This window comes from Mesoplodon mirus, assembly GCF_964341445.2.
Source record: "Mesoplodon mirus genome assembly, chromosome: 2".
NCBI classification, from domain to species: domain Eukaryota; kingdom Metazoa; phylum Chordata; class Mammalia; order Artiodactyla; family Ziphiidae; genus Mesoplodon; species Mesoplodon mirus.
Window position 1 is genome coordinate 120,457,942 of NC_138977.1, and position 131,123 is coordinate 120,589,064.

The window sequence follows — 131,123 nt, forward strand, 5'->3', positions numbered from 1 at the left end:
TAAGAAGACGTGTGGGTTAACGACTAGAGCACTGAATTAAAAGTCTGTATTTTCTGGGACTTCCCTGGCGGTCCAGTGGTTAAGACTCTGCGTATTCCAATGCGGGTGTTGTGGGTTCGATCCCTGGTCAGGGAACTGAGATCCCACATGCCACGCAGTGTGACAAAAAAAAAAAAAAGATAGTCTGCGTTTTCTGACTTCCAAGAGCCTGTGAACAAACAAAACTCAAGAGAGAGAGAGAAAAAAAGACTGATTTAGCTGCATAGGAGATGGCTGGGGTTCACTCTGGTTTGAGGTCAGAATGCTGGTGTTTCAGACTTAAATTAAAGCAAAAACACATATTTTCAGAAGTTTTAAAAAATTGCTTCATTCCTGATATAAGCATGAACCTTAAAAGGTACCTTATATTTGCATTTGAATAAGCAGGTACTATCTGACACGCCCCATGTGTGTCACAATATTTGCTGGGCTCTTGCATAATTATGTTTTGGGTTTATACATATAAAGTCTCAATCAGTACCACAGAATTCTGTAGAAATTTCGACTATTCACACTGGATGTTGTTTGTTGATATAAAGGGGACAATTTCAATGTGTTCATCTCGTTGAGTATATACCTGAACACAGAAACTGCCTTTAATATTGTAGGGTTTGCATCATGTAAACTGTCTCTCCCGTCCTGGCATCAGGGATCTCATGCTGCTATACCGCTGGCCCCGAGCCTCTTTCCTTCTTGCCGTCAGTAATTCTCTCAAGAACGTGTTTCAAATGAGTTCAGTGCCCAGATACTTTGAAATTTTTTCTTTTCTTATTGTACCATCACATAACCGAACCTCCAAACACCTCACTTCAGTGACTTCTGCTAGCTACTGCAGGACAGACAGCAACCTGACACCCCAAATTAAAGGAATTCATGCCAGGGTGTGAGCCAAAGATCAAATGTCCCATCTCTTCCTCTTCCTTAGTCCCGGCACCAGCAAATCTGTAACTCTCCCAGACACCCACTGTTTAAATAGGCGAATGAATGAATCCCTGAAATCCGGAAAGGTAACTAGGCAATTAGTGGAAGGCGAGGCACAGTGATGAGGAGGAAAATTCTGGGCACTGGGTGGGGTGGGAAGCTTTCCTGATACCCTGAATCACACTGCTGGCGCTGGGGCTTCTCCATGGTAGTCTCACCCAGTCGCAAGTGTCCAGCGAGAATATCTGCCAATGTTACAAACATTGATTCTGGAGAGGGCTTTAAGGGCGGGTGGTAGATTAAAAGGGCCCCCCCCAAAGTGCAGGGCTCCTTTATTTTGAATGCCTGAAGCGCTCAGAACACTTTATAATTGTGATCCTATTGAATGCATTTAGAACAATTAAGCCCCTTTTATAATGAAAACCAACGATCACTGGGCATTAAATTTATCCACTCTCTATATACTGCAGTAGTTTTTAATCTGCAATGAGGTTGTCTCTGCAAATCAGTCCCTAACTTCTGTTTTTACCTTTTCTGTCTCTAATCTGGTTATAACATCTGTCATTTTTATTCTTCCTCCAAAGGGTAGAGCCTGCTTCTCTCTCTTTTCTCTCCCTCTCTGAGGTGTGAATCGTGTTTATTTTCGCCTCAGAGCTGATGGACAGTTTCTGAGCGTTAATCCCGTTCTCCACTCTGCTACTTCCGTTTAGAACTACCCTCGCGTTCACAGCCAGGCTGAAAGACGTGTTCGTTCGCATTTTGAAGTTCCCAAAGTGGACCTGGCGCTCTTCTTGGCTGCTGTCGGCACGGCTGGACATCGCCATTTACTGAGAAGGCCAGCACGCCCCGAGTGAACTAGTGACTCCAGAGCCCCGCCTCCTCCCACCTCGGTCAGCGCGGACGCCGCCAGGTGGATCCTGGCCTCCGGGGACGGTGACCGCCGGCGGGATCACCAGCACGGCCAAACTTCCCCGATGTCCTGCCCGCCCCGAGGGGGAGCCTCTGTACCCCGACTCCCCGCACTAGCCCGCCTCGTCGGGTGGCGTCTGAGGTGACCCGCCCCCATCAGTACCTACAAGCAGCTTTGGGGGCTGGTCGCGGAGTGGGGCAGCCAGGAGTGGGGCAGCCCGGGCAGGGCTCGATCGCACGAGGAGGGCGCGGGGGTGAGGCGGGAGTCTCGAGGGGTGCTCAAGGTCGCGCCGGGGATGGGCGCAGCGGTGGGAGTGGGCGCGGGGGGTACGGGGTAGGGGTCCACGGTGAACTGGGACGCGGGGGTGAACGCCGAAGCGCCGGAGGTCGGGTGGGTGCTAAGTGGGCGGGGTCGTAGGAGAGCCCGGGAGGTGCGGCGCCAAGGGGGCGTGGGCGCGGGGCGGGGACGCAGGGAGGGGCGGGGCGCGGGGCGGGGGCAGCGCCGCGGGGAGGGGAAGTGGGCGGGGCGCCGCCGGGAAGGGGGCGGGCCGGGGAGCCTGGGCCCCAGGCGGCGGCGGCGGCGGCGGTGCAGAAGGACTTGCAGGCTAGCGGTCTGGCCGGGCGGGATGAGCGGGCCCGGGGCAGCCGGCTCGGTGCGTGGGCTGCGGGTGGACGGGCTGCCCCCGCTGCCCAAGAGCCTGAGCGGGCTGCTGCACTCGGCGTCGGGCGGCGGCGCGTCGGGGGGCTGGAGGCACCTGGAGCGGCTGTACGCGCAGAAGTCGCGCATCCAGGACGAGCTGAGCCGCGGGGGCGCTGGCGGCGGCGGGGCGCGGGCCGCGGCGCTGCCCGCCAAGCCTCCCAATCTGGACGCCGCGCTGGCCCTGCTGCGCAAGGAGATGGTAAGGGAGGTCCGCGGGCTGGGGCGGGGGTCCTTCCTCTCCCGGCTCGCCGTCCCGGGAAAGTTCGCCGGAAGTCCCCGCGACACCCGCCCGTCTCCGGCTCTTTTGCCCCAAGCGCCGGCGCCGAAAGAGGGACACTGTCCGTTCTGTGCCCGCGACTAGACCCTCGCCCTGGGAGGGCACCCCTCTCAAAAGGCAGCTTTTTGGAGACCGGGCTCCCCTAGTCCGGCCCCAGCTGGCTTAGAGACCCGGGAGGCGCGGCGTGGGGCTGGCGCTTGGCCTAGGGCCGGGGGCGGCTGGTCACCCCTCCCCAGAGGGCAGCAGACCTCCCGGGTCGGGGAGCGGCCATCGCTGCGCGCGAGGGGTTGAGAGCTGTGTGCGATTGTGTTTTCCTGCCCTGAAGAGAAACAGCTTTTTGTCCTTGCGAGTGTAGACGGCAGATGGGAACAGCCCTCGCCCCTCCCCCGCGCCCGAGGCGGCGCGTGCAGAATTGGATTACGGCGGAGCGGCTCCGGCCCACAGATGGCCGTGAAAGCCACCGCTCGACCTGACCGTGTCCGCGCGGTACGGCGACACCCCGAGCCCGCTCGAGAGGAGTGGGGCGGTGGCATCCTCGCCGTCTGGGTGAAGCCCGTGCAGGTTCTTCAGGTTGTGTCCGGGCTCCAAACAATGGGGCTTAGTTTTTCGCAGTCGTTGGGAAGTATATTAGGTGTTTGTGGACCAGGACGCACGACTTAGGGTGACGCCAGAAGCAGCTCAGGGACAGGGATTTGGGTGGCAGGGAGCCTTTCTCCAGCCTTCTCCAGGCTTAGGCCAGCCTAGAAGAGAACAGAAAAACTTCCTCCTTCTAACCCTCCTGCAGGGCCCCTGAGCACCTTCCCCTGGCCGCCCTCTCTCTTTTTAGAATTTGCCCATTCCTTTTACCTAGTGCAGGTTTTTCCCCTCTCCTGGCACAGGTAAATACTTTATTAAGGAAATCTGATATATGAAAACACCTTTTTCCCCAAGAATAAATTTCCCAAAAAATTTATAATAGGAATCCTTTAAATATGCATCGAGTGCATTAAGATATTCTTTAGAAAAATTCAGTTTATGCATTTTTTCAGGAGCATATCTGTTCTGAAAACTAAGAATTAAATCTAGAAAAACAGCCTTAACACCTTTTAATCAATTAGATGTTGTCTTCCCACTCCGTGGCTGCCACTGAAGTGATTTCCAGTTCTCTGCGAAAAGATTTTTCTAAGCTTCTTACAGAATGACTTAAATTCCAAGCCAACTGTTCTAAATTTATTAATAAACATTAATCGACACCAGCATTGCACAGCTGGTAAGCTGTGTTTTAATTAGATAAATGTACACCGAGTATGTTTACAGCCTGAACTTGGATGCAGCATAAATACGGGAATGAAATAGGAAGACCCATCCTGGTTAAGTTACCAGAAGAGAGACAGGAAAACCTCAGAGAGGTTTTTTCCTGTTGTGAAGCTCTCTCTGCTTTGTGAAAGTGCTTTGGAGTCTCACACACTCCCAAGTGGGAGTAAACATGCCCTTCCCGAAAGTGTTTTTTCAGGTCCCTCCTGGTGCAACTGCAGTATAGCCACAGCCTTCTCATTATGCCTTGGACCAGAGCTCTCTCAAAGCCTAACTATCTGAAGCACAAGGAAAATAAACAGCCATCTTAGGTCTGTCTGATATTTAGCTGAGATAAAGACAAATTATGGCTACAGGCCTTGACAGGTCCCTTCCAAGAAATGTCACAAGGTCTTTCGAAGTACTCTTGTTTTTTTGGCTTTTGGAGATTTACTAACCTAGGACAGTGGGGTCTGAGTGGTCACCTCAAACTGAGGCTCCCGCTGGGGGGCCTTGCAAGATCAGAATGGAGAGTTCTGCCTGAATTATCTGCCTAGTAGTTTGTGTTGATCTATTGACTCTGAAGGCCTGAGGTCAGATCTGTGTCAAGGGACCTAACTAGGAGTCCTGGCAGAATGAAATTAGTTCCTTGTGAAACAGTCCTGTGCCAGCACAGAAAGAGGGCCAGCAGCAGTAGTGTGGAAGGCCTCAGGAGGTGGCTGCGTTTTAAGAAGAGAGAGGGTGATAGGAGACTAGCATCACAGCCGGCCCGAAGGGCGCTCCTATTGGCATAATGCAGGAGTGGACATTGCAGCTGCGAGGGGCGGGGGGCCGGGGCCAGGTGGGTTGCGGAAAGCCTCAAGTAGCAAAGGAACGGCTTAAGCAGGAGAGCTGGCTTGGAAGCGTTGATGTGATAGCAGGGTGCCGAGGAGGGAGAGCTGGGCCTGGCAGAGGCCAGAGGTATGGTCCGGGCAGGTGAGAGCCTCCGGCAGCATGGGGACCTGGGAATGGGAAACAAGAATCAAATGGGGGCTTCCCAGGTGGCACAGTGGGTGAGAGTCCGCCTGCCGATGCAGGGGATGCAGGTTCGTGCCCCGGTCTGGGAAGATCCCGTATGCCGCGGAGCGGCTGGGCCCGTGAGCCATGGCCGCTGAGCCTGTGTGTCCGGAGCCTGTGCTCCGCAACGGGAGAGGCCACAACAGTGAGAGGCCCGCATACCACAAAAAAAAAAAAAAAAAAGAATCAAATGGGAGCTACTTCTCTGAAGCGGTACAATGTTAGGAGTCAGGGACAGTGATGCTGAGGAACCAGAGATGAGTTAAGTGTTTTAATGGAAAGTGCAGCTAAGCAAAACAATGAAAAATTACAGTCCTAGCACCTGGAGATAGTCACTGTCAATATCTGGGTATATCTCCCGACAGGCACAATGTAAATGCTTTCCTTACATCGTCTTATTAGAATTTTATAACTTCTCCACAAGATAGGTAGTGAAAGTCTCTATTTTTAAAAATATGACTCAGAATTTAAGTAACTCACCTAAGGGGGACAAACTCAACCAGATGTGTCCGGCTCCAAGACCCTGTTTAATCACTGCATTTTACTGCTTTTGGGGGGCACATATTACAAATATTTTCTAGGTCAATGTATACTATAATGTCTTCTCTCACTCCATAGTGTGCCATTATATGGCAGTAATAACCTTGATAATCCATCATGGGGAAAGTGGGGTCCATCACAGCAGTAGGGGAGTCAGGAGGAGTGGCTGCTTATGGGGGAAGGTGGTTTGCCATTACATCAGCGGAAGAGTATGTTAAACATTTCAGAATGTGAAGCTGGAGGCTGGCAGAGTTTGGCCTGGAGATAACTGACTGATGGACGGTGAGGGCAGAACCTGGGGAAGCTGGTGTCCAGGGGCGCCCGTGTGGGCAGAGGTTCTGTCCCATGACTGGCGACGCCCTGCTCTGCTCTGAGAGTGCTGGTTTCCTGTCCTCATAACAGGGTAACTGAAGTTCTGTGCTCCTGTGACTTCCCTTCCCCTCCCCTAGCGAGCTCATTTGGAGAGCTGCGAGGGTCACACAGATGCTTATTGCTCTTTAGACCTGAAAAAGTCCTTTAAAACAAGAAGCAGAGATTGTTGTTTGTTTGTTTGTTTTCCAACATCAGAGGATAGTTTTGGATCCTATTCAATAGATGTTGACCAGGTGTCTGCCAGTTGTAAACTGTTGTGGAGGACACAGAGGTGAATAGGAAGTATCTAGGTGTTAAGAAGCTTATAACATCTGGTAGAGGTGGGCCTCTTTGCAGCAATATGATTGCTGTAGTTTAGACCACTTGTCATTTTTTCATGTCTGAAGACTGTATTAGTAATAGAGACTCAGTTTGAACCAACTCTTGCAAAAAGAGAACCTTGTAGGGCTGCATGTACAGCCCGGGTCCCCATGCTGCTGTCTCTGCATGTACAGAGACAGACTAGAACCAGGGTTGATGGGGAACCCAGGAGGCCACTGTATTCTTCCTTCCCCTCCTTTTTATGTAAAAAAAATTTTTCCCTACATTTTGGAATGTGGCTGCCAGCAGTGTCCACACTCGCAGTTTCAGCCATGCTTCTTTTTTAAAAAAATATTTATTTATTTATTTATTTGGTTGCACCGGGTCTTAGTTGCAGATACAGGGCCCCTTAGTTGTGGCTCGCCGGCTCCTTAGTTGTGGCACATGGGCTCCTTAGTTGTGGCATGCAAACTCTTAGTTGTGGCATGCATGCTGGAATCTAGTTCCCCATCCAGGGATCGAACCCGGGCCCCCTGCACTGGGAGTGCAGAGTCTTGTCCACTGCACCACCAGGGAAGTCCCTCAGCCATGCTTCTTACTGCCACTTTGAAAATACTGTGTGGAAGGATGCCAGTGGGTCCAGCTTGGTGGGGTTTGGCCAGCCTGGGCCAGCTATAGGTGACCGAGGGCAGGATGGTATTTTACTAAGATGGTATGACCATGTGGATGGGGTTCGGGGCTGGGCATCCCTCAAAGAAAGAACAATTTGCAGAAATGGAGCAGGGGGCAGCTGTTGGACAGCCAAAATACTAGATGTCTACCGCAGACCTTTTTCTGGATAAGAATACTTTGCCCTCAAGGGCCCCATAGTTTCAAAGATTTTTATCTGCCACGCTGACAGGCTAGCTTGGCTCAGAAGATCTCAGTTGGCGTTTCAAATCCTTGCGTGTGGCTGAAGGACCCAGGCGACTCTCAGGGCCCCAGGGACCTGGCACACACCTTTCCCTGCAGGGTTCTTCAGAGACCACTGGCCGGCACCCCTGTGGGGTTAGCGCATTAAGCTTAGGTCCTCAAAAGCGTCCCATGGAAGCGGAGAGACACGAGAGCCTCAGCCGTGGGGCCGGGAGATGGCCGTGTCTCTCCTCAGAGACACGGGGTCCGTGTCTTCTTGGGTTCCGCTCCTCAAACCAGCAGCACGTTCTAGTAGCTTTAAAGACTCATGGCCTCATGTTTTTCTTTTTTTCTTCAAACTGTCCAACAGTTGCTTTGGTCACCCACTTGTGCGTGAGTGGGAAGTCACCTGCGCAGAACTTTCGAATTCCAGAACTGCAATGGTTTGGGTGAAGAATTTAATCTGAGAAAAAGGATTTGATTCCTGAGAGCAGCAACACTTATCTTTCCTGCATTTCAGTTGAGACAACAGCTGAAGGCCTAACGAGCTTGTCCAGTGAACTTTATTCTAGGAGACAGGCATGAGCTTGAATAGTCCATATCCCCGCAGAGTTCAGTCCTCATCCTACACACGCAACTAGGGTCTCAGAGAGGAGGTTTGAGTCTTTAAATGGGTTTCTGGTTGGAGGTCCAATCTCGAGCCAGGCCTGTGAAATGCCATCTGGAATAAGAGCATTAGCTCCCAATGCAGCGTTCTTGGTTGACCTTGGTCAGAGGAGACTGGGGACGGCCACTGGCCTTTAGTATTGTCTTTGTGTTTCCACTGGTCTTCTCACTAGTATGGCTTATCTTGGTGTTCCCCAAATGGACCAAGAGCCCCAGAGTCCTCTGTGGTGCTTGCTAAAAATGCAGATTCCTGGGCCCCTTCCTATACCAACAGAAACAGAATGGGGGAGAGGCAGAATCTGCATTTTTAACAAGCTCTTTGAGAGCTGGGAAGCTCATGAGCCGGGCATCAAGAGCTTGAATCCTGTTATTAAATTATGCGATATAACTTGGGCAAGCCTCTTCATTATTTTAGGCTACAGGTCCCTTATTGGGAAAATGAGATTAAATGCCATAAAGGATCTGGTTGGCAATAGTAGTATAATTCTTTTCCCCTCATGTTTTTATGGGTCATTATGGTGCCTATAGAAGACGTTTGCTCTGTCATAAAATAACATGGGCATGGGGGCAGGTCCTCCCTAATGCAGTGTGCTTAGTGCCCCTGAGGACCCTTGCACAGCTATACCTGCTTGTGGCAGATCCACTTAACGCAAAGGGCTGGGAGCAGAAAAGGAAGAAGGGTGTAAGTTTGCTATTCTTGGACTTGGTTCATCAGAAATTTGGCTGTCTACAATAGTTCTTAAAGATTTTAGGCCATTCTTACCGTGTGTAATACCAGTCTCCATCCCAGTATCCACCCAATAAAAGCAAAAGCTAAAAGTCTATTATGATAGTTCGTGCGTGTGAAAGCAGACTTGTGTCTCTGGCGTCATTGGCCTGGTTTCATTCCCTTTCAAGGTTATCTCTAAGTGAGATTATACTTATAGTCTTAAGATTTGAAGATGTAAAGGATTGAAAGATATTTTTTCGTACCACTTTCAACTTTTATCTATTACTGTACCTCCCTGTAGAGTATAAATTCACATCTTTCCTAACTCAGAAGTCTCTCACGAATAGCGCTGCCCTTCTGCTTTGTCTCCCCCTTTTGATTAAAGGCATTCATCTGTTAAGTGTGGCTCTAAAAGCGCCCCAGTCGTTGGCACTTTGGGTACCTCTTCGTTTACAGAGCCAGTGCCCAGGCCTTTCTGCACCCTGCAGACATCCGTGTCCCCCGCTCTGGGCCCGGGCCTGACTTTGCTGTAGATCTTCGAGGCCAGGTGGGCAAGGTTGTTCAGAGAGGGCCCAGGAAGAGGACCACAGCCCTCAGGCAGTTCCTCCCACCCAGCAGCAGTCAGAAGCTGTGCAGTTTTGCTCCTGCAATGCCTGCCTCAACACTACAGGGACTTCAGAACCCAATTTGAGAAGCTAAATTTTTCACGATACTGGGTAAGAAACCTTATGGACAGATCACAGAGTCCCTGAGCAGGAAACCAGCCCTGAGACTGGCCAGGTCAGATGTTTGCCCCCTCTTGCCCAGTGCTGTTCTCCAGAGCCCTGGCCTCCTGTTCACCGCACTCCCTTGCCCACATTCTCCAGATGTTTCCAAGTGATAAGTAGGCAGGGCTCACAAAGGCTGCTCCTTCTTTCCTGTGGCTCATTCCCCCACAGACATAACAGAGATGTTCATTCTCCCCCAAGAGACAAACCCTTAGCCTTCCTTGTGGATCTACAGAAATTCATTAAGAGAGGTGGTTTTCTCAGTTTTTATGAGCGCTCTCTGTTCACTTCCTTGATTGGCCCTAAAGAGCCATGGGCTGGCCTCATTTTGCAGGTCAGAGAATCCTGTCTTCAAGTATTCCGGGAGGGAGGTGCTGTCCTTGACTGGAGAAGTGGAGGGGGTGTGTGTCCTCTGATCAGTGCTCTCTAGGGGAGGGGTAACGTCTGTGGGATGCCAGGCCTGTCCCAGCCTGGGGAGGCGGGGCTAAGGAAGATTACCAAAATACATATGGAGACTAGAAACTTGGAAGGAGGGTGTTTGGTGTATTCTTAGGTTGTCAATTGTACTTAGGATTGGCAATAAAATAGCCAAGTTCATGAAGGTAAAGAGAACCGACAAGGTGTTTAAAATCCCTTATAACCACAGATATGCAAATTAAAACAATAAGGTATCACGTTTTACCTAAAAGGTTAGCAAAGTTTGAAAAGAATGATCCTAGTGATGGTGTGGGTTCGGGGAAATAAGCACCGTAAAACAGAATGGACACCAACCACTTTCTCTTGCTTTTTATGTCAGTTGTCTAAAAAACACTAGATGCTGATGTGAAGTTTTCTGTATATTGTCCAAGAACTTGGTTTTCTGATTTTTAGCTTCAGATGGTCTTCCTTAACTGCATCTGTTCTTGCAGAGAGGCAATTTCAATTAGTTGGATATCATTCAAGAAAATGACAGAATGCAAGCTAACCTTCAAATGTGTGTTGAGTTCCAACATGTCATTAGTAAGTCGTGTTTTTTCCTCCAGTCCCACCTGATTTTTAGCCTCAACTGCATACACGTTTGCATTCATCATCTTGAGTAATGAACTTTCAGGCCTTGGACACAAATCCTTGATGAATGGTCTGCTGTTTGTGGCCCCAGGATTGGGGAAGGATTGGAAGGAAGGCATCCCATTCCCCTTCTCTGCCTTCTCCCCTGCAATTTCATTTTCATAAATTTCTCTTACAGAAATAGTCACACAAGGGAATAACAGTCCTTGTACAAGAATATCTTTTGCAGTGATATATAGTAGTATTCTATAATGATAATATATAACAGCGATAGAATACTGTATAGTTGTTGAAAAGAATGTGGTAACTATGTAAATAAACATAGGTGTTCAAGGTATGGAAAAGTAAGTTACAAAACAGCACATGTATACATTTGTGTTTGCATGGTGTCTTGAGGGACATATGCTAAACAGCTAAAAGTGGATATATTAAGAACAGTGGTTCTTAAATTATGGTCTGTGGACAATCTAGAGGTTCCCAGATCCTTTCGGGGGCCTGTAATTATGTGGTGGTCACATTGACAAATGTGATTTTCCAGAATAGTACCTAAGAAAATGTATCAGTATTTCAAAGAGCTAGATAATTCAGTGAATCATTTTTCCACATTTTTCACATAACCAACGCTTGACACGTGGTTAAAAGATCCATTCAGAGTGCGAGACTGGTGGGTTTTAATGAAACTATGAAAAGCTCATTGGCATAGTTTCAAATTCCACCCTGGAGCCACCTTAAGGGTAGTGTCAAAGAAGAATAGCCACAATTACCTGAAAGGTGATTAAAATACTCCTCTTTTTCCCAATTACATATCTGTGTGAGGCCAGGTTTATTTCAACCAAAAAAAGCATGTTACAAGGATCAAGTACAGAGCAGATAAGCCAGAGATTAAAAAGATGTACAAAATCTCATTTATAAAAATGTTATTTATATTAACAATGGGTATAGTGTTTTTGAATGGATTAATATTAAAGTTTCTCAGTTTCAGTTTCCAATAAGGTAACTACTGATAAGTATAACCCACATAAACAAGAGATCTTGGGGACCCTCAAGAATTTTAAGAGTATAAAGGGGTCCCAAGACCAAAACATTTGAAGATGGCTGCTTTAGAACATGAAATTACGGAAGACTCTTTGTATAATTATGAGCCATTGACTTTTTAATAGTTAGAATATTTTATTTTTGTAATCGGGAAAGTTAAGGAAGGTACAAAGACGTTTCTTAAAGACAACGGTTGATCGCTTTTCTTCATCTTTACCTAGGACACAATGAGAGGAAATGGGCTTCATTGGTACCATCATTACTTTAGGTTAGAGATGAGCGAGAACGTCTTCATGAGAACTGCTGGGTTGCAGAATGGGCTCCATCCATCAGTGCGGATGCCTTCTGGTGGAAGCAGAAAACTCCACTCAAACTGCCCTTCCTGGTCGAGGAGTTTACGGGAGAGTGTAGAGGTGGGCCGAGCTTTGGGTCTGGCTTAATCCCTGGCGAGGCCATGCACCTGGTCTGTTTGCTGTCTCTGAGTCACCGGGGCTCTTCCGAGGCAGTCCTCAGCTCAGTGGGGCTACAGTGTTAACAGGAGACGGGGCTGACTGATGTGCATCCCCCTGGGAAGGAGCTGTGTGACAGGTGGAAGCCTGCTTAGGGAGCCCAGAGTCACAGTATGCAGGGAGCTCAGGGTCCTACAGGGGCAGCTCTGTCCAGCTCCGGCTGCTGAGTTCATAGCTTTTTCTCTATTAGATCAACACCGATGAAGCTGTCCTCTTTGGCTTTCCTTTTCTAAACAGTATGCAGGTCAGCGTCCTTCTGTCAACACATCCTTTATTGAGAAATCAGGTTATGAATTAGTCACTGCTTTACTGCATTCCAGTCCTGTGGATGCATACTAGACACTCTCATTAAATTGGGGGCATTTACCAAGTCTTGTATAAAATAAATTTACAAGCTGTTCATTGGATATGCTTACTTATTCATTACGTTTTCAAAAGATAACTTTAAAGGTTCTCTCATTATGAATTAATACATATTCACAGTAGAAAATCTGGAAGATTCAGAAAAGCCCCAAATAAAAGGCACTTGTGATCTCAGCAGCTTGCTGCACCGCAGCTGACATGGCGGCATCTCCCAGTGTTGTCTGTGCAGGCAGAGCAAGCCTGCCTGCACGTTAAGAATCCACCTGCCAATGCGGGGGACATGGGTTCGAGCCCTGGTCCAGGAAGATCCCACGTGCCGCGGAGCAACTAAGCCCGTGTGCCACAACTACTGAGCCTGCGCTCTAGAGCTCACGAGCCACAACTACTGAGCCCGCGAGCCACAACTACTGGGCCTGTGCGCTTAGAGCCCGTGCTCCACAGCAAGAGAAGCCACCGCAATGAGAAGCCCGCGCACCACGACAAAGAGTAGCCCCCGCTCACCCCAACTAGAGAAAGCCTGTGTGCAGCAACGAAGACCCAACATAGCCAAAAATAAATAAAATGAAAAAAAAAAGTTATGTGATGTTTTAAGGCTTTTGACAGACGTTGCCAGTGAGTCGTCCAGAAAGGTTTTACAAGCATGCAGCCCTATTATTACTAGTTTTTAAAATCAGGAGTAACATGCTTGTTGGGAAAAAAAAATTAAGCAGTAGAGAAGGCCATGAACATCCAGTCCCACTTTCCAGAAGTAAATTCTGCTAACGGACATTTTCTCTTCTAGTCAAAAGCTTGCACATGTGTGTGCATAGATGTATAAAGTGAGATCCTACTAAACATACTATTCTGTACCTTGAACTTTCGTGCCAAATGGTGTGTGTTGGTCAGTGTCCTACTCTAGTACTTAGAGAGCTGCTCTGTCTTTTAAATGACTGCCTGGTTTTTATTGTATGACTAGAATATAATTTCTTAAGTCAAGTCTCTATCATCCATTATGTTCCGAACTAAACTTTCACCCGACAGACTTTTTCTGCATCTGTCCCCATATTTTGGGCCCCCCTGTACTGTAGTTCCTGATTCTATAGCTTAACTTTGGATCTGTACATCCCTCGCCCCATGTGAGGTGGGGTACTTTTCATCTTAGGTTGAGGAATCACAGAGATAGCAGATAGTGGACTACCAGGGGAGAGGGCTCATTGCCCATGCTGGCACCGGGTCTGCTTCCCCCTCCCCTGGGCCCAGGCTCCTATACGGAGCTGGGTACAAATAAGGCCATTTCCTTGTATGTTTGTCTTGTTTTCTACTCACTGCTGTGTTTGGGAAGAATTTGCACCGGTGAATTACCCCAAATTTTGTTTTTAGTTACTTAAATAAAACAGACTATTTTTCTTAAATGTATTTTTTACTTCTGAGAAAATCTTAAAAATTTTCATGATGCTTTGTTTTCAATCAACATAAATCTCCCATGAAAGTCTTCTTTCATCTTCTAGGCCTTGTACCCTAATGGTAATGTTTCTATTATAATCTGAAAGTCAGGAAGAACTTCCTCCTCAACACCACCCTCCAAAGATATCCCGAGGCTGGGTGAACCCAGACCCAACTGGGAACCACCACCCTGTCTGCCGTGTATTCATGGGGCCAGCCCACTGTGAACTCTTGAAACCGTCGTGAGCGAGGGTTGTTCAGGATTGTCCGGTCCTGTCGTTGGAGATGCTGCGGATTGGTGAGCCACCTGTGCGTGCAGCAGGCAGCGTGCAGGGAGCTCTGCTCCTGGGAAGAGTTCAGGAAGGAGGCAGGAAGCCTGAACAGAGAGAGGAAGGAATCACGCTAGCAGTTTAAAGAGATGGAAGCGAGTGGCTTGTTCTGAATTGTCTCAGAGGTCTAGAACAAGGGGCTGCAAATTGCAGGGTCTTAGAATTCTGTGGTTTTCTAAAATGAGCCTGTCTGAATTTTTCCACTGAGCTTTCAAATAAGAACTGCATTTTCTGAATCCAGCTGTGAATCAGGAGAGCAGCTGTCCTTCAGGGACACGTGGGAACACGTCAGTAAGGTGACAGGCTTCTCCTGCTTTCAGGGTGGGGACAGTGGCGAGGGTTAGTGGGCTTGCTGAGGGCATGTTCCCCTGCTTAGCCCCGCCCCACCCCCCGCCGCCACCGCCTCACTTTCTTCTGGAAGGATGAGAAGTTCTTGTTCATGGGTGATTTCATCATGTCCTAAAACATAATTGCAGTTGAGTTCTCTTGGCGTCAGTGTTGAGAGCCTGCTTTCTGGCCTGTCATGAGTTTGTCTTCTAGCTGCAGATGGCTGGCTCTGTAATGAGCGCTCAGGAAGGAATCTTGGTTTTGTGCCTTCTCCTGTCAGGCAAGAGGTGAGTGCTTTTTTGATGACGTGGCGAGAACCACGTGGTCTTTGGCTTTCCTCAGGGGGACCTTGGTTTGGAGCCAGGGGCCTGCAGATCCTCATGCGACCCACTGCCAGGACGCTGCCAGGCATCCTCTCCACATCGAGGGCATCGAGGTCTCCACAGCGAGGCGCTTTCCCTCAGGCAACCAGTATCCGAGTTTCCTCTGCAGGGTTCTGCGCTGGGTGCTGAGGGACCCAAAGGGGAGATGGGTCCCTGCCTTCTGGGCTCCTCCTACAGTAGGAGAGGGAAGACCGTGTGTGTACCCATAGCATAAGGTAGGAGTGATAAATGCCATGAGACAGGCAGAGAAGGCAAGGGAAAGCAAGGAGCACTGGTGGCTGAGCCCATCCAGGTCTGAAGAGTGGAGGAGACCCTGGGGCTGGGCTTCAACAGATGTAGTTGGAGACAGCCAGGGGACACGCGGGGTGAAGGGGTCTCAACCTGAACAGTGCATGAGGCGCAGGGGAGCATAGTTTCAGACCAGATTAGGGGATGCTGCCTAGGGATTTTCAATTTACGTCTAGAAAATTCAAGTGAAAATGTTTAAACAAGCACAGCTTGGGGAGAGGAGTCCTGGCTAGGAAGCTAGGTTGTTCCTAGCTTCCTGTCTACTTACCCCATGTCCTCCTAGCTAATCTGGAGGATTGCTGGTGAATCAGAGGAAGTGGAATCTAGCACCGGAAGAGGGAGGTCCCGAGAAGCTGGGTCGGGTGTGGGCGTGGGCGTGCACGTGTGTTGTTTTTAAATCCCTGTAATCCTGTTCAGTTAGTCCAAACGCTTGGCATCTGTTGGCTTGTGTAACAGGCATGTACAGGGCTGCGCTGTATTCCTAGGCTGGTCAGACTTGGTTTCTAGGCCAGCTTTCTGCCCGATGACAAGGCAGCTTTGTGAGTCACCGGACGCCGCCGTGCAAAAAGGTCCAGGTCATGATCCAACTCCCAGCCTAGTGTGTCTCCCACGTAGGCCTGGGAATGCCTTGGAGAGCCTTGGCACCTAAAGAGAATAACCTGGAACGTCACTTCGGGGATAGCACGGCATCGTGGGAGCTCAGGGCCTCTGCAGCCTGTCCGGGGTTGTAGAGCCGTGGAGCCTAATCTTCTGCATTCACCTGTGCCCACTGCATTCCAGTGGCCCAGCAGGGTGACAGACCTGGGCCAGTAGCATGTCCCTCCCTGCTACTTCTGTCTTTTTCCCTTACAGTTTTGGGATTCCCCCAACCCTGCTGGTATCAGAGTAACCCAGTAGAAGCATCTCCCGGATTCTGGATGAATGTTTACTGTGACTTTCAGAGCAAATATTGGTGGTACTCTCTGGAAGGTGTGACTTCCTTTATTAAAGTTTATGTTCCCTGTATAAAATCCTAGAGAAGGTAGGGCCATGTGAATGTGCCAAGTCTGAACCTTGTGGCTTGGTTGCTGTATTCAGATCCGGATACCGTGGAGGAGGTTTTGGAAGGGCCAAAGAACTGATGGTTAATAGAACAGAGAGTCTTCACGAATAGTGGAAGGACTGAGGATATTAGCTCGGAGAAGGCACATGGTTTAGGGGGTGAAGGTGGTGGAAAGAGATTATCCTCAAATATTTAAAAGGTGGTTAAGAAAGAGAGTAACTAAATTTGTATGTGCAGCGGCGACACCTAACATCAAAGGGCTCGCAGAGTTTGGCTTGGTATAAAGAATAATTACATCGGTTTGAAATGAACTAGCTGGTTTGCAAGGTCCTCTTTGTTGGGGTTTGAAGTAAGACACGGGAGGGCCTTTCCCCCTTGAGAGTCTGCAGTTACCGCTGCTTCCTACAAAGCAGGCTGGCGGGGAGAGCGTGCATCCAGTGTGGCTGCCCCGGCGACACCACGCACACCCCGGGCCGGATCAGGGCTCAGCGGGCGGAGGAATGAGGCGGCACGCGGGCGCTGCCCTGCCCGGAGCCCCGAGGTCCCTGCCATTCCTTTCCAAGCTGAAACCCTGCAGGCCAGCAGAGTGGAAAAGAACAGTGAAGAGGGAAACAAGGGTGGCAGCAGCTGCTGCTCTTTTCAGGAGCTGAACAGTTGGTCTTCGATGCTCTCGCAGCTTGGATCCGGGCCGGCGGGCGGGCGCCCGGGACCGCGCCGCGCCCTGGATGCGGCGCCGCGCCCCGGATACGGAGCCGCGCCCCCTGCCGGCCTGCGGTTCCGGGCGCCCAGGACAGTCCCTACACGTGGCCCAGGAGAGGCAGACGGATACTCCCGTCAAGAACCCTGGTTTTTCACTGGAACTGGACTTCAGGATCATCTGCGTAATTTTTAAAACACAAATGTCAGGGACCCACTCTTCCGACATACGTACATGTGTGCGCACTCACGCGCGCGCGCACACACATACACACACACACACTCATTAGGAATAGTGATGGTGTCTTGACCCGACAGTGGGACATTGTGGGCGCCCGGTCACCTCTTGGTTTGCCTTCCCTGTTCAGGGTGTGCTTTGGAGAGTAGGATGCCTTGGGGCATGTCTGTCCTTCAGGAAAGCCTTCTCCCAGGCGCTCGCCATTCGTTGAGGACTAAAGAGCGGTGGCTTAGGACCCAGAGCCCCAGTGTTGGCGTAGCCGCAGATTATCTGGCCCAAAGCCTCCATTTATTGACAGGTTGAGGGCAAGGGCCTCAACAAAGCCATGGAAAGTGCCGGAGCTGGGCCTGGAGGCCACGCCCCCAGCTTGTGGCGAGGTCTCTTCCTGGGAACAACTTCTTTAGGAGTTCTAGGTAGAAGGAATTCTAGAATAATGGGAAACGCTCCAGAAAGAACAGGACCTGCATCTCCGTCTGGGTCTTCCCTCGAGCATCTTGGCTAATCTGCAAAGGTGGTGCGAGCGGCTCCGTTTCTGTGGTCTTTTCGGCTGTACTGGAGAGAGGGCTGGTGATTGGGAGTGGTTGACGGGTGTGAAGAGTGACCTGGAATTTATCACCCAGTCTTGTCACCAGGTGACCGCTCCTTACTGGGCCCTAGCTTCCCTTGTGTAGAAAATCTCACCGCTGGGTAATTATAGAGACTAATTCCTCTGACACTCTCTGTGTTTTTCTGTGTACTCTTCCCCGTGCATCGTGACCGCTTTAGCCTAGTGCTTGATACACAGGAGGCATTTGATTCCTGTTCATTTAAATGGTTGATATTTCACTTGATCCTCCCAATAGATTAAGAGAAAGTATTCCATTTTGTCCTCAAGTAAGGCATAGAGATGATAAATAACTTGCTCAAGGGCCAAGAAGCAGAAGGCACGTCTTCTGGCATCTTGTTTAGAGTGTCTCCCCTCGAGACTCCGTGAGGTTTGCCACCCAGCAGCACTGCTCAGTGTCCCTGTCACCAGTGGCTTCAGGCCTGGGGCCCGAGTCAGAATCTGCAGGCTTAGCAAGATCCCCAAGTGGTTCTCATGCACAAGAAAGTGTAGATGCGTTGGTCAAGGCTGCATTTCTAGGTGAATTAACCCTTCTCCCTTTGGGATTGATGGAAACGATGCATCACCTGTCCTGACTGTGCTCTCTTCCCTGGGATGGGCCATGGGGAAGGGAGGAACCTGAAGGTAAACAAATACGTGACTTTTAAATGTTCTTTGTTCTGTCATCACTTGTGAAAATAGTTCCCAGGAGAATCTGTAGAGGTCCCGGGTCTTACTAGGCTGATTCGGTGGCCGCTCTGGTGAGTGATCCCACAGCCATCTCAGGAGGAGATGTCCTCTTGTCCAGAGGAAAGGGAGTCTGACCACTTGTGAGCCTGGAGACGGAGCTGGTTGGAGGGTGAGCGCTCCAGGGGGCAGTGTGTGACACTGACCGGTGAGCCACTGGTGGTGGCAAGGAGACTGTTGCCCCAGGGAGGAGAGACGGCCGTAGCAGGGAAGGCACACATGGGTCTTCTCTGAATCTGATTGTGGCAAGAGGAAATGACACCCTTGAATCTTGCTGTCCAAAGTGAAGCCAGCTGGGGCTTCCAGAATGTGCAAAGCTGTTGCTTTGCAGGGCATGCCGGGGCCCGCCGCCCTGCGGGTGTGATCATTCCCTGACATGTTGAGTAATGTCTGAGGCGTGGGCATCACGTAATTAAGGTTTTCTCAAAACTGGAAATCCGAAGCATTCAGGTGATGCTCTGCGTCATTTGCCGCGTGGATAGAATGTGCTGGCGTGAGCAGATGGCTGGCTGAGGGTACAGCTGAGATGACACTCCAGTGCTGACTTCTCATTTTTACCTGCCTGCCCCTTCCCTCAAGGTTGGCCTCCGACAGCTGGACATGTCCTTGCTCTGCCAGCTGTACAGCCTCTACGAGTCCATCCAGGAATACAAGGGAGCGTGCCAGGCAGCGTCCAGCCCAGACTGCACTTACGCTCTGGAGAACGGCTTCTTCGACGAGGAGGAGGATTATTTCCAGGAGCAGAACTCCCTGCACGACAGGAGGGAGCGAAGACCCCTGAGGGACCCCTCACCGCCTGTGTCCCCGCTCTGCAGCGCCGACTGGATCCTGGAATCCATCTAAAGGACCCAGGAGGGAGGCGACTGTCAGCGTGTGCTTCTCCTCTCCTCCCCTACTGTGGGCGGCCCCCGGGCCAGCGGGACCAGTGCTGCCAGTTTAGTTTGGGAGATCTGCCTGGGCGTGGGGCCTCGGGCCGTTTCGGGGGCCACTTTCTACTGAGGTGACCTGGAGGTGTTCAGCAATCTCCTCACAGCCTGGTCCTGAGGCCCTGCGGCCAAGGATTTGTACTGAGAGCATGATGAGAGGGTCCCTGGAGAAGACCTTCTCGGGTATTTTGTGCGAGATGAGAGGACCCGTGTGTAGCTGGCGGCCTTCTCACAGGTAGGGTTTGCCTCCAGTTTACAGTGTAAGAGAGTTAACACTTCCCTGCTGCCCTTCCTCGGTGTGTTCAACAGCCTTTCTTGCTGTTTCCTGAGCTCTGAAGCCACTGGGTTGAGCTGTATTTATTTGTAAGCTGCATTACTCATTGTCCAGGTGACTCAGTAAAAGCTTTTCACTGAAACAGTAAACATTTCAGGTCACGCCAATCAAGAGAACTGTATTCTCTTAACCTGTCAAAAATTTTTGTATCATCGTTTGTCCATCAGATGTGGGAGGAAGGAAAATAGTACAAAGATACTTCAAGTGGGGAAAAAAACTGGAGCAAGCTGTGTTTTTTATCACTCACAGTAAGGCAGTGAACGTTTCAGGTTTTAAAGATCCTGAATGTCAGCTACTCTGTGAGAAAGCAAACTCTTCCACTCAAATCGGTCGTCACCTTAAGCCTTACTGTATTTATTAAAATCTTTTATGCACACTTTACGCTTTGTAGGTTAAAAGTGAGGATGAAATGCTAAACTGTCTGTGGTTGTGTATTGATATTATTTTGGTCTGAATGAAGAATCATCAACTTTCATCACTTGAATGCGTTGAATCCGATCAACTGCTGAAAGAAAATTGCAGTTTGTTTTCTTGCCATTAAGAATTTGAAAGAAGCTTTATTCCTCTCTTAGCTCATTCTTGGAGTTGTTTTATCAGTAGACTGCGGCTGACAGTTACGTCTTAGTGCTGTTCAGTCACTGAATACTCTGGACCCCTTGCTTCTCTTCTTCCCTTTGGTGCAGTAATTGCTTATTAGCACCTCTTTGGGGTCAGAGAGAGGAAGTAAAACTCACTATCGTGAACCAGCATGTTGACAGCCTGTTATGTACACAACCCCATGTCAGGATTTGGGGTGATTTGCAGAGAAGGAAGAGCCTTCCTGCTCATTTGCTGTGTTCAAAGTCACCATTAAAATCAGGGGTGGCGGGAAACTGCCTTCAGCAAGTGGCGTGACTGTTCGGTGGGGAACATTTATTTTATTTATTTATTTTTGGCTGCATTGGGTCTTCGTTGCTGTGCACTGGCTTTCTCTAGTTGGAGCGAGCGGGGGCTACTCTTCGTTGCGGTGCGCGGGCTTCTCATCGTGGTGGCTTCTCTTGTTGCGGAGCACGGGGCTCTAGGCATGCGGGCTTCAGTAGTTGTGGCACGTGGGCTCAGTAGTTGTGGCTCGCGGGCTCTAGAGTGCAGGCTCAGTAGTTTTGGCACACGGGCTCAGTAGTTGTGGCTTGTGGGCTCTAGAGTGCAGGCTCAGTAGTTGTGGCGCCCGGGCTTAGTTGCTCCGCGGCATGTGGGATCTTCCCGGAGCAGGGCTCGAACCCGTGTCCCCTGCATTGGCAGGCGGATTCTTAACCACTGCACCACCAGGGAAGTCCTCGTTGGGGAAAATTGAAAGTGGCAAAACCAGGTGAAGTCTGGTTGTCTACTGGAACCTCTTCCTTCGAGGCTGGGCCCCTGCTTAACAATGAGTTGAACCTGAGCTCGGCTGTTCTGAACCTTGACCACATGAGAATCACTTGGGGGAGCTTTTAGAACAATATCGAGCCTGGATCAAGACTTCTCCTTGTGCCCCCCTCGCGCCCACCCCACTCCCTGCTCCAGCCCCTAGCATCATTCAGATTTAATTAGTAAGGAGTGAGGCCTGGGCGCCTGTACGGTTCTAAAAGTTCCACCCGCCCCCCCGCTGAGTCTAATGTGGATCTAGTTGAGATCTAGAATTCAAAATGTAGTCCATGGAGCAGGCGTCACCGGAAACGTGGTGCGGAATCTCACCCCACCCAGCCTTCTGCCCCCGGCCCTGCACCTTGACACGACTCCTCCGACGATCATTCTGCACAGAGTTCCAGAAGTGCTGCTCTAAGTCAGCCCAGCACCAACACTGCCGCTCTCAGAGGGCTGTGGCCCCTCCCTGCAGCACTAAAGAATTGCCTGGCCTGCCCCAGGCGAAGCTTGCAGGGCTGGCTCTGTCTGGGGGAGCGCTCTGATTCAGAATGCTTGCGTTCCCTGGGTCTGTGGGGACCCGCAGTGACTCCTAGGGCCTGTGAGTTTCTGGGCCTTTGTCTCATCACTGTGGGATAGCCTGTCAGAGTTAGAAGTGGAATGAATCAAGGCGAGCAAGGGGCCCTTCCCTTCCGGCCGGGCGGGCTGACACATTCCTCGCTCCTGCAGTGAAGTGGCAGATACACATAAACCACTGTGGTGGTTAGTGCTCCATCTGAAATATATATAAATCACCCCAAACTTTCTCTTACTCTAAATGTAGTACACTTTAAATACTGTAAATACAGCTTGGCAAGGAATATTAAAGTTTCCAAAATCATAAAATGTTTTCAAATATACCCTTCTACAAAGGTGCCACAGGTGACTAGAAAATAAATTCAGCTGGTTTCCTTTTTTGCTACCTGGCATAAGTCATTACTTGTAAGTTCAGAGTGGGTCTGTCTTGCTGCTCAGTGACCAGCAGAGAAACGTAGATGATAAGCAGTCCAGCATTACCTGATGAAAGCTGAAGAAATTGTGAACTACTCTGTAAGGCGACATCCGTAGTAGTTAAGAAAAACACCTCTAGCTTCCTAGGCATATGTGCAGTGAACTCAGAATTGTTGTTAATTTAAGCCTTGCAATTCACAAACGATACTGTTCCCCTTATGTCCCCAGTGGAATTCATAGTCGGTTAGCCAACCTGATTCCTTGCTTTCACGTCTCTGTAACCTAGAGTGATGTTATTCATTCAGCCAACATTATTACTTAGCATTTTTCGGGATCACATTGATCCAGGCGCTGAGAACAGATGAATAACGTGAAAAGCCTCTGGCCAGTGCTCCACTTCCACAAGTAGCTTAGCACGTGATGTTAAATACTGTGATGGGGGAAGTACCACGGGCCACTGAGTGCCAGAAGGAGACTCCACAGCTACTTGGGGATATTGGTGGAGCCATCTGAGCTGGCTTTGGAGGTTGAATAAGTCCTTCAAGAGGCCAAGAGTGAGAAGGCAGATGTAATGGCTTAAACAAAGTCTCCAAAAACTTTTCCTTGAAGTGCCGTGTGCTTTCATAAAACACTTTCCTTTCTATAATTTAAATGGGTTAAACGATTTGCCTAAGACCATGGCTAAATAACAGCAGAGCTGGAGTTCTCAGACGCAGTTTGTGCTTTGCGTTTAAGGCGCGAGCAGGTGCTGGGATAATGTGACATCTAAGGAGACTGTCTGGTACAGCCCCTTCACCTTCATCACAGTGCTGTATTATTTAATGATTTGTTGTGTAGTGCTTTCTACTGGATCTTGGTCTGACGTCTACACGCACAGGCCTGATTTCTTTCAGAGCCTGTGATAATAAACGTATGCCAAGTCTATGTGTGACCCAAAGACCCTACAGCAACCAACATCACTTCACTGGAGGCGAGTTGTCAGTGGAGTCTCATCTCTCTGCCCAAGGAAGACTTGGCGATGGTCAAAGCCCAAGCATGTCCAGTCCTCTTGTCTTCATGGATTGTACTTTAAGTTCAGAGAGATGTATCTGAGCCCATTCTGTACGGAGGTGGTAGAACTTCAGTTGGAAGGTAACATCTGGAGGTTACACCTGAAGAACAGCTGACACCTGCTGGGTCAGTGTCATGGGTGAAAAGGGTATGGGAGCGTGTGGGCCTCCAGACCACCTAGTGTGGGCTTTGGAGAGGGTGTCAACAGCCTGCCTGATGCCTTTGTTCTAATCAACTGTGATAAGGATGCGTGATTTTCCACCTCACTCCTCTGGCCACCAGTTAACTGAGGACAGGTCCCTAGAGACCCAGCTTCCAACCTGGTTCTCCTGACTTTCTGAAGAACTCGCACAAGCAAGCTTAGCATCTACAGAATGTTGAGCACAACCCTTGTTAACTACACGAACAAAGCAAGATTAGCAAAATAAAAGCATGAAGTGATTAGTAGGTTAGGAAGAGTTACAGCCCCAGAGAGGCAGGTCCCTGTGAGAGGGCAGGACAAGAGGATGAGAGAATTATGCACTGTCAACCTCAAGCAGAAGCTCAAAGACCCCCCTCTCTCTGCTCTCCGTTGCATCTCCAAGACAGAAGCACTAATGAAAGTCAGTGACCAGTGGGGCCCCAGGAACACAGAAACCATTGTTACTGGGAAGGCCGATTTTGGTGGGAGGAGTACTTGCGTTAGAAATAGACGTGGTTAAAGCCACAGTCACCATACGACCTGGGAGCACTTCCCAAGTCTCTCACAAGGGCCCGGGGTATCGGAGAAGAGAAGTTAGGACTTTGTTCTGGGACTTAGGGAAGAGAGCAGCTTACCTTTCATTCTCTCTCTCCTGCCCTCAGGGTGATGAGATGCCAGGGTGGGCTCAGGGAGAAAGGGTGAAAGAGGAAACCACTTAAAGATGACCTCTAGGACATCATTTGTGTTAGAGACAAGAAAGCTCTGAAATTCCTAAGTCCAGCACAATGATGGGAAAGCCATGGGGACTTGAGGTTGAGGGGCAGGCTGGTAATAGTGCCTCTTCATCTGGTGTGTCCCTGTGCATGGACGCCTCAGGAATCTAGATGGAGGTGAGTTTGGAGAATGAGGAGGGTGCTTGCTAACCAGACTCCACCTGCAGTTACTGTGTGTCCCCAGCCAGGCCATCGCCAGGAGTACTCCCCACTGGGTGCTGGTCCTCTCTGGCCGATGCCCATGTGCCTTCCTGGCAGAAATACTAGGGAAGATAAGTTCAACTCATTTCCCTTGGGGTCGTACACCATGTGACTTTTCTCAACAAGCTATGAAGACACACCGTAAATGACCATCTCATTGATCAGTAATTTACACCCGCTCTAGCACCCTGCCCGAAGCACTTCCAGTGTGCTTGGACCTCGAATTGGAAGGAGCCCAGTATAAGACATGGAGGTTGAACTTCTGTCCCCCAGCTGTGGAAGGAAGAGTAGAAACACGCCCCCTAGGGCAGAAGACACACTCTTGTACAGACATATGCCTGGTCACACATTTATGTATTTTAAATGGACTGGTACGATTTATATACCACCTGTGTTTAAAAACACTATTTAAGGCTGCTTTATAAAAATCCACACAACACAATAAAATGCATTTTTTTTTTAAAAAGTGGGTTTAAAAATCAGCACAAAGGGAATACAAAGGCAGGAAAGGTAAGATGAAGCCAAGTGTAAAATCAGCACAGGAAGCACCTGCTGTGAGAAAGACAAGTAGTTCTATTTGCCTGCAGAACACAAATGAAGGAGTTTCTGACCTTGAATTGAAATGAAGGCCATAGATGGATGGAGAATGCTCAGCTCTAGAGCAGGTGTTTGCCTGGGTGTTTCCCTGCCAAATGAGTCCAAGCAAGGTGATTTCTGGAAAATACGGGAAGGAGTTAGAATGGCATTCTTTACGTGTCGTGAGGGAATCGTCATAGCTGCACGGAGTCCACTCCCAGCCAATGCGGGGAGCCCCTCGCGGTGCCCTGAAATCTGTGTCCCTGGGACTCTGATGAAGCCACAGATAGAAGGTTAAGTTTCACAGGCGAGTCCTGCTCAAATTTGGGAGGCTGTGTGTGTGTGTTGGGTGTGGAGCTGCTATTCGCCAGATGATTTTGTGATAGGCTGAAAAATGACCCCCCAAAGATATCTGGGCCAAAGATACAGGCTCTGGAACTTGTAAATGTTACCTTATTTGGAGAAAAATGCCATTGTGGATGTAGTTAAGGATCTTGAGATGACCAGATCATCCTGAATTACCCGGGTGGGTCCTAAATACTATCACAAATGTCCTTGTAAGAGGGAGGCAGAGGGAGGTTTGACTCACGGAAGAGGAGGTGATGTGAAGACGGAGGGGAGATGGATGTGCCCAGGAGCCAGGAACTGGCAGCAGCCACCAAAACCCGCAAGAGGGAGGGAATGGATTCTCCCTTAGAGCCTCTGGAGGGCGGGCAGTCCTGTCCACACCTCGATTGTGGCCCAGTGAAACTGACTCTGGACTTCCTTCCTCCAGAATTGCGAGAGAATACATTTGTTGTCTTAAGCCGCAAGCTTGTGGTAATGGGCACAGCAGCCACAGGAAACTGGCACAGATTTCTGGGCACCCTTGTGTTCCTCCCGCTGAGCTGTTTATCTCTGTTGTGACAGGACAGCATCATTTAGTCTGCCAGCCAAATACACTGTGCCCCCCCCCACCTTTCAAAATACCCAGGATACATTTCCCAGTGGGCCCTTAGAGGCAACTTCTAGGGTTATCATGAGGGTTAAGTGAGTTAACGATTATAAAGTCCCTAAAATAGTGCCTGGTGCAAAGTAAATAGTATATATAAACTCCTGTTAAATAGGAATGAATAACTATAATCCTGTTTGGGTACTGGAGATCTGGCTTTTGCAGCGTATTTCCTCTACTGGCTTAGCCAGAGAACACTTTAATTTAGTCTTGGGTTACTAACTCTCCCTTCAGAATGAATCGCCAGCTTTGTAAATAAGGTTATATCAGAAAGGTACAACACAACTCTTAAGAATCGCAGCAATTCTGAGGAAAGAATACAATAAAACGCTCATTTTCTTCTACAGCTTCTTCCTTGGAGACAAAGGACTAATATTTAATCTGGTTCTAGTCATTTGAGTTCCCTATTTATTTAAAACTCTGTTGTTCTCTATTCCTAACCGTATTTGAAGAACATTATCCTTTTTCTTAACAAGGTAAGAATGACTGCAGTACCCCCCATTAGACTAGGGGTGGAGACTAATATAGATCCAGGGATCCACCCTTAGGCTAGGTAGTAGTGACCAAGATAGACCCAGAGATCCACCATTAGACTAGGTAGTAGTGACCAAGATAGACCCAGGGATCCACCATTAGACTAAGTAGTGGAGACCAAGATAGACCTGGGGATCCACCATTAGACTAGGTAGTAGTGACCAAGATAGACCCAGAGATCTCCCATTAAACTAGGTAGTGGAGACCAAGATAGACCCAGGGATCCACCATTCAACTAGGTAATGGAGACCAAGATAGACCCAGGGATCTACCATTAGGCTAGGGGTGGAGACTAATATAGACCCAGGGATCCCGTTAGACTAGGAGTGGAGACTAGGTTTTAGTCCCAGTTCTATCACTATATGCTTATGTGACCATAAGCATACCCCTGAACCATTCTAAGCTTCAGTTTCTTCATATAAGACTGATTTTAAAAATACCTTCAGCTTTTCTGACTGATGTTTGCCTTGTTTTGTTGTAAAAACCTAAAAATATGCTTTCTTTGGCTCTCAGGTACACCATGATGTTTTCTTCCCGATTTAGTTCAAAGGCTTCAAACACTGTGACGGAAAATCGTCCAACAGAAGACCACTTGTCTGTTTCCTCTGTGCCTTATTCACCTATATTGTGCTCTCATAAATTGAGTATTTTTTCTCCTGGTTCTTGGCTGTGTTGAAAACTCAAGAGTCAGCAGTGGGCTGTCTGTAGCCACTGTGACGGTAACTGATCCGTGATTTTAAGGTAGCTTTTCTAGGATGGCTTGGGTGCATATGCTTTTTCAATAAAAGTGTGGATATCTAAAAGTAACTTTTATACCTTCAAGAGAATTTTCATATAAATGCCTTCTTTGTTGTTGTCGGACCATGTTTCAATGACTGGGGGAGAGGGACGGCTTGGAAAACATAGCCATCATTCTAAGGCACCAAGCACCACCACTACCTCATCTTCCCAGCAAAATTGAAAATTCTGCCATCTCAGGAATCACGGGGCAAAATTTAACAACTGTAAAACCTAGGTGGCGGATAGGTGTGTTTTCACTGTACAATTCTTTCAACATTTTTGTATCTTTGAAATTTTTCATAAAACATGTTGAAAAAGTAGGGCCACTGACAGCACAGAGATAAGATGAACCCCTCTGCTGGGCACTGGGGCACGGCCCGGGCGGCAGGGGAACCGGCCACCTCACAGTGACCTGGAAGGCAGTCTCTATCCCTTGTTCCTGGAGTCTAGCCCTTTCTTTTCTCACTCCAGCGAGTGATGTGATAAATAGGCTGAGTGGAGTCCAAGGTCAGGGCTGATCAGATGGGTTCCCCTTGCAGTCCTTACCACACATTCTGCAGCGCTTAGCTACCTCCCGCTCACGGATGCCTCACCGACACCCAGGAAAGGGATTTCTAACACTTGCTTCATTTTGAAAGATTAACAAATACCTTTATGGTGATCAAGACAGCCTGGGAATGTACTGAGTACGAATTTATAAATGGGTGATGTGTGTCTCTTTATCTGGGTCAAAGATTTGAAAAGATATGATCAGTGTAGGGGTTTTTTTGGTCATTTTTTCCCCCTAATATTTGTTTTCGAATTGCTTTTTTCTTTTGGTTGTGTGCCTTTGAAACATGTTTTCTCCCCACTCCTTAACATTTACAGGCTCCAACTGGTGGCCAACGGTCCTCTCCAGCCTACGGCTATTCTGTGATGTTATCCCAGTTGGTTTTGTCCTGTTTTTTCTTACTTTGGAGTCTTCTTTTTAACTATCTGTGTTGGTTTCATCATCCTTGGGATAAATTACAACTCACGAGGCCCTTCATGATCCAACCTTTACGTGTCTTCTTAGTGTCCTTTGTAAAACTCCCACTGCCCACGTTCCACCCAGTTGGACTGTTCGCTTTCAGCCCCTGCCTGTGCACGTTAGCACTCTGCTCTCTAGGAATGTACATGCACTGGTATCCTGTCAACCAGGGGTATTGGAAAGTTCGTGTCCTTTCCCCCTCCCCTTGGAAGACCTTCTCGACTTCTGAGACTGGAACAGGTGTTCCCACTCTGCCTTTCCCGAGTACCCTATACTCACCCCTTTATAACACTTACGACACTGTACTGCAATTACCTACTCCTGTTTCTAAATCCATCACTACTCAGTAAATGTCAAGAGGGCCGTGTCTTTTTTACCACTGTATCCGTAGGGTCTGACCCAAATAGAGTAGGTGCTCAGTAAATATCTGTTGAATGAATAAATAATGAATGAAAGAACAAATGAATGAAGCAGGGAGAGAGAAAAGGAGAGAGGTGATATTTAATAACAGCTCTATTGAGATATAATTCACTCCTGTTAAGTGGACAATTCAGTTGTTTTTAGTTATTTATTTTTGGATCAGCTGATTTTAAAGAGGAACTTAGTTACAGGGGAAGATACTGAATTAAATATTCACAAAAGCTCAGTTTATTGTGACTGCATTGAGAGAAAAGCATTTCTCTTGTAAGAACACAAAATATTATTTTAACCATTAACATTTAAATTAAAAAGATATCAATATGTCAAAGGAACGAACAAAGATCTTTTCTTATGTGTGACTCATGAATTTGTGTTCCTTCAATTCAGATGCTTACCTGAACCATCTACAATGTACACATCTTCACTTGTTGCCTGCATTAGTTCCCTGTGTTTGTGGGAGTGTCTCTGTGTGTGTCCCTATGTGGTTTAGTTGTTTCCTACATGTAGGGGTGGGGTGGTAGGGTTAAGAGTCCCCAACGCCATAACCGTTGCTTTCTTTTTCAGGAAGTGTATCCAAATCTTTGCTTCATTTTACACAACAATAACGAGAAGCTTGGTTTGTATTTTACACCTTCTATTTACGGATGCAGCTGGTCATGCCCCAAAGGGTAAAAAAAAGGAAACTGTGGATGATAAATGAAGTATTCAGAGTGGCACATTCTGCTGAAAATCAAATCAACAGATACTTATTAGGGCAGGCCCTGTACTATGGGAGACACCGTTAACACAGGCATGGCCTCTCCCGGCACCCAACCAGACTGGGGGGGACAAGCATAAAACATGAGACAACGTAAGGGACGTTAAAGACAGGTGACCTCCTAACCAGAAGCTGTCATGGGTAGCCTGACAAGTGAAGTGCTAACAGAAGGAGGGGACAGGCACTCAGCACGGGAAGGGTCTCAGGAGCGCCGGCAGTGTGACTGTGCTGAGCTGGGCACCAGGAGGTCTACGGAGGGAGTGAGCACGGCAGACTGGAGTGGAAGGGCTTCGTTCCGCGGAGAAGCAAAGGTGACTGGACCTGGTTAGGCGGAGAAGAGGCCCCTCCAGGTCCTGGGGAGGGCGTGACATCTTTGGGGAGGAGGAGAGTGCAGTAGAGAACGTGGGCAGGAGCATGCCTGCAGAGGAGGAGTTAGCACTAGAGCTCAGAGAACACTAAAAGGTGTTCCTCAGGAAGAGACCAGAAGCTCCTGTCCACAGTAGGAAAGGATAAAAAAATTCAGAGAGGCACCAGGAGCGGTGCTCTGTGAAGAGAGGCTGAAGGTGGGTGAGGCTGTTGTAAACTCTGAAGCAGGAGACCAGGAGGCTTGGGCTGGGGTCGGACTGACAAGATGAGAAGCCATCAGGAAGGTTCTGTTTCCGTGGGGACGGGCGGGCGGGCTACTGAGTTCGATTTTAGAGGTAATGGCCACACCGTCCTGGCAGTACACACTCGGAGGCAGTGAAAGGGCATGAGTGACCTGGCAGAAGCGGGGGGCTAGAGGTATCAGATCTGGAAAGATCTGGAAGCAACCTGCACTAAGAGATGGGCCAAGGCGTGCGGAAGCCGGGCGTCTGCACGGCAGGAGGGAGAAGCGGAGGGCTGAGGACGGAAGCCGGGCACAGACAGGGAAGTCGGTGACAGAAAGGGGCCGGGCAGCCTGCGGCTGGCTGCCTTCGATTGCAGGAGCAGCGGCTCGGGAGACTAGGGAGGAAGTATGTGTCACCAAGAGGGAAGGCAGTGGAGAAAGAGGCTCAGAGCAGCGGCTCGGGAGACTAGGGAGGAAGTATGTGTCACCAAGAGGGAAGGCAGTGGAGAAAGAGGCTCAGAGCAGCTGCTCTGCAAGTCGAGAGCTGCACGTGTCTGCCGGCAGAGGGGAGGAGCCAGCGCAGACGAGAGAGGATGAAGAGGGAGCGATGTCTGAGGGTGCGGAGAGGACGAGGATGAGCTGAGCGGGGAGGGAGGGAGGCCGAGGGACCAGGAGAGGCGGAGAAGGTCTCCGCCCGCCGACAGCTGCTCGCTCCCGCCCCCTCGCTTCCCCCACCAGCTGCCCCGCCTTCAAGTGGGCCCCGTCCTGCCTCAACGCAGACTGCAGCTGTGGCCCAGACCCCCGAGGGTGACCAGAGGCGGGAGGACGCCTGCAGGGTGGAATCCCCCCGGGGGGCGGGGCGTGGAACGCTAAGCATGACTCCGAGGCGGGATGGAGGGAAGGAGGAAAGAAGGCAGACACCCGGACAAGTTCTGGAACGGAGAAGGACACTCAAGGAGTTGGTCAGTCTCAGTTCTCAGCAAAGTGACAGCAGACGCGGAAGGAAGGAGCGCGGGAAGACTTCAGAACAACTGCTCTGAGGCGCGCGCGCGTGCGTGCGTGCGTGTGTGTGTGTGTGTGTGTGTGTGTGTGTGTGTTGGGTCCCTAGAGGGGCCCTCGAGACAGGAGCAGCCACCCGGCCGTGCTCTGTGCAGACACAGGGACCGCCTGCCAGGCTTCACAGAGGAAGCGGCTGGTGGACTCACCCCAAGAGCTCTAACGGGGGCGCTGACAGAAGGGTAGGAAGCTGGCTCATTTCCAGGGACTAACAGAGGATAAGGCAACAGCTGCCTCTAGGTTCCAGGCACAGTCAAAAGAGAGGCAAGGGAGGTGAGAAGTAGAGTTAAGTGAGAGGTTTAGGGAGGAGAGGTACAAAAGGCAGCAAAGGCAGGGGTCATGGGGGGAAGGAGCGGAATGGTTGGAAAGGGCGGGAGACGGCTGTCGGCGGGACAGATTTCAGAGTCCGAGGTCTTAGGAGGAGTGCGTTGGAGGGAAGGTGTTACAGAACTGTGAGAACAGGGCCCCAGAAGCAACAAAAACATAGCTTATTGATGTCACTGTGGATGACAAAAGAACTAGAGTGCAGGACCCTGAAGACCCCGAGGGAGATGGAGGTGACCTCGAGGCACCCGGGTGCCGGGGGGTGGGTGATGTATTCTGCGACAACATCTGTCTAATTTGAGGAGGACACCTGTCTGCATGCATGAACACTGAGAGATGCTCTGTACCTCTTCAAAAGTCTTGAGATTTATAGATGGCACAGTCACTTCCAACAACCCAAGCCATCCTCTGGAAGAAGTAGACCATGGCGCTCTCCACCAGTAAACCACTCAAGATGGCCAAAAAGGAGACCTTGCGGTTGACGTTTAGGGTCACTGAAAAAGAGAAGGCAACTGATAAGTTCTTAAGAGTTTAATTAAATGATACTGGCGTGTAAATTATGTGGTAGTGTGAATGGAGTTGTTTTGTAAAGCTGATTTTAGAAAATCTGTTTGTTCTTATTAATCTATGCTGTTACTTTTCCATCTGCAAACCTTCTGAGAGAACCAAAGCATCTGCTTATAACAAGAACACTGAGCTGCTCCTGCTCGCATCAAGACACGGATTCCCATGAATATTAACCAGGAAAATGAAAGATTCTAAGGTTATAAAGAGAGTAACAGAAAAAAATTGCTACTCTTGGTTTTATAGTTTACAAGATGATAAACATTATAAGAAGTATCAGATAATAGGTTCATTTAAAATAGCACTTCTCACAATGTGTGGGAAAAAGGAAGACACACAGGGCTGCTTACCCCTTCCTTGATATAGTAAGAACTGTCCTGAGCTGGGAGGCAGGCTGGCACCCTACCCTGGCTTGACAACTGCCGACCATGGAACCTTGGACAAGTCACCACGAGTCATAAAGTGGAGATAATAATGGCTGCCCTGCAGACCCCATGGGATAGATATAATGCATAAAGAAGGCATTTTGAAAACTAAAGAGTACCATGTAGTTAAACTGAACAAATACTGAACGTGTGCTATATGTAAGGCACTATAGAAATGTTAGGCATCATGATTATTCTACGAAGAATTCCAGCGTTTAACAGGTTATATAAAAATTACTCTATAGGGCTTCCCTGGTGGCACAGTGGTTGAGAGTCCGCCTGCCGATGCAGGGGACACGGGTTCGTGCCCCGGTCCGGGAAGATCCCACATGCCGTGGAGCGGCTGGGCCCGTGAGCCATGGCCGCTGGGCCTGCGTGTCCGGAGCCTGTGCTCCGCAACGGGAGAGGCCACAACAGTGAGAGGCCCGCGTACCGCAAAAAAAAAAACAAACCAAAAAAAAGCAGAAAAAACTACTCTATAGAAACAAGACTTCAAGCTTTCAGATGGGTTGAAAGCTGAGAAAACAATAAGACATAAACATACCTCTAATTGCCTGAAAATTTGACGTAAGGACAAATACTTTGATGAGTCTGAGGCACAGGGATGTGTAGTCATGTTCCCAGATGACAGCTGGGATCAGCAGGAGTTTTCCGTAGCTAGATAATAGCAGCGCTTTCAGCAGCAAAGCGAAGTTGAGGGTTGTTTTCGATGTTATGGGTCGTTCTACCCACAGGAAAGTAAAGATGCCAGTAAAATAGGCAGTTTGTTCTAAGGAGGAAATGAAAAATAAAGATATGAATGTCCCAATCCAAATCAGAGCCCCCTAAAAGCAAATAAACCACAATTCCACAATACAGCCTATCAGCTGACCACAAAAGAAATGCTTTATCAAGATCAAATTTTCTTTTTTGTCCCCTTTTCTTCTTCTTCCTTTTTTTAAAAAAATAAACCCCTGTCTCTTGTGTCAAATCCTGTATGATTTCAGAAACATTTCAATAATTCTTTCATGAAATACTTCATCATCCTCTGGAGAAAAAGTAACTCCATGAGAACTGTAATCATCAACATTCTAAAGTTCCTTTTAGGAAGTCAGGTTCTGTTTAAACAGCTGTAGTCCTAGAGATCTCCACAGACAGAACAGACAGGAGAATGGACGCTTTTAAATCTGAAAGATGGGACCCATCCTAGGAAGTACATATGAAGATGTTTTTCGTTGTTCATTCTTCTACTATTTATTGAGTGCCTATTAGCCATAAGATTTTGAATACTCTGTTACCTAAATTTAAAACTTCCCTTATTCATTTTAACAAACTTTTTGAGTGTAATTCCATATCCTTCCAGAAAGCATTCAGAGACAGAGTCCAGACTAGAAGAAGCAATAGTTCCCCTGGTGTCCCACAGTCAGAATAGAGCACCATCTGTTCTGTTGCCATCAACTAGGAATTTAACATTTCTTTTAACTGCATTATTCTTTTTATTAAGATTGTTAGTGCTCTGATTACCCAGCTGCATACATTTTGAATAGTCTGTCCCTAATTCTACTTCTCCTATAAGCTGTGTTATTTAGGTTTCTGCAGGATCAGGTTTTTCTGGAACACATATATTACAGGAGAAACAACTGTATTCTTTCTAAAATGTTTTATAACTGAATCTAGCCAAAATAAAGAGGTTCCAAATATAGGTGATTAGGATCAATAAACATAATTTAGGATGGTTAGCCCACATGAAATTTGATATATTCTTCAGGAGAGACACACTACCTCGAAATGACTGAAGGGCTTGTCAACTGCAAGGATCTGTTCAATCAGGCAGATCATACAGCCTGGGTTTTGGACCAATAATAATAATGATAATAATAATAATAATAAAGAACTCCCTAACAACAAGAACCAACTAACGATGGTGGATTGTCTCCTGTCACTGGGGATACTCAAACCCTCTTGCAGGAATCTAGAGAAGGGTTTCTTGCACTGGACAGGAGGGCTGACTAGGTCACCCTCCATAGCTTTCTAGCTTAGAACTTGGGAGACTCAGGGAACTGTACCTGCCCTTGGGCTCTGCATTCTTTCACAAGGCAGATGTTGGAGAGCCCCTCGTACTTAAGGTGTTCGTGATCAGGTGGCTTCAGTAGGAGCGGCAGTGGAGAAAGAGCAGCAGTGGAGGAAATGGGAGATAGGGCGCCAGGAGACCTTACCCTGGCTCTGCGCTGACGGTAACCTGCGGGGGGACTTAGGGTAAACCATTTGCTCTTCCTGTTCCTGTGCTCCCACAACTGCGGACAGGGAAGGAGCCCCCATCTACACACCGAAGAGGATGCTTGTGAAAGCTGAGTTGATAATACCATAAAAACCGTGTTTAAGTTGTAAAATACTGTTATTTGTGTAAAATATTCTTTATAAGTTGTTTTAGGAATTTGAAACCTAACTAGGGATTAGATTAAGACACATAAAAAAGTAACAGGAGAAAAAAATTTCTGATCAAGTGTCAAAATAGCCACTATAGAGTTGGTGCTACAGAAATTCCAAACTATTTGAAAACAAGCCTGGTTTGTTTTTTAGAAATTATGGACATAAAGCAGTTTATCTATGGCAATTCTAAGAGGCTTTGCTTTAAAGCTTAAAATTGTATTAGGTTCTGGTTCTTGGTTTAGGTGATGTGGTCAAGGACGTTTCTGATATTATTACGTACATTTGGGAATTCTCAGCATATAGATGAATTTTAAAACCCCTGGGACTGGATGAATTTTAAAACCACTGGGCCGAGGGAATAAGGGCAGATTGAGAAGAAAAAGGGACAAAAGAGGACACACAGTCCAGAAATATGACATTGGAGTGGGCTGGAGACAATGTTACTAAAGTAATATTTCAGTATAAAGAAAAGATTTTAGAAGCAGAAAAGCATGGAAACCAGTAGGTAATAAAATAGTCACAGAAATTAATTCAACCCAATTCTGACCTAAGTCACAAATGCAAATTCTGAAGAAAAGCCATTTCAGAACTTAAAGAATTTGGGGGAGTAGCCCCTTCCCTGCATGCAGTCAGATAAATAACAAGTTTCCCCTATTAAATACATTGCATTAGTACAATGCAGTTAGTATAACACATTGAATAATGCCTGGCAATTATCAATCTGTTTTAATAAAGATGAGATTCAGGCAGTCTTCAGATTGGATAATCAGAGCTTAAATTGAAGAATTTTACTAAAAATACGGTCTCAAAATACTTTATGAAACACTCTGATCTGATAAGCATAATTATTTCCATGCCATATGTATGGTAACAAAAAGTAAGAAAGCAGGTGATTTATACAAACTCACCTAGCAGATTAGTGGTACAGCTGAAAATTTAGTCTCAAGTCTTCTGAATAGCTCCTCTTTACCAGTGATTAAGACCACACATCTTAATTTTAAAATCAAAATGTTAGGTCAACTAAGAATAGAAAGCATGGCTTCTTCCTACCTAGAGAAGCAATTGCAAACATTCTATAGAAATCCCACTCTTTAGCATATCTGATAAAGTCGTCAGGATCAACGCTCCGGCTCGAATCTTGAAGCTGCCACCATCTCAGGTACGCTTCACAAAGCAAACAAAACACGAAGAGTTTTCCGTGCATCTGGTAGTCAAAAAGACATTGCCATTCAGTCAGGTAAAGAAACAACTGTATTTAACACCAACAGGCACAGACAGAACTAACTTCTGTGGTTTCTGAAGAATGTCCCACCTAGTAGCTTGTCAGACTCTGAACTGCCCAATTAAATGCCAGTTGTATTCAGTCTGTAACCAGTAGTTCTTAATCAGCAATGTTCAGCAGAAGCATCACATGGGAAGAGTTTTCAAAACACAAATGTCTACGCCCCTGTCCTGATTCAGAATCTGTGGAAGTAAATCCTAGGCACGCATATTTTGAAACAGTTCCAGGCAGAGGGTGAATTTTTTTTTAACATCTTTATTGGAGTATAATTGCTCTACAATGGTGTGTTAGTTTCTGCTGTATAACAAAGTGAATCAGCTATACATATACATATGTCCCCATATCCCCCCCCTCTTGCGTCTCCCTCCCACCCTCCTTATCCCACCCCTCTAGGTGGTCACAAAGCACCGAGCTGATCTCCCTGTGCTATGCGGCTGCTTCCCACTAGCTAGCTATTTTACATTTGGTAGTGTATATATGTCCATGCCACTCTCACTTCGTCCCAGCTTGCCCTTCCCCCTCCCCATGTCCTCAGGTCCATTCTCTACATCTGCATCTTTATTCCTGTCCTGCCCCGAGGTTCTTCAGAACCTTTTTTTTTTTTAGATTCCATATATATATGTGTTGGCATACGGTATTTGTTTTTCACTTTCTGACTTACTTCACTCTGTATGACAGACTCTAGGTCCATCCACCTCACTATAAATAACTCAATTTCGTTTCTTTTTATGGCTGAGTAATATTCCATTGTATATATGTGCCACATCTTCTTTATCCATTCACCTGTCAATGGGCATTTAGGTTGCTTCCATGACCCGGCTATTGTAAATGGTGCTGCAGTGAACATTGGGGTGCATGTGTCATTTTGAATTATGGTTTTCTCTGGGTATATGCCCAGTAGGGGATTGCTGGGTCATATGTTAACTCTATTTTTAGTTTTTTAAGGAACCTCCATACTGTTCTCCATAGTGGCTGTATCAATTTACATTCCCACCAACAGTGCAAGAGGGTTCCCGTTTCTCCACACCCAGAGGGTGAATTCTGATGTGCACCCTGGTTAAGAATCACTGCTTTAAATAGTAGTTCACCCTCCATTATATTTTCAACATTCGTGTGATACACGGAATCCAGCAAGAATTTATGTGACTCAGGAGAGATGGAAGCAGCAATAAGAGAAGAGATTTAACCTGAAGATTTCATGATTCCTCTGAAGAAACGATTAGTCTGAACATGAATTTCTTAAAAAGTGCCCCTAGGTTGGATGAAAATATAAATGAAAATAGTGAAAGCAATTAAAGGCTGGAAGTTTTCAAGAGGCTGAAATTTTGGCAAAAACAGAAAATACTAGGCAACAAGAAGTGGCTTTGTTCCATATATTTTTCCCATGGGTTGACATTTATCAGTATAAAGTGGGGAAGAGAAAGCGTGTGTGCAAACTCAATGTGGTCCAGGGATAAGCGCGGGGTGAGCTCCTGAGGCTCCTCCAGCTGGCGCACTGGTGCTCCTGGCTGCACTCTGGAATTGCCCAGGGAGTTTTAGAAATACTCTTTCCTGGATCCCATCCCCAAAGATTCGCATATAACTGGTTCTGGGTGAGGCCTCGGCTTGGAAGAATTAACTGCCATCCCCTCCGTCTCCCCCAGATGATTCTAATGTGTAGCAAGGTTTGAGACTCAATTATATTACTAATATAAACACTGCCTGGGTTGTTTAACTTGGGGGAAGAGGCACAGGGAAAATAAATTGCACCGTTACTGTCCCCGTTAGCCCAAAATTAGGGGTGCCAGATTTGGCAAAGAAAAGTACAGGGCACCCAGTTAAATACGCATTTTAGATAAACAACAAATACTTTTTTTGTGTATGTATGTTCCATGCAATACTTAGGACATATGCTAAAAAATCATTTATTGTTTATCTGACTTCCAAGTTTAATTGGGTGTCCTGTATTTTATTTGTCAACCCTAGCCAAACTATTAAAAGAGTTCACAAGTCAGTACATTAAATGTATATTTCAAAAAAAAAAAAAAAAAAATCCAACTTCATATATTAGGACTTTTCTGATTTTTCACCTCATGTGTTCCCTGAACAGCAGAGTATAACATGCAATAAGTTATGTTTTAAAATCTTTTTCTTTCAATGTTTGCTTATTTCTTTTAGGTATAATTCTCTCCCTACCAGGTTATATTGAATTTTATTCTGTTCAAAATTATTGATGTCTGTTTCAAAAGGTAACCTACTAAAAGGCAATCCAGATTATGGTTTGTCAACTTCCTGCTAGTGACCATATTCTTAAATATACACTAAACATTGTACACTTTTTAAAAAAGCAGTGCCTGCTATTTCTAGAAATTTTCAGACATTGTTGAGGTAAAAGACCCACTCTTGTTAGAATTTCTTTGTTTAAATAATATTGTTTAATTCTGTTCAAAATTGTTGATATTATTATTTAAAAATGCAAAATCATCCAGTAAAATTAGAAAAGAAAAAAATTATAACAACTTACATTTATTTTGGTATTGAAAAGAATATGCCTGTAGGCCTGGGCTCTGCATAAAATAGCATTAATCAAGATGATAACAGGATCATACTCGATATATTTGTCTACAGGTTTCTGGCAGGATTTCTGAAATAATGCAAGATAATATTAGAATAAACATATTCATACATTCTGAAATCTTGAAGGATTTCAAAACAGCAGAGTCTATTTTGGATTTGTATGGCAATAAGGCTATATCAGCATTTATTTAAATAAACTTCCATTCAGATACAAAATGTTCATCTGCATAAGACCTGGTTTCAGAAATGACTAAATATAATCTTCTAGGCTAAAAATATTAATCTTTTTTTTTTTTTTTCTTTTTGCGGTATGCGGGCCTCTCACTGTTGTGGCCTCTCCCGTTGCGGAGCACAGGCTCCGGATGCGCAGGCCCAGCGGCCATGGCTCACGGGCCCAGCCGCTCCGCGGCATATGGGATCCTCCCAGACCGGGGCACGAACCCGTATCCCCTGCATCGGCAGGCGGACTCTCAACCACTTGCGCCACCAGGGAGGCCCAAAAATATTAATCTTTTAATCTCATATTTAAGAAGACCCAAAAGATATTTGATTTAAAGACTGATTTTAGGCAGGAAAGTATCTCAGAACACGCTACTTTCAATTTGTAGGAATTATTATAAAATAAGTAAGTTTATAATGTACTTTCACTGCCTGTTGGCTAGATGGCCCCAACTTTGTGGTTCTTGAAACATGATTTGGAGAAAAGGGTTCAGAAAAGTAACCCTGCACCCAGAGCTTCTGAGAGCTCCAGGCAGGTAGGAATCCTCGGGTGGCACATACCAAGAGAAGCCTGTCTTTCTCTCCGTGGAGAACATGGCAAGAAAATGGTCCTTCTCTGCCACAGTAGACACTGGAGAACGCTGGCTGTATGCAAGGAACGGGGTTGCGCCGCCTGATTCTGAGTTGCCCAAATCAAGGCTCCCTGGGCTCTCAGCCATTCCTATTAAAGGGCTTTTTTTTTTTTTTTTTGGACACGTGATTACAATGTTATGAAATCCCAATACCACCAGAACATATAAAATGCAGGTAAAGGAGAACAAGCTCATTAGAAATGACATTTGAAAGAGTATTAGCTACAAAGTTGCATCAAGGCTCCTATTCACTGCATAAACCAATGGCTACAATTCAAACACGAAACATTTTGAAACTTCGAGGGGATAAAATAGAAATAGAAGAAGTGATGGATATGCAAACATACTAGGATGGCCTTTTAATTATATCAAAGTGCTAGAAGAAAAATGGAGTGCATTGAAGAACATGAACCCTGCCCTTCCAGTGTCATGAAGAGTTAGATTCAATTCCAATTTAAAGTTTCTCCACTTCACTCACGTCATTACAAGAAGTGTGTATGTTTGTCTAGTCATCAGGTGAACCAATGAAGGGAGATGTGCTATTACTCCAAATTTAAATCTACCTAATCGATCAGAGGTTTAAGAGGTTAGGCTTTTTAGCCGTGCAAAGAGTAAGACAGTATCTAAACAGAAGCCACAGAATCAGAAGTTCTATATACATGACAGAGCTGTTTTCTAGAACCTCTCCCTGTGCTACTCATGTGGAGAACACTTCCTCTGTTTATACAAATGAGAATGGAAGACCAGAGATGCTACTTCACTTTAAAATGAAACTGCAGACTGGTCAAGGATCCTCTCTCTGTCCTTTAAAAGTTCCCTAAAACCCACCTTCTGACAGCATCAGAAGTCTAAGATGGGATTTGGACAGTTTTTAGAAGGAGGTAGGCAGAAGCCAGCAGCAGGAGACACAGCAGCGTAGTGACTGCTTCTGCAATCATTTGTCTGACCTGTGTGTTTGGAGAGCCTATTACACTCGTAACAGCTCTCTTTACTTAGCCATGTCTATGGACCAGGCACTTCCACAGTGCTGGATACTCTCCTTGAGACAGAAGCCCTGCCCTCAGGGACCTTACAGTTTACAAGGGGAAGTCAAATAAACATGCTAGTGTAAGTCCTACAACGGAATGAGCACAGGGTGACGTGAACCCAAACAGAAGAGGCAGCTGCTGGTATCATGGGACATGCTATGTGCTACGCCCATCTTCCCTTCCCAACATGCTGAGTATTTTAGAAACATTGAGAATTCATTAAAGTCTGCTGGTTCCCTCCCTATCAGTTTAGGCCATATTTTTTCCTGGTTCTGCTTCTGTTATTTGCTTTTCCCTTGAGTGCTTCCTTCACCTTGAATGTAATGAGTCAACCCCCCCCACACACACACACACACAAAACACAAATGTGGTAAAACATCCGATTGGGAGATAGCTACATGTAGTAGGAATGTTTTCTTATTCTGGCAAAATTGTTCTATTCCATATCATTTATTACTCAATAGACCAGTATCCTGAAAGAGAAAGTCGTCCTCTAAGAAATCCCTACAGCACAGGGACCGTGCACACCCTGGGAACTCAAATACTGCTTCCACCAGCTCCATTTTAACATGGATATGGCTTAGTTTCTGCTGCTATGTTCTCTAATTCTGTAATGAATCACATCTCTTTCAGAATATAAATTGGCCATTTTTTTTCATGAATATTCTTGCTGCTGCTTCCTTCCCATCATCTCCAGGACTAACCCCTTCCCAACTCACTCTCAAATTTTAGCTTCACAATAAGCAAACACATATCTGAGAAGTGGAACCTGTGAGGGCAGTGCTGTCTTATTCATCTTTGCACCCAGCACCCAGGGGTGAAAGCTGCATCTTGTTGTCTCGAACAGAACTAAAACGTGAGACAGTCTCAAAGAAGTCTTGTTTTGTTTTGTTACCATAATGGATTTAGCAAATATCTGAGCACTTAAAATAGGCCAGGCTCCTCAGGATATTAAAAGTACAATACCTTTAACATAACTATAATAAATTGTGAAGCGCTGAAGCAGAGAGAGTGACTAAAAGCAAGGGACATGCTTCCATTAGAAGAAAGTTAGAGAAACACAGATGGGCAAGCTGGGAGGAATGGCAGGAAAAAGCAAGAAGAGCAAAGGGAAGGGAGATTAGAATGAAAAATACCGGTAGAAGATCAGGCTGAGTATACTGCTGACTCCAAATACAGCAGAGAAGAGATCAAAGTACCTATAAGTTACCGGCTGTAACCACTTAGAAACTTTGTATATTTTTTCACAACAAATAGCCTGATGTCTAAAAACTTTTTACTTTTAATCTCAGGACTTGGACAGCCTTTACAAAGTTAATTATTTTATGGTTTAATTTTCAGAGTCTGGCATCACATGAATGATTTTCCTGAGTAATGCACTCATGCATATCATTAAGCATTAGCATGATATAAACAAGGATACTACCTACTCTGTTTCATTAGGGAATGACTGGGTACAAATAATCCATAATGTACAGTACCACCATTCAGTATTCCAACTATTACTCTAAAATCTGTCTCCTGGGTGAGAAAGTGCAATGTCTGGGGGAGAAAAGTGGGGGAGAGTATAGCTGTTGACCTAAATAGCTATCCAATAATTATTTTCTCTTTACATAAGTAAAGGTATAGAGAAGCCAGCGTCTGATGATTTGAACAGGGATTTTGTTGTTAGCTTAATGCCAATAATTTTTTAAAATACAGATTATATTACAAACCACTGCTAACTAAAATGCATAGGCATTTACTAGCTTTTCTTTGGACAAACTATATTCACAGTAACGTGGCTGTCGTCTTTTAGACGGGCCATTTAATTGGACTAGTCCAAAGCCATTAAGTTTAGACCACATATAACTTACTGTTCTCTCATACGGGGATGGCCTAGGATATGACCATCTAAAAAACCTAGAGAGGGTTCATTCATTCAACAAATATTTATTTAATACCTACTATGTGTCAGACACTGTCCTAGGTGGTCCAACTACATTAATGAATAAAATATACACAATCTCTGTCCTTGTGTCGCTTACATTACAGTGGGAGGAGACAGGCAATAAATAATAAAGTCAATTATATACAATATTAGAAGATGATAGGTACTATGGAGAAAGATAAGCAGGGAAGGGTGATAACGTATACCAACCTTGAAGGGGGGATCATCATTTTTAATAGGGTGGTCAGAGTAGGCCTCTCTATAAGATATTCGAGAAAAGTCCTTGAAGGAGGTGAGGGAATGAGCCACACAGATACCTGAGAGAAGACTGTTCCAGGCAGAGAATTTTTACTTCCTCATTTTTGGTTTTTATATCACCAACGTCTAGCATCGTGCTTTGTACATGATACTCTACATTCAAAAACCACAATGGATGAAACTTGAAAAAGTATTCTAGGAGAATTTACTATAGGTTATGAAGTGTAAAGATGGTAACATCTGTCTATCAAAGGGAGAATAAGAATGAAATAGCTTTGGCGTGAGCCCAAATGTCACCCTAATCCGATCTTTAAATTTCTAGGCACAACACCTGCATCCATCTCCGTCCGAGGATTCGTTCGCCCGGATCAGCAAACGTGACCGGTATGAGAAAAGCGCTGTAGGGTATGACTTCTCTACCACTATGGGTATTCATGCAAAGGTTCTACTGAGCAGGAACGGGAATGTCAAGCATCGAACTGAAGTCTGTATTAGAGGACCCTGAAACTCGTTGGCTTCTTATTTTTATCACCTTAAAAATATGGTAAAGGTACCATGGTCTCTCACGGTTCCCAAACCTCGCTGCGCCATTTCTTCCCCAAGGACAGCCCACACCTGACAACTCACACAGATGGTTATCTTCAGCACGCCGTGGCTGTAGTCTCGGTACAACTCCTTGGCCTCTTCGCTGCATTCGATGCACCTGTACTGGCAGGAGGCCGAGGCAGCAGCAGTAGTAGGAGTCACTGCCACCCCATCCGTCTTCCCCTTTCCAGCTGTCACCCCATCGGTGTTCCCCTTGCCGGGCCGAAGCCCATTCCGCCCATCAGTGTTCATTTCCACGCAACTGCGGGCCAGAACTTCCGATTCAGTGGCGGGGAAGACGTCAGACGCCAGACCGGAAACCTTGCGCCGCGCGGTGCTTACCGGGACTTGTAGTCCCAGCACTGAAAAGGGGCTCGCAGGCTGGCTGAGCTAGGACTACAACTCCCAGGAGGCGTTGCCACACCCCTTCTCCCGCCCCCTCGCCACGGCCCACCTGCCAGCCGCAGGTTCAGGCTGGGAGGCCGCAGCGCGCGGCGAGGGCCGCCGCACATGCGCCCTGAGGGAAGATGGCACCTGCCGGCTGCTGGTGCTGCGGCTGCTGGGGCGGCGCTGTGGCCGCCTCGGGCGCCGCCCGGCGAGTCTTGGTTCTGCTGCTGCTGCTGGGGGTTCTGTCCAACGGGCCGCGACCGGGCGCTCTAGCCACCGAGCACTACTCGCCGCTGTCCCTGCTCAAGCAGGAGCTGCAGCACCGGCAGCAGCAGGAGGCCCCGGCGGGCGGCGGCTGCAGCCCGCAGTCCGGGGACTGGGGGGACCAGTACTCTGCCGAGTGCGGCGGTGAGTGGGCGGCGGCGGCGGCGGGCGGGCGTCTGGGTTGCCGCGGAGCGCCGGCGCGGCGGGTCCGGGGGCTGCGGGCCCCGGGGCCGATGTGTGGGCCGCCCGGGCCTCGCCGGCACCGGCCGCGGCGTGTGCCCCTGCGGGAGCCGGCTCCGTGAAGTGTCACGCCGGGGCCGCTTCCCGCCGCTCACACCCACGCCGCTGCGCGCCCTCCTCCCGAGGCCGCCGTGGGGAGGGCGGTGAATAGTGAAAAGAGCTGACAGCATGTCCCCGAGGCCAGGGCGGCCTCTCTGCAGCCGTAGCAACTTTTGAGAGGGTGGCGGAGGAGATGGCAGGTGGCCCGGGGCAGCCCCAGTCCCTTCTCTGGCCCCCGCGGGTGCTGTGGGAGCGAGGGAGGGACCGACGGACAAAGAGGACCGGACCCGCGCCCGGATCGGGGGTGTCTGGTCCATCTTAGGCCTGGAAATCAGGTTTCCTGACCTCCCGATTGACGTATTGTATCAAACATAGCCTGTAAAAATTTGATCCCTGGGAAGAAAGGAGGAAACAGAAGAGTAACCCCATTTAATCTGTTCATTGACATCTTGCTCCCAGGTGTTTTAAGATTGACCTGTGATCTGTCAGGTGTCTCCCAGAGAGTCAAAAGGGCCCTGCGGACCTGTGTATGTCAGAGCTGTGTGTGTGTTGGAACTGGGCCAGTTCATTCATTAAGATTGGGCGCTGTTGGCCTCAGTTTAAGGTCCTGGGCAGATTCCTCAGGGGCAAGGTAGATATGTACATTTTTCGTTTTGAAGGTCTGTAGTGAGTCTTTTTACTCTTTAATCCCCTCCCTTGTCCTTTCCCTTTCCTCTTGCCCTCCGTGAGTTCCATTAAGGCTTGCTTTTGAAACGTCCGGGTCTACCTAACTCATTAGGAGCTGGCTGCTTGCTTTTATGGCCTGACAGCTGTCTAGCATTGTGTACCTGGGAAGACAATAAGTGTCTTTTGGTTGAGAGATGAAATGTCGAGATTAGCACAGTCTGATTTCCTTTCAGCACAATCTGACTTCCTTGAGGACGTCTCGCTCACCGAGGGCTGTGTGACTTCTGTATTTTGAAGTAAGCCGTGGCTGGTAAGAGCATGAATGCCATGGCCAGCACTGCACAGTGGAAAGAGAATGGCTTTTACCTCTGTCACTTTCTGTGACTCCGAGCAGGTTAATTGCCTGTCTTTGCAAAATTGCCTCCTCTGTAAATTGAAGACACTGTTCCCTAATTACGGGGTTTTATTTTCTTCACAAGGATGCCGTGAGGGAAATGGGAAGTCGCGATCGTACACGTACGCAGTGCTCGCTGTGTGCCCTGTGCTGTTGTGACGGCTTTAGGTTGGTTAGGCAGTACTCTTAGCCTGTCAGAGCACTGGTAACTACGTCATTGGATAGTAGCTCCTTTTCTCAGAGGAGAAAACTGGGGCACAGTGAAATCGTCACTTTCCTGAGGGCCCACAGCTGGAAGGGGAGGAGCCTAGGTGGTCGGACTCCAGACAGCATTTGTCTGAAGCACTCAGTGATTATAGTTAGGGAAAAAGCATCTGTAATATTTACAAGCATATAATAGGTAGTGTGTACATCTTCCTTTCCTTTCCCTCCTATATTCATGTGATGCTCGCTGGCTAAGGGAGACCCAGAGTCTAGGCGATGAAAGATACAAATTATGAAATCAATTGATATTATTGATATAGGTGGCTCATTTCACTTTGTAGCATCAGGCTTACGCCAATGGTTAAGAGTCCTCATTTGAACCACCTCTGACTTGTATTATGCTTTTCACCCAAATAATGATAAATGTAGGTTTTCAGAACCAGGGCATTCGGAGGAATCCTGTTCATCCTCCATTCCCTCACATATGAGGGAATTATCTAATGTTATCTAATGTTCTCTGCTTCAGAGGATGAACACTGTATTTTGAGGCTTTAAGCATAATTTATTTAAATGTTTCAATTTTCTCTTTATCCCCTCCGTGTAGTACTTATTTTCTTAGTTTAGAATTAAGAGCGTGCTGTTGAAAATTGGTGACACGTCTTCCAGACAGCCTTCCCTGGGCTGACGTGAGTGTCCCAGTGGCTGCCCACAGGTGCTGCAGTGGCTTTGCTGCTCCTGCGGCCACCTCAGGAAATGACTCCCAGGGTCAACTGCTTATGCTACCTGGGTCTCCAGGTGTTCCCCTTAGCTTTGCTGGCCGCAGTGTGTGACAAAAGCCATCTCTTGTATGGTAGAAACTCACCCACCTGTCTGTTATTTCTCCTTCCTTGTCCTAGACAGCCAGGTAGAAGCAAGTGAAACCTGCCTCAGTCCCTCTCTGTTCCAGGAAGAACAGCAATTCAGGATTTACAGCAAGCCAGATTGTAGCCTGAGGGGTTCATGCTCTGCATCCAGAGCCCCCATCTGATCAGCATTAGGGTCTAAGCAAGTGCCAGGATCCAGAACTAATCAGTTATTCAGAATCAAGCCCTGCCCTCACCAGCTATTAATCACGTCACTGTCCTTGCTGGCTCATCCAGCCCAAGCCTATCCAAATCAAGCCAGGCCCTATTCAGAGGGCAGCCACGGCTGCACAGCCACTTTTCAGAAGCCTTCCCCCTGCTTTTGGATAAAATGACTGAGTTGATGCCTGCCTGGGTCTGAATCTGCACACCTTCAGATGAGCTGTGTATGTATTCTCTTAAGGCAGAACCTCCAGTGATTGTAGGGCCGAAGAGGACAGCTGGTGGGAGCTGTCTGGACAGCAAAATGGCAGTGGCCGGAATCCAGGCCCCAGGGAGCAGCCTCAGGGGGCCCAGCTGCCCAGACGACAAGCACGGGTGATCTCAGTGCCAGGGACCTCAGCCTGGCTTTCCTGTTCCCCAGCGCCCCCTTCAGCTTTTTCTCCTCTAGCACGTTTTTACATTTCACTTTTTATTTGAAAAACATGTGTAACCACAGACTTCTGATATTCTGTTTTCCCGTGGTGAAAATTGTCTTGCTCTTTTAAAAACACGAACACTGTAATGTACATAGTTTTCAAATAAAAGTAAATGTTCCCTCCCTTCCTTGTTATCTTTGCCCTGTTTGTAGTTTGGAACTGTGGGAAGAAATAAGGAACAGCAGTTTTCCCCTGATTCTTTCCGCCGGTTTTATCCTTGTCAACACTGCATCCTTATTTCACACAGCACTTGACACTGAAGTAGGTACTGTTTTTGTCTCCATTTTATGTAAGGGGAAACTGAGGCAAAGAGAAGTTAAGAATGGTCACACGGTAGAGAGTCGAGCCAGGATTTGAACCTGGCCTCCCGACAGTTTGTGAACTTCCCGTCAGTAATATTTGCGTGTTAGTATAATTTCTTACTAATATAACTGATAAAGTCCTATGCCCTTAAGCTTTGTTGCAAGTTATAGTCTTAGGTAACTTGTCCTAGAATTTTATGTTTACATTATGTGCAAGGATGTGCCATTGAACCTAATACTTGAACCGTAGAGGGGACTGGATCTGTTCTTTTTTTTTTTTTTTAAGATTTATTTATTATTTATTTTTAAATTTTATTTACTTCGGCTGTGTCAGGTCTTAGTTGCAGCACGTGGGATCTTTGTTGAGGCATGCGGGATCTTTCATTGCGGTGTGTGGGCTCTTCATTCTGGTGCATGGGCTTCTCTCTAGTTGCGGCGTGTGGGTTTTCTCGTCTCTAGTTGTGGCGTGCAGGCTCCAGGGAGCGTGGGCTCTGTAGTTTGCGACACGCGGGCTCAGTAGCTGTGGCACGCGGGCTCAGTAGTTGTGGCACGCGGGCTTAGTTACCCCACAGCCTGTGGGATCTTAGTTCCCTGATCAGGGATCGAACCCTCATCCCTTGCATTACAAGGCGGATTCTTTACTACTGGACCACGAGGGAAGTCCCTGGATCTGTTCTTTAACTGAAAACCTGTTTGTGTGCCTCCTAGATTCTACTCAGTGCTGTAGACCCTGGGGTTACAGCACGGTCGGCTGAGTTCCTCAGTGGAGCCTGTGTTCTGGTGGGGGAGGGAGCAGTGTGCAGTAGGCCTGGTGATAAGTGCCTTGAGGGATAGAGTGGTGTGGGGATGCTTCTTTGAGAGGTGGCCTGGGAAGGGCTCTGCTAAGGTGACACGAGCAGAGACCCGGATGGAGTGAGACTTAGAGAGAGAGCTTAGCCGTATCTTAACTTGACCCCCTGATGTCATAGATCTGGTAAAGTCAGGTCTAGTTAAGTTGTAACTTGTCCACTGATTCAAGAATTCAGGTTTTCTCCTCTGCTCTTCCTACCAAGGTTAAGCTGCATCTTATTCCAGTGCAGCATTTGTCTGTATTAAATATGTCTTTATGTGTTCTTTATAGATGGTCCACCTGTATTTTAGTTCAAACATACGCATTTCTAGTACTTGTTTCAAAGCTACTTTTGTTGGGCTTCCCTGGTGGCGCAGTGGTTGAGAGTCTGCCTGCCGATGCAGGGGACGTGGGTTCGTGCCCCGGTCCGGGAGGATCCCACATGCCGCGGAGCGGCTGGGCCCGTGAGCCATGGCCGCTGGGCCTGCGCGTCCGGAGCCTGTGCTCCGCAATGGGAGAGGCCCGCGTACCGCAAAAACAACAACAAAATACTCTTGTTTTCCTTATTTGAAAATGTATTGATAAGAACAGTGAATTTATGTGTTTTTCTTGCTTTTTTCTTAACTGCCTTCTTGAGAGTTTTTCGTCTGCTCCTAGGTGAGGTGGTTTTGTACTTGATGTCTTTGGGTAGTTTTCATCTAACTGGTGACATCAGCACTATCCGTGCTTAATGCCTCAGTCAAGTTCAATGATTAATTTGCAACCTGAAGTACTTTTCTTTAGCTTGTTGAAATTAACAATCCCAGATTTGAGTTTATTTCATTTTCCCACTGTTCGTTGTGGAGAATGGAACATTATTGTCTGTCCGATTTGGGAGCTTTAACTGCCAGAAAAACAAGGAAGTAGCTGTGAACCTAGCTCTGTGTTTTTGACAAAGTCAGTCAGACTTAAAGAGATTGTCAGTATTTATGGTCTCTCTCTTAACTGCGTAATCGGTTATTTAAATACATGAAATCGGTCTTATTTCCCACAGCCTTAAATTACTGCTGTGTCTTAGAGGTGGTAAGGAATCAATAGAGGGAAACTTCTATAATGAGAGCTGCTTCCTCTTTTGCTCTGGCTGCGGGGAAGAGCCAGGTTTTTTATGCTCAGTTACGGCAGCTGTGGTAACCCTTACTGTTAGTGTATTTGCTTGATCCTTTTTCCCTTTGGCCCTGATTATCTGCGTTAGTTATCATACACAGTTTTGTGGCAGATCTCTTCTGATCTTTTCAAGGCATACACAGTAAATTTGACAGTGTAAAGGAGCTAGCTTATTTTGAGTGCAGAGACTGAGGCACGGAGTGATGAAGAGATTCGCTTATTGTTACTTCAACCAGCCCAGACGACTGATCACTGTGAGGGTGAACATTTTTCAGAAAGTTCTCTGATTTAGGGGTGGCTCTTTGTCGTGAGAGCCCGATGAAGCTGGTAGCCCAGGGTATTTGCATACTCGTTAGCTTCTTCCTGTAGATATGTTGTCGTTAAGAATTACATTTACCTTTTACAAGTTTCTGTGCACTGGTAGATGTGTTCAGCTTTGGGTGACAGAGGTTAATTCTTTTCCCCTCTGGATGAGGGCAAAAGATATGTGGCCTGGGTTTTTAAACCAACCTACGTGGAGCATGACTACAGGAAGTGGCAGAATACTTTCTATATAAAAACTTTTCAAGGAGTCTCTTTTACAGCCTGTAGAGCTTCTTTGTACTCAAGAGATACTTGCCTGACTGACCAACTTATAAAGCATCCCCTTTTCACAGTGTAGTGTTTTCAAGAGGTCATCCTATCTTTTTGTTTGGGCTTGTTATCTTGCAGATAGAATAAGTACAAAATTTATTAAAATAACAGAATTTTAATACTTTGCACTTCGGGTTAATGCTTTCCAACATTTTCCTTCTGCTGTCTTTTTAAAATTTTTACTCTTTATTGAAATATGACATGCAGAAAAATGTGCGCATCACAAGTGTAAAGCTCCATAAATGTTCACAAACTGAGTAACGCGTGTAACCAGAAAGAACCCCAAATCAATAACTGCTATCTGTTTTTAAGCATGCTAATAAAGTCTTATTCTACGTCACCCTTGTTTCATTGGGAAATATTTGCTGTGGCTTCATTTCTGCCTCAGGAACCGGCACAGTGCATGGACTCTGCTCAGGCGCTGGCGTTCTTCACACAGGTACCTGGGGGTCCTATGTCAGGTGGTCTGTCCTCCACCTGGCACGACTTCTGCACGAAAGACCAGTTGACTTCTCTTGTGACTTTTTCCTGCCTGTGTTTGGAGTGTTCTCAGGGACACTGTGTTTCCTTGTCTCTAATGGTTTCACATCACTACCTAGATCTGCTTCAGCTTTCTCAGTAGAGCTGATGATGTTTGACAGTACGTGTGGGCTTACGCGAAAGTCTTCAGCTCTTAAGAGTGTGTGCCACCCTGAGCCTGCGATGCATTTTCAGCGCAGTTTATAACCCCAGGCTAAGTGAGCAGCCTTTGTGGGTAAGGCCCGCTGCCCAGTATGCTGGAGGCAGCACCTGCCATCCTGTTCTGTTCCTGGATCGGCGCCCTGTAACTTGCTTCCATGCTTCTTTTTCCATTCTGTGCAGCTGACCAACTCCTTTTCTTTTGGTTTTATACATTCTTTACAAGTACTTTACTTTTATGTGAGTTAATACAGTTTCAGTCAAATTACATTCATATTTTGCTAAAAAGCCATTCTGTCTCTTTTAAGATGGCTTTTGCAGATCCTTGTTCTAGAGGACTAGTTATATGTTGATTTTATAATCTAATTCTCAGTGGGCAGCCTCTATTTTCAAGTTGTTTTATGATAACTTACACATCTCAGGTACTGATGAATGGTATTTTATTAGAACAAAAGAAGCATATAAATTCTTCAGAGGAGAATTTTCCCTCTTATTACTTTTCCTGTTATTACATTCTAAAGGAAAAGTACCACCTGGGACCATCCAGCAAGGTAATCTACAACGTCCCTGTTACTGAACCGAACTTGAGTCTGCATGCCCACGGCACCATAAAGCCAGTCTGCTGACACCAGGCTGTGGTGAAGGAAAGTTCAACGATTATTTGCAGGGCACCAAGCCAGGAGGGCTGGCAGCTTCTGCTCAGAAAGTCCAAACTCCCCGATGGCTTTCAGGGAAGGGTTTTAAAGGCAACATTTGGGGTGAGAGTTGTAGCCTGTGGACTTTCTTCTGATTGGTTGGTGGTGAGGAAATAAGGTGATGTTTTGGGGATCTTAATCATCAAGCTTCTGGTTCCAACCAGTCTGGGATCTACAGGCTTGTGATCAGCAGGTCGTCACCATCCTCCACCTGGGTGGGGTCTTAGTTTCTGCAGAAACTAACTCCAAGTTTATCGTCCTTTAGGAGGAACTAGGACTTTTATCGCTGAACTATTGTTTAAGCTACCATTATGTTTCTTGCTTGACTGCTTTTCCTTAGTTTCTGCATTCCCTCACTTCCCTAATTGGTAACTGCTTGAGTCTGCTCTTTGGAACTCAGGGAAGACCTGAGAGACTAAAGCCTTTTTCCACAAACAAGAAACAGGTGACATGGAGGGCCTTTGGTACCCGGGAGGACCCCACAGGGGTCAACCCTCCCCTGCCTTTTCTTTGATACTCCTCAATCTTGAGGGGAACAGGGAGCAGGATAAGAAAGAGAATAAAGTCTTGGATAGATAGGTTAATCATAAACTTGACAGGGCAGCTCGGTTTCAGGGGGACCTAGCTTTACCCTCAACAGTGGTTGTCTTACAAATGCAGAAACTGACAAAAGCAAAGTTTCTTGGGTTTTAAGCTCTGAAATATATATCACGTTAAACTTAGTCATGGCTGTTCTAAGATGTACTTAAGGAGAGAAGGAATCTTTTTGTTCATTTTTTATATGTGTTTTATACCTGCATATCTGTGCAAAAACGCTTTTACCAGAATTACTCATTAAAGTCCAGTTATTGACCAAAAAAAAAAAAAAAAGCAAAGGCACTACAAGTTGATGCCGTGTAGCACCTGTTTGACCTTCAGGGAGCTCCTCCAGCCACGGTAACGCGGTCTGCTCTTCCCAGGTTACCCTACACCTGGGACCAGAATTGTCGATAAATATGTGGCACCCGACTTCCAAGTTCTGGCTCCTCCATGGGAAAAGCCCAGTCATCCTTGTGTTTGGGTGAACCTGGCCCACCGTCTGTTATACTTAGGGCCAGGTGGTCAAGTGATGAGCACAGAAGCAGCTGTGGAATTCCTTATGAAACATTTTCCTTTGGGGAAACGCAAGCTTTCAGTCAGCTTTCCCTTGCAGGACAGGAATGTGTGACACACGCATGCTCTTTGCAGTAACACCGCCTCTCCTCAGCAGGAGGCAACGCTCTCCTCTTATTTGATTGAGAACTTCCACGTCTTCCCACCATTCTAGCTGTCAGCCCGCCCGCAGCTGTACTGATAGCCTTTGCCTGTGGTCCTGTCTCCTTGGAGGACTCGTGGCTTCTGCCTGGTGCAGCGCCCATCTTGAAAAAACAGGCAACAAAGACAGGACCACCGAGTCCTTCCAGCCACCACCTCATCTCTCTGTTCCCTTTTACAGCAGAATTCCTCAAAGAAGATGTTTATATACACTGTCTCCATGCCCTACAGTCAGCTCCTGTCTCTCCACCAAAGATGCTCTTCTTAAAGTCAGCTGTGTGTAAGGTTGAGGGGGAGAAGAAAGAAGTTGGATGGCATTGCTGTAGTAGACTATTACCAGGACCCCACTTTGGCAGAATGAGTGGTGACGAATGTGCCGTGTGCCCCTATCGACGGGGTGTCCTAGAGTGCATCTGTGGCGAATCTTCGCTTCATTGTTTCTTCATTTTTGTGACCTTAAACGTGTCCATTAACATTGAGCATCATTCCCCACGTGTACAGTGAGCCCAAGGTATGTTCCACCAGCCTCAGAGAATGGAGGACCAAAAGAAATAATGTCTGTGAAAGTATTTTGAAAGCTGTAAAGTACTGTGAAGGCCAAAATAAACTTCAGGAAAGCAGGAAGAAGAAATTTATAAGAAAACCCCAGCAATTTTAGCCTAGATGTATATACTAACATTTAACAATCATTCTGTGAACTGTGGGCATTATGTCTATTCCTCACAGTTGCCCTAAGAGGGTATGTGGTGGTAGTTATTCCTGTTTTACAGATGAGGAATCTGAGGCTAGGAGAAATGAAAGGACTTGCCCAAAAGTCAAACAGCCAGTTAGGCATCTAATCTGAGTCAGTCTGGCACCACAGCCTGTGCTCTGAACCCCTCTGTTACTTTGCTGCGGCACTAACTAATTACATTTGAAGTCAGGGAAAGAGGAGCTTTAAATAGAAGAGCTGGTTGTTTGAAAATAAGGGGTAAAGTTTAGACAATCATCTAGCAAGGGTAATCAAGAAAAATGAGAAGAAACAAATACAGCTGACCCTTAAGCAGCACGGGTTTGAACTGTGCAGGTTCACTTATACACGGGTTTTTTTCAGTAGGAGATACTGCAGTGCTACACAGTCTGTGGTTGGTGAATCTTCAGTTGTGCAACTGCGCATTTGGAGCGCTAACCACAAGTTATACGCAGATTTTCAACTGCATAGAGGATTGGCACCCCAAACCCCCATGTTGTTCAAGGGTCAACTGTAGTTGCCTTTAGGAATCGTTACAACTCTCTGTATAGCTCTTTGACAAAGATGTAGAACAGTTCAAAGCAATAGGTAGCTCTTTAGAAAAAGGTAAATTATCAAGTTGATTCTCCCTCCGCCTCTTAAATATCTTGTTCTCACCAGGGTCAGCTCTTTCCTTCTCATTAAACTTAAGCTTCCTAAGCTTTCTTAGAGATCCTACCTACATTTCCTGCTTAATCATCTACCATCAGTTAATGATTATCAAATTTATACCTGTAGCTCTTTCTCTGGAATTTCCTAACTACATGCAAGACAGCTTCCTGGTTTAGCATCTCATGAGCAATTGCTTAAACCCAGAGTTAGCACTTTACTTCCCTCTAAAAGCACTCTTCCTCTTAGACTCCCCACTTCAGTTACAGGCACTACCCCTTTCTAGCTGCACAAATGGGAAACAGTCCCTCTTTCCTCTTCCTGTGCCCAATTTTCTCAAAGCCCTGTCCTTTTTCCTTCATATCTCCTTCTCTCCCCACTGTCTTTGATCTTTCTTCCTGCTGAAGCTTTCCATGGCATCTTAATACTAAAGAAGAAAGGGAATAAATGAACTGGATACTAAACTTGGGAAACTAGAAGAGGAAATAAAGGAAATTGCAGGACTAAGAAGACCAAAGCCAGAATAAATGAATTAGAAGTCCAGCAACAACGGAATGGATCAATAGACCCAAGAACTGCTTCTTTAAAAAAGAATAAAATAGATGAATCTGATAAGGCTAACGTGTAAGTAGGGAGCAGATGCAGATGCGCGTAATGAATGAGGGGGTATGTGCACAACTGTAGCAGCTATTAGAATTTAAGAAACAACGGGGGCTTCCCTGGTGGCGCAGTGGTTGAGGGTCCGCCTGCCGATGCAGGGGACACGGGTTCGTGCCCCGGTCCGGGAAGATCCCACATGCCGCGGAGCGGCTGGGCCCGTGAGCCATGGCCGCTGAGCCTGCGCGTCCAGAGCCTGTGCTCCGCAACGGGAGAGGCCACAACAGTGAGAGGCCTGTGTACTGCAAAAAAAAAAAAAAAAAAAAAAAAAAAAAAAAGAGATAACGGTGCAGAAATCTCTGCTAATAGGTTAAAAATAAGAAGCAGTAGAGAAATATCCAGGAAGATGATGTAGAAGAAAAAGATGAGATGCTTTAATGTGTTTTGAGACTATTTCTGCAGTAATCACAATGAAATTACTTGTATGACCTGAACAAGGAAGAAAACAGACTTTTCCTAATTTTATGGAAATCTGTAGCATTTAAATACAGCTGGTTGGGTTATTATTTGAAAATAATTGAATTCATAGTGAGTTAAATATTTTTAGATTAAAGAACAAATTTAACCTCCTGTTCCAGACAACTCTAGTTACAACTAGAACAAACTAGTTTTGTATCACAGACCTTACCAAACCAGCAAAAAACACTGATGCCAGAATCTGATAAAGTGCGGGGGGGGAGAAAAGAAAGCTATTAATATAGTTATAAAAATCCAAAGTAGGGCTTCCCTGCTGGCGCAGTGGTTGAGAGTCCGCCTGCCGACGCAGGGGACACGGGTTCGTGCTCCGGTCCGCAAGGATCCCACGTGCCGCGGAGCAGCTGGGCCCATGAGCCATGGCCGCTGAGCCTGAGCGTCCGGAGCCTGTGCACCGCAATGGGAGAGGCCACGGCAGTGAGAGGCCCGCGTACCACACACGCACAAAAAAAATCCAAACTAAAATATTAGTAAACTGAAGCCAGCAAACAAAAGAATAATCTGACTTGATCAATTAGTTTATTCTAGAAGTACAAAAGATGGTTCAACTTTTAGAGGAATTGAATTAATCACCTTGATAGATGAAAGGAGAGAAATCATGATTATCATAAAGAAATATCCAAAATCACAAGTTTCAGCCAGCTTTCCTGATTTAAAATTTCTAGTAAAGCAAAGAATAGGAGAATTCTTCCTTTATATGGTAAAATACATCAATCTCCACCCTTCCTTTATATGGTAAAATATATCAATCTCAAAATAGGCACATAGAGCAGGTTCCCACTGGATGTTTGTAAATGTTAAATTTAAAAGTATTACTGTCAAAAGTTGAGGAAATTCTGGGTCATCAAATAACATGTTAACGTCAGGACTAAGCAGGAGTGCCTCTTTTTTTTTTTTTTTTTTTTGCGGTACGCGGGCCTCTCACTGCTGTGGCCTCTCCGGTTGCGGAGCACAGGCTCCAGACGCGCAGGCTCTGCAGCCATGGCTCACGGGCCCAGCCGCTCCGCGGCATGTGGGATCTTTCTGGACCGGGGCACGAACCCGTGTCCCCTGCATTGGCAGGCGGACTCTCAACCACTGCACCACCAGGGAAGCCCAGGAGTGTGGCTTTTATCACTAGTATTACTGAGCACTTTGGGGAGGTTTTGTCCAGTAAAATAAGATGCTAAGTGAGTATAAATATTAAACCTTGATATAATTACGTGTCGATGGCACAGTTATCCACTGTGTAAATGAAGACATTAATAGAGCTGTTAAAAGTTCAATAATGTGGACAGATAAAATATTCAGCTCTAGTCAGCTAAGAAGGCAAAAGATGGACAGTATGCTGTATTTCTGCCTGGGCCACTGTCCCGGTCCTGCCAGCCTCCCATGGGCCTTCACCTGTTAAGTCCTTAACTTCGCTTAGATCTGCCTTCACTCTTTCATGGCAGGCAGCCAACCAACACCTCCATTGCTTTGCTGGAGGGTGGCCTTTTGCAAATTGCTTAGGCTGTCGGCCTCGTTTTCCTCTTCTTTAAAATGGGGATTGGAAGGGTACCTATACATGGTGACTATATCAGTGTTAGCTGACGTTACTCAGTCCTCTGGAAGCTTTTCCTGAGCGCACACACCTCTTCTCCTGATCATGCTCTAGGTCATGACTCTTAAACTGTTGCATTCTGACATTTTTTTATGTGGCTCTGATTACTGTCAGCTTCCCCACTGAATGTTATATGCAAGGACTGGGGTCATTTATGGTTTTGACAACCATTGAGGCTAAGGCCGTGACTGGAACATAGTAGATGCTCAGCAAATAATAGATTCAACCACCGATGAATCTGTGGTTATCAAGCGATTTTTTTTTAAGATCACAACAGACTTGAACGTGTACATCCTGTATAAAAATTATAAAATTCCACATAGGTTAATAGAAGATTAAATTTTGTAAAGAAGTCAAGTGTTTCTCCCCTCATTAATCTACAATTTTAATGCAATTCTAATAAAAATCATACAGAGCTTTTTGTTTTGGAACCGTAACAAAATGACTGAAGTTTATCTGAAGGAAGACTGTTTATCCAAATAGCCAAGAAATTTTTTTTAAAAAAAGGTGATGAGGCTTTGCTTTTACATTAACATGTATGCACTCATTGTAAGGCTATAGTAATTGAAACAATGATACTGAAGTCAGAATAAACATCATTATACGGGACTAGAAAGTCTACAAAACAAAACAACAAAATGCAGGTTTATTGTAGAGAATTGAAATTTTATGTCTAAAGTATTAAATTAAAATGATATATAATCTCACCAAGTTTAAATTTAAATAATGTAGAAGAAAATGTAATCATATGGTTAAGTGTTTACCTTATACTATTAAGTTAAAAGGGCAGCTTACAAAACAATGTAGCTCATTCAATTCTCACAACCTCATGATAACAGTAGTAGCAAACATTCTTTGTGTCAGAAACTATACCACATGTTTTACTTATATTTCCTTATTTAAATCTCACAACCACCCCTGTGATGTAGATAATTTATCACTGACCCTGTTTTACAAATGAAGAAACTGAAGATGGAGGACGCTAAGTCAGTGGCCAAGAACTAGTAAGCAGTGGCAGAGAACAGGAATTCAAACCCAGCCACCCGATTTCAGAATTATCACTCTTAATTATACACACCAAAATTTTCATGGTGGTTCTCAGTGCATGGTGGTATTCTAAGTGACTTTTATTTACATTTTTCTGTATTTTCTACAATGATCGTGAATAGCTACTATAATTTTTTAGAAATAAATGTCCATGTAGAGATTGAAGAGTCATCTGTCAGAGCTATTGCAGAAGGTAGATGTAAATCATCTCAAAGATTCCTTTAAAAAAAGGAGTCTAGAAACAGATCCCAGTGACTATAATGTGTTATAAAGGTGGCATTCAAACTGATAATTTCATAAGTGGTCCTGAGGTTAGAAAGTAGATAATTAGAGATTCTTCTCTAAATCTTAAGCCAGAATAGATTAGATGAGTTACAAATTAGCAAAAGATACAAGCAATTTACAAAAGAGATACAAATGGCCAATAAATCAAAAGTTTAATCTTACTAGTACTCTTTTCAGATTGGAAAAGATAAAAAGAATGGCACTGCTTTGAGCAGAGGGAAATGGCGGTGTTTATACACTGCGAATGGGAATGGAATTATTAAGCATTGGGATGGAAATGGAGCAATATATATGGAAAGTCTTAAAATTGTTTACACCCTTTGCCTCAGCAATTACATATGTTATACTGTAGTTTAATTGCCCAGTTGTGTAAATTTGCAAAAAATACAGGTCAAGGATACTCATTGAAAGTGTCTGTATTAAGGAAAAAAGAAAGGACATCCTAATTATCCAATGATAGGGGTATGGTTAAATTTCATGCAATGGAATACTGTGCAGCCATTTAAAATTAAATAAATGTTTGGACTTCCCTGGTGGTGCAGTGGTTAAGCATCCACCTGCCAATGCAGGGGACACGTGTTTGAGCCCTGTTCTGGGAAGATCCCACGTGCCACAGGCAACTAAGCCCATGTGCCACAACTACTGAGCCTGTGCTCTAGAGCCCGTGAGCCACAACTACTGAGCCCACGTGCCGCAACTACTGAAGCCCGCGTGCCTAGGGCCCATGCCCTGCAACAAGAGAAGCCACCACAATGAGAAGCCCGCGCACTGCAAGGAAGAGAAGCCCCCACTCGCCGTAACTAGAGAAAGCCCACGCGCAGCAACAAAGACCCAACGCAGCCAAAAATAAAAAAAAATTTTTTTAATTAAAAAAAAATCAGTACACCTGAAACTAATATTATAAATCAACTATACTTCAATTACAATAAAAAATTATGTAGATGTTTATTTATTGAAACTAAAAAGAATTCCATAAAGTGGAGAGATTGTTAGAAGAGAATACAGCCATGTCTATGTAGTGCTTTGCACTGTGCTCAACATGTGGTGAGTTCTCAAATCGTACCTTTTTTAAAAGGTAGGAGAGACAGGTTATTGAACGTATATCCAACTGCCTATCAACAAGCATTACTCGTTCTTCATTCTTGTCAGACTAAAGCCTTTCTCTGGGTCCATGACTTCCTAGTCTGACCACTCACCTTCCAAACTCCTATTTTTTATTTCCCAGCACCAACTCCCTCCTCTAGCTAGGTCTCCTCACTGCCCCTTTGCATTTGCTTGCCTTTGTGTTTCTGTACACCACTCATTTTGCCTGGAGTATCCATTCCCTTTCTGCCCGCCAGTCTGAACCCATCCATCCTTTAAACCCCGCTGTGCCTTGTGAGACTTAACATTCCGGCTTCAGTCACTGCTCCCCACCAGGGCTCTTGGATCCATCATGTCCTTCTTCCTGTTAGGATACACACATGTGAGAATTCAGCTAAATTGGTTCACGTGGTTCCTTGAACATAATTTTGTGCTCTTTTTTTTGCGGTACGCGGGCCTCTCACTGTTGTGGCCTCTCCCGTTGCGGAGCACAGGCTCCAGACGTGCAGGCTCAGTGGCCATGGCTCACGGGCCCAGCCGCTCCACGGCATGTGGGATCCTCCCAGACTGGGACACAAACCCGTGTCCCCTGCATTGGCAGGCGGACTCCCAACCACTGCACCACCAGGGAAGCCCAATTTTGTGCTCTTTAATGACTGCTGCATTGGAGCATATTTTAAAAAATAAGTTGTTGAGGCAAAATTCACATGATGTAAAATCAACCATGTTCAAGTGAACAGTTCAGTGGCATTTAGTACATTGACCAGGTAGTGCAGTTACCTCAAAACATTTCCATCACTCCAAAGTAAACTCCCTTCCCATCAGGCAGTTTCTCTCCATTCCCTCCTTCAACCGCCAAGATGCATACTGTGTCTATGGATTTGCCTATTCTGGACATTTCATATAAATGGAATCATACAATATGTGATCTTTTGTGTCTAGTTTCTTTCACTTAGTTTTTGTTTTGGAGGTTCTTCCATGTTGTAATATGTATCAGTACTTCATTCATTTAAAAATATTTATTTATTTTTGGCTGCATTGGGTCTTAGTTGCGGCGCATGGGATCTTTCGTTGTGGCACATGGGTTTTCTCTCTCGAGTTGTGGCAGGCAGGCTCCAGAGCGTGTGGGCTCTGTAGTTGCAGTACGAGCTCTCTAGTTGTGCCACACGGGCTCAGTAGTTGCGGTGTGCGGCTTTGTTGCCCTGCGGCATGTGGGATCTTAGTTCCCCAACCAGCGCTCAAAACCGCGTCCCCTCCATTGGAAGGAAGATTCTCAACCACTGGACCACCAGGGAAGTCCCCACTTCATTCATTTTTAAGGCTGAATAATATTCCACTATATGTATATACCACAATTTGTTTATCCGTTTTCTGTTGATGGACATTTAGGCTGTTTCCACCTTTTGGTTATTGTAAATATTGCTGCTATGAACATGTGCATATGTGTGCTTGTTTGAGTCCCTGTATTCAGTTCTTTGGGGTATGTACCTAGGAGTGGAATAGTGGGACCAAGTGGTAATTCTGTCTTTAACTTTTTGAGGAACCAGCCAACTCTACAGTGGCCACACAGTTTTACATCCCCATCAGCATTGCACAAGGGTTCAATTTCTCTGCCTCCTTGCCAGCACTTGTGATTTCCCGTTAAAAAAAAAAAATTATAGCCATCCTAGTGGGTGTGAAATGGTACCTCCTTGTGGTTTGATTTGTATTCATTAGTTAATAATGATGTAGAGCATCTTTTCATGTACTCAGTGGCTGTTTGTATATCTTCGGAGAGTTGCTGGTTCAAGTCCTTGGCCCGTTTTTAAAACGGGGTTGTCTTTTTCTTGTTGAATTTGAGGAGTTTTTAGATATTCTGGATACTAGATCCTTAGCACATTCCTCTTAACATCAGGTCTTCGTGGCTTGACTTTGTTCCCCTCTTTGTGATTTTTTTTTTTAACCTCTGGGAAATGCTGCCACATAGGAGGTATCCCATGAAAGGATCCTAACAGCTGTGTTCGCTGTTGTGAGGACAATCACTAATGCGTGTGTGAGATACTTGGAAACTATAAAATGTTACCCAGTTGTAGAGGTGGAAGACAGGATGCCCCTTTTAGTGTTTTTTACACTTGTCCTTGTTTTGATTTTGTGGATTCTTCACATTGCAATTCATAGGTAAGCACCTAAGAGCCATAAATCTAAGGTGAGGAGAATAACAAGGACTGTTTGCTTTTCAGAGTCATCCTTTTTGAACTTCCATGACTCCGACTGCGAACCCAAAGGATCACCACCCTGTGACTCTTTGCTTTCCCTCAACACTGAAAAGATTCTGGTATGCATCTTCTATGCCTTCTGTTTTTGTGACCTGAAACATGGTGATACTAGTTCCAAAAGGTGGAGATTGCATCTGTTTATCAACTAGGAGTTGAGTCCAGTTGCATAAGATAAAGATAGGTCATCTGGTGTTTAGTCACATTGAATTATTGTGTCTTATGAATTGGATAGTTGGTCATTCTGGACCTAGGACTCTTTACTTTTAAGTTCCAAGGAATAAAGGAGATCATGGCTGAACCTTATTTCTAGGAGCCTTACGGATTTGAAGGTAGCATATAATCTTATTTTTCCAGCCTTTGCCTGTGTATCTTTTATATCTATGTTTTTTTTTATCAGTACCAGCTAAGCTGTACAAGAGACCTCTCCATTCCAGGGATGAGCACCTGGCACTGTGCCATGTAACGTGCATCTACCTATCGTGCTAGCGTGTGTCCCCCTCTGGCCCGGCTGCCTCACGGTGCCAGGGTATTTTTGTTCACACTTAATTCTGTGAGGCTCTTATTCTTTCAGTGCCCAAGGTTAACAATTTTTCACCAGGCCTTTTCCTTCAACATCCACATAGATATTGTTGGCTTCTTTTGTTTAAAATTTCCCTTTAGGATACTCTTTTCTTTTCCAGACAAAGCTCTGCCTTTTCATGTAAGAACTACTCAATATGGGTAGAAACTGCAAACTAGAGAATGATCAACTGATTTTACTTAACTCATTGCATAGCCGTCAACGTGGTATATGGAAGAACTTTTGAATTAGACTTGTCCCAGACCAGAATGGGCTAACTTGTGAAGTAGTGAGTTGGCCATCACTGAAAACATTTAAATAGAAACTGGATAATCCCCACCTTGGAGAAGTGATTAGATTCTTTGAGTTATTAGGGACCTTCTTGTTGATAGTAATTCAAATATTATCTACTATTTGCCTTTCCAGTTTAAGATGGCACTAGCTAGTAACCTATGGGAGAAAGCTTATCAGTCTAGGCCTTTTGTTTTCCCTAGGTTGAAAATATGGGAGTTAAACTCTTCATTTATTCATTCATTTTCCAGATATTTATTTTGCACCTATTTTTGTCAAGCATTGAGCTAAGTAAGTACTTAGCCAGAGAGTGGTGAGCCAGATAGGCTTGGTCCCAGCACTTAGGGCTCTATAGCTACTAATCAAATAATTATACAAGTAAGCATAGAAGTATAATTGTGCAAATCATATGAAGGAAAAACAAAGGGTCAACATAATCTCCCTTAAGTTAGGGGTATCAGGCAAGACAGCTTTCAGGAATTGAAACATGAACAGGGACCTGAAAGGTGGATTGGAGTTAGTCTACTAGCAATGTGGGGTTGTGTGTTTAAACTTCCTTGATCATAGCTGCTCCACTCTGTCCACAGAAGATATCAATAGATGCAGTATTAGACGTGGGGAAGATTCTTTTTGATCAGGAAATTACTTTGTCTGTACTATACTTTTCCTGCCCACTTCTGTTACAAATTTTTTTTCTATATAATACAAACATTTTAAAATGAGATATGCTCTTCAGTATATTCTTAATGTTGCTTAGTAAATGATTTCTTCTTTTTATGGGATTTCATTTCTGTTCTCTTCCCATCTTTTTGCACGAAGTCTTGGAAAATGGTTGCCAAGACCTTCGTTGAATACTGGATGAAATAATAAAAAGTTTTTAAAGTATTAAAAGTGTTGTTTATAGACCCCTTCCCTTGGCTCTAAGCAATTTATTAAGTAGAAAATGTTTTGCACTTATGTGTTTGTCTGTAAGCAGCTGATAAAGAGGAAGGACTTGTGTCTGGTCACACCTGGATGTATGTACAGTGCTGTGTTGCCCTCACGTGTTGTGGAATCTACCACTTCTTAAAGAAGCCGAATGAGGTTCCCATATGTGAAAGCTCCCAGCTATAGAGCAAAGCAAGAAAGAGCTGACAGAGTTCCCCTCTAGCCATCAAGGTTTTACTGGAAGAAATAAAGTATAAACATTCCCAAAGCAGTAGAATTTTCAGATGTTTCATTTTGTTTGGGGTCCTGAATGGAATAAAGTGAGAACTGTGAGTCTTCTGAGATGGGATGCCCTTCTGACCTGTATCTTTTAACTTGTGTTCTAAGTAGAGGTAGCTTATTCTTGACTTGTTTTATAGGCAAACCCAAAACCACTCTGTATCTGAACATCAATCTTGACTTTAAGAGTGTAGGGAATATAGGTGGAAGTACCTGTTACTCTGTTGAGTCAGTGAAGCCCAAGAGACCATGGCTAATGAGTACCAATCATTAGCTGAAGAGCATATCCATCAGTCAGAAGAGTCACCTGTGTAGAATTATTTGGCTGTCATACATGCCTGTAGGCATCTGTACAATGAATTAACAAAAAGAGGAATTCAAGTAATTGAGATGTCACTGGGTTCTGATCGTAAAGTTTTGCCAAAAGCGACATCTTTAGTCTTGTATTATCTTAGCTTTTCCTGTCTATGTGTGTGTACAAGTTTTAATCATATCTTAGGTGAATCTGGTATGAAGTTATCATTTTAATGTGTACCCTGTAGGCTAAGCATATCACAACTTAGCGTTGACAGTCAAATCTTCTGGCAAAGTGACAGCTGTTTGCATAATCAGACATGATTTGTCTCCAAAACACAATAGAGCCGTCTTTTTGTATGTTGGACCATTGCTGCCTATAAAATCTTTCCAATTACTAAGCTAACTTACTTAGTTTTTCCCTAGCTTCCGCTTTTGCTTTAGCTTTTCTGCCAAGCGTGTATATGCGTGTCTGCATATGCATCAAGTAGGATGGTTATGGTCATCGCCTGCTATGCATTATTTAATAGCATGTCTTGTTTCTTGGTCAGGTTTTGCTGGTCCTATTACAGTGTCATCCCTGTACCACTTACAGCTTTTTTTTTTTTTTTTTTTTTTTTTGCGGTACGCGGGCCTCTCACCGCCGTGGCCTCTCCCGTTGCGGAGCACAGGCTCTGGACGCGCAGGCTCAGCAGCCATGGCTCAGCCACTCCGCGGCATGTGGGATCCTCCTGGAACGGGGCACGAACCCGCGTCCCCTGCGTCAGCAGGCGGACTCTCAACCACTGCGCCACCAAGGAAGCCGTAGCTTTTTTTTTTAAGATTTTTTTTGATGTGGACCATTTCTAAAGTCTTTATTGAATTTGTTACAATATTGCTTCTGTTTTATGGGGTTTTTTTGGTTTGTTGGCCACGAGGCATGTAGGATCTTAGCTCCCCAACCAGGGATCGAACCCGGGCCCCCTGCATTGGAAGGCGAAGTTTTAACCACTGGACCCCCAGGGAAGTCCCAACAACCTGTAGCTCTTCTAAAATATTTTTAAAGTTTAAAAGCAATGTTCTGGGGGACTTCCCTGGTGGTGCAGTGTTTAAGAATCCACCTGCCAACGCAGGGGCATGGGTTCAAGCCCTGGTCCGGGAAGATCCCACATGCCGCAGAGCAGCTAAGCCCATGCACCACAACTACTGAGCCTGTGCTGTAGAGCCTGCGAGCCACAACTACTGAGCCCACGAGCCACAACTGCTGAAGCCCGCGCCCCTAGAGCACGTGCTCCGCAACAAGAGAAGCCTCCGCAATGAGAAGCCCGAGCACTGCAGCAAAGAGTAGGCCCTGCTCGCCGCAACTAGAGGAAGCCCGCGCGCAGCAACAAAGACTCAACACAGTCAGAAATCAATAAATTTATTTTAAAAAATATTCTGTTATCAAGCCACTTTGGAGACCAAACACTAGAGTGTGGTCTTTGTAACATGATCAATGTCATTGAGTAGTCGTCTGTGGAGGGAGCTTTGAAACAGCCGGGAAGATTAATCCCCATGAAAGTAAAAAGATAGGTGTTCCTGGAAACCAAAAACCACTAGTGATAAGGCGAGGAAGCAAATCAGTTACAGCACAAATTGTGTCCCTGAAGTACATGATTGATATGACTTAATGTGAATATTTTCTTGCTTTCATATAAATCAAATGTAGCTTTAATTTTTTTAAATACAGGTTTCATGGTAAGTTTCTCCTCCTCTGCAATAAGCTAAAATGTATGTTTGTTTTTATTTCAGAGCCAGGCCAAGTCTATTGCCGAACAAAAGAGATTCCCATTTACTACTGATAATGACAGCACAAATGAAGAGTTAGGTGAGACTTGACTTGGGCGCTGTTCCTGGGATATTTGCCTAGAATTTATGATCAGATGCAGAGCAGGTAGGCGGGATGGTGAGACAGAAAGATCACAGAGCCTGGCTCTGACAGCACGAGAGGTTTGCCCGTGGGTAGGGCATTCAACCCTTGTGAGGGTCTCGGTACTATAAGTCATAAAATAAAAGGTCTGGATGGAATCCGTAAGGAGTGTTCCACATCTGTGTTTCTATGGAGATTAATAATTATGGTAATGAGTTCTTATGAGCTACTGGCATTCATTAGAAGGTCATTTGTGTGCTGTCGTCAAATATGAACAATAGAGAAGTGAAAGCAGGAGAGAGTCACACCTACTTCAGTCTTCTGTGTAATACAATAGCTAGGTTGGAGTTAATTTTACTATGGGGCCGATCAGTTATTGTTGGGTCTCAGCATGTGGGTGTAGAAAGTTGAGTTCATTCTAATCTGCAAATGGGTCATGCAGTGCGGCTTGTTCAAGGCATGTCTTCAAACAGTCTGGTTTCGCCAATGTCTGATATGCTCTGGGTGTGTCTCCATCAGTGCCTGGTCAGCTCACACTTGAAAGAGTGGAAACAGAATTGAATAGAGGACTGAACACTGCAGCTGGACAGATTTCACATAAGTGCGTGCTCCCGCAGGTTGCCTGGTGGCCCAAAGCACCTGCAGAAATTTTTTTCTGTCTAATTTACACATAACCATTTTATCCTTTCTTCTGCCATATGCATTTTATATTAAGACTGAGCACTTCTTGTATTGGCTTCTTCCTTTGTTAGTGCAGATAATTGAGAGTTGACTATTTTGAAAGTATTAATCACTTTTTGTTTATATTCTTTGAGTGGGCTTTGAGAATTAATTATCCTTTAAGGCATCAGATTTGGTCTCTGTTGCAGTCCTTGGATTCTGTTCAGCCTTATATTCATTTATTAAATAATGAATTAAGAGCCTAACGTGTGCCAGGCCTGTCCTGTGCTCTAAGAATAATCCTAGTACACCCTGGGATAGGATAGGCCCTGAGCTGGCTTAGGAGCTTTTGAACCTCAGTATTTTTTTTTTCTTGGAAAAATGACCTCTGTCACCATACATGTTGTGGGGAGATGTGGAATTGCTGGCTATTAACAATTTCTGGGAGATTCCAGCTATCCTAGTTTTTTCTTTATGTCTTTGAACTCCCACAACCAAATTTAGATCCTAGTACGAATAGTTATTTATATTTGTCCAAGATTTAGATTACTTTTTAATGCATACTTTTGGGTTTTTCTCAAAAAATATTTACTTTTAGATGGAAAGATTTGAGAGCTGCATTTGATTTTATTTGAGTGGAGTTCAGTAGGCTAGCCAAGGACGACAATTTTCAACATGTTCCTAAGTGTAACATTTATCCGCTAAAGCCGTATTTGTTCTTATGGGTCACTTATTCATTTGTTCATTCAACAGATATTTACTGATCTTGGGAAGATAGATAGGAAATTCTGAAAATTTAGATCTGAAAGGAATCTAAGAAAATTTTCTACAGGCTTGTTAAGCAAGACCCAGAGAGTCATGAGAGCGACTTGAGGTCCCCATGGTGACACAGCCAGCGAGTGGCAGGGCCAGAATCTGAGCCCAGATCTTGGCTTTCTAAAGTACCTTCCTACACTCAAAAATGCACAAGTTTATGTTTCAGTCCCTGTTCATCCAATCATCAAGGAATTCAAACCATTTTGCGGTCCGGCCCCGTGCACAGTAGTTTCAGTGCAGCCCAGATTTCTCTCAGGGTAGCGTGTTGGTGAGGAAGGTGGGTCCTGAAGCCAGGCAGCCTGTTTCCTTTGTCTCACTGCATGCTGTCTTTGGACAGTTTAAATGCTTCATTTCCTTGTCTGCACATGGGGATGACAGTTGTACCTACCTCACCGCAGTTAAGGAGTAAATGGGTTATAATACATGTATATCATTAGGATTGTGCCTGGCACGTATGAAGAGTACCGTACAAGTAACTATGATTGTTGTTATTGGTTTTACTACTAATGCCGCTGATCCCCACTGAAGAGGTCTCTGGTTATCTCATTGTCTGCTACAACTACCTGAATAGTATCCATTCCCATTATTCTGAATAGGAGTTTGAGCTTGATTATCTTTTCAAAAAAATTAGGATGACAACAGTCCTCTTTTCATGTTGATGAATGCCCCCAAAAGCTCTTGTATTATTATGATACTCGACGTTTCTGAACTTTACTTTTCTCAGGTTAGTTATAAAGATACTCTAAATCTCTTTCTGCATTTAATGTTTGACTACTTTTTACTGTCAAGGAATTTAAACTCTGAATGACATTAAAAGTTTTAGTTACCCATCTTCTTGAACACGTAATTATGTCCTTGAATTAGAGGGTTGCATAAAGCTCTTTTTGCAAAGAAATAGGATCAAAATAGTATTGTACTGAGTTAGGAATACAATTTTTCAGGGATATTTGGGACTTTAGAGAGTTAGGGCAAATATTATAGATAAAAATGTAATCTAGAATATTAAAAGTTATTGGGTTTTTTGACAGGTGAAAAAGTTTAGTCAAAATTGTGCCATGTTTTAAGAGATATTCATGGCTCTAATTTCAAAATACCACTTACATAAACAATTTGATTAAAAACTATTTGTGACCGTTAAAGTATATTTTGAGTAGTGTCTTGACTATATTTTGAATAGAAGAGCTAGGGAAAAGACCAGTGGTCTTTTGCAGTGGTGTGAATTATATCTACAGTTAAGCATTATATTAATATATATTAATTGGAGCCTCTGTTTTTGTTCTTACTAGGTAATTGGCAGTAAAGTCAGCACCTGCAGGAATCGAGATATGTGATGCTATTTGGGTATTTCTTCTAACTTCCACAGTAAAGTCACATTGCCATGTTATATGGATATTATTCAGGCTTATTACTAGCTCTTTTGTATATATAGATAAGAAACATCGTAAGGATTATTTAGTATTTGAAAGTGAGCGATGGGCTCAGAAAAAGATAATTACTTCTTGTAGGCAGATGTTTTATAGATGGCTTTAATAATTTAAATCTAGATGGAACTAGAAGACTGATTAGCAAGTGCTGAGTGGTAGGAGAATTCAATTACATCTTATTAACTTCTAGGTTTTCTTTAACTGCTTCTAGTCCTCGGAGCTGCCTTTTAAGATTTGGTAAAGAATTTAGTTACCAATTTCAGTCTGAGATCCTTTATTCGTTCCTTTAATGTTTCTGTATTTTTTCATAGCTATTGCATATGTGTTGATTGGCAGTGGTCTCTATGATGAAGCAATAAGACATTTTTCAACAATGCTTCAGGTAATTTTTCTTCTTAATTATATAATTGCAGGTTTATAGTCACGACAAAAATATGGGCTTATGCATAGCTAAAGTGCTGCAATAAAACATGGATTTTAAGATTTTACAAGAAAGTAAAGGAAATCAGCCCTGACTGAGCACTTTTTGAGTGCAGGCCTTGTAACGTGCTCTCATTTAATCTTTGCCATATTACTTTATTTTAAAGGAGGAAAATGAGATCTAAGGAGATCAGGCAATTTGCTTGTAGTCTCCCCACCATCAGGTGGCAGAGGTGAGATTCAAACCAAGTTTCAAAAAGACAAACATTAGCTTCAGTTCATTTTCCTCTCTACCTTGATATCTCCCATGAGATGTGGACACTGGAAATTCTTGGAGCTACGGATATTTACTCTCCATGCAGGAGTTGATCTGCATGCTTAAGTCCACTCGTGGATTTGTTTCTCACCTTAAAGTATAATTATGAGACTCTTCAGTGGAAGTATTGGGCCTCTATTGATTGCTGGCTATGTCAAAATCCGGTACAGACCAAGTGCTTTCATACGCAAGTATAAGAGTTGCATAGGAGACCTGCAATGCAGCCTGACATAGCTGGCTGTGTATCTCGGGTCATGATTTAACTGTACTCCTGTAGATGCCTGGCCATTATCCATTCTCTGTCCAGGAGGGTCAAGTAGAGTTAGAAATACCCAAGTTCTCATCTACTCTGCTGTTTACTAGCAAGTTATTTAACCACCTGGATTATGGGCATAATAATAACTACCTCCAAAAATATTCTCGTTCAGTTTGAATGAAATATCTTTAAAAGTACTTTACTAGATGCCTGGTACATAGTAAGTGCTCAGTTAATTTCAGCTATTCAAAGGACCATTCTGGCATATTCATCTGTGCTAATACAGTAAGAGCCAACAGATAGTTTACAATCCAGCAGGCAGACTTAATTTTAAAGTATTATTTTTGAAATTTTTGCTCTGCTTTTGTTTTCTCTTTTTAAACATATGATTAATTATGTTGACAATTCTATCTTCACTCTCAAATAATCAATAAGATATTTTTATAGTTATTACTTTAAAGTGCTTAGATCCAAGCGGCTATGTGTTTCAATGGTCATAAGGAATAATATTCTTCAGTGGAGTTTAAAGTATGATGGGTAGATTATAAAGTTTTAAAAATTGCCTTTCTGTTTAGCATTGCAGTATTTTAAAAGGTAAGAAAGCACTTTAACACCCTGATTTGAAAGGGAGGTTTTGATACATTTATAGGAGCAAATGTCAGTTAATTTTCGGTAGCCAACAGAAGACAACAGTACAGGCTTGCAGACGTATTATTTATTATTTATATTTAAATTATTTATAGTTAAATTATTTATTATTTAAAATCATTTAACTTTTTGAAAAATATTGTTATCAGTCTAGCTGAAGGCAATATAACAACGTTAAAGAAAAAAACTTTAAGGAATAAAAAATTTCCTAATTCTGCCACTCTACCATTATTTAAGTTTATGACCTTTTCAAAGTATGCATTTGTTTTTTATAATCTGAACTTATGTACTATTTTGTTTTACTTTTTTACTTAATTTTATAAATGTTTTTCAGTCTTTCTCTACAATCATAATTTTAGTGACTCCATAATATCTCTGTTGTCCATTTATTATTGTAAAACATATGTAAAACATTCAGAAAGTAGATCAGAATTTTTCTCTTTGTGCTAAGAAAAGATATTAATATATTGAAGTTTGATATAACATTTTCATCAATCTGCGTTGGGTTGCTTTCAACTGGTAAATTTTTCTTTGAGAATGTGTGGATTATAAGGTTGGACTGGTGACTTTGGTGATTCAAGCTACGATGGGGCAGGAATAGAGGATGGTGGAGCAGCAGAAAGTTCAAATGCTACGGGCCCGCAGAAGACCAGACTGCGTTGTCATTCATAACACGTCTTTACATGGGAATTCAATGCCTTTGGCTTTCCTGTTGGTACTCTTCTTGGGGATGTCTCTCTTCCCCTTTGTTTCGGTGCTTCCCAGCCTTTTCTGCATTATAACACGTGGAAAATCTGACACACTGGAGTTAGCAGGAGCAAATTTAGAGCCATCCAGATAGAGCTTGGTGAAAATCTGTCACATTTTCTTTATGTTATATGACTATGATAAATACAAAATACAAAGATTTGATATTAAGTGCTAAAATTCTTTTTTAAAATTTTAATGAGACTTGATCCTGCTTTTCCGGACATAACTTTTCCATATTAGGCTTTATGTTTGAAACTGATGCACATAATTCCTGTTTAAGAGCTTTTCATTGATTTCTTCAAATTTTTGATAGCCAATCTCATCAAGAAATTGTACAACCACGTGGTATCAAGTGTCCAAAGATTAGTTATTGCTACTTCTCTAATTGAACAAAACTCCTTTTCTTACCATGAATCGGAATTTGCATAAATCAGTCTCTTTATATTGTATTTTTAAAGTATGACCATTCTTTAAATCTAACTGCTCTTCCTTTTCTTTTATTGGCAAATGCAGCAATACTGGGTCTTGCAGTAATGAAACTGATTTTTACCCCAGCAATACTTTTTCGTATCCAGTATTCAGAATAGTGGTAAAGAGTTTCTTCAAGCGTGGAGGGATGCCAAGTTAGGACTCAACTCAGCATCACCAGAGGGTCATTTTTTTGTCAGTACATGCTATCAGATGTTCATCTGTTCCTTGCAGGACCCTTCCACGTGTGCGAAAACTCTTTATTTTTAAGCCAATAAACATCGTTTAACAAATCTTCAGTGATAACTGTTCACAGACAAGCTTTTCCAGTTTTTTTTAGCTTGTTATCTCCCGACAAAGTGTTTCTCTTGGACAGCCCGCGAACTCCAGGGTGAAGCAGGAATGCATAGAATCGGACTCCATTCATAGAAAGCTGAAGACAGATGGGGCCATGGGGGCTAGGATTTTATTATATTCACCATTTATATAAGATCATTTAATGTGAAATTTGGATCTATGCATGAGGTCCACTCATATTCCAGAGTGACCTTTTGATGTAAAGCCTTTATACTTTCTTGTGGTCTTAGCTCCAGCATCAGAGAACAAACTTATGGGCTATTTCCATAATCTTTGTTGTTTCAAACTGTTCCTTTAAATATTTATCCAAGTATGGGTTGTTTGGCACGTCTATAAAGGAATACAGTGTTCCTTGAGCATCAAGGTTTCCAACTGAGCACAATTTCAAGACTTAATAGATCTGTCCGTCTTCATTGGAACCTCTTGATTTTAAAAGCGTATCAGTCAGTATTGTCTCCACGTCGGTGTCCTTGTGTCACTTCCACATGTGTCAGCACCTCCATCACAGTGTTCTTGAAAGTGGGACCCTTTCCTGATGTCTGTGCTGCTTTGATGCTCATGCAGGGCTGGGTGATGTAAGTGCTGTGACAATGTTATGAGGCAGTTGGCCTTTGCTGTTAGTTGTGTGACCTTGAGCTCATCTGATTCTGATCTGATTCTGGTGGGATTGAATTCATGAAAGAACTTTGCATTAGCAGACAAAGTGTAAAACATTCCTTTACACATGATCTTGTTACCATCTTTTATGTACATATGTATGTGCGCCTGCCACTTACACAGAACTTAATCCTTGTTACATTGCTATGCAGTGACGTTTTTGACTTATTCGTTTGTCTTTGATCCAGTGACTTTCTAGTTTTAACAAAAAGCCAACCTTGTGGTGGAAAAATAAATATTTGTAAATTTTAAAATCACTATGTAAATAATATAATAAAGATGGTAAATTAGACTTTTATGGGTTTAAAAAAATTGATTCTTTTGAGAATTGAGACATTTAAGTGGACATGATCCAGTAAGATAACAGTCTTATTATACCATGATTTTGCATTTGCATAAAGTGAGTAATATTGGACGATTGAAATATTAGTTTAATTTAATTCATTTAAAATTCTGAAAACTTTATAAAGTGTAAATATTATTAGACTTGTGTATTCAAAAATACTTTGAAATGATTATTCTGAACTCGATTTGTTTTTAGAAATAAATATTGTTTTTTATTTGAAACAATAATTCATTGTGACATTTCATAAAGAAAGAGTTTTGACTTGTTAATATCCAAAGCCAGTGATAAAGTAATAAAATTGTATCAATCAAAAAAAGCAATAAAATCTACTATTTAAATTTAGAAACCTGTAATACTAGGCTGTATTGTTGTGTGGTAACAACCACAATAATTATAGATCCTTCTACGCTGTCGGAAAGAAATTCTAAAAATAACGTGTAAATTGAATAATAGAGAAAACAAACACGTGCATCTGTAATGTATTTAGGTTTTCTCCATTCGACTGACTCTTCTTTTCAGAATTTTCTTCCAACCGCACAGAAGGATGTTTAGTTATTGCGGTAGTTATCATAGTTATAGTCTAGTATTACGGGTTCCAAATCGACTGCCTGCTCTCCTGATCCCACCAGACCCTCCCCAGCCACAACTGAAAAAGAATTCCTACTCGTATCCTAGTGTCGCCAAGCTCAATGAATGGCACAGGGTTATGTGAGGCTACATGTTCCACACATATGTGTGCCACTTACTTTATCACCAGCTCTGTCTGTGTGCCTCCTAAGTGTCTCCTTTGTCCATCTGCTACTCCCGGCTCTGTTCAAACCAGGGCTGAGCCACTTCCATATGCCAGATGACAGATGGGGCTCTCGGTTCCTGGCTTCTCTCCTCACACCCTACACACACACGCACATGTACACACCATACAAACATGTACTTTAAACACACATAAACTTTGCTGCTACTTTTAGGTTAGAGATAAAAATCCTTATTGAGGTCCCTACCTGCCTTTCCAACCTCAGCTTGGAGATGCCGTGTTCCCCGCTTCCCTCTGAGCCTTTGCACCGTCTGCCCATGCTGCCTGGACCAGTCATTCTGGGATTCCCCTATCCTGTACAGATCTCAGCCCAGGTATCTCTTCCGTAGGAAATCCTTCCTAACCTTGTTTAAGTCTTTATACATTTTCTAAAAGCACTCTAGCATTTACTGAAGGTGTAACTTTACGTTTATGTCTGTGATTCTTTGGCTATGCTCCAAGAAGACAAGAATCTTTTTTGCCTTCTGTGTTGGTTCTCGCTTACTATGGTATTCATAGCACATGGGCCGGGACATGGCTCCTAGCTGGCCCTGAGTAAATATTTGTTGAATGAATGACTCACATCCCTATGACATATAGTGGAACAGAGGAGAGGGGCGTATCTATTTTCCAGGGGCATCTGGAAGGCATCAGAAGAGAGGGTTCAAGGATTGAAGGACTTTCTTGGGCACAGAGGCTGGGCGGGGGTGGGTGTTTCAGGCAGATGAGAGCATTTGCAAATGCACCGAGCTTGGGAGACCCTGTTGTATCTAGGAAACTACTAAGTAATGCCAATTTTTATTATTATTTTTTTTTAAGTTTTTTTTTTTTGATGTGGACCATTTTTTAGAAGTCTTCATTGAATTTGTTACAATACTGCTTCTGTTTGATGTTTTGGTTTTTTGGCCGTGAGACATGTGGGATCTTAGCTCCCCGACCAGGTATGGAACCCACAGCCCCTGCATTGGAAGGCGAAGTCTTAACCACTGGACCACCAGGGAAGTCCCATTAAGCCAATTTTTTTGTTTATTTGTTTTTGTTTTTTTGCGGTACGCGGGCCTCTCACTGTTGTGGCCTCTCCTGTTGCAGAACACAGGCTCCAGACGCACAGGCTCAGCAGCCATGGCTCACGGGCCCAGCCGCTCTGCGGCATGTGGGATCTTCCCGGACCAGGGCATGAACCTGTGTCCCCTGCATCGGCAGGCGGACTCTCAACCACTGCGCCACCAGAGAAGCCCCCATTAAGCCAATTTTTAGAGTATGAATTGTGAGTGGGGCAGAGAAAGGAGGTGAACAGAGAGGCAGGAAAATGGTCAGTACTTTTTGCAAAGGCATTTAGATGTTACCTCACTGTTTTTCAAATTATGAGGCGCTACCCTTTAGTGGGCCCTGAAATTAATTGGTGAGTCAAGGCTAGCATTTTTTTTTTTTTTTTTTTTTCTTTTTGCTGTATGCGGGCCTCTCACTGTTGCGGCCTCTCCCGTTGCGGAGCACAGGCTCCGGATGCGCAGGCCCAGCGGCCATGGCTCACGGGCCCAGCCGCTCCGCGGCACATGGGATCCTCCCAGACCGGGGCACGAACCCGTATCCCCTGCATCGGCAGGCGGACTCTCAACCACTGCGCCACCAGGGAGGCCCAAGGCTAGCATTTTTTTTTAATGAAATATACCAGACGAGGAAATACCAGATTACACTGTGTGTAGTAAGGCTCTTGATGCGATGTTAGTGAAACTTTTGTTTCTGATGTGTTTGTGTGTATGTTTATGTATATACGTATGAGTGTACTGGGTTACGGTGTGAAATGTATTTCTTACTGTGGATGAGAGTGAAAGTGTTCTAATTTTGCTAGTGTAGGAGCTGGGGGGCAGTGAACAGTCTCAGTCAGGGGAGTGCCATGATCACCCTGAGGTGGCTTAGTGTGAGCCTGGAGACTGGACGGGAAGAAACGGGAGCGTGCTTAAGGCCATTGCAGTAGCCAGGTGAGAGAGGAAGGCTGCAAACTGGGCAGTGGCTGATCGATCAGCAGGTGAAAGCACCGGGATTTCTTGAGTAGATATGTCTGCTGGGGACATGAGGACGACTCCCAGGGTGGCTGGGGTGGCCACAGGGTGTATGTAGATGTCCGTCACGCAAGTAGAATAACTCGTTATTTAAATGCACTTTTTTCTAACTAACCTCCTGTCATCTGGTATAAAATTTTCCTCAGTTGAGGAGAAAAGCTTCTCTGAAAGCAGGGTTTCCTCTCCCTGGAGGCCTGTCATCAGCAGGCGTGAGCTGCGTGGGCTCACCAGCCCCACCCAGCCTGGCCGAGGTGCTGCTCTGTTGACTGTTCTGTCCTCTGGCAGGTGCCGTTGCTAGGGAAAAGCGTGAAGACCGTCTGACTTTGATTCCTCAGTGGGGAACTCTTTTTCCTGCTTCTCCTCACCCTCTGTACCTGTATCCCTCTCTCAAACTACTTGCTCTGCCTTTCTTTAAGCCAGGAGGAATATTTATGTGTTTATTTATTTATTTATTATTTTTTAAATTTTATTTATTTTTGTCTGCGTTGGGTCTTCATTGCTGCACGTGGGCTTTCTCTAGTTGCAGCGAGCTGGGGCTACTCTTCATTGCGGTGCGTGGGCTTCTCAGTGCGATGGCTTCTCTTGTTGCGGAGCACGAGCTCTAGGAACGCGGGTTTCAGTAGTTGCAGCACGCGGGCTCAGTAGTTACGGCACGCAGGCTCTAGAGCTCAGGTTCAGTAGTTGTGGTGCACGGGATTATTTGCTCTGCAGCACGTGGGATCTCCCCGGACCAGGGCTCGAACCTGTGTCCCCTGCATTGGCAGGCGGATTCTTAACCACTGTGCCACCAGGGAAGTCTCCAGAGGAATATTTAAATGTTTAAAGTGTTATCTCTGGGTGACAGGATTGTAGGGTGCCTTTTACCTTATTTTTTGTGCTTTTCTTCACCTCCTAAATTTTCTATAATTTATAATAAATTTTCTCTTTATTTAAATACAATATTTTCAATTGACAGTAGAGTTTTCTATTATTTTCTGTAATACGTCTTACTTAACACATTTTTTTTCTGATTATAACTGTAAGTGTGTTTGTTTTAAACAATTAAAAGGAACGCATCAGTGTATTAAGCAGAATAGGAAGACACCTAGTAATCCCACTCTGTAGAGAAAACTACTGTTAGTATTTTGGAGAGCTTTTTTTCTGTGCACCTACTGACCCATACAATCCTATATAAGTATTATTTATAAGAAGTGACTACCATTCCTCTCTCGTCCTGTAACTCATACTTTTTCCCATTTAGCAAATAGCATGGACAACCTTTCATGTCAGTTACACATACGTTATGAATCAGAAATCCAAAACTCTCTGGGAGCCAGAGAAGCACATTAAATGAGCAAAGTGAATTGATGTAGTGTAGAGACAATGGGTGGGCTCATGGTAAGCTGGTGAATACACACCCTTCATCAAAATAGGCAGCGGTGCCTATGTTTCTGTCACGTTCTCACATTCCCATGCCCAAATGTGGGTCTGTCATTGTTGGATTCTTTTATTTTTCAAGAGAAGCTAGAAATCTGTAATTATTTACTTGAATTTTTCCAATTTTCCACATACCATGAGGCCCATCTGCTGGCTGGGTTGTAGCCAGTAATGCACCCACTGGTTACCTGAGGTGATGTACCTGATTCTGTTTATAGTAGCCTTTTTTTGTTTTTCAGTGTATAGCTTTGTATCCTTTATTTTTTCCCACTTTCTCATCATTGAAGTTGATGTGTCTTTTTCGGCAATACCCGCAGACACCCTATCTCAGATTTGAAACTGATAATAGATTAGCCTGTAAAATAGCTCATCTGCTGTAGTCCTGTCAAGTTCTTTCTTCAGGACCTTATAGCCAGAGTCTGTGTACTCTTCTTTCTTAAATATGCAGGGAAGGATTCAGAGAAGAGGCTAAGAATTGCACAGGTTAAATGCAGACGGGAGTTCATACCACTGCCCCACACGTAGGGACTTGATGGCAGGGGCAGCAGACGCTCTGTCCTTGGGCCTGAGAGGCGTTGCATCCAGTCCACATGGGAGCAGGTTGCAGAAAGGGTCTGGTTCTCGCTCTGACCCGTTAGAATAAAGGACTGTATTAATCCCCAACAGACTGTGGAGTCGACTCACCTCTTGTTCCTTGTTGTGCTGGCTCCGACGGGTTCTCTCCTTTTCAGATTATTTCATGACTACCTGTAAGCAGACAAACTAGGAGGGGGGGCATCACCCAGGCCCTTTACTGCTGTATCTGCTTCTCCGAACCTCCATTTTCTCTCTGAGTTGTGTTTGCTGGTGCTGCCCCCAGAGAGTTGCTGAGAGGATTGCATTTTAAGTAAGACGACTGTGCGAAAGAAACTAGCACAGCGCTCAGTAATGTTGGTTTTCTCTATTTTTAAGTGTTTTTTTTTTTTTTATGTAAAACTCTTATTCATGTCTCATTCAAATGAGCTTTAAAAATATAGACTTTTGTGGTTGGGGACTGTGTATTGACTGACATGAGTAGTGGTAGCATAATGTAGAGCTGTCATTTGTGGCATTAACGTGCTTTAAGCAGAAACTGATTTGTTTTGTTTTGTTTTGTTTATGGCTTTTGACGTGTTTCTGTTTTGGTCTGAATAGGAGGAACCTGATCTGGTTAGTGCAATTTATGGCCGAGGGATAGCCTATGGAAAGAAGGGATTACATGTGAGTATGGAATAGTTACGCCTGCCATAGTGTCTACGTGACCGGACTCGGACCAGGGTTCCCATAGAGCCCCTCACCGCTCCCCGGGCTCTGAGGGAACACGCAGTGGTGTCATTCCAGTTCACAGATGAGACCATGGCCGTAGGGGACTTCTGCAAGATCAAGTGACTGGGACGTGGGGGGATGGGAATTTCTGCCCAGGTCTTCTGAGGTTACTTTCTATTCCAAAAGGACAGCCTTTGGCAGCCTAAACTTTATTTCATGATGAGCTGGACATAAGCCTAGAAAAACATGAGACCTTGACTGAATTCCTGAGAAACACTCATTGCTGTAAAAGAGAGACGGGGCATCAATAGTGTAGTAGGACTTAGAATCTGAGTTCCTTCCACGATTTTTAAAGGTTGAATAAAAGAACAAAGTTTTTTTTGCAAAATTTATTTTTAATTTGTTACCCTATATTATACTTTCCCAGATAGATATGTCTTTGGAGCCTTATTTCCCTTATTTCTCTGAGGAATGCAGGAGGAAGGTTATAATAAGTATTGGATGGCCAGAAAGTTCTTCCAGGTTTTTACATAAGATGTTCATATTTATTTCTAAATAAGTAGTTATGTCATTACTAAATTACTAGTTTTTTCAGAAAACCTATTGAAGCTGGTTTTGAATAACAGTATGTCTCATGATGTTATGGAAAAACCCAGATGAACTTTTTGGTCAACCCAATATATTTTGGTCAAACAAAGGCACTATGGTATAAAAATGAAGACTTTTCCTGAGAGTATATAGTAAATAATGAAGTGGTCTAAGATCAGATGTCCAAATTTTCAGTCTTGAACATTCTACGTAAACTTTTTCTATTATTTTATATTTAAAATATTCAAATGAAATTATGTCTTGAGGGAGAAATGTCACTTTTGTATCTTTGCCAATTAAAAAAAAACTGTCCTGATTGCCTGCTGGCCTACTGGAGAAATCTTGTATAATATTTGTATATTTCTGAGACTTGAGAAGGAAGACTGAGCAGGAACTCAGATTTGGGAATGAAGACATTTAGGAAGGAAACAATGTTACATTCAGAGCATCAATAACCTAGTTAGGTTCAGGGCATCAGTAAATGACCTAAGTTGCCCTAGTAAAGGTCAGTGATAAACTGCTTCTTCCTCATTCTCATCTCTTTTAATTTTACAGCTTGATGTGAAATTTGCTTGTGTCTTCAATGCACTTTTAATGTAAAAGTAACATGCTCATATATTTTTGACATAAAGTAATGTGTAAATTTTAAAGAGAACAGGTGTACCTAGACCTCTCCAGGTGTAGGTGTATAGGCCTAGGGGTTTTGATTGACACTGACACGGCTCCACTCTGTTCCCACATTGCCACTGGTCAGCACCATTTTGCACACTGGTGTCCATATGCTCATCCCTTGAAATTTGTTGATGTGGTGTTTAAATAGGTTAAATTGAGAAAATGTCTTGCCCTCTGTGGAACTTGGGATAGGTAGCCAGGTCCCATGTGCTGTTGATGGGTAGGTAGACTTGAGTGAGTTAAATAATTGTAATAGAGCTTATTTAACTTGGCCTATCTCTTATTTAGAAGCTAAGTTCATATTTATTTCTAAATAAGTAGTTATGTCATTGCTAAATTATTAGTTTTTTCAGAAAATCTATTCAAGCTGGTTTTGAGGAACAGTGTATCTCATACTAAGCTAATGCCTTTTCAAGGACATTAAGAATGCTGAGCTTGCTCTGTTCGAACTGAGCCGAGTAATTACCTTGGAACCAGATCGTCCAGAGGTATTTGAGCAGCGAGCAGAAGTGAGTGTGGTTTTCTTTTTCCCTCTGTTGTTATTGGATTAGTCGAATCTCAGATTTCTTTCCTATTATTTTATTACTGAGAAATTTTAAAACTCCCGTAAACCTATTGTGTTTTCCTCCATACATACATAACGCCTTTAAACACAGTTGAAATTACTAGAAAACTATGGGCCGAGTGATACTCCTGATTTAACATATAACAGTAACATTTAGTATTAAGGTGTACAGTTATGATGTGTACTACCACTGTCAATGTTTGTTGAAAAATATGTCACCGTGTTTATTGTATACATGACGTACTTTAGCAAAACAATATGACAGTATGGTCAAATGAGATTTACAGCCTTTGGAAGCATGTGTGTGTGTGTGTGTGTGTGTGTGTGTGTGTGTGCGTGCACACACACTTGTATGTAATTTTTATGAGATAAACCTATCTACATAGACATGTAGATCAGACATGTAGACATGACCATAACTGGAACTTGGGACTCACGGTGGAGACAGAGGGGCAACACGTGGTGACAGTTCCAGGTAACGTGTGTGACAGTGGACACTGGGAGAGGGGCTGCTTGGTCAGGAGCAGAGAAGCATGGTCTGCTGGAGCCCTGGGACAGATTGGCAAGGGGAGAGGCGTGGGCGGTGTTTGCAGAGGCCTCACTGAAGAGGTGATGCTGGAGCTGGTCAGAAACCATGTCCTGGGGAGCAAGGTAGAGAAGGGCGTTCAGGCCAGAGAAAGGAATGTGTGCAAAGGCACCCCTTTTAATGTTTTTAAATGAAATGGGTCCATTTTACCATTTTCATAAAACAATAGTAAACTATCCAGGTTTCATGTTACATTTATTTTACTGCACATTTAACCATATGAAATGCTTTAGAATTTATGTTAATGTTTTCAATCTGAATAAAACGTAACTTTTAATTTTCTGATCTGGTGGGATTTCATGGTAGGACTAAAGGGACAAAGGACTTTTTCCCCCTCTCTTGGGGGAGAAAACTTAGCAAGCAAAGGGCACACTAAGTGTTTTAGTATTTTTAAAACTGCATATATGATGTTTTTGTTCTCAAAATTATAGTGTCTTAAGTTACAGTTCAGTTTCTTAAAGCGAGTTTTTTGTTTTATTGGGAATTTGGCTTTCTGAAGGAAATTCCTTCTTAATTAATGAAAGAATTCGTTTTCTCATGTCACTTTTGGATTGTAACCCTAAGGGTTAAGTGACCGTAATCTGTTCGCTGCTGCACGAGAGTCCTGTTGGTTTTTAGGGTGAGCGTTTGGTGGCTCACTTGGTGACCTTCTGCTCCAGGGAGGGGGTACTGTGCTTTTCCCCGCCATTATGCTGATGCTATGCTGAAATGTTATGATAAAGCATGAATTTAATTAAGCACACTTAGAAAGAAGACTGATTTAGCAGCTTTAAAAAATTTGTATATCTAATAAAAAGCTAGTTGTGTACCCCAAATGATGTTAGTAATCAGAAAAGTGATTTCCAATGATCTTAAAAATATATAGTACTATCCCCCTTTTCTGGCATTATCAGGCAATAATGTCATGACATAGTGATTCTTCCAGCTAAATTACAGGATACCATTTATATATGTCAGGAATTATTTTATAAGAAACCTTTCACTTTTATACTTTCTGAAATAGTCTATATTTAGTGAACATAATTTAACCTTTTTTAGTTACTCTGGTCATTATTATGCATATTGATTGTTGTGCTGGGGTGTGATAATTCACTTAATGTCTCTAGGGGTTAATATACTGGGTTGGGATGTTTTTCCTTTGAAAATATAACCCTAGACCACTATGCTTCTTGAATTCTAAGGGCATATTTTCCATTTCTTTCCTCTCTCTGAGCTTTCTTGCCCCTGGTGATGTGCCTGCCTGAATCTTCTCTCTCTTGCTGGTTTTAAGTTCCTGCAGAGGAGGAAACCAGTTAGTAAACTTGATGGAAATGATCTATTATAAGAACAAAATTAACCCTAATTTAAGGACATTTGTTCCGGATAAATTGCTTGAGCTTGATTGCATGAATATTGATACCCATTTTGGGTTTTCTTATGTCATTTGGGTGAACTTCTGCATTCTGAGCTGTCTTCTGTATTGTCATTGTTGCCTGAACACAACCGATTGCTGGATCAAAAGAGCATTCAGAACAGGCCTGCAGATGTTTCTTCACAGCCTTGCAGATCATGACTGATGATGATCTTGAGATGAGTTGAGAGTCGTTCACAGAAGAGGGCTTACAAAACACCTGGAATCCTAAAAATTGCCACTCAGCACTTAATACTACAGACGGCATAGCTAGACACCATGGAGGACTCCAATCTGTGTTTAACAATTCCTCTATTTTAATGGTTCAAAGTTATCTTTCAGATTAATTTGACATGCCAAATTTTGTTTTGAAAGGTAAATGATAGGTTGGGGAACAAATGGTCACACTTCAAGAAAAGCAACATCTGCTTTGACCTAGAACATGAAACAATGACAAGGCAATTGCCATGGTCATAGTTCATCCGCATCCCCTTGGCTGGACAAGATCGGCAGCCCCTCAGCTGTTGACTTTGAACCTCACTGCATAGTACGTGGCGTCAAGGGTTCTAGACTGCTGAGAGAGTCACATTGTGAATGTGGGGTGGTGAAGCGGAATTGAAAAGTCAAAAACATTGACAGTTGTAGGGGCGATCATTGGGACTTTTCTCCCCTAATTACATTTTTGGGTTTATAGATTCTGTCCCCTCTGGGACGAATTAATGAAGCAGTGAATGATCTCACTAAAGCTATTCAACTTCAGCCCTCAGCACGGCTGTACAGACACCGTGGGACCCTGTACTTCATATCAGAGGTGAATTGTTCTTGCCTTAAAACATGCCCTTTCATGATGATAAAGATTTCGCCTTTCCTTCCGCTTCAGAAAGCTGCTATTTGATAGATTTGGGTTTGGGGCTGTATAATAATAGCTCGTGATATAAGACAGTTATGAAAGCATTTTCTTTAGCTGAAGTCGAACGCAGTGGAGAAATATTAAGTACCAGGAACACGTTTTCTTGCTTGAACTGTCAGCAGTAACGAATTCTGGGCTGGGGGAGAAAAGAAAGAGTGAGAAACAGAAGAAGAGAAATTTGGTTTACAGATTATACCTTAACTGTTCTTGAAAATGTCAGCATGGAGAAGCAGGTATGCATGTTGTCATGTGTGATCATTAAACTTAGAGGTACAATTTGTATTTCTTTGGGTATCACAACCCGAAAACCATAACCTGAACTAATGCGGCTTCCCAGACTGTAGCTTCTCAATCTAGCAAGATTATCTTTTATCATCAGAGTGGTATTTATGACTGCCATAGCTATTTTTGTGGGCTTACAGTCAGTTTAATAACACTTTTCTATTGCAAAAGAAAGTAGATTTTAAAAATCTCAACATAACACATTTTAAGGTTGATCTATGTCCTAATTATTTTAGAATTCAGTATAATAAAATGCTAGTACCAGAAAATAATTTGTAAAATTTCTATAACAGATTATGGCTTTAATGGAATTTAAAATAATATTCTTTTTTGTGGTTGAGACAGTATGCTTGAATTAAACCTTTGTGAGTTTCTCCTGTCATTGAAATCAACTCTTTCAACAAACAGTGTAAACATTCTTCTAATATTTGTGGTCATGAAATGTTTCCTTTAAAGCCAGAAAGGGCACAAACTAAATTGGGATTTTTTTTCCTCTATCAGTCGAAAGTAGGACATGTCCAAATATCTAACGAATACTACTTTATTTATTTTTTTCATTCTCCTTTTTGTAGGACTATGCAACAGCCCACGAAGACTTTCAGCAGTCCTTAGAACTGAACAAAAACCAGCCCATAGCTATGCTATACAAAGGTTTAACTTTCTTTCACAGAGGACTTTTGAAGGTGAAAGTGCTGTGCCATATGTGTACCTACAGCGATCCTGCTTCTCCTTTGCGGTGAATTGAGTGGGGTTTAGTCTGGCAGGTTTTAAAATGATGTCTCAAGTGTCTCATTGGTTTATTTTAGAAAGTCGTTTGCATCGAGATATTTATTGAGCGCCTACTATCTGATAGGTACTTGGAGGAAGGTGCAGAAGGGGAGAGGATGAAAGGTTATAAGGGAGAAATAATGCTTTACACTTGGGATGAATACAGTTTACAAAGGCTTTCCCCACAGATAACTTATCATAGGGTGAATACACGAAAGAAAGCAATAAAAGCAGAGTGCTTTGGAAGCAGAGGTGAGAAAGATTCATTTGAACTCGGGAGTTAGGGAAGGTCCAGAGAACAAGTGGACTTCGTCCTGACCTAGAAGGCAGAGCAGGGCTGGGAAGGAGAAGGGCTCTGAAGGCGAGAGGAAGGTGTGAGTGATGACATGGGGGGCGGGGCCATGGTCAGGCCCTTGAGCAAATAGGCAGGCTGAGTGTGAAGGGCTGGAGCACGGGGGAGGGGCCCTGAAAGGTCTCGGGTGCAGACTTGAGTTGGTAGGCCCAGAGGAGCTGTGAAGTCTAGACGTGGGGGGAAATACAGAGTTGAGACCCAATCTGTATTGAGGAAGTGGTTGCTGATGCAGCGGTGGCCGAGGAGGATGGGGACGGGGACTGATGAGGGGGTCGCCGGCCACGTTCAGGTCAGGGGCGGCCACACTGCCTCGGGTCCTCTGGGGGCTGCAGGAGCGGTCCCAGCACTGTCCCTTGAAGGCTGCTGTGGGAAGAAGGAGGTGAGGGACAAAGGACAGGCTCTGTCTCAGCTGAGTGGGGCAGGGACGCCACTGCCAGCCTGCCTGCCCCTCCTCCTGCCCGGGACTCTGCGTTCTCCGAGCCTGTTTGGGGAGCCTGTCCTGCAGCAGCTTCTTTCTGGCCTGGGGCAAGGGGCAGAAACACAGCTGAGAGTGGAGCTCTGGCTCTCACCCAAGGCCTGACACCCCAAACTGCCCGACTGAAGACAGCCGGCCTGAGAGTCACAGAGGGTCTGCCCGCCTAGGTGAAGACACTCATTCTGACCAGGAGGTGGAGAATTCAGAGTAGGCTGCACTTAACCCTGAACTTGGAAAGGTGGGAAGAGCTTCAACAGCCTGTGGCAGGGAAGGGTACTCTGGCAGAGAGAGCATGCGTGTTATTATGGAAAATAGTTCTGAGGGTCTGACACACACATAAACACACACACTGGGAGGGTGGGGAGAGGGTTTACCTCTAAAAAGGTCACAAGTTGTAAGTCCTCCGTGTTACAGACAGTGCCTGTCACATAGTAGGTGCTCAGTAAGAATCAGTGGGGTAAATGCATATCAAGGACAGAGAGCTGAATTGGAGTTGGAAGGCCTTGCTCTGAGCTCTCGCTCTGAATCTTATTAACTGCACTGCTGAAGCTGCTGCTTGAACCCTTTGAGCCCGTCCCTCCACATTTATCAGGCAGAGATGATGCTACTCTCTGTCTCTTGAAGTGAGAGTGAGGCTTCCATAAAACAACATGTGTGAAAAGTCCTTTATAAACTGTAAACCTGAATCAGGTATTGATGATGATACAGATTATTTTACATGTGAGAATGTAATTTAATCGAAGTTTTGTGGATTCTAAAAAATAACTCCCGTCCATTAAAAACCAAACTAGAAGGAATTTTGCAAATCTTACTTCATACACCTCATCTCCGTTTTGCAAGTATGTGGAGATGGTCCTAACAGGGACCCTTTCTGTCCCGCTTCGAGGATTCGGACAGGCAGTGCAGGCTTTGAGCAGCTGCCAGGTGATGTCTTCCAGTTTATTTTGTCTCTGCCCTCTGTCTTCTCATCTTCTCTCAGTCCCCTTCAGTTAAAAAATTGAGAATCACAATGCTGTGTTCAGAGTCTCTCCCTTGAATATCACATGAGGGAGAAAGATCTTAAATAGAAAAAAAAAAGGCCAATTATTAGTACTAAGAGGGTACAGATAATTTTTAAAGTAAACAAATGCAAGCAGTTGATTTCACTTTCTTTCTTTTTTTTTTTTTTGCGGTACGCGGGCCTCTCACTGTTGTGGCCTCTCCCATTGTGGAGCACAGGCTCCAGACGCGCAGGCTCAGCGGCCATGGCTCACGGGCCCAGCCGCAGAGCGGCATATGGGATCCTCCCAGACTGGGGCATGAACCTGTGTCCCCTGCATCGGCAGACGGACTCTCAACCACTGCACCACCAGGGAAGCCCTGATTTCACTTTTAACTGTAAAGCCATGTTTAGGAACGTGGGCAGGGCCCTTTGTATTATTTCGAAATGAGAATTTTTCAGAAAAGAGCCATAACAGAGACACTAAGTAGAAAATGGACATGGACCAAAATTCAGTTTGGTTTATTCCAAACCTCCCGGATGAAGACCTAGAAACAATGCTTTTATTCTCTGAGTGTTAGCAGCCCCTCAGTGAACCTGTCTCACCAAATGGTTTGGTCTTCCGTCCTTTTCACCACGCCCACCGACACAGCAGCAACATGTGTAATAGATGGGAACTTTTTCTTTGCATTTTATAGATCTGCCGTGTGAGGAGGTCAGAGTGTTTACGTAGGGTCTCACTCATCCCAAAAGCATCCCCGTGAAGTATAGAAGGAGCAGAGGGTGTCCCAGTTACAGAGATTGGAAAACTGAGTCAGTGGTGAAATGCCTTAATTAGATTAATGAACTTAGTTCAGATATCTCTCTTTCTCTCGTTAACTGTAGAGGCGAAGTATTAAATAGACCAATGAGTTTGAGCCATCTCTATATCCTAAAGATGGTCTCTCCAGGTCAACAGCAGTTTAGAAACAGAGTGGGTGATGGCTTATTTACTTTGTGATATAATACATTAGAAATATATTAGGATATATTATATGACAAATTTCACAATTGTCCAATTCAGAAGATATATCAGACATTTTGGATTTTCCTAGGGAGTAAAACAGCAAGAACTTTTCTACTGAATTCTACCCATGTTGTAAGGATATTTCAAAAATTGTATATAATAAGCCTTTCCTTTGAGAGTTACCTGCGATTGTTCTGTTCAGTTTTACCGAACAGCCCCAGGGCGTTGGCTGCCCTTTAGCTAGTAAAGAAGACGGTGACTTAAGTGGTGATGGTTGCATTCATGATGCCAGCGAATTCAGAGCCAGTTCATGTGCTTAGAGATTGATTCAACGAACGTAGTTTCTTTGTTCCCAATGGCTCAAAATCTTGATTCTGCTATGTCCCCTCTTTGGCAGAATGAGGTAGAGAGCTGTGCAGTGATTAGACAGGAACCCCGAAACCAAAGACTTAAAAGCTGAAGAGAAATCAGACTTTGAAGAACTGGCGTCCAAGCATGCAGTAAGTGCAGTGGGCAGCAGCCGCCTCCTGGGCATCTCCACTAGACGTCCACAAACACCCCACACATCACACGCCCCAGTGGACTCACGACCTCCCCCGTACTTCCTAACGTTCCTTAACGCCTCCCTCCAGCCGGGCTCTCAGCCTAAACTCTTCCTGCCCTCTCTTCTCCCTCATCCCTCCCTCGTACCCAGACAGCCACCAAATTCTCTCCTAGTTTGCCTTGAAAACTGTCTCCCGAATTTGACCCTTCTTTCCCCCTCCTCAGAGGCACTGTCTCAATCTGAGCTTCCATTATCTCTTGCCTGTTCTGTCACAGCCACCTCCCATCTGGGCTCCATCCTCTCCCCTCTCCAGCGTGTCTTCTCCTTTTTTACCAGCAGTTTTCATGTTTACAAAGAGTAAATTTTGTGAGGTCCCACACCTCCTCAGAGCCGCCAGTCCTCGTTGCTTCCTTCCTTCTGGCCCCGGCTTTCCCTCTTCCCCACTCCCCCTGACCCCATGCCCCCTGCACTCCTGCCCCTTCGGCTTTCCCAGTGCCGGTGAGCGCTCTGTGCCGCTGTGCGGTGCCCCCTGCCCCGTCCAAGATGCCCTCTTGCTTTACCAAACTCCTCGTTCTTTAAGACCCAGCTCAGTTGTCAGCACCTCTGTACAGCCTCTTCTGGTCTCCCAGGCTCAGTTTAGTGGTTTCTTTCTCTTTATTCCCAGAGCCTCTTCCTCATATCTCTGCTGTAGCTGTTAGTTTGTATTCTAATAACCTGGTTACCTACTTGGCTTTCTAATGACACTGTGAGTTCTCAGAGTACAGAGGTAATGACTCACCCATCTTCGTGTCCCCTTACCTCCTGCTATCCCTGGCACATAGTAGGCGCTCAATACATGTTTGTTGAATTAAAAGTACAGCTGTACAAATCCTAAAAGATAAGACTATGTCACGGCAGGAAGCCCAATGAAGAGTGCTCTTTTACATTTCTTCGGTGTTAAAATTTATCCATTCTCATCTTTCACCCAAACAGTAGCTATTCAGTGGCATTCCTTCATGAGACGATTTTGTCTTCAGTATTGCCTTTGAAGAGTCAAAGCCAGCCTCTCTTGCCCTGCTGGCCCCCTCTGGGAAAATCAAGAAGCAGGGGCTGAATGACTTTCTGAAAAGAATCAAGATTGTATAGCTTTTGCAAAACTATTTTGTGTGCCTACCGGGGCATTAAATATTTATTGAGTGCCTACCATGGGCAAGGCATTTGATATCTTTAGTGGTTTTCTGCTCTGAATTCTCTAATCAGGTTGAAATGATCTATTCCAGAAGTTTTAAAGTCAAGTCTTTCTCAATTAAAGCTCTTAGAGATTGTGAGCCTTTATAGCTGTTAAGTCAGATAAGTCTTTTCCTTGGGAAATGTGGGAAATGTCTTCGTAATTTTTTTTAATCACAATAAATAGAGTCATAATGAAAAGTACATTCAATCCCAGTGTAAGCCTAGGATGTTTATTCTGAAACATTTCATCACCAATTTTTATTTTATCACCAATTTCCCCAGAGAGTCCCCCTGCAGCCAAGTGCACTGTGGTCCCAAGGGCTCCCCTGAAAGCATAGTGTGTGGAGCTGTGGGCCCTGAGTGCCGCCTTGAGCTGGGCTGGCAGGAGTCATGCCCACCTGCCCCCAACTTGAAGGTTTCTCCTGAATTTTACGGTTTATTTTTTCCTCGTAGATCATGGGAATCCTTCAGGTAGCTATCCTGGGAACTTTTCTTCTTGTTCTATAAATAATTTCACATTGGGCTTGCTTTTTTTTGTCTCTTCTGTTGGCTCACTTTCAAATGCTGCTAGCTGTGATCATTTTGCATCATTTCACACAGCTATTAGGCTTACTTTTGTTCCATAGGGTTTTTATTAATTAAGGGAATGATATTAAAATGCAGGTGTTACCAGTATTCAAAGTCCTAATGACAAAGATAGTGAGAAGCTGTTTTCCCATTTTGGAAGGAGAAACTTAAGGCTCTGTTGCTGTTCATAGTAATGCATTTGTTTACTATTGAAATTAAATCCTCCAGACTCATAGTTTATTGTACTTTCTACCTCTCTCTTTTTTTTAAGTCCTCCTATTTAAAAAAAAAAGTACTCAGAGACCATGTGTATATATATATATATATATACATATGTATGTCCTTTAGTGATTTGAGAGAAACTCAATTTTAACAGTTAAGCAAATGAAATAATTTTCTATATACTTTTTACAGGAAGCTATTGAATCCTTCAAAGAAGCTTTGAAGCAGAAAGTTGATTTTATTGATGCATATAAAAGTCTGGGACAGGCCTATAGGTAAGTAAAGTACTAATAGTTAGTAGGGGTAGGAGGGAGGGCGTAGAGTGGGATAGCCTCACATAATAGTGATTTTTTTTAAAAAAATGCATTTCTTAACCAAAAGAGATGGTCATTCTAAATCACATAGGCATTCACATACTTATTAAGATCTTCTCTGGAACACAGAAAGAACCACGGATTAGAGCATATCGTGATGCCTGTTACTGTGTCTTAAAACAACCTCGGTCTGTATATATTAGTCTAGAAAACGTCAGTCCTTCAAGGGTTGTTGCTTTGAATAGTGGCATTATAAGCTGCTGAGTTACAGGTGCTGCTGCCTTTTTAGGCAGTAACTAAGGTTAATACCCACATCACTAGGATCTGTTTGAAGATTCCTAGAATTGCGGGATGGAAATGTTACAGTTATGCTGCATCTCTATAGGGTATGAGCAGTTGTGCCTGGACCCTTGCTTCCTGACTACATGCATTGCCCTGACCAGCAAAGCTATTCTGACTTTTGGCTTAAAAAATTTTTAATATTCTGACTTGTAAAGGTACTATAAAAGTTAGGAAAGAGAGAGACAGTAATAGAAATCCCCTGTAAAACCCTGTTAGGTACCTTATTCAGGAAGGATTACATTTAAGAGCTTATTGATCTGATGCCGTAGTTGGAAAAGCTCTCATACTAACTTGGAGAAAGTGTGTTTGGATTTGTTCTAGGTTTAAGGGATGATATTTATCCTTCCTGTCCCACAAATTTGTTGGGTATATAAATTGAAAACAGATTTGAAAGAACCTAGTAAATAGTAAAGTGCTGTATAAATGTAAGTGGGTGTTATATATATATTTTTTAAATCTTCATTATTTATAGAAAGTTGACATATGGGATATTTGGAAGGTTCTTCAATTATTTATAAAAATTTTGATATATGAAAGAGGGCAAGGCTGGTCAGTAATAACCATTTCCACTCTGAAATGATCACAATTCTGAACTATACTTCTTATTACAGAATTTTAAAGTAGACAATGATTTACTGGATTTTAAGTGAAGTACCTTCAGTGACAGAAAAAATTAAATTATAAGCCTATGAATTTGATTCGCAATGATATACCTCTGTATGATTATAACCTACTTACTTTTTTCCAAAGGAGAAACATATGTTTCTATCCAGATAACTAAAATCTACACAAAGGTTTTTTAGGGGTTGGAGCTGATCATGAGTTGGGGAAAGGGATTTGAATAAGCATTTGTCTTTGGAAATCAATAAATTAATTTTCCCCCAAAGAATTTCAAGAGCTCTATGGTGATCCTATAATCCGGTAAGATTTAGAAAAAGTAAGTAGGATATGATGCATCAAAGGCTAAGTAGCTATAAAGTGGTAAAATAAAAAAGCAAACACCCACATTAAAGTATCATATTTGTAGATTGAACCATAATTCTGAGGATAACTTATTCTGTATGTTTACTGAAATGCCTATACTATGTTCATTACTATTGTTCAATACCTAGAGAGCTGGGAAATTTTGAAGCAGCCGCTGAGAGCTTTCAAAAGGCTCTGTTGCTGAACCAAAATCACGTGCAGACCCTCCAGCTTCGGGGAATGATGCTTTACCACCATGGCAGCTTGCAGGAAGCCCTTAAGAACTTCAAGGTGAGCATCCGTAAGTGCGAAGCACTGTAACTGCCATTCTGCGTCATTCTTCAACCAAGTTCAGTGAAATGAATGGGGTCAGCGGGGAGGGCGGGCAAGAGTAGTGCTGATACTTCAACAAAAAGAAAGGAAAAAACCATGGCCTGGTCCTGTAGACTGATTTACTGAGGATGTATTTGGTCTGATTTAACCTGGAGAGAAAACTTTCCTAATTCCAGATTAAAGAAGAAAGTACTTTAAAGTTTCCTTAAACTGTATTGATTCTAATACAGCATTTTCTCCTTCAATGCCTCAGCGGTGTCTGCAGCTGGAACCGTATAACGAGGTGTGCCAGTACATGAAAGGACTCAGCCACGTAGCAACGGGACAGTTTTATGAAGGGATAAAAGCACAAACTAAAGTTATGCTAAATGACCCTCTCCCAGGCCAGAAGGCCAGCCCAGAGTACCTTAAAGTGAAGTATCTCCGAGGTAAGTCAAACAGCTGCAGAATCACTGACCCTGAGTGCTTGGAGTAGGAGTGATACTGCTTGTGTCTCTGATGTTCCGTGTTAGGCAGTTGAGTCTCAGAGCAGCTGGGTGACTTGTCCTCAGCCGCCCCTTGGTTAGTGGTGGTATCTGGACTAGAAGGACGAGCCCATGTCTTCTAAAGGCCAATCTAGGGCTTTTTTTTTTTTTTTTTTTTTTTGCCTCTTCCTCACATTTTTTCTTTCTAAAGTTAAAAAATTTTACTTATGCCAAAAAAACATATTTTGACCTAAATGTGACAATCATCTGGGTATCCATTGACTTGTCACACCTCATCCAGAGATATAGGAATGACAGGAAAGGAACATTTTATGAGGTTTTTACTGTTAAATAAAAACTTGGTATCTTTGATCTGTCATTCCTTCATATCAGAATTCCCACATAGTTTGGAGAATTTAAATTGAGATGAAGAAGAAAGCAGATCTTTGGGTTATCCTTTTATTAGTCAGTCTTACCCTTTTTCTGCCATACATAAAGACATTTTTGTTTTTCATATAAAGCCCAAATCTTTACTTTTATTCCTTCTCTTTCCTTTATCATTAGCCCTTGGTACTAGCACTGTCCAAGTGAAAATATTTACAAGCCATGTGTGTAATTTTAAATTTCTAGTAGCCACATTAAAAAAGTAAAAATGAACAGGTGGAATTCACTTTAATAACATATTTTGTCTTATTTAACTTGGTACATTCACAATATTAGTTCAATATATAATTAATATGAAAACATTTATTGGATATTTTACATTTTTTGGTACTAGTCTTTGAATATGGCCTATATTTTACACTTACAGTTCATCTCAATTTGGATGCTAAATTTTCATTGGCAATACTTGGTCTGAACTTAGATTTCATAAAGTTTAAAGTTGTAAAAGTAGACTGATATATGTAAGTTGTTCCAAACATACGGCAGTTTTCTCATAATTGAATAAAATATCAGTTTTAAGTTTAAATTAATTCAAATTAAGTAAAATCTAAAGTTCAGTGCCTCAGCCACACTAGTCACCCCTTAAGTTGTCAATAGCCAGCTGGCTAGGGGTTACCTTTTCGACAGCACAGCTCTTTACTCTAAATTGTAATTCCCTCTATTTTCCTGGTTTAGGAGAACTTGGACTTGTGAACTATAGACTGAAGATGGGGGCACTCCAAATCCTGGTTTTTTCTACACTGCGTCCCTAGAGATAAGCAACAGTTGGTCAGTCAGTTGATGAAATCACATACGTAGTCAGTAGATCTATTAGTTGAGAAGGAAGCAGGCTCAGTCTAACACTGAACTTGCATTCCCAGACCCTGGAATTGAATAGTGAGATCTTCGGTGTCGCTTATGGAAAGGTGGTTAAAATTTAGCCAAAGTGGACCCTGATTGACTGGCTTGTTTTTGACCCTGGTAACTCAAGTCAGCGGCAGGCCACCTCCGTTATCATATAATAGTGACTTGCTAAAATTTGGAGTCTCCATTTAGAATTCTTGTAATTTTTAAAAATAAATTATTTATTTATTTATTTTTGGCTGCGTTGGGTCCTCGTTGCTGTGCGCGGGCTTTCTCTAGTTGTGGCGAGCTGGGGCTACTCTTCATTGTGGTGCGTGGGCTTATTGCCGTGGCTTCTCTTGTTGCAGAGCACGGGCTCTAGGCGCAGTGGCCTTCAGTAGTTGTGGCGCGTGGGCTCAGTAGTTGTGGCGCACGGGCTTAGTTGCTCCACGGCATGTGGGATCTTCCCAGACCAGAGATTGAACCTGTGTCCCCTGCATTGGCAGGCGGATTCTTGACCACTGCACCACCAGGGAAGTCCCAGAATCCTTGTAATTAAATAACGGTTTGTTATGAAGTATTTGTACAGGCTGGCTATAAAAAATTACAGTTAGCTATAAAAACCATCTCTTTGGCATATCCGGGTGTGTCAGATCCCATTTCCCATCTGCAGAGTATTCTCGATATCTTCATGCACACCTTGATACTCCCCTTACGGAATATAACATTGACGCGGACCTGCCCGGAAGCTTTAAAGACCACTGGGCTAAGAATCTGCCTTTCCTCATAGAAGACTACGAAGAGCAGCCAGGGCTGCAACCCCACATAAAGTGAGTGCTTTATTTATTTTTTTATTTTTTACATCTTTATTGGAGTAGAATTGCTTTACAATGTGGTGTTTCTGCTGTACAACGAAGTGAATCAGCTATACGTATACATATATCCCCATATCCCCTCCCTCTTGCATCTCCCTCCCACCCTCCCTATTCCACCCCCCTAGGTTGTCACAAAGCATCGAGCTGATCTCCCTGTGCTATGCAGCAGCTTCCCACTAGCCATCCGTTTTACATTTGGTGGTGTATATATGTCAGTGCTACTCTCAAAGTGAGTGCTTTAAATGAAGATTTTTTTTTCTTTTTCAACACTGAGCTGTAAGTTCATCATAATATCTCTTGGTCAATAAATGGCTTTCTATTCATGTTTCTGATGAATTTATTTTTGAATTGGATATGTCCGCAAACATTTCTTTTAGCTTACCTTTGGACATCGTCTTTCCTTTTAGCATGACATTCCCTGCTAATTGGGGTAACTTCAAACTTCAAATGTACTTATACTTCTTGGTAGTGTTTGATATGCATTATTCCTTTACCGTGTTACTTTAAAACAAATTTCTTAACATATTAAAAGTTTGAAATTACAGCACTGGCCAATACTGCTGCAGTATGGCAAAATGGATATGCTAAAAGGCTATCCCATTACAGAACAATTAGATTTAGAATAGAAATTAATTCCTGGCAGTCTAGCAGTGTCTTAAAAATTAGGAAAAATCTGTAAAGATCAGCTCCCTCGATGCCTAAAAGGAAAGAAAAGAGAAGGTATTCAAACTACAGTGATGGATGGTAAACACATTTTAAAGGAAGAAGGTATCCTATCCAGTGGAGTGCCTTGAGGCATGGCAGGGTGGGTTTGTTGACCTTCAAAGGGCTAAAGTGATCACATATTGGACGCATTCCCAGGATCTCAACAAAAGCAGATGCAGATCCTTCCTGGGGAGAAATTAGTGCCAATTTGTACCCCAAGTATTCCCACAGACTAAGATCATTAGTGTGAGAATGAAAACCAAGATGACCAAAGGACCCTTAAGGGTCCTTTGACCCTTAAGGACTTCAGGTATTGGAATTGTTGAAAACAGACTCTACAATAACTCCAAATGAAATGCTTGAAGAAATTATGAAGAGATCACAAACATGATCAAGAAACATGAGATTATAAAAAATGACCAGACAGATGCCACAGACCCACATGCTGCAGACCAAAAAAATAAGCTCTAGGAATAGAAAATATAATCATTGAAATGAAGAATTCAGTATACAGGCTAAAAAGCAGATTAGATACAACTGAGAGAAAATTGCAGAATTGGAAGATAGAGCACAGAGAGTCAAGGAGTTAGAAAACTTGAAAGAGAGAAGATACGTAAAATGTAAGAAGGGCTAACACTTGTGTGTGTAATTGAAACTCCCGAAGGAGAAAATGGAGGAGAGGCAATATTTGAAGAAATAATGGCTAAGAATTTTCCAGAATGAAGGAAACACATACATTCATGGATTTTTTTTAAAAAAAAAAGCAGGGTAAACGAAAAAAAAAATCCATTCAGACACATCATAAGTAACTGGAGAACACCTAAGGTAAAGAGAAAAATCTTAAAAATAGGAAAGTCATATCTCCTACTTAGGGTCAATTATTGGACTGACTGTAAACCTTTCAACACCAACAGTTTCTGCAAATAAAAGTCAAACAGCTAATTAGAAAAGGGCAAAAGACATGAACAGGTAATTTCATCAAGGGGAAAACATGAATGGCAAACATATGAAAAGATGCTTCAGTTCATAAATATATACGACCACATCACCCACTAGGTAAACAAATATTAGCAATACAAAGTCTGATAATAGTAGTATTGACCAGAAGGAGGATATGGGGAAATTTCATATACTGGGGTATAAATTGCTCCATGAACTTCTGCCAGCAGTTTGTCCTTATTGTGTAAAATCGAATATTTGCACGTCCTACAATCTTAAAGTTCTGCTCCTGTGTATATTCAGGAGAGAAACATGTACCTGTGCACATGTCTGCTTGGAGACCTGTTGATAGCAGTTTATTTGTTCACAACTGAAAACGAAATCATCCCAAATGTTCATGAACAGAAAAATGGATAAATCTGATACTGTCACCTAGTGGGGTATTATACAGCAGTATAAACAAATGGCCCAAGCAACAGTGTGGACTAATTTTGAAATATAAAGTTGAGTAAAAACAGCACGTTGGTACACTGCAGGGTCACATCATTTTTCCAATAGAGCTCATAAGCAAAACTATAGAATATATTGTTTAGGGATATACATACGTAACCTATATTTTAAAAGAAGGACGTCAGGGAACTGTGAACACAAAATTCAAGATAAGTTACCTCCTCCTGGGAGGCAGGCGGATAGGACAGGAAAGTGGCATACAAGTAGGTAGAGCTACATAATTGTTCTGGTTCTTTCGTTGAGTAATGAGGTTGTATGCTTTTGTAAGTTTCAATAATCAAGATAATGAAAACAAAATAGATTGCCCAAAGAGGTATGTATGTTCTCTAGCACCCCTTTTTAGAGAAATACTTATGTGCAGAGAAGGGGGGTTGGTCTGAAGGGCTGTCCTTGGAGAGGCCTGCTCACCAGGCTGGCCCCAGGTTGGCGTCTGGGAACGGGGATTTCGGGATCTCCCCCTACCCCCAAGTGCCCAGAGCTAAGAATGGCTCCCAGCACCTGCGCCATGTGTATGAACAGTGCGGTTCATGCTGAACACCTGCCCTCCTCTGGGGGCCTAGGGTACCTGCCAGGCAGGGGTGCTCACGTGGTCAGCCCCCAGTACAATCCCTGGGCCCGGCGTGTCCAGTGAGCATTTCACTCGGGGAATCAGTGCCACATGTCTCCCCAGGGTCCTGGAAGTGCGCCTGGATTCCTCTGAACCTCGCCCCATGTGCCTTTTCCCTCTGGCGATTGTGCTGTGTCCTCAGAGCCACGAGTACAACTGTCCACAGAGCCTGGGAGTCCTAGTGAATTACAGAACCCTTGGGGACGCTGACACAGCCTGTAACTTAGAATTGCAGTCTTTGTTATGAAAACTTTTAGCAGGTTGGCGGGTAAACAATAGCAGTCACATACACAATTCCAAGTCCACTTGGCATCATATAAATAACTTGGGGCCGGAGCAGGAGATGGACATAGGGTCGGGTCTGGTTGGTTGTCAAAAGAGGCAGTCCCTGTGTTCTGGAGAGGTTTACAGAACAAATAAGGCTCAGACGTGTCTCCTGAATTGCAAACTAGTTATCAGTGTTACTAACAAGCACGTGACGGCGACTGTGCACACACTGTCACGGAGAGTCCTTCTTTGAATTTGTGTCTGGTTGGGTACAGACCACTGAAGTAAAGATTACGTGGTCAGAAGTTCCTTGATTATTTTTCCAGTGGAGGAAGCGACTGCTTTTCAGGTGAAACTGGATAACCAGATACCTGTGGTAAAAGTCTTTATCATGTACGTAATGTTTCTTCCAGAGATGTGTTACATCAGAATTTTGAGAGTTATAAGCCCGAGGTCCAAGAGCTGATTTGTGTAGCTGATCGTTTGGGATCTCTGATGCAATATGAAACACCTGGTTTCCTGCCAAACAAGAGAATACACAGAGGTATTTTAAAACTATCTGAAAATGGAAGTGTTTATGACAAAGGAGCAGAGGATTGGTAAACCACGTTGTACTTTTGAAAAGAATCATTTGTTGTGCTTACTGAAAATCTCCATGTGATCAGAACAGAAATGTATAGATTCATTCACACTGAATTCTGAGAGAAGACTGCTTCCAGCTTTGGCTCTTATGCTGTTGCTTTGGTGTAGATGTAGAAGGTAGGTCTTCAGTCATTGCTGTAACTCAGACAGCTCATCCACCAGAGCTGTCTCCTTATTGTAGGGTGAGGAGGGATTTGAACCTCAGTTCTTTCAGGATTGGGAGCAGCCAAGTGTGAGCTTGTCTCCAATTTCCTCTGATAGAGTTGAGTTTTAGTCAGGCCATTGTGTAATGCATCTCTGGTCCTATTAAATTACCAATACTTGTGATTCTTTTTCGTTTTCCCCGGTTTGTTTTCATATTATTTTAATTTTTATTCATTTTTTTGCCTTTAAAATTTTTTGTCATTTTTTTTAACATCTCTATTGGAGTATAATTGCTCTACAATGCTGTGTTAGTTTCTGCTGTATAACAAAGTGAATCAGCCATATGCATACGTATATCCCCACATCCCCTCCCTCTTGCGTCTCCCTCCCACCCTCCCTATCCCACCCCTCTAGGTGGTCACAAAGCACCAGGCTGATCTCCTGTGCCACGTGGCTGCTTCCCACTAGCTACCTATTTTACATTTGGTAGTGTATATATAAGTCCATGCCACTCTCTCACTTCGTCCCAGCTTATCCTTCCCCCTCCCCATGTCTGCAAGTCCATTCTCTACGTCTGCATCTTTATTCCTTTCTGGCCCCTAGGTGCATCAGAACCAATTTTTTTTTTTTTTTTAAGATACCATGATTCTTTCGCCGAGTTGTCGGTGAAGATCATTCCCTCTAAAGGGTACCTACAAACTCTGTTTTCCCCCACATTTCCTTCTTTTAGCCATGGGTTTGGCAGCCTTAGAAGTCATGCAAGCTGTACAGCGTACGTGGACCAGTTCAAAGGTTCGAATGAATGGGAAAACACGGCTGATGCAGTGGAGAGACATGTTTGACATCGCAGTGAAGTGGAGACGGTAACTGACGTTTCAGTGAAAATAAGCTAGACGTCTTATCATTGTCAGAAAATGTTAAGTCTCCTCTAGTTCACAGGTTTTGAATCCCATTTTATTTGCTAATAATTGGCCTTGTAAGTTATGTTTTCCTCTCTAAAGTTTGTCAGAAATTCCTGACATCATTATTCTTTGAAATACACTGGACGAATATTAATGAAATAGGAATTGATTGTTGCTGTGCTTCCGAGCACATTTTTAAGTGAAGTGTTGTAGAAAAAGCGGTCTCTCTGGAAGAGCGTGTCATTCATTACCTGTGGTACCTTTGAAGGAGCTTCAGTGCACCAGACTTCTTATGCTTGAAGTGTGGGCCTGGCCAACCAGCTACAGTTTAGAGGGGGAACCGCTGATACTCATTTTCATGAGAAAAATCCTGCTCTACTAGTAAATCTGTACTGACTTCTTCCTTGCTCCAGTTAGAACATCTTTTTGGAATTTGCAGGTTTGTGTTTCATACTTTTAGATGTAATGGACTGAGCAGTTGTTTTCCAAAGACCTCTACATGTTTTATTTTGAATGCTTTTGAACATTTCTAGGTTTTATAAGGTCTTTTTTTTTCGCGATACGCGGACCTCTCACTGTTGTGGCCTCTCCCGTTGCGGAGCACAGGCTCCGGACGCGCAGGCTCAACAGCCATGGCTCACGGGCCCAGCCGCTCCACGGCATGTGGGATCCTCCCGGACCAGGGCATGAACCCACGTCCCCTGTATCAGCAGGCGGACTCTCAACCACTGCGCCACCAGGGAAGCCCAGGTCTTCATTTTTAAATAAGCTCTATTTTACAGGATTGCTGACCCAGACCAGCCAGTGTTATGGTTGGATCAAATGCCAGCACGAAGTCTTAGCAGAGGTTTTAACAACCACATCAATTTAATCAGGTATGAACATTCTGTTTATCTTTCCTGTTCTCATAGGAGTTTATTTTAAATCGTCAGTTCATGGAGACCACGAGCAACCCAGTGCTCCCTCCTCGGTGACTTTTTGACACAAATCAGCTCTGCACCTGCAAGCTCCTTCCCGCATTCCTTTGAGCTAGCCTGGTTGCAGGAAGAAATGCTGTGCCCCTTCTCCAGGCTCTTTGCTGCAGAGCTCAAGTGAAGGGTAGAGTGCCAGATTTTTGCCTAGATGTCAGTCTTTAAAGGGTCCTAAAACATCATAGAAAGTAATTAGATGGAGAATATTACATTACCATAAGATCCCGATAATATCGTGTGGCTTAAAGAATTCTTGTGGTGAGGGAAAGACTCCCCCTTCCAACCCTGCAACAACCAAGGCGGTTGGATGAAAAACGCTGTCTGGGTGCTAAGCTGCCTTCCTGGGAGGATGAGCCAGGTTAGCTGGAGAGCTTTTGTTTGTCCAGAGGCTCTGGCAAGTCAGGGGCGTGGGTGAAGTGCTCACCTCGTTACCCGACCCTTCATGTGCTTAGCCACCCTCTAGATATATGATGAGCAAATATTAAAGAGTATCAGCTTCAGTATCAGACCCACTGAATTTAATTTTGGGTAAATTTTACACCTATGATAGTTGTGTCACATCTAAAATGCTTATAATTCCAGAACCCTGAATCAAGGAAATATTCTAGTATACAACTTGGACATTTAAGTTTAATGGAAATGTTAAGACATTTATTTTTTTAATTCCTAGAAAATAAATTTCCTTTCCCCTTGTGACTTGTATATTCCTGTTTCTTACAGAATAATTTGTGACATTCACAGGTAGACTCAACTAGCTTTAACTAAAGGCCACTCTCCATGTGCTGTGCAGCATGATGGTGATTTAGCCGTGAAGTACAGCCTCTCACTACAGAAGGCTTGTAGCTTAGTGAGGAAGATGGACCTCACTAAGCTATGAGCCTACTATGTAGTGTGTTAAGAGTGGTGGTGGTCATGTGTACAGGATGCTGGGGCGGGGGGTGGTCCCAGTCCAGCCTTCAGGTGATGCTGTTTGGAAAGATGGAAAGCAGAGAGAGGTGGATGAGGCATGGACCCACCTGTGAGTCAGGCATGGACCCACCTGTGAGTCAGGCATGGTCAGGGAGGTATCACTAATTCATTATGACTGGTGAATAGTTGATGATTAAGGGGCTGTCAGCAGTCGAGGCCGGAAAGACAGGCAGAGGCTGAAACATAAACAGCTTTTTTTCCCCCAAAATATAGCTAACGTATCCATGCTAAGGCACTTTTTGTCCTGAAATAAAAGAGAGTCATTCAGAGATCATAAGCAGAGAAGTGAGCTGAACAGATTTACACATCTGGGTGATCACTTTGGCCACAGGTGGCAGAATAGATGAGAGGGCAGCGACTTCCCTTGGAGGCATGGGACTGGTTAGAAAGTTGTGGAACATTCTGGTGCACTGGTACCGAGGTCTGGAAAGCTTTGTGGAAGTGCACTGGAGGGGAAGAGTGGATACTGAGAAGGCAGGGTCGGAACACTAGGGGTGGGTTAGAAGTGAAGGCAAGCGTGAAGCTGCGGGTAGGCTGTCCCATTGCCGGGTGGGCACGTGGTTGCCCCAGTAGGCCAGGAAGCCCCAGGGCAGAACGTAGGTGAACACGCTGGGGAGCTGGGGTGAGTTCCTGAACCTGAGGGGACTCGCCTGTGGGGAGTCCAGGGAGCGGTGTCCGGGAAGCAGTCGGCTATGTTTGTTTCCAGACATGTTGGATGGGTACATTGGCGTGTTGGCTGTACGTGAGGTTCTGGGAGAGTTTTAAAAATGCGGATGGGGATAGAAACAGGAGGAAGATACTATTTAGAGTGGTAGAGGAGATGAAGACAGCTAGTAACCTAGACAGCAAGAAGGAGTATTAGCCCCTGATGCTATCAGGAGTGCCGAGGGGCAGGAGGGAGCATATTGCCAAAAAAGGGAAAGGATCCATAAGAGGAAAGGGGCATACAAGTCTGAGCCCCGTTTAAGTACCTGAGGACTTTTCTTCCTGTTTTGGCATCTCCAGGGCTGAGTTTGGTGCCTTTCCCACCAGGATAAGCCTAGTCACTGACCATCAGTCTTACTTAGACAGGTGTTTGTTTCTACCGTTCTTTGGCTGCAAACAAGCGAATTTCCCAGCTCTCTTATTGTCCTTTTGAACTAACTTTGAAATTAGATATTGTGTGGAACATATTTCTTTGAAAAAACATTCTTAATTGTTTTTTCTTACAGGGGTCAGGTGATCAACATGAGATACCTGGAATATTTTGAGAAAATTCTTCATTTTATTAAAGATAGAATTCTAGTTTATCATGGGTAATCTTTTAATTTTCTTTTCATAGTAATGGATAAATTTTATGTATTTTGCATTAGTTATATTTATGAAACTTGAAAACCAAGCCTATTGACGGACTAAACAAAATATGTCATATTTTTACATAGTGTTTGGAATCATAAAGCCTTTCATAATCATTTATCAACCTTCTTTTTAAGAGCTTCACAAAATCCATGGACCTTAACTGAGCATTTTTATATTACACACAATGCTGTGACTTTTCTAGCCTCTTTGAAAGCGTCTAGCCTTTCTTTGAATTCAAAGCAGGATGTTTCTTTGAATTTCTTAATTAGGGATTAAATGAGGGATTTCCGCCTTAATACTTATTCTCCCTCAACTGAGAGGCAGTACAGTATAGATAGGACAGTGGGCCGAACGCTGGGGAAAAAGGAATTCTGAATGTTAGCTGTCACCAAGTAAATATAAAATTGTTATAAGAGCTTAGTAGGATACTTACATTTGAGCAACTTTAGGAAGAAAAAACATTTACTTCTAATTTCATACTTGGAATAGGAGAAGCAAGGTTTTCTGACCAAGCCCAGACCCATGCATGTCCACACAGACATTGGCTGTCCATCCTTTCAGGTTTTCCCCAGTTCACATTCAAGACAGACTGCTGTCTTGTTTCCTTAATTCTCATCTGTAGCCCAATACTCATTAGATTAAACCATCCCGTTATTTCAAAACTTTGTTTCTGGTCCACCGGTTTGAATATTGAACCACTAGTAATTAAGGATGATTTAGTTTAGTTAAAGGTAAGAGCAATTAATTAATTTCTGTATTAAGTTTAGTTGCCATCTCTCTGTCTTTCCCTTTTTAAGAGCTAATAATCCTAAAGGATTGTTGGAAGTTAGAGAAGCTCTGGAAAAGGTCCACAAAGTGGAAGACCTCCTTCCAATTATGAAGGTAAATTTATCATCAAAATCACAGTAGGTGTTTTTAGGGGAAACAGTTAGTACTTTTTAAAAAAATTTATTTATTTTATTTTTGTATTTATTTTTGGCTGTGTCGGGTCTTCATTGCTGGGCTTGGGCTCTCTCTAGTTGCAGCGAGCGGGGGCTACTCTTTGTTGTGGTGCGCGGGCTGCTCATTGTGGTGGCTTCTCTTATTGCAGAGCATGGGCTCTAGGCTTATGGGCTTCAGTAGTTATGGCACGCGGGCTCAGTAGTTGTGGCTTGCGGGCTCTAGCGCGCAGCCTCAATAGTTGTGGCGCACGGGCTCCGTTGCTCCGTGGCATGGGGGGATCTTCCCGGACCAGGACTAGAACCTGTGTTCTCTGCATTGGCAGGCAGATTCTTAACCACTGCGCCACCAGCGCAGCCCAGTACTTTTTTAAAAAAGAACTCATAATTATTAAATGCATGTTTGTTAATAAGTATTTTAAGTTTTAGAAAGTGTGCTACTTGAAAACACTGATAAAAACACATTGTGCATAATAACGAAAATAAAACAAAACAGACCCTAGAAGGTAGGAAAATGGAATAAAGAAAACAAAGTCAGTTCAACTAAAATCTTACAGAAAGAGAGGGGAAAAAAGGTAAGGCGGAAATGTCTGTAATGGATGCTGTGTCTCAACGTGACGTTAATAATCGATCCCTCACTGAAAGAACGAGCATCGCAGATCGATATTTTAAAGCCCGGCTGTGTTCTATTCACAGGAAACACCTACAACAAGATGACATTCAAAAACTTGAAGGTGGAAAGGTAGGCAGGCAAATGCTACTGAAGAAAAGCAGGTGTGGCAGTATCAGTATCAGAAACATTGGAATTCAAGATAAAGGGCACGTCAGGGGACAGAAATTATATTGTTTAAAAGTATAATCCATTAAGAAGTTATAATTTTATGCACCTTTTCTCCACCTAGGAACATAACTACCCAAAAATGTGCCAGCATCAGGTTGATTTGGTTTTTTTCAGTTAATGGTTTGAACTATAACATAAAACTTGAACCAATGTTCTCCTTGTAGCTATAGTAGATGAGATCGATTTACATCAAATAAACATTAAGAAATTTCTATAACTGACCAAAGCTTATCCATTTCTAAAGAATAACCAGGAAGAATCCCGTCATGGACAAAGCCATGAGCTGACTCCGTACCCAGGGTCCAGTCTTCTCGCCGGGTTTGACAGGCTCTCCCGGTCTCATCCCAGGCTCTCGGGTGCTGGAGCGCCGTAATTCCAACCGACCTGCTTGTTGTGAGGGTCTCATGAACTGAGGCAGTGGTTCTCAGTCTTCTCAGACCCATCTTAACTCCGTAAACATGTTCAGATGGCCCCTTTACTGCACTAGAATGAAATTCATAAAGAATGTATCCACCTACTCAAAAAATTCTTTCAAAAGTCACCATAGGGCTTCCCTGGTGGCGCAGTGGTTGAGAGTCCGCTTGCCAATGCAGGGGACACGGGTTCGTGCCCCGGTCCTGGAAGATCCCACGTGCCGTGGAGAAGCTGGGCCCATGAGCCTGCACATCCGCTGAGCCTGCACATCCGGAGCCTGTGCTCCGCAACAGGAGAGGCCACAGCAGTGAGAGGCCCGCGTAACGCAAAAAAAAAAAAAAGTCACCATAGTGCCGTAAGGGAGTTCTAAAAGGTAAGTTGTTTATAGTAGAAAACCATGTATTTCAGTATGTCAACATTCAGGCATGTCTTCATGAGAAGCCACAAAGAAGTAGCCAGTTGCTTGCACATATGTGTAAAATCTTGGTGAACGTGACAGCGACAGATGCAGCCCTGTATCCATGTGTCATTTGGTGACACAAGTATCATGAGCTACGATGTCGGCAATAACGGTTTTCTGTAATGGTAAACCACACTTAATAAAGTTCCACGCAATGTATAGTATCCTCTTTCCTCAATTTATATGCTGTTTTGCATTCCTAGGAAAGTCCGTGTGTATTAAAACTGTAACAAATATTTAGCGTGTGAGTGTAAAACGGAGTCTGGTTCCAGGCCTAGATAATCATTACATTACAAACAGGTTCTTCATCTACATGAAAGTCCAGTGGGAGTCGCGCCTCTGTGACCATCCCCTGCACCTCATCCCCGCAGCCACCACATTCTCCCATAAATTCCCCAAACGCCCCCGAGGGGGCAGAAGGGCCGCACCGAGGGCCGCTGGATGCACCAGACGGAAAGAAAACTAGAGCCTGACTCAGGTTTTAGTCTTTAGCAGTCCTGTGGGTATTTTAGGCATTTACATTTACTATATTAGGCAGAATACAAAATCAGCTTAGGGATATTTTAATATATGTGTATCTTTGTCTAAAAAGAAAAGCGCAATGGACAAAAGGCTGCAGTTGCTTGGAGAGCAGCTAAGGGGCCGGGCATCGCCCGCCCAGTGCCTGGCTCCCACTGCAAAGTCACTGCCTGTCTGGCCACATCTTGGAGTGGCCATCCCACTGTGGTTTTGCTCACTGCACCTCCAGCCAGGCTGTGGGTACACTGGCCTTTCTAAAGGCACACGTAGAAGTATATAAAAATACGCCTTTGTGTTTAAAGTGCTTGGTGAATATGATGCCATGACAGCCTCCACTGAGATATAGGTACTTTTGCTGAAAAGTATGTGTACTTTTTCAGCACATTGACTTTTGCTTTCTGAAAAGCCAAGTTCAGATGTACCTCAGCTCCCCTCGGGGCAGCTGGTTAGTAAATTAGGGGACTGGACGTCGAGAGGGCCTGGGTCCCTGTTTCCACTCTGCCACTCCCTCGTGCCAGCTCAGGCCAGACCTCACCTCGCTTCATCTCACCGACTTGGTTTCCTCACCTGTAAGATGGAGATCGTGTCTCGTCTTACGGGCATGCTGTGAGCAGGAACGAGCATGGGCACATACTAAGTGTTAGCGCCTTCTGCCTCTACAAGTCCTTGTCCTCGTACAGGACACCTCCCGTCTCGGCCCCTGCTGCCGGCTCCCCTGCTGACGTCCATTCATCTGTTTCCTTCTCTGGACCTTGGTGAACGCCTGCTGGCTGTCGCTGTTTTTGGACAAACTTTCCCTCCAATATCTTATGCGAAGCACGACCTCTTTTAATTTTACCATTGATTCTCTTATTCAAGTCTGTCAATCCTACAAAAATGTTGGCTACACTAAATAACCGAATTGGGGAGGATTTTTCTGGAGCAATTTATTGGCATTTCACTTTGTCAAAAGTGTTTTCAACAGAAAGCCGTGTTCATACTCATCACCCTTAAGGGCCACTCTGATCTCTGTGTAATTCCTTTAGAATACTCTGCTTTGTCACTCTGTGGTCTGCAGAGTTGGGGTGTGTGCATGCGTGTGTATAGAATTCTCAGTTGACAAAATTCTGAGTATTTTCAGACAGATGAGAGTCTACTTTGAAGAAGCACTAGTATAAACACAAGGTGCTCTTTTGAATTACAGGATGTTGAGTACAACTACTCTGCAAAGTATCAAAGTGGCTGCCACTTAAGGTGAATGAGAGAAAAGACCCAAAGGGAGGAGCTCTTAGCAGTGAGCAGGCGCCTTGCCATTGCAGGGAGGCTGTGCGCCTTTTGCTCTGAGGCTCTCTGCTGCCCTCTGGCAGGGGCCACGGGGAGCGTGACTTGGGCTGAGAGTCTGGGTCGGGGCATGGGGCCAGGACAGAGAATACACGGTGTCTGGCACACCATGACCCTTCTTAAAAACGTGAAAGTCGGAGTCGGAGCTGCAGAGTGGCAGTTGGGAGTTTACAGTGAATCTCAGCAGTAACGTGAATTTTCTTTTTCCCCGAAAGCAGTTTAATACTAAAACGAAGGATGGGTTCACTGTGAACACAAAAGTTCCCAGCCTCAAAGACCAAGGGAAGGAATATGATGGCTTCACGATCACTATTACAGGAGACAAGTACGTGTGCTTCCCACGTGCGGGTGTGCAGACGGGGGCTGGTGTCAGAAGGCATGCAGACGCTTGGCGCTGCCGCGGGAGATCGGACCTCCTGGGCTTTGGCTGTCTCCTGAAACGGAGATTATCAAGGTCCAGTGTGTAGCGAGAACCAGCTTTTTTTTTTTTTTTTTTAACATGACATTTAGATTATTACACCAGCAGATAGATTTTCTGACTGTGCTAAATCTAACAACTTTCTAGATATTAAGTATAATGTCTGATGTTTGTGGAAAGCATTCTTCTGGGTTCTTGAAGTTTGTCGTGGGGAAGACTTTTACCAATTAAATGGAAAAAAGATGAGAGATTGGCAGGTTGAAGGCTATTATTGGATTTTTAAATATAGGTTTTAATGTAGTATGAGAGTGTAAGTGCAGTCTTATTGAAACTTTAGAATACAGATAAGCAAAGATTAAAAATTTTAAATCATTATTTCCTTTAAAAACTGAGATTATACTGTACATATTGTATTATAACCTGTTTCTTTTCTACCCTTACTACGAACATTTCCCCATATACTATTCTCAGAAGCATTTTTAAAAATTGCATAGTATTCCATTTTAGGGATATTGTAGAGTTGCTCCTACTAATTTTTTTGTCACTGATCGTTCAGGGTGTTTCCCATTTTTTCACCTTATCAGTAGTAGCGCCGCAGTGACCGTTTTTATTAATGATCATTTTATTTACATCTGAAATCCAAACTTCACCTAGGAGCCTCCATACCCCTTGAGTTCTGGATGGAATGACCTTGACCCTCTCCATTCACTGCCTTCCCCGAAATACGCACTCCTCAGTTGCTTCCCTAGGGGGCTCCACCACTTCTGCATCAGGGACTTCCGGCAGCTCAGCTGCGGGAGCCATGTCCTCTCAGCCCCTCCTGGGCTCTGGCTTCCTTGTCCGAACTTACACGGGCCTTCACGAGGAAACACCCGTTTAGCAACTTCCAGATTCTATGACTCTGCCACGTCGTTGAGGTCTCCATCTCTAACCCAAACCACTTATCAAAGTACTTTCCCAATAAAGGTCATTCTCCCCCAAGAAGGAATTCCAGGGTTTTCTGTCGAGGTGAAATTGTTTCTCCTACCTCTTCATCCACCCATGATTAAATTCCCAGGCAGAAATGGAACTGCCGAGTAAGAGTCCCTAAGGCCTTCCCTGAAACACAGCATCTTTGCTCAGCTGTCTGTCTCACCCCATTTGTTGTCAGTCTTGCTCAGGGCCTCTGACCTCTACCTAGACTCATGACCCTGCCTCCATCTCCGGTCTCTTGTGGTTGACCAATGCTTCCTTGGGTCCTAAGGCCAGGTCCACGGGGTGCCCCTGTGGCTCCAGAACTCCCTCCCCAGTCCATACCCTGCCATTGCCCATTGACACCAAAATCGGCCCCCCTGCCGCACATTCAGGCCTTTTGTAGTCATGGCCTCAAACAACGCTTCCTGCCTTCCCTGAAGCACTTTCCTGCCAGCGCCTGGCCTGCTAATTCAGCTGGACTGCTTGTTCCCCGAGGTCACCTCCCACCTCCTGGCTCTGGGCCTCTGGCATTGCAATCCTCCTCTTCAAGACCCAGGTTCAGGCCCCTTCCTCCGCAAGCATTTCCTGTTTTCTTCCATGTCTTCCAGAGTAGATCAACTCTCTCTCCTTGGGACCTCTGATGAACTGTTACGGCTCTACGCATGGTCTCATCATAATCTGTGGCCTCGTTTCCCCCTCCGTCCCTCCATCAAGGCGGCAGCTCTGCTGTGTTGTCCTTTAGAGGGTCTGAGGAGTATTTTCAGCGTTTGGGTACTGGCGTTATCCAGTAAATACCTGTTGCATAGAATTTATATGCTCCACAGAGCCTCACATGGAGCTACACATGCAGCAGAAGCTTAAAGAAAAGGAAACAGTGGAGGCCCTGAACTCGCTTTCAGGGCACAGCCCCGGCCCCTGCTCTTCTATTGTAATAGGGTGGCTGTCTGATAAAATGTTTCCTGGGCATTGAAATACATTGTACTCTGTGTAGTTTCCTCCTCCTGTGTTAGCTTAAGCTCACGTAAACAGGGCCTACAGTTAGACTGAGCAAAACCATATTTTGTGGAAAAGCTGCCTGCTGTGAGACACACCCCATCTGTCTGCTCAGAGAGGCAGAGACAGTCTTCCTTGCGTCCTGTGACCCTGTCACCACGCTGCCCTCCCCACCCTTCTGTGCTTAGCTCTTTGAACCGTATGATACGTGCCTTCGACACACCTTCTTGTATTTTTAGGGTAGGCAATATACTATTTTCCGTGGAAACTCAGACCACAGAAGAAAGAACACAATTATATCACGCCGAAATAGATGCACTTTATAAAGATCTAACAGCAAAAGGAAAAGTACTGATTCTCTCATCAGAATTTGGGGTAGGTTTTTGTTTATCTTCATTTTATCCATGCTTCTTCTGATTCTTTTGTAAACTTCTTAAAGACTTTACCCTTTCCTTGGGATTACACAGTTTATGCTTGAAATCAGCTTTAATTGAGCGGTAAATATTTCTTTTAATATTCTTGTAGAGACAATTCCCGTAGTTAGTAACTACAGAAACTGGGGAGGGGGAATGATACATGTATGTAGTGACTGTGTCACAGTATCAGAAATTTGGGCTTTGTCAAGATTTAAGAGAACAAGTTGGTCCATGATGGACATGACCTGTGCTGCATTTAGTGACACTCTCCTGGACTGTGACCTCTTCCCTCCGTTGCTTCCCCGACTCAAGCCGGGGCTCCTTGGTAGCAGGAGCTGCAATGTCACCTCCGTCGCCGTAGCTGTCACTGTGCGGACAGTGTAGCGGCCACTCCATCCGCATTCTGGAATGGATGCCCGTGGCCCTTGGGAAGTTACTTTGTTTCTCAGGATCTTAATCAGTTTATACACGTAAATTAAGTATACTGATCACCTAAATCTCAGTGGGCGGGGGTAAGGCACTAATCAGAACCCTGGAGTAGAGAGGCCTGTAGTCTGAGAAAGTGTATTCAGTATTAATAAGTGCTTTGTTTTATTTTAATCTCAATGTATATGTTGACATTTCAAGTAACATTATAGACTGAAACAGATGTCTAGGTTTATCAGAAAAGGTTGCAGTTTTAAAGGCAGCTGGGGACATACTGCTGTAAACCGAACTGAATGTATACCCTCTCGTGAGAAAAAAAATCATTGGAAAGAGTATAAAATATTCAAGGATGTGAAAAGTAGGTTCTTGTAGGAGAAGAATGAAATAATCCTCTTCCTAATGTAAATGCTTCTGATGTGTCTTGTCACCTAATAAGAAATGAGTTTATAATCTGTTATTTAAATTCATAAGCACATGTCTTTTTTTCCTAGGAGACTGATGCTGTTGGCAACTTAATCTTATCCTTAGTTTATTACTTTTATAATTTAATGCCGCTCTCTCGCGGATCCAGGTGAGTGCTATCCTCTAATCTGACAGTTTTTGGAGTGAAGAACGCACTCCTTTTGCTTACATCTCCTGTGTGGCCCTGGGTACAGGTACCCCAGCAATGGCGGGAAGACCCCCTTGGTTTTTTTCAAAGTCCACCCAAACATGATGTCCTTGATCTACTGCATCACCAAGGGTCTTGGAAGGTAGTTCTAAAAGAAGGTACTTGGCGTTTATAGGCTGGAGCTTGAAGTCTCACTGTGTGCACACGTGTGCTCCCTGTGCTTTAATTTCTGATATTTGCCCAGACTGTACCCTGCCCTCTTCTCCCCTTGGCCCCAAGTTTTGGCCATTCATTGACCTTTAGCCCTAACGTTTAATACTTTTGGGTCACCAACCATTGCAAAGTATTTCTGTTATTATGAATGGATTCTTGCTACTTACTGAATTCATCAGGCATCTTTCAGGTGTCATTCAAACAAGGATGTGTCTGTAGAGCTTTCTTTTTCTTCCCTTTTATCTGGTACCGTGTACAGTAAATCATGCGAATGGCATATGCCATTGTTAGCACATGTTTGACTTTAAGATGTTTTGGCTAAAGTAATACACTTAAATGTCTTGATCTTTAAGTACTACTTTAGAAAGTAAAACTCTCCACAATGTGGTAGTAAATTTTGTTATAATATGACAAAAGCATTGGGGGCGGGTGGGCGACATGGGCGAAGGGGGTCCCCTGTGTGGTGATGTAGGGAAACCAGGCTTGTGGCGATCACTGCGGTGTAGATGGGTGCGTGCCCTTACGCGGAACTTACATAACGGTAACGACGACATTGAAACACAATGGGAACATAAATCTTGTGCCTTCAGGACAGTCGTCATTAGATGTGCCCACGATTGGTGACGAGCAGGCAGCCTCCACGTGCCGCCTGCCGCCTGCCGCCCTCGCAGGCGCTGTGCACGCGCGTGTCCTCACGGCGGCTGTGCCGCCCTGTTCTCTGCCTTCCCGCGCCCCCTGCCCGTGCCCACACCTTCCTGTCCCCCGCCCCTGCCGGCCCGCTTCCCCCTCCTCTGCCTCGGGGGCCCCACCCGTGGCCCTCGAAGATGCAGCGCACGTGGCCACGGCCTCAGTGAGGGCTTCCCTGGCAGGCGACCCCGGGACGGGCTCACTCTCTCTGGTGTCCGCTCGCTGGGGCAAGACGTCTGTCTTAGTTGTCTTCGTCCTGGGCTGCCTGGCACAGGGCACAGAGCTGGTGCCACAAAGACATCAGGATCCAGAGTGAGTCCGGACATGCCGGGAAGTCCTCGTAACGCATCAGGCTTCGGGCCAGTCTGTTAGTGCGTTCTGCAAACGCGTTCTGCTTGTTTCTTCTTCGGGGCCAAAGTGTTTAATGTTTAAACAATAATATTAATATGTTTGCATTGACAAAGTATATCGTATATATTGCGTTTTAAAGCCAAGCCTCATGAAGCTGTTAAAAATATAAGCAGGCACATTTTCTAATTCACTCTTTCACAAGAAGAGAAAAGCCAAGTGAGGAGAAAACTCCTAATTAAAAGAAACTTTTTGTTCTCAGAAAAATATTATTCTCACACGTTTACCCTTAAATTAGTAAATCAGTAAATAGTTTTATTGGTAAATTAGTAAATATTTTTAAGGCAAATGAAAATATTCTTATGTTTAATGTCCAGAGAATTCTTAAGAGAAATAAAATGTCATCTCTTAGGATGGAAAATCCGTGGTGAGCTCTAACGCGGTAACTCTCCGTGGCCTGGGACTGACTGGTAATTGTTCTTTACCTAAACAGCGTGATCGCTTACTCAGTGATTGTGGGAGCCCTGATGGCGAGTGGAAAAGAAGTAGCAGGAAAAATTCCTAAAGGGAAGGTATGTCGGAGCTGGAGCTGGAAGGGAAACATTTAAATCCCAATCTGTGGAGTTCTGTGTTGAGACACACGAATGCAATGGATCCCAAAGGGAGCTTCCCCTCCATGTTTGATCACATTGTTAAATTTCTTTCTTTTTCAGTTGGTTGACTTTGAAGCTATGACCGCCCCTGGTTCAGAGGCCTTTAGCAAAATAGCTAAAAGCTGGATGAACTTGAAAAGGTAACTGCTTGATAGGGGTCAAACAAAAGGATGTTACAACTGAAAAGGGAAAGAAGGGGCTCCCCGTTACTTTTGGAGCGTTGTGAAACTGGAATTGTACTCATTTTTATGAGTTATGATTATACAGTGAATTTAATCCACTTTTCAAGGTTAAAATGTTTTTGCTGTTGCGTTAAGACCCATTAGCAGGTGAGTATATGGATAAACGTGAATAATGAATAAAGTAAGGAAACCAGTTTGTGAAGAAAGGGTTACAAATGTCTTATTTATAGAGTCAGATATCCATATCTCTTGCCTAATCCACCCTTTGTCCCAGACTCTCAGGGTCAGTATTCGGGAGTGACTTTGAACACTGAGCTGCACCCAATTCAGACTGAGTCTCGGTGGTAGTGCCTTGCCTTTCAGCTGCATTTTTCCTGCGCTCTAGGTTTTGGGAAGGTGGTACTTTATTGTTATTTAGGTGCGGAATACACGTGAGTCAGGAAACGCTAGCCAGAAATTACCCCTGACGATTACGGTAAGAGAGCCTAGCAGGCTCTGATCTTTCCTGGCCCTTGTTTTCAGAAGCACCACAGGGAACGTGTAAATTTGCAATGAAATTAAACTCACAGATGCTTTCAGAGTTAGTTAGGAATAAGCAAATCTCACCGTTTAACCTTATTTATTCCTGCTCCTTCTCTATGTTTTTTATATCACAACCACTTCCAGTTCTGCCTTTCATTACCTACTGAACACAGCAACCTCTCTAAAAGTTGCTGGATAATTTGTGCTCTGTTTAAAACAGAAATTTGTGTCTGTAGGACACTTTTGTCCAGTTTGCAAGGATTCCATGAGCTCTGTAATGGAAACTCCTAACAGCTACACCTCGTTGCAGTATATTCTTGTTTCACGTTTACTAGTTTACACGTCTTAGTAACATGACCATAAGGTCAAAGCCCTCGCCTCTGTTTCCTACATCATTTTACAGTGTTGATCTTTCAACAGCTCTTTAAGGAAAAGATAGCAACACTACCCTATGTTGTGCAGCTGCCATTTCACACCCATCCCATGCTCCTGCTAGCTCTGGGAGTTGGGAACCCTCTCCCTCTTGCTGCAGATATGGGAAGCGGGGCTGAAAGGAACCCCTAAAGCTGATAAGGGTCAAGGCTGGACCCGAAACCTGTGTCTCCCGGTTCCATGTCCAGCATGTGCCCCAATGGGACGTGTGTGCGTAACACTCGCTGTGCAAATCAGGGGTTGATTTTTCTTTCCGAAGACTGGCTGAATTTCCCAGCAGCTCATAGTGGGAACCTGCCCGTACCCCAGACCATCGCTGCAGCAGGACCTGCTCTGTTCACAGCGCCCCCTGCTTTGTAACATTGTCTGCTGTCGTGCCTAGGGAGTACTGGAAAGTGAATATCGTAATAGGAATTAATAGACCGTAAGCTTTGCCTTTTTTGTACAGCTATGTTGATTTTCACACGCTTGCTCTGTGTTTTTCTTTTTCAGTATCTCACCTTCTTACAAGACTCTTCCGTCCGTGTCCGAGACGTTCCCAACGTTAAGATCAATGATCGAGGTGCTCAACACGGACTCCTCCCCACGTTGTCTTAAGAAACTCTAGTTACGCTGTGGTATTTATACAAGTAAAGGGCCGGACCTCTTGCTTCTTAAGTTATTTTTTAAAACATGGAAATATAAAGAAATTAGGTCCTTTATTACTTTTGATACCAATTTTTGATAGGAATTGAATACTTGAAGTCATTTTCCTTACCTTTCCGAACCATAACAAAAATCATGGAAGAGGGTTTTGGGGCGACAGAAAAGCTCTGTGGGAGGGGAGGCGTACGTATTAGCCAGCGGCCTCTTGGTTTCCACTTACAAGTCATACAACTCCTTCGTCCCAGTGAAGAAAGTTTATTCCAAAAACCAAAAATCAATCATTAAAAGGAACAAAACCAACATCAAAACAGGAGTGTTTTCATTCCTTTAAAGATCTGGATATTCTTCAAAGACCTTCTTTTTAGGCACATTGTGAGAAGGCATCTTGTCTTCAACTCACATAATCCTCATGCGTGGGCTCTCCGTTTCGTTTGAACCACGGGAGATTCGTGGCCATCAGAGTGCTCCAGGAGCTCGTGGCCGGGAACGTTGAATGAGGCAGACAGTTTTTGCCAGTGATTCAAACACTGAGTTGTGGAAACGTGTGTTTTTCTCCTCTTTGCTGGAAAAAATAAATGGAGGTGATTTCTGTAAATCACCAGTTTTTGACACTGGATTATGTACGTTTTCATTGTGTGAACCAGTTTCACTGTCAGGTTATAAGAACAGTCAGAAAATTACTGATTTCCTTTTTCAGACAGGGTAGATGACAGTAAAAGGGTTCAATTAAACTGTTGCCATTTCCAAATCATTTTCATTTTTCTTTGATTTTTGTTAAAGAGTTAAACTAGTCACTGCTTCTTTCCGTTATTTAGTTTTTGTCTCGCAGGCTTGCACGAGAGGGACACAGCAGTGTCTACAGGCGTCCATGCTCATTGGCAGGGACTTAACGCTGGGGACTGGCAGAGTTGTCTGTGGTCTCAGCAGAACGTGGCCATTTGGTCAGATAGGACTTGCCCTTTGGACAGATGCTGTTCTGGGTCCTGACGTGTGCTTCAGAACAGCCACCAAGATTGGCTCGTGTTCGGGCTTCCCTGGTGGCGCAGTGGTTGAGAGTCCGCCTACCGATGCAGGGGACACGGGTTCGTGTCCCGGTCCGGGAGGATCCCACATGCCACGGAGTGGCTAGGCCCGTGAGCCATGGCTGCTGAGCCTGCGCGTCCGGAGCCTGTGCTCTGCCACAGGAGAGGTCACAACAGTGAGAAGCCCGCGTACCGCAAAAAAAAAAAAAAAAAGATTGGCTCGTGTTCTCCTCTCATCTGGATGGTGATAGAAATTGTCAGGCACACCTGACTTTAGAAAGAGATTTCACACCCACAGGCCAGCTTTCCCCTGGGTCTTCATTTTCATATTACAGATGAGGGAGTTGAGGCTCTGGCAGGTTGATGACTCTCCCGGGTCCCCCAGCTATTAAAAGCCAAGGTGCTAGGATCCAGCCAGGCCTCTCTGACCCCCAGGGCCTAGCCTGCCTCACCACGGTCTCGAGGCACCAAGGATTCATTCGCAGGTTCTTCTCAAGATTCAGAGTACTTAACACTGTTCCGTGCAAAATCTCCATCTATCTGTTACAGTTCTCTGCACTCTCAACTTCATGCTGTTTGACCAAACTGGGCTACCTAAAGACTTCTGAAGCCACAAAGAGCTGCATCCAGGTATAGCCTACAGCATTGCCAAGTGAGATAGGGATTGCAGAGATTAAACAAAGGAGAAATGAATACATTTTTAAACTTTTCCCTCTTTTTTCCTTATTATCTCAAAAGCAAAATCTTTCAACTTTATCAAGGACTTTTCTTTACTTTATCACCAACTCTTCAAGATTTTTAAGTGAGAGACACCCATTTTTCAGTTGGGGAAATGGTCCAAATAAATTAGCTGACTTTTCTAAAATATACGACAGTGTGTCAAAACCCCAGAATTAGTATGTAATTTCTCCTTGAAACTTAGTTTACCAACTCCAAGTGACTACGTTTCAGCTTTCATTTAAATAGACCAGTTTCTCTTCCTGCGAGTATTATAACTCTCATGTCATTAGACATACTGAAATGCCAAATTCTGTGATCCCAAGATGTTCTGGGAAAACCTTTCGTCTTCTCCAAGTCCCAAAATACCTGAGCCAATCGGACTGTGGTCTGAACAGAGCAGGTCTGTTTGGTGGCCGAGAGGGTACTGGACTCCTGTTCCCATCTTTGAGGGTTCTTGTCTCGAGAAGGTCATGCAGATTTGGAATGCATTTTTATATCATAATGTTTAAAGTTCTCTCATCACATCTTCTGTTACATTGAACAATTTCACCTAAAAATCAGAGTTGCATCATACACGCTGTCCTCTGTTTAAAGCTTTCTTTAAACGTTAAGTCTTTAAAATCAGAATCAGGTTCACCTTTATCCTTAAAATTTCATATAGAAAACTTTTGATCATTCTGAAGAAACAAGGCTGCTCCGTGTCTTCTGTCTGTGTTTGGTTTTTAGCTCATCAGATACCCTGATCCTTTCGATTTCGTGGCACAGAAATCAGGGCTCTCCTGCTCGGCCTGTGGTACCCTGAGCCTACCCCCAGCTCTGTGATGAGAACTGGAAACGCCAGGTTTGAGAGGCTTTTCTGCCCCAGGTCAGATCTGAGTGTGAGAGGCTGGGTTCCCAGTGTTTTGCGGGTTGGTCTAATTGTGTATCTGCATTTTGGTTCTGTTATGCTACAGCTATTACCATTAGAAATTCTTTGAGTAACTCATTTGCCTACTAGTTGTCTGTCTTAGGACCCGTTTACCCCCTAGATGATTTGAAGTATGTGTTAGAGGGGGCTGTGCATTGGTCCAGAAATGTCACCCAGGACGCAGTCCGTTAACAAGCCAGCACTTCTCTCCCTCCTACAAAACACCACCCCCTGTCGCTCCGCTTGCCCTCAGTTCCATCGCGATCTCCCCCGTGCCTGGAATCTCTCCTGACCCCTTCTGCAGTCTCGACTTGTCTTCCCGCGGCCGCTCTGATTAATCCCCGCAAAGCATCTCAGCGCCCGGAGATAAAACCGAGCCTTCTACAGTAGGGGCCCGGCCCACGCGCGACGTGGCCTCTCTCTGCTCTTCCCCTCACCTGCATGCTCCAGCCACTCTCTTTTCTTTCCCTCGGCTCTCTGAGGCTTCTCCTTCCACGGGAGCCTCACAGTTAACTCAGCACCGTCCAGTGAGACTATCTGCCATGATGCGGATGTTCTGGAATTTGCCTGGTTCAGTATGGCAGCCGCCAGCCACATGTGACTGCTGAGCGCTTGAAGTGGGGTGAGTGTGGCCGAGGAACTGAGAGTTTATTTTTAAAGAGTTTCAATTCATATAGCCACATGGAGCTAGTGGCTATTATACGGGATAGCACAGCCTAGAGAGTTCTGAATTAGACTAGAAGAAGCTTTGTCATGGGAATAACCCCAAATGGTGTCCTCCGGTGGTAATTAACTGGATTATGAACACGTTGTTATAGACTTTTCCAAGTATCTCAGCTCTATTTGTAAAAAGGCTCCTATGAACAACATGTTCAAACTTTCAAAAGACTAAAAGATCCTATAGGTAAGACTTGTTAGCAAACTAGGAATTTTGCGTGGAACATAATTTCTGATGATGAAAGTGTGAGGGACAGGAAACTAAGCTCCAACTCTCCAATGCTTGCCTTTCAGGCAAGATTTATACGAATCAGAGCAGAGATCAGCAAAGTCACCTGTGTGTCCCAGACCAGCAGGAGTTGGCTCTATGTTCATGAACATTCTCAAGATGTCTGTCTTGGAGCCAGGGACTCCTCAACCCAACGTCACTTCCTTCCCCGACTCTTCCCTATTCCCTAAGTGACCCCCTCCCACCCAGCAGCTCCGGCCAGAGCCCCAGGGACCTCCCCAAGCCTGCCCTGGCCCGTCCAGTCAACTCTAAAGTGTCCCAGATACGCTCTTGTCCAGCCATCATCACTGTCACGCCCAAGCTATTTAAATTTAAAGCAGTTAAATAAGATGAAAGTACACACTTGTTCCTCAGTCACACTTGCCCCATTCCGAGTGCCCAGGAGCTGCCGGTGACTGGCGGCTGCCCTATTGGACAGGACAGAGACGGGAACATTTCCATCATCACAGAAAGTTGTGCTGGACGGTGCTGCTACCCTGAAAACAGACCGCCCCTCCATGCTTGTGCATCAGACGACAATTAGAGTGGGAGTCCCTGTGGTTTTAAGCAAGAGTACAGGTTTTGAGGGGTTTGGGGTAAAAATCACAGAGTTTAGTTGCAGCGCAGGGAGATGAATGGGAGAGGGGAGAGAGAAAGGAAATCACCACCACCAGCTTGAAAAATCTCCACTGATTACTGACTCGGGGATCTGGGGATAGGCCTGGGGTCTGCGTCCTCCCCGAGGAGATTCACGCACAGGTGGTCCAGGAACCATACGTGAGAAGCATCAAGCTAGGATATGAAAACCTGCCTCGCTGCCTTGGGAGTTTTTTTTTTTTTCCTCCCCTTTATGAAACCCCATAGAACCAAGTATCTTCTTGAATAATATAGCTGTGATTAGAATTATGGTAATCCTTCTGTTCTTCAAGCTACGTTGCCACAAATATAAAATCACTTTCGTTCTACAATTTGGAAGCCTCAACTTTACAAGTATTGTAACTGGTAGTCCATAAAAGTTGGGTATGCAAACATATGAAACTGATATTTCTCTATAATTGAATACAACTCAATTCACAAGCTCCAGTTTCTACCAGGACTGGAAAATGTAACCCAATCACCGAATCACGGTGATTCAGACATTTCCAGTTTCAAGCTGCCTTATTGGGGGACTTTCCTGGTGGTCCAGTGGGTAAGACTCTGAGCTCCCAATGCAGGGGGCCCGGGTTCGATCCCTGGTCGGGGAACTAGATCCCGCACGCATGCCGCAACTAAGAAGTCCGCATACTGCAACCAGAGATCCCACATGCCACAACTAAGACCGAGCACAGCCAAAATAAATATTTGAAAAAAAAAAAAAGCTGCCTTTTTGAAGCTCCCCATCAAACAGGACAGGACGGTCTGACCCGGAGTGGGGCGGCTCAGCGCCCACTGTGCTCAGTCCTAATGGGCCCCACTGGGTGCAGCGTGCATGCCCTGCTCACTAGCAGCAGCTGCGACTGTGTGGCCACTGTGTCTGGCCATCGCTGGCCCACCGGTGCATGCGTGGCCTCTTCACCTCCCCTTCCCCTCGGCAGCCACTGGACACCGTACTGCGCGAGCAGGATGGGGCTGAACCGTCCACCCACGCTGGAGGCTCCCCCATCGGCTGTCACTCCTCTGCTCTCGGGGCCTGTGCTGGGCTGGGGACTCCTCCATGGGGCTGGCTGCCATCTTCCCCGGGGGAGGGCTCTCTGGAGCTAACACATCTTGAGCACTTACTATGGCTGGCATATTTCTAAGTAAGCACTTGTGTTATCTCTACTTTAGTGGCTCAGATGACGGAGTGACTTGCCCGTCACAGCTCTTGAATTTTGCCTGAGTGCTTGCCACTGAGTAAGCAAGGACTTACTTGGGGGGGGGGCGGGGCAGTGGGGATGGGCTCCGGTACTCTTGGCCTTAACCCCTGAATATATGTCCGCTTACTAAGTCAATCAGATAAAGAAAAATAGAGTTACAATATGATACATCAATCCCACTCCTGGGCGTATATCTGGAAAAGACAGAAACTCTAATTCAAAAAGATACATGCACCCCAATGTTCACAGCAGCACTATTTACAATAGCTAAGACATGGAAGCAACCTAGATGTCCATCAACAGACAAATGGATAAAGAAGAAGTGGCACATATATACAATGGAACATTACTCAGCCATAAAAAAGAATGAAATAATGCCATTTGCAGCAACAGGGATGGACCTAGAGATGATCATACTAAGTAAAATACTTAGAGAAAGACAAATATCATAGGATCACATATATGGAATCTAAAATATGACACAAATGAACGTATTTACAAATCAGAATCACAGACATAGAAAACAAATTTATGGTTACCACAGGGGAAAGTGGAGGGAGGGACAAACTAGGAATTTGGGATTAACAGATACACATTACTATATATAAAATAGATAAACAACAAGGACCTACTATATAGCACAGGGAACTATATTCAATATCATATAATAACCTATAATTGAAAAGAATCTGAAAAAGGACATGTGTGTGTGTGTAGCTGAATCACTTTGCTGTACACCTGAAACATTATAAATCAACTCTACTTCAACTTAAAAAAAAGTATTGAAATAAAATGTGAAAATTACCATGTTTTATTGAAAAATAAAACAAAACTGCCTTGAGCACAGCAGGCCCAGGGATGAATCCCCCCTGGGATTTGACCTGGGTGGACAAAGGAAGGAAGGGACGGAGGGAGGGAGGGAGGGAAGGAGGAAGGAAAAAAGCTGTAAAGTGCACTGACTGCTTCCCGCCATATACCAGGTAGAAATGCCACCATGTTCTTAGAGGCTCTCCCAGCGGTCATCCATTGGGGGACCATATGGATTGGCTTGTAATTTAATGCAACTCTAGAGATTGCCTAAGAATGAACAAATTTGTTAAGGCTTATAATCTCAACTAAGACTAACAATTGTCACTTGCTAGGATCAGAATTTAAAATAATACATCTCTGACTAAAAATAGATTCTGAATCAATGAATCTTTCAGTTAGTAAGCTTAGTAGGTCTAGAACAATTTTTACATGCAAATTAAGTCCTAAATTACCATTGTTGAGTAAAAGTCACTCCTGAAGTGAATATAGCATCTTCTGCTTCAGGTAAATATGTGTATGTTAACTATCCATCCCATTTCACAAAGGTTTAAAGTAATGCATAAAAATATATGCAATACAGAAGAATAGTACAAGGGGGGAACCAACAAACCATTGAAATACACACTTCAGGGCTTCCCTGGTGGCACAGTGGTTAAGAATCCACCTGCTAGTGCAGGGGACACAGGTTCAATCTCTGGTCCAGGAAGATCCCACAGGCCGCAGAGCAACTAAGCCCGTGCGCCACAACTACTGAGCCCATGCGCCACAACTACTGAAACCCGTATGCCTAGAGCCCGTGCTCCGCAACGAGAAGCCACCGGAATGAGAAGTGCAAGCACCACAACAAAGAGTTGCCCCCACTCGCCGCAACTAGAGAAAGCCCACGTGCAGCAACGGAGACCCAACACAGCCAAAAAAAAAAAAAAAAATTGAAATACACCCTTCCTGTTTTAAGGTACATGCCTTTCAATGCATCCAGCAGTTTAGAATGTAAAGGGTTCTCAGATTATCTGGTTGAGCTCTTGCAATTTGTAACGGAAGAAACTGGGACATGAAGAGGTGAGTTTCCCAAGTTACACAGTGAGGGCTGACAGGGCTATAAAGGACACCATCGCTGATTCTACTGCACAAAGCCTCTGACCACTCCAACCCATGGGCCTTCTCCTCTTCAGGCTAAATAGCCCCTTATATTGCTCTTCTCCCTTCCTCTTTAAACTTATACCTCCTCTTCTTTCTTCTTAAAATGAAACATTTATAAAAATAACAGTCCAGCTATGGTCTGGCCAGCACAGTGTGTAAAGGAGCTATCTTTTTTTTGTTTTGTTTTTTTGTTTTTTTGCTGTACGCAGGCCTCTCACTGCTGTGGCCTCTCCTGTTGTGGAGCACAGGCTCCGGACGCACAGGCTCAGTTGCCAACCTTGGAACATATAAAACCTGTACCCCTACACATATTTTTCCTTTTCGGTTGTTATTATGAAATGTACCAAGATAGGAGGACATAACGTATTCTATTTGACAGTGGGTTTACAACCTCCAAATATTTAGGCATATGAAATGTGGGCTTCCGTCTCTAGTCTTGCTTCAGGCCCTCAGAATGTTAGGGCCGGGCTGGAAGGTGGCGGTCCTGTCTCTGCTCCTGCTGCTGTCTGCAGACCCTTGGTCCCCACGTGGTAGGCTCAGGGCTACCACAAGCACTAGGCTTTGGTCCAGGACCCAAAGACAGGCCATCAGTCTCAGTCCTAGTTCCAGGATGGTCTCAGGGAAAGGACTCTGATGGGCCAGCTGAGGCCAGGTGACCATTGATGGCAGAAGAACCATCAACTGTGGCCATAGGGTAGAGTCCTGTGATGACCTTGTAGTGATGATGAAAAGGGGATGGGCATTGCTGGGCTGACAATCCCCACCTTGTCCAACATGCTTTGGTAGAATGTAGTTGTTTTATTTTGTTCAGCAGAACTTTCTTCTTAGCGGTTTCAAGTCGTACATTTACCTGTATTTAGAATAATGTATCTTTTCTAACTGAGCATGATTTCCAGAGGAGAAACTTCCCAAACCTAAGTTACAAGATGGGTGGCCATACAGCCCAGTTTGCTCAGAACAGCCTTGATTTATGCCTGTTGTCCCACTGTAATTATTAATAGTGTCCCTTTTCATTCAAAGGTATTCTGGTTTAGAAGAGCGTTCATACAGTGCCTCTGATTATAAGTGGCCTTTTGTTCGGCGAGCACGAACGTTAACTTATATTCATGATTGGTCCACATGGAGCCTTCCTCCCAGACACATCTGACCATCATTTGGTCCCAGCAACACTAGAGGTCAAGCAGTGTCCTAGATAATCGAGTTGGAGTTGAGTAAGAAACCCTGTCCCGAAGGAGCCCATGGCCCTACTAGGAGAGAGAACACAAATTAGGTCGGTATAATACAGCCTACGAAATCTGGTGTGAACAGAGCAGGGAAGAAACTCTGCTGAGGAAACTGGGAAAGAGCCAGAAAGGATGAAACATAAACCCATAAAGGATGGACCAGGTGACATGAACCTCAAAATTGCTGACTCTGGCATATTGGCTTGTGCCTCTTCTTTTTATCAGCTCATAATCCAAAGCTGAGAAGTTCATCATCACACAGATGACTGCTGACAAGAGACTCACATCAGGATGCCTTTCTGACAGTGAATTTGGGCCACCTCATCCAAGGTCAGTCCTGCACTGGGTGTCTCAGTTCCTGCAGTTAGAGGAGCAGACCGGGATGTGCTGTGCCATGTGTGAGGACACCAGAATGTCCTGACGTCCCTGTGAGATTTCACAGTCAGGAATCCCCCCGAGGCTGCTCTAGAACCAAGGCAGCCACATGAGCTGTGCACAGCATCCAGTCAGGAGACCTGGGTTCCAGAACCAGCCCTGCCGCCTACCACCAAGCAAATCACTTAATCCTTCCAGCCTTAAGTTATATGGCAAATGAAAGCGTGAACCTAAACAATCCACAGTGTTTCTTCTAGCCTTAAAACTTTTGCTTGTTGTGTAGTCATCCAACTACAAATTCTTAAATCAAATGATCTCTGATTAGCTAATTTGAGAAGATTCTTTCAGAAAAGTCAGAGTTACCTTAAAATAGTTTCTCCTTTTTATATGCATTTGGTGTAACCACAAAGACTTTTATACCGATAAAACCTCTACCCAAGGCCTCTGCATTTTGAATCCTTCGTGGCAGACGTGGGAGAAAGCAACCACTGTTGTAGTTTGTACCGCTTTGTAGACCAGTACAGTTCTGGCTCTCACTCTCCTTAAACCACCCCATGCTGGGCATAAGGGCCATAAATAATTTCATAGTCTAAACTTTGGGTTTTTTCTACCTCCTCAGACTCACGCTCAGGAAAGCCTTTTAAATCCCTCACTCTGTCCTAATGTCAAGAGTTGGATGGGACTTCCCTGGTGGTCCAGTGGTTAAGAATCTGCCTTCCAATGCAGGGGACACGGGTTCGATCCCTGGTTGGGGAACTAAGATTGCACATGCCGCGGTTCAACTAAGCCGGCATGCCGCAACTACTGAGCCCACGCCCCGCAACTACTGAGTCTGTGTGCTGCAACTAAGACCCGACGCAGCCAAATAAATAAATAAATAAAATTTTAAAAAGAGTAGGAGGCAGAGTGTGTGAGTGCGACTCACTGCCTGTCCTCCTTTACCCTCTCGTTACATAGAGACTTCTTTCCTCCTCTTGGTAGAGCCTTCTCTGCTCTCTCCAGCTAGGCTTTCTTTCTTGATCTCTCTCCCCACTCCCCTCTCTCCCTCCTTCACTCCCTCTCTCTCTGTCTCTCTCTCTGTCTCTGTCTCAATCTCTCTCTCCCTCTCCAGCCCCCAACTTTAACAGCTTTTCTTGTGTTTATTGGCCATTTGTATTTCCTTCTTGAACTGTCTTCATGATCTTTGGCTATTGCTTTCAACTTATTAAACAATAAACACAGGGAGTATAAAAAATGATACACAAACACCTAGGCAGTCACCACCTAGCTTAAGAAAACAGTTGAAGCCCTCCATGTACTCTCCCCGCAGTCTCATCAGCAGCCCTTGTCGTCCCTAAGAGGTAACTGTGACCCTGAATTGTGAGATCATATGGTCCATGTATCTCTTTATATTTTATTACACATATGTTTCTCTGCTATTTCTCTTTTTTAAAATTAATTAATTAATTTTATTTTATTTATTTTTGGCTGCACTGGGTCTTCATTGCTGCGCGCAGTCTTTCTCTAGTTGTGGCTCGCGGGGGCTACTTTTCATTGCAGTGCGCAGGCTTATTGCGGTGGCTTCTCTTTTTGCAGAACACCAGCTCTAGGCGCGTGGGCTTCAGTAGTTCTGGCACACGGGCTGAGTAGTTGTGGTGCACGGGCTTAGTTGCTCCACGGTATGTGGGATCCTCCCGGACCAGGGCTTGAACCCATGTTCCCTGCATTGGCAGGCGGATTCTTAACCACTGCACCACCCGGGAAGCCCCTCTGCTATTTCTTTTTGCTTGTGGCTATATCTGCAGCAATTTGCATCATGAGAAAACAGATTCTGTAGAACCATATTTTGCTGAGATAGCTAAACCCATCGCTCTTACCTAGTCTACCTTCTTGGTTGTAAGTGTAGGTAGGCAGTTTTTGTCTGGGGAAAAATGTTGGTGACTATGGTGAAAAGATAGTTCTCAGACCATGACAGAGTAGACAAGGGACACAGTGTCCACCTAACAGAGATGCAGAGGAGCCTGTGCTATGAAACCTGTCCCTACACTGGTTCTCAGCATTACACGTGTCTGTCCAATACAAGAGAAAAGAACAAGATGGGACACAGGACACTGCTTACACTGAACTGTCTCCAGTTCATACATTCTTTCATTCATCCCATCCATCCAACCAATAGATGTTTACTGAGAATGCATCAAAAGTGCTAGGCACTGAGCTAAGTAAGTGCTAGGGAACAGAAACAAAAAAGACATAACCGTGGCCTGCTCATAGTTGAGTTATGGAAAGAGACAAGCAATCATAATAGTCACAGCTGAGAGTTGCCAAGCATTTACTATTTGCCAGGCACCGTGCTAAGCACTCACTTGTCTCATTTAGTCCTCCTGTGAGACACATAGAAGCGGAAATAAGGTAGCACCTATGGAAGAGGAGAAAAAGAAAGTCACTTAAGATCACACAGCCAGCAGATGGTGGAGCTGGGATCTGAGCCTTGGCCATGTGACCCAGAGCCTACGTCTTTGCCATCTTCAGCAGGTGTCTCTGGAGAAAATCAGTAATGACGGCTAAGTGAGAGAAGGGCTACGACAGAGGAGTGAGAGGTGGCCTGGGACATTGACATCTGCAACGCAAAATTGAAAAGGGCTTGGGGGTGAGGCCCAGCGAGGCCTCGGTGGAGCAAAGGGCAGCTCTTCTCTCTGCGCAGACACGTGATTCCGTCCTCGCCCGACAGACGCTTCAGGTTTCACTTTACTTTCATTAGTTTGGTGTTGGGACATTATAAATAAGCTAGTTTTGAGGGTTGGGGAAAAGGCATCCCCCAACTTGCTAACTTTGGGCAATAGCGAGTTTCCCTGTTTGTAAAATGCAAGGGGCGTGGCTCTTGCCAGGTGTCAGTCGGCGGATACCCGAGGGTCTAAGAGCTGCAGTGGAATTTCTCCTTTTTAAAAGGAACTCAGGAAAGCAGGCTGAGCTGTGTGGTCCAGCCAGACCCTCACGAGGCACATGAGGCTCTTTCCCTCACCTTTCTCTACTATGCCTTGGTGTGAAGTCAGAGTGTCCCACTACTAAACCAACAGATGGTTAGAAGTCACAAGAAGCGGGACTTCCCTGGTGGTCCAGTGGTTAAGAATCCGCCTGCCAATGCAGGGGACGTGGGTTTGATCCCTGGTCGGGGAACTAAGATCCCACATGCCATGGGGCAACTAAGCCCGCGTGCTGCAACAAAGAGAAAAGAAAGAAATCACAAGAAGCAACAGGTGGCAAGTTAATAAAAGAGCGAGTCATGGAAGGTTTGAGTATGAGGACTCATGAACACCAGGGTAATGACATCTGTGGGCCATACCATGGACATGGCCACCAAACGCTGCCTCACCTTTACTGGGCTTCAGTCCTCCTCTGGAGAGACCCCTCCCCAGGAAATGGGGAGTTAACCTTTAGTTGCTAAAATGAGTTTATATGACAGCAACAGGCCCCCAAGTCTTCTGCCTCTTTGCAAATGGGCTTCAATTACTGCAATTTATAGGAACAGTTCTCTGTTTCACATTAGTCAGGAAAATTATCCCAGCCTCAGCCTCTCACAAGGAAAATTCCACTTGTACTCTGGGTCCTGTACGTACGCACGTCCACTATGATTACAGCATACATCCCTGTAAATGCAAGTTAAGGCTCTGTTGATACCTTGCAAACAGATAAACTTGTTCCTTTCCCTTTGGTAGCACTTAATGTTAAACAGTGCACTTGATTCCTAGCAAGAACTATATCCAGTAAAGATCCTCCATGCTTCCCATGCAGGGGGTGCTGGTTCAATCCCTGGTCAGGGGAATTAAGATCCCACATGCCGTGGGGTGTGGCCAAGAAGTTTTTTTTAAAAAACTTGCCATGTTCTATTTAAATGCTTCTTTTAAAGTCAAGAGTTTGAAAAAGTTCCTGGCCTGAAGTCACATTGTTTTAGAAATCAGGTTTTTAAACATCTTAAAAAGCCGTGTCTTTTTTTAATGTATAATTTAAATACTGCATGCAAATTAGGAATAACAATAACTCTACTATCAGGAATAGTAGAGGACAACAGGACAGTAGTAGGAAAAGGTGGACAAGTCAGAGAGAGAAACATATTCAGTGGGAAAATGACAATCACACTGTCCTATATAAACCACTGGTTTTTCTTTCTTTACAGTGAAGTGAGAGAATTGAGGCGCGAGAAGCAATTTCTCAGTTGTTTAAGCAGCTATGGTACGATCAATCTAGGTGGACACTTCTTGCATTACTTAACCAGCAGTTAAAGCTTCAAAAAGACAATAAAACCACTGAGGGGAGCATCCTATAGGGGGTTTTGAAAGAGGTTTTACCAGGAACCTTGGTGATGTGATCAAATCTGGAAAAGTTGGGAAAGGCATCAAAATGAGTTAGAAAAGTGTGTTATGAAATCCCAGGAGAGACAAGTGTGTCTGGCCTCATTCTGTTCCCCAACACCAAGAGTGCAGCGCTCCTGGGAGATCAGGGAGGGCTCCGAGAAGCATTTCCTACCAGCTGCCGTCACTGTAAATCAGATGTTGTCACTCCGCCCAGACTTACCAGCTCTGGACCGTGCTCTGTGCTCCGGCATCACCTCCAGATGGTCTCTCGTTTCTACCTCAGCCTCTGATTTGATACCCTTGTCTCACTTTGTCCAGGGCCCTAGCGTTACCCTGGCTTTTGCTATTTTCCAACTGCTTTCTCGTTGGGTGTCTTTTCTTGCTTCCCTCACCTGGATTGCTTGATCTCGGGCTTGATTCAGAAGGAAGACAAATAATACAAAACGATGGTGACTGTGGAAGAACAAAGTGCTGTGGGAAAACCAAAAGGACCGATTTATTTCTGCCCAAATAGATAGCTGGGAGATGGCTACTCAGAGGAGGTAATGAGGGTGTTGGGTCTTGGAGGGTGAATAAGAGTACGCCAGGTTGGATAGAAGAACCTTCCCAGAAGCGGCAAAATCGGGAGAAAATAATCAGAGATGTGAAAGTGCCCGGCACCTTGAGATGGCTTTTTGTAGATGGGGCTGGAAAGGTAGTGTGGAGCCTACACTTGTGCTTGTACTAAGAGATCTTGCACTTGTACTAAGGACTGTGGACTTCATTCTCTGAGGGAGATGCTAAAGCATGGCAATGACTTGATTAGATTTGTTCAGAAAGACGGGCTTGGGACTTCCCTGGCGGTCCAGTGGGTGAGACGCTGCGCTCCCAATGCAGGGGGCCCGGGTTCCATCCCTGGTCGGGGAACTAGACCCCACATGCATGCCGCAACTAAGAAGTCTGTGTGCTGCAACTAAGACCCAGCACAGCCAAAATAAATAAATAAACACATAAATAAATATTTTTTTTTAAATAAGGAAAGATGGGCTTTACCAAGTCTGACTGATTTCTGACATCTATGGCTCCTGGTCCTACCTGAGTCCTCCATGCTGTTATAGGAATAACAGCCCCCGAACTGGTCTCCCAAGTTGACAGTTGCTCTCCTGGGTCATCTTATTCTGCTATAATTTCTAAAACACTGTTCTGATTATAGAGAACCATGTATAAGGTAAATATTGAGCAGAGTCCAAATTACCCTTGAATGCCATATTGAAGTCTGACAAACCATCTCTCCAGAAGTCCAACAACAACATTAAATCACAATATTTGTTTCTTCCAGCATGGGGACAGATTGCACTTTCTTATGTCCAGCCCTACATAAGGTAGTTTTTTTGCATTTAGAAGTCATTTGGTGGGGGGGGGGAATGTATTTTTAAACACTTCTTCTATGAAAGACAAACAAGAAAGAATTGAAACTATGGAAGAGGGAAAATAATTTTCCCTCTACCCTTCTGAGTTCTTGGCTAAGACCCCTGCAACAAAAGGCAGATTAACAAGAGAAAAGCACACAGACGTTTATTAACATGTATACCTCAGGTGTACCTGGGAGAAACCCAGGGAAAAAGGAGAAACTCTCCAAGGTGGCTTAGAACTCCAGCTTAAATACCATCTCAAGCTAAAGACAAAAGAAAGAAAGGTGTGGGGTAGAAGAGTTTGGGGAGGTTACCTGGAAAAGCACCGGAAACACGAGTGAGGCTTGTTATGCAGATCTGAGTCCAAGCTTTCTCCCTGAATAAGGGTCTAAAGTTGTCTAGGGGAATTAGCCTTTGTCTTTTCTGGTAGGGAGGTGAGGAGGGACAACTTTGCAAATTTACTTCCTGCTTTTAGGCATATAGAGGGAGGGCAGGGAGCTTTTCTGGTATCTTCTTCTTCCAACTGCCTTCAGCTCAAAATAATCCTTAGAACAAAATAGCATGTTTTAGGGTGGCAGGTTCTGCTACCCTTCAAGACTAACAGAGAACACAGCAGATTTGCACCTTCCTCTCTTGTACACACTCCAGGCACACACTTATGGAAAGGGTGGCATGGAACATCACCCACACTGCCCCCTCCGTTAATTTTTTTTTCCTTTTTTTTGCTAAGCACCGATAATTCAATAGGTAGGAATTAAGCACAGATATGATAGTATTTTGCTGACCTAGCTCAAATGGATGGGTCAAGGTGTCCACATGCCTGCACTCGAGGCCCTTAGCCATGCCAGTCAGAGCTGGGAGGGCAAAGAAGGTACCTGGGTGCCACCCCGTCCCACCAATTCACATGGAACTCCAAGGATTCTAAAACTTCTAAATTCAAACATGGTCTTCCAGGTCTTTACGAAGGTACAGTTTTCAAGTTAGGAGGCTATAGCATATACTTTTCAAATAGTTTGTTACTCTGATTTATAACTTTTAGCTGTTGAGACACAGGGCATATGACCCTCTGCCTGCCCTCTTGCTCTGGCCCATGAATGTCAGGGTGGCTGGCTGTGTATTCAGTACATTCTCCTGAGTCAGAGGAAGGAGAAGCAGTGGGGGTTTTGCCACTCAACCGCACAGCACAAATGTCTTCCAGTCATGGTTGGGATGCTGTGTGGCTGTTCTCACCATCTCTTCCTCATACCTTCCCGGCTCCTCCATCCCCCCTCTTCTAGATCCTCTTATGATGCAAGGAAACCCTAATGCTCATTATGTCATTAGGTAGGGAATTTAAATTTCTGCATGGCATTTTGCTTTTTAGACCTTTGCTACTCAAAATGTGGTCCACAGGTCCTCAGCCTCAGCCCTGGAAGCAGGGTGGAAATGCAGAGTTTCAGCTGCTGAGGGGTAGCATTCACTCACTATTCCTTGGAATCCTAAGACACGCATTTGGAGGAGAGGCAGTTAGTGTTATAGGTAATCCTCAGGCAGGGAAGATGATGAGAGAACAGAAGGCCAGGGCTTGGGCCTTGGAGAAGAATAGGAAAACAGGGAAGGACCGGTGAGAAAAGCAGAAACAAATCCAGGACGGCAGCACAGCAGTGGAAGCCTGAGAGAAGAGAGTTTCCCACCAGGTCCCAGAGCAACCAGGCCTGGCTGTCTCGTTCAGCAGGGGGGACCCTGAGGCTTGGCAATTAGGGGACAGGGTACAACAGCCAGGTGTATTCAGAGAGGTTTGTCTTATAGGGCCAGAGGGCAGGGGAAGATGATAAGAATCTGAAAGTGGTGAGAAAGAAGAATGAAATAAATAAGGAAATAGAGAGGAATTCAGTCTACTTTTTTTCTTTTTTTTGCGGTACGCAGGCCTCTCACTGTTGTGGCCTCTCCTGTTGTGGAGCACAGGCTCAGCGGCCATGGCTCACGGGCCCAGCCGCTCCGCGGCATGTGGGATCTTCCCAAACCGGGGCACGAACCCACGTCCCCTGCATCGGCAGGCGGACTCTCAACCACTGCGCCACCAGGGAAGCCCAAGTGCTACTTTTAAGAGACAAAACAGCTAGGAAATGTCCCCCACACATCTGAATGATGAAGGGACCACGGTGACAGCACAGCAGCCCCAGTGCTTTGGGGGAAGCAGAGAAGGATCTTGGGCAGAGGGTGAGAACCCAGCCAGTGTCAAAGAAAAAAGAGAGCTGGACACCAGTTAAAGGGATAAAAACAGATTTCATTCGGGACTATTGCAATAGGGCAAAAGACACCTCAGTATAGAACAGGGCTCAATTCCGAATACAACTGGGCAAGTGGGAGTTGATAGCCAAGGACCAGAGTGGGGACCAGTGGATGGACAATTATCCATGCATGGAAAATTATTATTATGGCCAAAGGTCCTCTGGGGGATGTGGGGAGGGAGTGGTGAGGAACCCTATCAGATATGGAGGGTGAGGTTCTGGTAGAACTGACTTAGCAAGGTTCTTGCTGAAACTGGATCTTACAGAGAGGTCCACAGATGGGCCTAGGAGAAGGTTCAGGA

At 44.5% G+C, this 131,123-nt stretch overlaps 3 protein-coding genes across 10 annotated transcripts; 2 read left to right on the forward strand and 1 right to left on the reverse strand.

Annotated features, from left to right (window-relative positions):
* The first annotated feature begins 2,425 nt into the window (after positions 1–2,425).
* On the forward strand, positions 2,426–27,134 carry FAM89A (family with sequence similarity 89 member A). 2 transcript variants are annotated; one of them, XR_014295053.1, is made up of 3 exons: positions 2,426–2,768; positions 19,008–19,589; positions 26,875–27,134. XR_014295053.1 is itself a non-coding variant. In XM_082632996.1 (2 exons), the coding sequence occupies exons 1-2, from the start codon at positions 2,496–2,498 to the stop codon at positions 19,269–19,271; spliced, it is 537 nt and encodes a 178-aa protein (XP_082489122.1). In that variant the 5' UTR covers positions 2,426–2,495; the 3' UTR covers positions 19,272–22,979. The 2 variants fall into 2 exon arrangements, 1 of the variants encoding a protein (XP_082489122.1); XM_082632996.1 differs by lacking the exon at positions 26,875–27,134 and having other exon boundaries at positions 19,008–22,979.
* A 1,571-nt stretch (positions 27,135–28,705) lies between these two features.
* On the reverse strand, positions 28,706–43,520 carry ARV1 (ARV1 homolog, fatty acid homeostasis modulator). Of its 2 annotated transcripts, none has more exons than XM_082611243.1 (5): positions 43,227–43,520; positions 38,480–38,599; positions 35,745–35,898; positions 32,830–33,054; positions 28,706–31,790 (listed from the first exon to the last, which is right to left on the reverse strand). In XM_082611243.1, the coding sequence occupies exons 1-5, from the start codon at positions 43,434–43,436 to the stop codon at positions 31,648–31,650; spliced, it is 852 nt and encodes a 283-aa protein (XP_082467369.1). In that variant the 5' UTR covers positions 43,437–43,520; the 3' UTR covers positions 28,706–31,647. The 2 variants fall into 2 exon arrangements, with proteins under 2 accessions (XP_082467369.1, XP_082467370.1); XM_082611244.1 differs by lacking the exon at positions 28,706–31,790 and adding an exon at positions 34,331–34,503 and having other exon boundaries at positions 32,900–33,054.
* A 118-nt stretch (positions 43,521–43,638) lies between these two features.
* Positions 43,639–114,563, forward strand: TTC13 (tetratricopeptide repeat domain 13). Of its 6 annotated transcripts, none has more exons than XM_082629638.1 (23): positions 43,639–43,979; positions 61,217–61,311; positions 65,373–65,448; positions 68,702–68,772; positions 78,048–78,113; positions 79,835–79,927; positions 82,654–82,770; positions 83,724–83,834; positions 89,466–89,548; positions 91,042–91,183; positions 91,479–91,653; positions 93,629–93,785; positions 97,272–97,402; positions 98,375–98,507; positions 99,329–99,421; positions 101,698–101,781; positions 102,622–102,706; positions 106,532–106,641; positions 108,921–109,056; positions 110,015–110,094; positions 111,875–111,953; positions 112,095–112,174; positions 113,663–114,563. In XM_082629638.1, the coding sequence occupies exons 1-23, from the start codon at positions 43,712–43,714 to the stop codon at positions 113,775–113,777; spliced, it is 2,580 nt and encodes an 859-aa protein (XP_082485764.1). In that variant the 5' UTR covers positions 43,639–43,711; the 3' UTR covers positions 113,778–114,563. The 6 variants fall into 6 exon arrangements, with proteins under 6 accessions (XP_082485764.1, XP_082485765.1, XP_082485766.1 ...); XM_082629639.1 differs by having other exon boundaries at positions 106,535–106,641; XM_082629640.1 differs by lacking the exon at positions 79,835–79,927.
* The last annotated feature ends 16,560 nt before the right edge of the window (positions 114,564–131,123 follow it).

What these genes read in the sequence shown, in the direction of transcription:
- FAM89A (XM_082632996.1), top strand. Translation starts at nt 2,496, where the DNA reads ATGAGCGGGCCCGGGGCAGCCGGCTCGGTGCGTGGGCTGCGGGTGGAC. An exon ending in CCCTGCTGCGCAAGGAGATG is followed by an intron (nt 2,769 to 19,007) that starts GTAAGGGAGGTC and finishes CCTTCCCTCAAG; the next exon opens with GTTGGCCTCCGACAGCTGGA.
- TTC13 (XM_082629638.1), top strand. Translation starts at nt 43,712, where the DNA reads ATGGCACCTGCCGGCTGCTGGTGCTGCGGCTGCTGGGGCGGCGCTGTG. An exon ending in CAGCACAAATGAAGAGTTAG is followed by an intron (nt 65,449 to 68,701) that starts GTGAGACTTGAC and finishes ATTTTTTCATAG; the next exon opens with CTATTGCATATGTGTTGATT. An exon ending in CCGCTCTCTCGCGGATCCAG is followed by an intron (nt 110,095 to 111,874) that starts GTGAGTGCTATC and finishes TTACCTAAACAG; the next exon opens with CGTGATCGCTTACTCAGTGA.
- ARV1 (XM_082611243.1), bottom strand. Translation starts at nt 43,436, where the DNA reads ATGAACACTGATGGGCGGAATGGGCTTCGGCCCGGCAAGGGGAACACC. An exon ending in TTTTCAATACCAAAATAAAT is followed by an intron (nt 35,899 to 38,479) that starts GTAAGTTGTTAT and finishes TTTGACTACCAG; the next exon opens with ATGCACGGAAAACTCTTCGT. An exon ending in AAATTTTCAGGCAATTAGAG is followed by an intron (nt 31,791 to 32,829) that starts GTATGTTTATGT and finishes TCTCTTTTTCAG; the next exon opens with TGACCCTAAACGTCAACCGC.